Source organism: Strigops habroptila, chromosome 17 (assembly GCF_004027225.2).
Source record: "Strigops habroptila isolate Jane chromosome 17, bStrHab1.2.pri, whole genome shotgun sequence".
NCBI lineage: Eukaryota > Metazoa > Chordata > Aves > Psittaciformes > Psittacidae > Strigops > Strigops habroptila.
In genome coordinates this window covers 2,329,929-2,473,095 of record NC_044293.2, presented here as the reverse complement: position 1 = coordinate 2,473,095, position 143,167 = coordinate 2,329,929, and the positions used below count along the sequence as shown (strand labels likewise).

At 48.9% G+C, this 143,167-nt stretch overlaps 1 protein-coding gene across 1 annotated transcript; it reads left to right on the top strand.

The window, feature by feature from the left end:
- The first annotated feature begins 30,650 nt into the window (after nucleotides 1-30,650).
- Nucleotides 30,651-93,044, top strand: LOC115616340 (nectin-1-like). The gene is made up of 6 exons (XM_030505440.1): nucleotides 30,651-31,439; nucleotides 74,309-74,659; nucleotides 75,320-75,622; nucleotides 76,009-76,126; nucleotides 79,330-79,481; nucleotides 88,051-93,044. Exons 1-6 carry the CDS (start codon nucleotides 31,358-31,360, stop codon nucleotides 88,590-88,592), a joined length of 1,548 nt encoding a protein of 515 aa, XP_030361300.1. The 5' UTR covers nucleotides 30,651-31,357; the 3' UTR covers nucleotides 88,593-93,044.
- The last annotated feature ends 50,123 nt before the right edge of the window (nucleotides 93,045-143,167 follow it).

Sequence of the window (143,167 nt, the reverse complement as noted above, 5' to 3'; positions counted from 1 at the left end):
AGCATTAGGAATGCCACAGGGTTAGGTAGACTGGCTCAGCGATACACTTGGTGGTCTCAGCAAATACCGGAACTCTGCTTCCATATTTTGCATCCCACAAAAACCACTGACTCATTACCCACCTCATGCAGCCCTTCCCTGGGAACAGCCTGGCTGCTGCTTCCAGCACCTCTATTCCACCTCAAAGGATCCTGAGCCATGCTCAGTGCCCTCCAGCCAGGCTGATCTTACTGAGCAATAAAGAGGGAGGAATAGAGGACAGACTGGAACTGCAAGGCCAACAGATGGGCATTAGCTTGATGCTCTGCAAAGCACTGCAAGACCTCCCAGGGCACAGCCTTAGCAAACTCCCATTCATCCACCTCTGCACACTGAGGAGGAGAGTCCAGGGAGGGATTTGGGGCTGGGCTACACAGACAGCAGAGCTTTCTCTAGGTTTCTTTGTCCTCTCCTTGATATGGCCCCTAGATGCCCTCAAAGTAATAATAAATAAATAAATCAAGAAAAAAAGGGGAAAAAAAAGTGCTGTGTCGACATTTCTGGAGCAGATGAGGAGGCAGAGATGGAAATGAATTACTGTGCAGCTGCTGTCTCATTGACAGATATCACTGCTCTTTAAAACGCACTTATCTCACTGACAGATCTGCTGCATCTTTCCCCTACTTCCCCTAGCACTCCAGGCTGGAGAAAGGTGTACCTTCCTCCTGAAAATCAGAGGCCAAAACCAGAAGTAATAGAAAGTTTTCCTACCTTATCATCAATGCAGCTCCAGGGTTCAGGGAGGCCGAGTAGAGCAAACAGGAAAATCACCTTGCACCTACAGCACCACGAGTGGCAGCTACAAAAGAAACAGCTAAAAGCTCAAGCAGGACATAAAACGAGAAGCAGCACCGCATTTGCAATACAAAAACCGAAAAGAGGGCTGTGCTGCTCAATAAATACTTCACCTGCAACAGCGGTGCCCCCAGGTGATGGTGCTGATTGAGGCATCTTGGCCTGATGAGAAGCAGCTGGGTAAAGAGTGCCTGAAACGTGGTTTATTTGCAATCATGACAGCTCACTCTGATGCCAGGCGGAGGTTGCAGATGGAAGGTAGTGTCTATAGGTGATTTTTAATAGACTGAAGAAACTGATGCATGACTATGGGAGAAAATGTTTTCCCGAGGAGAAAACTTTGTTGTCCCAATTACTGAATCAGCTGCGTTCCCAAGTGAGGCTTAGGACTGCTCATATCACTTTCACCCGATGCTCCAGGAAATAATCGTGTTGTTTCTGCTGGTTTCATGTTTATCCTACAGAACTCCTGAATTCCGTGTCCAGTTTCACTCTGTTTACAGGAGACAAGACTGTGTGAGAGTGAGGTTCTGACAGATCTCTACATCTTAGAGCTGGAGGGAGAAACTGTTTCTTGCACTGCCTGTACTCAAGGAAAAGCTGAAGCATGAGACCATTAGACACTGAAGAAGCTATGCAAATGCTCATCCTTTGGAACTGTGAATCCATAGGTTCCCCAGAACAAGGACCTAATTAAGAATGCATTTAGGTTTGCAAAGTGGATAACGTTTCCTTGTTCCTGTTCCTTGCCTGGATGAGTGAAAAAGATACCCCTATGCCAAGCCAATTCTCAGTTGTCCCTAAGGAATAGCTGCAAGTATTATCAGAATTGCACCATGATGCAAATGATGACTGTGTGTTTGAAATTTTCCATCTATTAATATTTATTGAAAAGACTTGAAATTCCTTAATTCCAACAAAAATACCTGCGAAAATCTTGTCTTCAGCAAAAAGTGTCGCTCCCACACTGTGTCGTACTGGCTGAATTCTTGAAATACAGCTGCAAAACTGGCACCTAGACCCACGCCTCAAATAAGCTTCAGTCGAAACCCATCTTTGATGACGCTTTGGAGAGAAGGAAGGGAAGACGAGCCTCAAGGTCTAAATAACATTCAGAGTAATAGTGGTAGCAAGGGAAATGCTTTATGCTGATCGCATGGAAAACAACATCAAAGCCTGAACAATAAAGTGAATTTATTAAATTGGTCCAAAAAGTTTATTTTAAAATCAATTCGTATTGAACCTCCATGACAAAGAAATCATAAACTCCTTGCAGTGTAATGAACTTAAATTGACCTCAGCCACTCATCCTGAAAGATGGGAAGCCACTAGTCAACAGACAACCCCCTCGCCTGCTTAATCCATACCCTGCTCAATTCATAAAAGCACTAGCTCTATAATTTAGAATACAATCTCTCCAATCTAGATGTAAATGGTCCTCTAAGCAATCAAATTCAGAAACCACTAAACCAGTCCATTCCCCATTCACCGGTACATCACCGGTTTAGAACACAGTGACTGTTTTATCTATAAAAGTAGTCAATGGCATAAATCTAATACCCAGTAAAATACTCTCTCAGAGGAAGGGTGCTGTGCTATCAATTCCTACAGTCTACCAATTAGCATCTAGAGACTCTCCAGCATGGAGTTTATTATCTGTGGGCATTAGAATCAACACATCTGCACTGGATCCAAACTAAAATCACAACCCACTCTAAAGCTTGATGTCTGGCCTAGATAACAGATTTGGATCAGCCTTTGGTCTTTTTCTGAGGTTCAGTGCCACACAGATCTCCTGCAACAAATGTGTTGCAAGTTCTGACCGGAGTTTTTCTCAGGGCTAAGCAATCAGCATGTCCCTGGCCTATGTGGGTTCTCTCGTGCCTATTACTGCTGCTGTGCTCACACCACAGCTCTTCCTTTAGCTGGGGAAGCAATTTTGGACTCATTCTCCCAGCTAGCAAAAGCCATGAGAACTTCAGCAGGGATCTGCTGAAATCAGTCAATAGTTCAAACTGATTAAGAACAGGACTGGCACACAGATAGAGAAAGGTAGAGGGAGCTGGACTAAAAAAAGCTGCCAAGTTTGACTGTAGTAAAGAACAAATAGAACACATAACAAATACCTGTATGCATGTCTATGAAAAGCGTTATCCCCCCTTATACCCAAGGAAGTCTTTACTAAGCAGACTTCCCAGATGGAAACCCTGTAACCTACCTATGTTTGTCTGTGGAGCACCCCAGGGCTGGGGAGTACCATGTCAATACCAATTACAAGTGAACGGACAGAGGTTTGCCCTCGTCAGCACTTTCACGTATGCAATTAGTCTCCCAAACCGCCTTGTGAATAGGTGAGGCAGCCTGCACTCAGTGATAGGAGAGGGATGCTATGTGCATTACAAAAAGGCTAGACCTTGCTCTGGGCTCCAGCCATTCACCGAGCCAAGCAACTGCTCAAAATCACATTAGCTCCTCGCAAAAGTGCTATAGCCAGGGAAAAACAGAGAGAAGAAATTGGCATTGCTCTTCCCCTTGCCTCTGGGTTCCCGCAACAACTGCAATCACTCTTGGCTCTCTGAAGGTGCTCTGGCTTGCCTTGAGAGAGGGCTATTGGAAAGAGAATCACAAAAAGGAACTGTCTCGCATCACCACTGTGTGAGAGTGTAGGTGAGCACTTGAGCACTTGTGCACTGGGGCGGCTTGCAGGTGAGTTGAGCATAGTATGTCTACAGCCTAGGGGGTCCATACAAGCAAAGCCCTCAGCCAGATGTTCTAAATAAAAAGAAGAAGAAGAAAAATGGGGTGAGTGCAGAGAGAAAGGACATCTTCATCCACCTGAATTCTAAAATTGCATTCCAGGAGCTTTGGATCCAGCTGGCCACATCCCAGATGTGTGACCCTTGTGAATGGCAGCACACTGGTGTCTTGAGTGAGGGGTTTGCAGCGCTCTCTGGAGAAGCAGGGGCTTATGGACCACATCACCAGCGAAACTCTGTGTGCAGAAAAATACTGGAAACAAAAAATCCACCCACATGCCCAGAACAAGTGTTTAGGGCATGAAAGAGCTGTCTTTTCCCTAGGCGTCTGCCAGACTTGGCTGGCTCTGCTTCTCCGGAAGTTGCTAAGAGTGGCAGTGAAAGTGGAATTTGAGGAAACAGTTTGAAATTAAGCACTAGACATTTCTTCTCCACCTTCCACCTGGCTAGCTGAGATCCACCAGCACTGTTCCCTTCTCTGGTCAGATCCTGGCCAAAACCCTTGGGAAGTGCTGCTCTGAGGACTGTGGCCATATGGTCGATAGTTGCACATCACCAGGGCCAGTCTTATGAAGAACTAAGCTTGAGGTGTTGATTTATTTTGCTGAGTCCCAGATACCAGATCAAAACCAGTGTGCTTGGACAGACAGGATTATCAGAAGCTTATGGATCTTCACACCTCAGAGACATCTCTCTTTCTGTGAGAGTCAGAGAAAAGAGGCCAATGACAACAGAAGTTATTAGCGGAGCATACAAGACACACAGGCACACAGCCAGCAGGTTGCATACACCTTGCTTCCCTCGGGAGTCAGGCTTAACTTTCTAAAGAGAAGCAACCGGCAGCGCAGTATTTTCCCTACAAGGCCCATCTTTATTTTTAGAGCTGTAACCAGAAGAACATTTTGTCTCCCAGTCGGATCAGAATGTCTGGAAATGCACAGGGGGCAGATTTGCTCCTCTTTTCCTTTCTTTTTTTGTAAGTGGAAGAGTGGAAGCAGTGAGGAGAGTGGGAGGAAAGAGGCACACGTATACCTCAGTGCTGAAATGGCCCAGCGAAGCGACCGCACTGTTATCAGCGCTGTTACGCTTTCTGTGCGTGCACATGGAAGAATGCAGAGGCAGAAGAAAAGCTTCATTTAGAAACACATTTCATTTACATTTTTATAACAAAACTTCAAGGTTCTGATGTTTCATAAGGGCTTCACTTAGTACAAAGAGCGGAATGATTAAAGCTCACATAAGCAGTGATTGTGAGCCAGAAGTGAAGTCATTCTCCATTACTGATGGAGGCATGTTTATCCTGCAAAGGTTTATCTTCTCCTAAGATGAGTTTCACGCCACTCTGTATTTATACTGAAGCCACATGTGTGCAGACGGGGTCTCCAAGACTAAGAAGAGAAGATGCCGCCTCATTTCCAAGTGTGTGTTTGAGAAACGACCCTGCAACCAGAAGCATAGATGAATCTGTGAAGACAAAGTTCCCATACGTGTTAACAGATGAACACTAATCCATGCAAAGAAACAAAGGCCAAAGGACCACAGAGACAGTGGGTGAGAGCAAGCATTGCCCATTGATACTGTGCAGATTTATACCTGCTGAAGAATTAATCCCTTATCTGACTGGGACAAGGAAAACCTGCAGGAGCTCCCAGCACGGAAAAGGAGTAAAGCACTGGACAGCAGGCCTGTGGGTAAAGCACTTAATCCTGCTGTGCCTCAGAGCCCCCAGCTGTACAACAAGGGGAATAACACTCCTCTCTGCACACCCCTTGCCTCCCTCCTTCAGTGAGGTTCCCCAAGGCACTCCACACCATAAGGCCCAGGTTGCAGTTTAGACAAAAAAACCCAAAGCAGCCACATCCTGAGTCAGATCCACCACACTGGTAGAGCCATCAAAATATCAGTATAGAGTTCACCATAGACCAAGACACAGATGTAATTTGAACTGGTCATCACCCAAATGCACAGACTCTCTTGCTCATAAATCTGGCCTCTTCAGCATTAAGAGAAAGTATTATCACACTGAAACCCATCTCATAAGCCTTACCAGCAAAATGGATCAAAAATTGGATAACAGCTCTCTTCAGACTCAGGAGTCAGATATTTTAGAGAACTAGTTTGGAAATGATCCAAATGGTATAATTAAGGGATCAAGATCAAGTTAAACTAAACTTAAATAGCTCTGAAACAGTATCAGATACATTCAAGCACAAAATAGTTCTGCATTGCGGCACCATTTGGAGGTTCTGGCAAAGAGGTCCAGGTTGTCATGATGCTTATCTATATATTAAGATAGGGCTTAAATTCCCCCAGCCTGATAGGTCTCTGTTATTCTACATGCTGCCAAGACCTCTACTGAGAAGCAGTTGCTGCCACAGTGTCTATGTAGCTTTCACCTTCCATTTCCACATCGGAAAGTATTGACCAATCCATATACTAACCTGGAATAATAAGGGGTAAAAGGACTGATATCCCAGTCGTCGGGACCTTAGCATTAAATTCTTGGCTTACACCCATGCTTGAAATTTTTAGCCTGCATCAAGCAGAGCAAGAGTTAAATCATCCTATAAAGATAAGATTTTGTGTGTGGGAAACAGCTTAAAACTGTTTAAAAGCAGCGAGCAATATTGACCACCTTCACTGGTGTGATACTGGAGCAAGCTGGGGTTCAGTCTCAGAATATGAAGCTTTCCAAATTAGTTATCCCACTTCACAATCTTTGCTTGTTCCCAAAGCTTCTCCCTTAAACCTCAGTTGAAGAATGAGCATTTGGAGACCTGAATGATTTAGAAATTGCCCAGATTTTGTATCTTTTTTGATTCGTGAACATAAGTCACATCTCAATTTGGAGCATATTAGATCTTGAATTATATATATATTATTTCTTTTTCCTGATTAAGAATACATTTGTAGTGAAAGGAACACTGTATTTTATTTGCAATGCTGTGACTAGGTTTAAGATTGGCCAAATACAGTGATGTATGCCTGCTCTGTTCTCCTCATAGCATTTTTCTGGCTCTTTAGTAGGAGGTTTATGGCTTTTTGTGCAATATGAATTCGGCAGCCTGGTTTTTTTCTTCAATAATAAATACAATGTTTACAAGAATAAAACCTCAATTCCGGATAGAAATATGCACCCTCATATGTATGTCAGTGCCAGAGGCTCCGATCTCTTCCCATTGGTAAGTACCAGGAGTAAGCTCACAGATGCACATCATCCTCAGCGGGTTTAAACAGCTGGTCTTGGCTCGCAGGGAGCTTCACAGACCTGTCCCTGGTATGGTACGGCTCACCCCAGCAGAGGAATGCTGTGCAAGACCTGTGTGAGGAGGAGGGAGGCTCCTGCTTGCCAGAGGGATGTGTCAAGTCGAGGGCACTACATGGCACATGGGTCACACGCCTGGGAGGCAAACAGCTGCCATGTGCCACTTGTCACAGTGCTCCTTGAAAGAAGGGTCTTTTGAGGCGATGCTCAGGCCAGCGGCAGTGCCATACAGCTGCCTGTCCCTGCTCGGTGACCCTGGCACCAGCACACATGAAGGCAACAGTGCTGGAAACAGGCAAGCCAAAAGCCTCTGGAGGGATGCAAGTTGGAAGAGGACTGCTAGCATTAAACCTGCTCTTTGGAGCTCAGCTGGGAGTTAGGTATCTCTTACAACATGGCCCAGGAGGAGGAGGATGGCACAGAGGCAATGTTCCGAATAGGTCCCGATCCTATAGATGCGCTCTGGTGCCATGCACCAACAACAGCCATAGCTCTACAGGCACAAAGTGATTCAGAGCAGGATTCAAATCCCCGTGGTTTCACAGCCCAACTGAAACATGGCAACCAGCTGGAAATGTCCCATATGTCAGGTTGGATGCATCAGAGTTTCCATTGACATCTGAGGTAACACAATTCTTTCACAATTGTGGTGCCAGTTAAAATTACAGTTACCAAACTAGAAAGGGGGCTTAAGATATTGTATTGCCACCATGAAGGGGACAGCCTGCTTGTGTTTACCTCACCTGGTACTCAGCAAGTGCCCCAGAACCAGGAAAGCAGAGGTTTTAATGCACTTGCTACTGCTAAGCACAGTTATAACCCAGCCATAGTGAGTATAATTACCAAAACCACACTTCAACCAAAACTGCAGATGAACCCTGTTGCTGCCACATCTTCTTAATAAATATATTTGGAATAGCAAAGACAAATATATGATGCTGTAGAAAATGACACCAGAGAGGCTGCGGAGGGGCTGTAGACAATGATCAGAACTAATGGATCACTATTTAATGATAACACGTGGCACTTGAATAGGTTTGAAGCTTCAAAGAGCTGTGCAAACGGTAGCTAATTAATCCACACAAAATCCCAGCCAGGTATTACCGGATTCTTTCCTTCCTTACGCAATGTTCAGAAGATTACAGCTACTAATTGTCCCTACAGTCACAGTGGGGGAGTGTGGAGATTGCTAAGGTAGCAGAAAGCACGTTCATGCCGATGTGAACCCCACCACACACAAAATGAGAGGTTTAGGCCCTTGGGAACATTATTTGAGCTAATGATTCACCCCTTTCCAGTGATCCTAGGGCCTACTATTATTATTACCCTAATCTTCACAGGGAGGAGGTGAAGGAGCATCAGAAGATGAAGAGCCCATGTAGGAACATGGTAGATAAGAGGGTTAGAAAGCAGACCTCAGGATGAGCAGCAGCAGCGCGCAAAGACAGCAGTGTGAGTCTGGCTGAGGAAAGGGCACTCCATGTGCAGTATTCCCCAACCACTCTGCTTGACTGTAAATATTTAGCCACGCTGGGTCTGAACACCAGCTGTCCAGGTAATAATAGAGCTAAATCCCTCCTCAAACACCCAGGCACCTCCTCCCTCTGGAAGGGCCATTTGGCTAACGCAGTGTTTGCACATATTAATCTGGAGCAGGCTGACTCTGAGCCACCCCCTCCAGTACATGGGCTGCACAGATGGAGAACGGTGCACAGCAGATGCAATGCACCCACGAGCAGCACCGGTGGGCTCTGCCTCGAGGAATAAAGGAGAAAGCAGGAGCACAGGCCTCCATTCCCAGGGTCCTGGCAGCACGGGGAGACCCCAGAGGAGAGGTTCCAGCCCTTGGCACTGGCGGTACTGCTGCTCTGCTTGCAGGGCTCCAAGGCACACATCCTGCCCAGGCACAGGGCAGGCTCTGGGGTACGGGGCTCTCTGTGGGGTGAAGGACAGGAGGTTGTCCCAACCTGGCCGTCGCCACTAAACACCCAGGAAGGAACAAGGAGGAAGAAGCAAGAGATCTTCCCTTGCTCAGTGGGCAGTGTTTGGGTCTCTGGCTTGTCATATAGAGACCAAGCAGAGTTTGTTCTGCCAGTGTCACACTGAGGGACTGTTTCACCATGTTGCTACTGTTCTCACCTGTATTTATGGTATAAACTCTTGAAGGTAGGGGATGTCTCCTGTTAAGGCTATGTGCAGCACATTCATTGTGGTCTGTTACTGATGGGCTCACATCTCTCCCTCTCTACTGGTGTCATATGTGGCTGTAAAGTCATCATAAGGGACAGAGAGAGACATACCAGCCAGGAGATTACAGACCTGTGAGCTTAAGTGGCTTGTTCCTTGTGCTGCAATTCAGACTAGCCGCTGCAACTAGAAAACCCAGGGCAGACAAAACTGCAACTATTTCTGTTCCACAGGGAAACTTTCAGCTCTTTCCCTTCCCTGCGGGCTCTTCAGGACCAGCGCAGACCACTTCCATCTTCAGTCATGAAATACCGGGTTTGATAGATCTGAGCTCTCCTGAGTCATCACGGATTTCTGCAGATCCCTCACTGTGCAGTTCTACGGATCAAACAAAAAGAGCTTGCCTTTCCCTTTTTGCAAGTGGTTTGTGATCATTCAGCTGGGCATCACAGTACAACTAACTAATCTTCAGGCTTACAGGGCATTTTGCCATCAGCAATTCAGCACAGGGGAGGGAAATAAAACGATTTCTATTCTTTGTCGCTGGCCGTCACACTAATACCACAGCACTGAATGGGATCAATGAGAAAGTGCTGCTACACTTCCTTAATGCTTTATTACAGGCACCAGGGTCCTGCTAAACAGCATAATAAAATATCAATAAATAGACTGTTTGCTGTGAAGGCTCCTTCTGCTTCTGCAATTTCTCCACCTCGAGAACAATCTCTGCAGCTCGGTACGTTTCAGCATAGCCAAAGGGTATTCTGGCATGTGGGGAGAGATGAGAATGGATAGATGGATGAATGAATGGATGGACTGGCAGCAGGCACAGGGGTGCAGGGTTTCAGAAGCTGGGAAGAAACAAGCATATCATCAGAGAAGCACTGATGCCCATTAAAATTGTTCTGCTTTCAGCTTCCTACAAAACCCCAAATTGTTCATGAAAAAGCAGGACTGATTCCCCTCCCTTATTAAACATCCTAGAGAAAAAGAAACACAGCAATGTTTTTTAAACCAAGATTTTGGGGATTGTTGGTATGAAGGGATATTTCATTGGGAAGGTACTTAATATAGGTACAGAAGTAGGGAAAAGCAAAATATAAGAAGGCCTACATAAATCATTGTGATTAAATACAGACAAAACCGGGTCTTGATGATTGATGAAAACCACCAGGATTTTCATTTTGGAAAAGCAGGCTTTGACCTTCCCCCGGAGCAGGAAATCCTCTATCCAATCTGCTCTGCTAACTTGCTCCATTTTTGATATAATCTTTTCTTTAGTGCCTCTGCCTAGAATATCTCAGCAAAGCTCCTCTGCTGAGAGACAGCTGGCTCTGTGATGCAGCGTGGTACAACACAGACCTCCTTTTTTATTAATAGCTAGTGGTCTACCCAAGCCTTTGGGTTAGCGAGGGCTCCACGCAGCCTGACTGAATCTCAGCCAGTCTGTGCCCGAAAAATCTCTGCTGACCAAGGTCTGTCCTACAGCTTCCCCCTGGGGGCTTTGGCAAAGTACCTGATAAAGATGTCTTCAGAGTGTCTGACATCAAGCTATTATGCTGTTTACAAGAGATCTGTCACAGACAAGTGCCTTCTGTATGGAAGCTGTTTCCTCTCCAGGCAGAGAGCAGAGGACATCCTAAATTAGCTCCCGAGAATGGAGTTATTCCAACACACCCAGACACAAACTAAGCCATGCTCCAAGCTGCAAGGAGCTGCATCCTATTGAATTTGGCTTACAACCTGTAAATTTTCTCTCCCCTTCCTTCTTTGCTTGGCTTCCTGACCTTGCAATTTATCCAGAAGTTCAGTGAGAGAGAGGGAAAAATTTGGAGGGGAGGGACAGGAGGTGGCAAGGCTGAGAAATGCCTGCTGGGAAAGCTTTGGAAACCACCCAAAAGTAGGAACACATCACTGTGAAGAGGACTGTTAATATGAAACAAAGCAGTCAGGAGCCCTGCTTCATGGGCTGCAACCCACTCCTCCGCTCAGACACGCATGCAAAACCCAGGAGCCCAGCGTACAAGAGTGACTGCAGTTTATCCTACACAAACTAGGGTCTTCCACGGCCTCTCTTCCCCCTCTGCCACTGTAGTGCAGAGCAGAGCGAGGTGTTGCACGTTCCTGCATTTGTGCACAGAAGGGAGGGCAGCATGGAGTGGCGGAGGGTTCATTTCTCTAATCATAAATTCAGCCTCCCGTAAATTCAATTCCATGATGCCGCGCCTGTGACGTCAGTAAATCACAACCATAAAGACGGGAAGGCAACAAGAGCATGCAAAGCGAATGTAAATGCATCCGGGAAGCCGGGGCCATCGCTCACATCAGGTTGCTGCTGAGCTCAGACAGGAGAGGCAGGTCTGATAGCAGAGACGCCCGTGCCAGCTCCTACCCTCTGGCATTCCCACCAGCCAGCCAGCAAAGACAGCATCTTGCAGAAGGAAATGGGAAGCATCTCCCTGGAAGCTGACTGAGCTGAATGGATACTTGGGTTCAGTGGAAGATACCTGGCAACTCCAGGTTTTTAACAGCCGGGTCTCATCATCTCTGTCTCTCTCCATAAAAGCTGATATTCCTCTTGTTTTAATGACCAGATTTTCCCCAGAGGAGCAGCATTTACTGCACATTTGACACCTGCTGTACTGAGCCGGGTGCATAGCTGTACAAAAGATGGTGGATTGTTCCTCTTCATAACAGGTAAGCCTCTGCATCCTGACACTCCCTCTGAAGGTGCTCCTGCCCTGTATATTGCTACACACAAAATCTCTTCAGATCCCACTGAGTGGGAAGGGGCTGCAGATATTCTCAGGGGTGAAGAATGAGGCATTTGTGGCCTGACATCTACGCAAGATCCCCAAAGACTCTGGAAAATGCTGAGAGCTCTGCCCCGCCTTGTGCACTGAAAACATCCTGCTCTGTTATCATGGCTGAGTTCACCCCGCACGACTCTGCCCAAACCACTTGCTTCTTCAAAAGCAAATCCCAACCGGATTTCACATCCAGGTGACCTTCTTCAGGGACGCTTCCCCCTCATCACCCCACTGCTGGCCATCACATGTGTGGCTCTTGGCAGCACAACGTGACGCTGACCTGAGCTTCCCCCCCGCACAGACTGCGGCTCCGCAAAGCAGAGGCCAATCCAACAGCGGCTTGCTGGCAGCCCCGCGGGTAATCATGATGAGCAGGGAAAGCCTGCCATGCCCTCTGTGCATAGAGCAATGAGACTCCTTCACCCCCTTCCCGTACCCCCTCTTTGAGTCCTGCTACAACCTATCTGAGCTCTGGCCCCCTCTGCTTTGCTGTGTTGCTCCCTTGCCCCCCTTGTGAGCCCCTGAGCTGTCACAGCGCGACTGCCCACCGAAAGTGAAGCTAATGCTGTGTGACATCGTGCTCCCAGCACGTCATACACTGAAGACGAGACCAGCTGAGGCTGCTCCTTGCTTCCTGTCCTGGAAGCTTCCAGCACTAGACATACAAGTCTCCCTGCAAAGAGCTTTTCCTGGGTGATGGAGGGATTATTTCAGTGCGTCTGAAATCAGCCTGTCACAGACTTCGCCACCTCTTTTCTCCCCAGAGCAGGGTGCCTAACTCAGCAGCTGCAGATTGGGTTGCAGGCTGATTCCTGCTCTCATCCAACCAAACCAGGAGAGGCAACGTTAGAGGAGATTCAGAACTGCCAGGAGCAGTCTCAAAAGCTTCTCCATGCTAGAGGCTGGCTGTATCACCCTCGGCTGTGCGTGGCAAAAGCCATCAATGAGGTCTGCTAGCAAGGAAGCTGGGTGAAAGATTCTGTCCTCCCTTCTGTCCTGAAAACTTCATCTCAGCCCTGCAGGCTTCTTTTAACTGCTTCTTCCACCCCTTCTCTGTGAAGAGACTTTGCACAGGAGTCACAGATGGGCAAGGGCCATTTCTATTTGCAGCCATTCCAGTGACTGTGCTTCATCCACTTGCTGATAAAATGCCCCTCACCAGAGAAACAAAGAACAGCTTCTAAAATAATCTATCCGCCCTCTACCTCCAAACCACGCTTCGCTTCTGACTGACAGCTTGGGAAAGTTCCTAATTATGTCCCCTGGATACTTTGGAGGCCACCCACCCCAGAGCGTGATTTGATGGCTCAGCGAATGGATGGCCTTGTTTGTACTGATTTATATTACAGAGCCAGATCTAGCCTCATCAGCCTGGCTTGACCTAGTTTTTCGCTTGCATAGGTCAATAAAAACACAGCAAATAGAGCTAATCAGACACTGAGGATGCACAGTTAATTTGGGTTGGTCCAAACTTACTGGAACTCCGCAAACTCTGCTGTCAAGAGAAGAGAGAGAATAAATCTTCCCCTAAAAAGTCAAAGGGAATTGTACACAGAACAAAATACCATTTCCAGGGCAGATAATACAGGAGGGTTTTTCTTTTTTTTTTATGGTCTGTCTGCATCTGGTGGATGCTGCTCGATCCTCCTTCCCCTGAAAGCAGAGAGGATTTGTCCCTTCTCTGCACTGAGGTTATAAGGAATCACCAAAAGGGCATGAAGTCAGACAAAAACCAAACAACCAAAAAATGTGTGCAGCTGGCTCTAGGGCGTCCAAATAAATCCTGGGTAAATGCCAGGCTGCCTTAGTCACTGGCTGTAATGGGACAGGGAAGAACCTCCTTTAAACTGCCTGTGTAGTGAAAGGAACAGTCCTCACATCAGAGGGCTGGCTGCGTCGTGGCGTTGTGCCATCGCTGTGGGCACGCAGCCGGTGGGACCTCAGGCAGCAAACAGGCACACGGGACACGCAGGCTGCAGAACGTGCCTTACAGAACACACACAGCAGGGCAACCCACACACATAGTCAGGGACATCCCAACCAAATGCTTGGGTTTCGTGCGAACACTGACTCACACATGACATATTAGAGAGCTGCAGAAAAAGCCCACGTCTGCCAACCAGGATGCATGGAGATGTCATGTAATGTGGAGACACACACATGCCGTCCCTCCTTAGCCCAACACACCACGTGGATGTGACGTCTGCAGTCAGATATTGGCATAAATATGTCCAAGGCAGAATGCTTACACACATCACCCATGCATGGAGATGGGATGCAGGGACCCAGCCATTTTCTGTACTCCTACAGACATCGTGTCCCTCTCTGATCCCACTGCAAACAGAGCACAGTAAAGGTGTACTCTGTGCAGATGTATTTACCCATGTAGTCACACTGGAGCATCAGTCACAGTACGTGTGCTGGCCTGTCACAGCAGGTATGCAACACAGCTGCATGAAAGAAAACAGCAGGTCCGTGTTAGACAGACCACACAGATGCATACAGCACAAAATGCACCCAGCACACCCCATCACACAAAGACGCAGTCTACAACCTACTTATTGGCTCTCACTTAGCAACCTGCATGCTTCCAGCATCTCCACTAGCCCTTTTCCTCCCCAAAGCAGCCAAGATCTACCAGCAGCCCAGACAGCAGTGCTAACGAAGGACCATACCTGCTGAGGTGCTCCAGCCCTTTGCCTACTACCAGCCTGTGCTCTTGTCCCTCCTTTCTCCTGGCTCTTTCCTCATGTGGAGATTCTCATGGCTCAAGGGAACAAGCCCAGGCCTGTGATAACCTAATGGGGGTATCTCACACCCACCTGCTATTATTGCCACACACAGTGTATGGCAAGTGTATGGCAAGTGTATGGCAAGTAAGACCAGAGCTCAGGGCTGGCTTGGTCTAGAGCTGAGGTCAGGAGCGTTCATTTCCCTAGGGAAACTAATAGCTGCTTTCTCCCACAGCAGACACGTGCAAGCCTGCTCTGCAAAGGGGACAGGAGCCAATGTCTTTCCAGGGAACACTTGCCCCAAGGAGCTGTGGGAGAGCCTGCCTCCCTGTCTGCAGCCACTGCTGCCGTTTCCACTCAGGGGCTGCGGCTTCAGCACTGCAGGCACTTGGAAACAGCCTCATAAGGGCAGGAAAAGGGGCCAAGGTCACCCATACCCACGCCTGCGCTCCAGTGAGAGCAGTCGGGCAGCATGCCCATGAGAATAAAAGCTGGCACCGACATGCCAGCAGTGATGAGGTCTCTGCTTCTGGATGGAGCTGTGATGCTCAAACCGGACTCAAAACACCCTGGGAAAGAACATCAATCCCTGCAGGCACTGAGCAGCTGAATCCCCAGAAGGGAAATGGCAGGGCTGTCTACATAGGGGGAGAAGCAGGCAGAAAAGCAGGGTAATGTGGAGCGGATGGAGGCTGAACTGGCCCATGAAGGACTGCAGGGCAGCGTGGCTGATTCCTCTGTTGAACGAGTGCCTGTTGCAGGGTGTGCAAAGCCTGACGTGTGGAGACCAGGCTCTATTCACCACTGTGGGGAGAGGGTTTATCTGCCACTAGAATGGCACCAAATACCAAACACTGCACCAAGCAGCAGGCTCCGGTTCTGCCTGCCCGTGTGCTGGCTGCTGTCTCAAGAGATGCTCACATGTTTGCAGTGAGGGACAAACGGCAGCTGACAAAAGCTATTCGCAGGCAATTAGCCTCAAGAGGCCCATGAAGGCTGCAATTGCTGTGCTGCACTGCATCCATGTTTGACTGTACTGTTGCCAGGGCAGGGGGAAGGAGCAGGCGCTGGATGCACAGAGATATGCTTGTGTATGTGTAGGAGCTCCTGCTGCTCTGGTTATACAGTTCATGAGGGTATTTCTGCATGGGAATCCAGGCCTCCTCCTTGGCTACAGCTTTCTATGTCTTGGGCCCCTCATTGCAGCAATTCAAAAGAGCTGGGTGCTTTCAGGGACTCATTCTTTAGGGAGGGAGTTGTGCAATCCCAGATGCTTGCAGTGACGCAGCCTAGCTCTCTGTAAAGAAGTGTTTATTCAAAAGATAGCAGCATTTAGATAATAGCTTGGTAAAGGGAGATCTATCAGCAAGGTTATGCTCCTAGGCCAATGTCCTCCCACTGACACAAAAACAAGTGGGATATATCCATCCAGGAAAGATAAAAGAGGCCAGTGTTTAAGTACATCAGAAATACCTGGGTTTCGTTTCCCCCATTTTACCACCATACATCCTAATTCTACCATCCCTTAGAGCAGGTCCAGGCATAGGAATGTAAGAGCCAAGTGCCACCACCAGCTGATGCTCGCATCCGTGAGAGGTTTGCCCTCCCCTGGCCTCCAGGAAAACCCTGCTCTGGTGTGCCATGCTGCCAGGACTCCAGCAAAGACTCAGTATTTGCAGAGCAAACTCATCTTACCGCCTGCTGTCCCCCACCACATCCCACTCCGCAGCATTGTCCCTGTGTCTCTGGCGCCGGAGCATCAGTGTAACGTGATGTGACACCTTCCCCCACACTTTGTTATAAATATCATGGCTCACTGTAACTGTGTCTGACACCCCCTTCAAGGCATTTTCTCATGCTCCCAGCCAAGATGTGGGCACGTGCAGATCCCCCCAGCGTGCATTGCCTCTGATGGCAGGGGCTGCCCTCCATACCCTGCCCTTCTCACCAACAGCAGCAGAGATATGAGAGCCAGCATGAAGGGGTTGTGTAGGGTGAGCTGTCTGCAGGGATTCCTTTGCGTTCAGCCTGAGTCTCCAAGAAATAACACTAATAGATCGCAATCTCTCCCTTTCTTCTTCCATAAGATGGATGCCATTGCAAGGCACAGGGCCTTACATTTCCCCGTGGCCAAAGTCTGTTCTTTATTTGGAGAGCAGAACCATCTCCTTGCCACCATACATACCCCACCACTTCCCACGGCACCCCCTTCTTAGCTTGTAGTTATAGTAAAATGCCACTAGATGTCTGTCAGGGTCCTACACACTGCCTGCTAGGGGTAGCCCTGGTAAACAAGAGAGACAAGGCTGGGGTGCAAGCTGTGCAGAAAGATGTCTGTTTCTCACTTCATTATCCCAGTCAGTCTTTTGGATATTATTGGACCTGTGGAAAAATCTCAGTTTTCCATTTATTTCCTTCTAAGAAATGCGGGGAAGCTGAGTATTATCTCTGTGTACCATAAGCTCTTCTCCGGTTTCATTGCAGATGTTTTTTAAGGCAAGTTTTAAAGTTTCACCTTAGGACATGTAGCTACCTCCATTAGGGCTGCTTAGACAGGCCTTCACCTCTACCGTACTATGGGGACATGGATAACAGAAAGATGATGTTCCAGTACAAGCCAAGAGCAAACCCAGCTGTGCAACAATTGAGTAAGCCCATTCTAGTATGACTGCTCACCCAAAATCAATTCTACAAGGACAAAACATTCATGCAGTTCATGTTCTTTGAAGAGCTGAGGATGCCTTGCAAAAGCTACATCACTTTTTCATCATCCTACTCTCAAATGAGTGTGTCCTGAACTCATCAGGGCTGAGCTGACCTCCTAAAGACATCCCTGAGCTCATTCCTCTCTTGCCTCTCCAGCCTTTTAATTCTGCCCTTCTCGCCTTTTTGTCCTGGGGGACTTATTCTGGTCTATTGGAGGATGGGATGCCCAGTGAGCAGACCCTCTCGTGTCAGCCTGGGAGCATGAGCTGCAGGGTGCAGCACTGCTGGCCAGGATGGATGGGGCTGAACCTGCAGCTACTTCTGCTCCTGGAGCCACCCGCGGTGCTGGAGCACAGGTCAAGTCATGGAACCGCTGCCCAAGAGCCATCACTGAGGCTTCTTCCAGCAAAAGGGCAGCTGCAGCATTATGGTTTCACCTCTTGGGTAACTCTCTGCAGCAGATGCAATGCAATTACCGTCACTGATGTAAGCACAATTACTGCTCAAGCTGCTTGAGAGATGCCAGTTATTTTTCAGAGGAAATTTGGGAAGGAAATCATCTCTTTTTGTGTTTTAAGGAATTTTAAATTTCCACTCGCTCCTTTTTCTCTCAAAAGCAAAGTATGAGAAACAGCCTTTTCTTAACACTGTTGATGTAAAAACATATTAAGGAAACATGAGGAAGAAAAAGAGGAATTTGTAAGAAAGAAGCTATTTCTGAGTAGAAAAGAGAGCATTTTACATATTTTACTTTCTTTCTTGAAATCAGTAACCAAATTTCTTTTATATTTTTTTTTTTTTCCCAAAAATTTATGTTCCTATGTAATAAAGTTAGTTTGAAAAAATACGTTAACCAGCTTTACATGCAGGTCTATCCTGTAGAGGTCAGGATAGCATAGGAGCCTCTGCATCCAAAATCATCTCTCTCCATGGCTGTGCAGCCCAACTCCAGACCAAGGAGACTGTGACAGTCATGGAGAGGAAAAAGCAAATTTCCTTCCCTTTTGCTTCACAACTGACAGCCCAGTATGAGACCAAAGGGGACACCCTGTTAAAATCAACCAGAAAGGCATCTGGCTGATTGCTGGCTGGGAGAAAAAGGTAGTTTAAAAACATAATGGAGAGGACAGAAAAGAGAGACAGAGATAGGTACATGGCTTCAAGATCTGGGATCTAATGAGCACAAAGCATTTGGAAACGCTCAGAAGTTGTGTCTGAAAAGCTCCCCTGGCTGATGTGTCAAGGAGCTTCCAATCGCCTTTCAAAAGCTTCTCTCTGCTGCCTCTTGCTCCCTTTGTAAAGGGTGGCTGTTTCTAATTATCTGTAAATGTTAAATGTTCCCTAATTCAATCAGAACAACTTGTTCACAGATGGCAAACCCTTCATCTGCTCAGCTTTCACAGAGTCTCTGACTCAAGAGCCATTGATCTCTTAGCTCCCAGAGAGGGTGGCTGGAGACATGCAAGGGGTGAGGAAAGGAATGTGTAGTGTACAGGAACAATTTCAGGTCTTTCCCTCTTCCCTTGACAGCTCTCACACCATCCTCTGCTCCCATGCAACCCAGTACTCTGTCCTGGGCAAGACACCACAATCATTGATGCTGGGAGATGCGTGGCTTGGGTTTAGTCTCTCCTCCTCTCCCCACTGCCATATTAATGCTCCTTGTCTCGTCTGAGCAAGCATTCCTGTTCAGTGCCACCTCATCCCACCTTGCAATAGGTACACAGGGCGGTATCTTGGATCCTGATGCAGTTATGTCATGGACTTGTGGTTTATCTCACCCTGCGTCCCAGCTCCTGTCACCACTATGCTAGCTCATGTCACACGCATGCTCAGCCGATGGTGATACCATTGGACTCTGTATTTCTTGTATCATTTCCTGCTGGTGAATGGCATGTGCCAACACTCTGTGTCCTTTCTCATTCCCTGCTCCTAGCACTTGTGCTCAGTCATAATTATGCCCCTTGGCCATAGCACTTTCCCAAGCTGCCATCCAGACTTGATGGTTGGGGCAGAAAATTACTGCCCAAAGCCCAGGAATAGCTGTAACAAGAATCCTAAATCAGGTAATGCCATTGATGTCACTGAAATTTTCAATTTACACTGCACAAGCCAGGGGGCATGGCGGACAAAGGAGGGGAGTGGTGAGGCTTTCTTGTTAAACCCAAGGAAACTCTCTTTACTGCTGATTCCTAATGATTTATTGAAGCATCCAGTCTTCCTCTCAGACCTCGAAAAGGGTCTCGCCTTTGATCAACCAGTGACTCACCATCTGCAGCCGAGGTGATTTACGACAAACGCAAGCTATTTCTGCACATAGAAGGAGAGAAAAATAGGCCTCATCATCACTGAGAGGGTGGGAAGGATGAAAAACAAGCCGCCCACAGGATAATGCTGGCTGGGCTGCTCCTCACGGCTTCGCTGCTCCCCCAGCACCTCAGCACAGTGCGTGGCTCCCCACAGCAAACACGCTGCTGCGAAGGGTTGTGTGGGGGAGACTCTTACGTCTCAAACAAATGGCTCCACGCCAGGACAGGAATAGAACAGCTTAAATTATACTCTTCACTCTGCTTCGTGGGGCTGGGCGCGGGTCTCCGTCAGCCGTGCTGACAGAGCGGGGCTGCAAGAAGAGCCCACAGGGCAGAGAGCATTGGCAGCCACTGTTGAGCACATAGACTGTTCATGCTTCCAGGTCTGAACCTGCTCTTTTCAATACCCATCTTTCCCTCCCTCATGGCATAGACAAAATCTAATCACTTCCAGATCAGGAAACTGTATTTCTTGGGAACCTCTTCTTTTATTTTCCCAAAAATCTCCAGTCAAATACTGCCAGAAAAATCCATAAAGACCTCTAAACTCTTTCCATGACATGCCTAAAACCTGAAGTATCACCTCCACCATCCCCTTTCTGACTCTGCAAAAAAATGCCTTTGGCTAAAAGACTGTGATTCAAAGCAGGCTGTTTAGAGAAGGAAAATGTTTAATCGTTCAGGAGGTGAGCAGATTCACAGCTAACATCCAGCCACCCATGAGAGACTCCCAGCACAGTGAGCTTTGCACAGTCGCTGCTCCATATCCTCTAACAACTGGCTAAGGAGAAGCAAAGCCATTAAAGTGTGCATTATACTCGCTGTAACAATCCTTGGGCAGAAGCTTCACACAGAGCCCCACTGGGCAAAGTGCTCCACTGCTCAGGAGCAGTGATTAGGGAGAGTTTGTTAATGAAGCAGATTTTAGTGACTTAAGGCAAGTGGAGAGAGAAGAGAGAGAGAAGACTCTTCATCGAATGGTATAATATGGACTTGCTGCAGATGATCTTCAGTGGACATAAATCAGTTCAGTTCTCCAGCTTTTATCAGCCGAGGATCTGACCCACGGGATGTGCGAATCATTGAAGGGCATAGCACCAATCACATCCTAATTAAACTGCTCATCTTTGGCAACTGACTGCTGCAGATCCCAAAGCATTTTGCACATGTCCAAAGCTGCTTTAGAGCCATAAGGGTTTTCCTTGCATTTCCAGACTTGCCTTTTTCATACACTCCCTGAAGGTTCGGCTGCTCTAAACCAGGGTGATCCCCCCGAAGCAGAGGAGGGGGGTGTAAAGGGACCCTGCCTAAAAGCATAGTCAGCCCTGCTGTTGTGATCTCACTGGGCCATCCGCCTCTGTAATGAAAATCAGCATCACCCTGTGGATACCAGCAGAACATGACCAATTTACTCTGTCTGAGGCTCTATTCCCAGCTCCATGCTACGTGTTTTGCCCTGTGTGAGAGATGAAAGGGCGGATCAGTGCTCTTAAAAGACCCAACATGGTTTCACCAGTGCACAGACGGTGTGTACAGCACACACAACATCCCCAAATGCAGACAAATATGCTTCCTGTTCCCTTCTTACCTCTTCTGATTTGTCCTCCTCCTCCCCACCTTCGTACCTTTCCCCTTGAGCAGGAGCAATGGGTCTCCATAGCCACACAGGTAATTCCCATTTCCTGCAGCAGATTGCCAAATAGCCAGGTATGATCCTTTACATCTTCCCCTCAATGATGTAACTCTACTGCTGCAAATACCCTTGGAGTTGCAAGTCCCTGCTCATGTACAAGTTCAGGGGAACCTGTGTCCCTGCTGCAGTGCAGAAAGGCCATAGAGGAAAGGAATGAGCTGGAAGTGGAGAGGTTTAGTAAAGGACAAAATAACTCCTGTTAGATGCAAGGACAGATGTCCAAACTACTCCAGAGCACTTCCCATAGGACCCAGGTACCTGGTGCATGGCTTTCCAATGGCTTTCTGGTAGTGCCAGCCTTTATCCTCTGTTATCCATAGTGTGAGCTCTTCCAGGAGCTCTAGTCTCCCTCCCAATGCTGAATTACTTGTGACAGGAAGAGATTAGGTTTGATGGGAGCAGGGATGGATGGTTTTGGGGAGATAACTCTCCTTCCTAGAGGGAAACTGGCAATGAAGGGAAAGAAGACCTCCTATGGTGCTAGGTGGAATACAAGCACAGAAGAGAGAAGTAGAGAGATTGCAATCAGATCTTACACAGGCTTTCCACATGTCCTTCAGGCACAAGTACCTCAGTTTGGCAAGCTCTTCTAATTCTCTGCAGTTAGCAGTCAAAATGAGGCATTTTCCCAGCCACCATCTGATCCTCTTCATCAGTCACTGCTCTGCGTTGCCCACCCACCCATCCCTATTCATCCTCAAGATAAAACCCACTTAGCCAAGCCCCTTCCCATACAGCCCTTCATCACTAAGAATCAATTTCCTATATTGACTGAGCAGGCCCCAGCCATTAACAAGTTCATTTTCCACCACTTAGATGCAGATGGATTCCCTCAGGAGCCCAGGGTCACCAAAGTTTCATTAACAGACACTGTAAAAGTATTTAAATGCATTAAAGAAAAAAAAAAGAATCACTTGACAAATGGAGTGAGCCCATACTCCTACTCCTCTCAGGTTATCTTAAAAGATGAAACCTTTGCTGTCTGCAGAAGGACAGAAAGCCCTTAACAGCTTGTCCCTGCTATTATCCATCTTACGACGCGTCACCTCCAAAGAGGGCCAGATTCCCATAATGCTCCAGATGGAAACCATCTATTCATTTACCTAAGCTCTGGATGAGCTTGTTGAAGCCACTAAGGGCTTCTGGCCTCAAAACTCTCCTGTTAGCTGTGACATATTGTCTGGTGGTAAACTAAGGCATGAAATGATGAGGTCTCAGACCCATATCTGGATGCTCAGATACACTAGCAGAATAGGTATTACAGACAGGCACTGGTAGCTCTGCTGCAAAGTGAATTCTAGTCCCAATTGTTTGTATCAGGGCAAAATAAATATAACTGTGCCCTACCTGGCCTTGAACACCACACAGAATGCTCCACGGGAAGATATGTGTCAGAAATACAGACTAATAGAGACTCCTATATCGGGAGTCTATTTCTGCTGCTAGAAGATGTCTGTCTTCTTGCCACAGATAAGAGATGCTGAATTCTATTACCATGAAACTCCATGTAGATGCTCTTTTAGCTGTCACTCCATGAGAAGGCAGCTTGGAACCCAGAAACACCACCAAACCTCCACCAAAACCATGGAGAATTGAGCTCTGCAGTCAGCTTCCACTGTGAGCTCATCTGTGTCAAGAACTTAAGACACACATGTGAAAAATTTGCAAACAAGAATGTAATGTGACATTTTTCTCCCTGCTTGGAAAGAGATGACTCAGTAAGTCAGCCTACAACTCTTACTGTGTGCTCAGGATGGCAAGGTCTTACAGCATTTGGAAGTATAGCCGCATTATCCCCAAACACTAGGACTCCCCCAAGTCCCAGGCCTGCATGAATCCATTGGGGAGGAATCCATGAACACCCATGGATCCATGGGAAAGCTGTAAAGTGCCACAGATCTACCAGATTTTTGCTAATATCATTTTCCATCACACAGCCCCCCCCAACTAAACAGCTAGTAGGAATTATCAAGCAGAGCCTGACTATTTGGCTAGTTGAGTGAAAGCTTGGGTAGACTTGCCATGAGGAAAAATGCCCATCCTCAGTGCCAGGCCAGCAGCTCTCCCAGGGAGATGAGCAATGCCTCCCTATCCAGCATCTCCAGAAAAGTCTCATAATCTCCTAGGAACTTGGCAGAAGGAAGGTGACCTCCTTCCTCCAACATCTGCATAGCAAAGCTCATGGATGGAGAACAATTGCTCCCACAGTTGGACAGGAGGAGGGAATTGGCCCATGAGAAGAGGTTTGTCCTCTGAGAGAGAACAGTAACATCATTTCGCTGGCCTCTCTGCAGTTACTCCAGGCTGACAGAAACATTTCCCTTGGAGTCCCTCCAAATTCACATCTCTAACTCCTCAGACTGCAGCAAAATTCCCCTCAATAGACAAGAGCCAGGCCCAGTTGGCATTTACAAAAACAGGCTGCAAAGGGGATTACTCCAGGTTCACAGAAGGACTGTTTGGATTAATACCCCTTGCCTTCCCTGGGATGGCGGAGGAGCATGCACAGGAGACCTCCACTGCATGCGCAGCCTGGCAATAGCCTCCCCTCGCTCTCCAACAGGAGATTCATTCATGCCGACAAGGTAAACTCAGCCTGTATTATTCATATCTGTGTTTATGAAGTATTTATGCTGACAACCTAGAGGGCGATAAATCAGCATCACCGGGATGTGTTGATTCCTGTGGCCGATTCTGATGCTGACAAGGCTGATGCCTGCCTCGCCTGGTGGAGAGGGGCAGAGGGCTCTGCTCACAGAGGAACAGCTCGTTTGCGACAGCCAGAAATTAACAGCCTGGCTGAAAGCAGGGGGGGAGAGAGGACAGTCTTTGCTGGATGTGCATCAGAAGCAAATGGCACTGAATGAGGAAGGTGCTTGTGCAGCAGAAATGTGTCCCCACCTGGATGTGGATTTAAACAGAGCTCACATCTGCACGGGAACAGGGCTGGGGCTGCCTTCTGTGTCCAACCACACCAGCACAGATTGGGCTGCCACACTGCCCTGCAGGGGGGCCTGCTTCATGTTCACAGCACTAATTGTGCTCAACTCCAGATTTACACCAGAAATTCCCATGTCTGGTCTGGATTTGCTGCAGATTTGCATTGGAGTTGCTCCAGAGGTGCGCCTTGACACAGGGGAGTCGATCTGGGATTCCAATGGGGTGACAGTGGAGTTGCCCTGCTGATGGCAATGTCCCCCTCCAGATCATTGTGGTGCCTACAGGGGCATTGTTCCCCGTTCACAGCAGCAGCTCTACTGCCATAGCATCAAATTTACACTCTGGTGCTATTGACTTGACAGCCTGAAAATGAGACAGGCCTGTGAACCTCATGACTTCTCACCCTCTGATCCAGAGATCAGGTTCCAGAAGAGCTTATGCAAGAAAAGAAGAATATTTGTCCAGCTACTAGAAGCAAAGGGCTTATTTCCACTTGTAAATTTACAGCAAGTTCTGATCCTGATTCAAATCCGAAGCAGAGCATGTCAGTGAATTTCCAGTTCAGAAGAAATCCTCTCTGTGGCTTTTCCCTCATGGATGACTGCACAGCAGCTTCTAAAACCCTCAGACAGAAGGCTATTCTGGGTATTGGTTTGGGACTCTGTGTCCTGCCTTCCTTGCCATGCATGGGCACTGCCAAGGCACTCAGGAAGGCAGGGCTACAGCACTGTTCAATAATGCATACCATTTTCTAATACAATAACCCCTGAGGCTTGTGCATGCTCTGAATGAGCTGTGTCAGTGCCAGAGAGCGTACCAGTTCAGGTGTTGGAGCTGAGAGACAAGTGTGAAAAGGGAGAATTCCCCTGGCCGGACCTCATTAGCAATGCCAGGAACACATGCCCTTTGAATGTGTTTCATAGAATCATAGAATGGTTTGGGTTGGAAAGGACCTTAAGATCACCTAGTTCCAATCCCCTGCCATGGGCAGGCACACCTCACACTAAACCATGTCGTATTTCCACGCCTATTTTCTTTCTCTACACCTTAGTATCTCCGAATGCTCTGCCTAACCTTTACCACTGGCTCTCTACGGATGTGCACGCAGCCCTCCCGCCGCGGTACCGGTGATGCCCTGCCCGGCCGAGCCGGTCCCGCTGACACTAGGTGGTGCTCGGCCGTTGTGCTCGGTGCGGCGGCGCCCGGGGCCGGCGCTGGGGCTCCCAACCTTTTTCCTTGCAAGGTGTTCGGCCCGTTGCTCCTCCACACAGGCTCCTCCCGCCGTGGCCCCGGTCCCTGTGCCGGGCAGGATGGACACAGCCGCATCCCGCTGCTCCGGCGGGATGCTTGCACTGACCCTGCTCCTGCAGCTGGAAGGCGGGAGGTGCCCCAGCAGCACTCACAACGTTTGGAACCCTTTCCCCAGCCTATCAACAGATGGAGCCTCCACCCCTCCTCTGCCGAGCTCTGCTCCAAATTAAAACCATCTCCCAGCAGGAAGTTCAGCGTTAATGGCTGGAGCGGAAGGTGCCTGTTGGCACAGAAAGCCAAGAAGAGTGGACCGAGCTACACATGGATACTGCTTACAGCAGTCTTACCCATGCAGGCGCACTCCAGCCCAAATTCACACCCAGTTTGCTGCTGCTTGAACTGAGAGGCACCCAGATCAGCTGCTGTTGGGCATTTCCAAAACGTGGGTCCTTCCAAGCCCACTAATTTTGCACTTAGAGGCACTTTCCACTGAAAGCCCATACTGGAATTCATACTGCTTCCTGCAAGGCTGGTATTCCTAATCTCCCTGGGCTTCTTTTCTCCATGTATAATGAGGATTATGGATTAACTCCTGTCTCACAAGGGGGTGCTGTGGGGATTGAGAGGGTTAAGGCGCTCAGATAGTATTGCAGGGAGGCTATTACAAACCCTTCAAGAGAGGGGGACAGAAAAACCCCACTGCTGTTTGCAGACTGCTTAAACCTTACCTTACAATCAGCTTCCCTTAACTGGGAGGCAATTTTCTCACCAGTTCAGATTTAATATCTTCTCCAGCTGCTGGCCTATCCAGAGAACAGCAGGACAGGAGTGACTATCAGCACTGAATTGCCTTTTAAAAGGATAGTGCTTTCAGATGTGAAGGAGTGTCTGCTGCCTGTACAGTGTCTACGTGTGCATACGTATGTGTGTTCATGTAAGCATGTAGGAGGCTGTACCAGGAGAGCTCAGAAGTGAAGCCAAGCAAAGAATCAGCTCAGGAAGCCCTTTGCTCTTCTGATCCCTCATTGTTGTTTGCGCTGCGCACACATTATGTGTGTTTACAGATGAAAAGGCAAAAATAAAACGGATGCTGGCTTTAAAATTCCGTTCAGCACAGCCTTCTGCACTGATTCAAAATGTTTATAAACACAGAATTTAATGTAATCAGCACCGCAGCAAATACACACCAGGTACATAGCGGAGACAGAAGTGTCAAATGCACTCCCAGCTCAGAATGACAGGCTTCCGCTGGGGGCTCTTGATCAAACAAAAGCAGCTGAAAAAACCCACAGAGGAATGTTTTAAGGAGCAATTCCTCCCCCCGCTACTTTCCTTCTGGTAATAATAATTGTATAAAATTATATAAGATGCCCACTCAAGTCCAAGAGCCTTTCACATTGCAGAGCTTTGCCAGACAGTGTGTGTGCAGGGAGCCGCTGGACAATGGCCACGGCTGGGGAAGGGGAGTGGAGGCACAGCCCCAGACATCAGTGGGGGAACTGGAGTTCACCATCGTGGGGAAATTCCTGGGTGACATTCCCTCCTCCGTAGCAGGCAGCAGCCCCGAGGATGGAAACGAAGTGGTCCCCTGAGGGCAATCCATCAGCCCAGCCCCATTGTTCCTGAGCATGTGCTGTGCTCATCCCAGAGCAGATAGGAGCTGCATTTCCAAAGATTTGGATGAGCCATTCGCCCTGATTCCAGCCCAGCAACTGTTCAGCCCCGGGAAAGGATGTGAATCAGCTTGCCAGGAAAGACCCCATCCAAAGGAATTGTGTCACTGCGGAACCCTTACTGAACTCATCCCGTGTCCTCCTGCACATTGCCAAAAGACTGTGCTCAACCACGTTAGCCACTGGGGAGGTACACATGAAATGTCCTATTACAGCAGGTTGCTGCAGAGACGTTACCTCACATGTCAGCATCAGCAGAAAACTTGTGCTGGTTGAAGAGCCAAAATGCTGGGCGGACAAAACAGTGCTCAACTACAAGCAAGCCTTGTTTTTCTCCCAGCCAAATGTTGTTTCATGCTTTAACGGCAATTTTCAAGAACTGTATTAGCATGACAACTTATGTAAGTGTCGGCCAAGTTACTGCACCATTTCTAGTATCTGTGCCTTAGACAGATTTCACAGGGGTGTAGAGGATGGTATAACTTTTGCATCTCTGTTCTGATGGCTAGTTGCTATCTAAAATGAGACTTCTACCATCCCTAAACATCAGGAGTGGGTAAATATCACTTCTGTACGGTATTAGGAATGATTTTCCCCATTTGCCCATTGTGGAAGGGGGATTCCTCACAGGCCAGTCCTTCAGACTATCTGAAGCACCACATGGGTTGGTTTTTTTCTCCCTTTGTTTCTAGTGGAATATGTCTATAGATTAATGAAAGGGATTTCTGAGCTTCAGAATGGCTCATGTGTTCCTGCACTAGGAGTGGAAAGGGTGGGCAACCTCTGAAACCCCTGCCCTATTATTGCAGGCACTATGGTATATAAAGTAGTTAGGGCTCCTCCTCCACATCTCTGGCTGGGATGCGCTTTAGAAACCTACTGCTGCAAAACAAGGAACAAAACAATCGGCTAAACCAGCTGATATAGCGAAGCAGAAGGCAGCCTCACCAGCCCCTCAGAGGACATGCACACAGAGACCTCCCCAAATCAAAAAAATCAGTGTGATGCAATTAAATATGGTACATATTATGCTCTTCCTCCCCTGGAAATAACAGAAAACTGCCAAACTGAAGTATTCTAGTCCTGCCTTTCCTGCTCATGCAGAAGTCCCCTTGGGCTTCACGGAAATTTTGGACTCACAAAAAGCTGCAGAACAGGGGCCCCATGGCACTGTGTAATAAATCTTAGAAGTTAACAGCCAGAACTGTGCCGAATGTGATGGGTTTTGCTTTGCACAGGATCAGGAAAATAATACATTCTGGCTCAGTAAGTTAGGCCTGATGCACCAGGGCTAGTGTTCTACTGCTGCTGCTGTTAATGGATTTACATTTTTGTCTCAAATGCTTGAGGTCTGTGATTTGGGAGCCCAAAGCCCAAGGCTCTATGAAATCTCCCCATATTCTTGAAGGGAAATCTTAATCATACCCCAGACGCAGCACTGAAATGTCAGCTTGCTTAGATCAAGCTATGATCAATCCCGAGTTTTTCCTTCTGCGATTGGTTTCAGATTTGAGTTTGCAACAAACCAGGAGGGACTTCCCTGTGTTGGCCATGTCTGTTGTGTGTCACCCACAAGCCCCCAGGAACAGCGTTCCCCTTCCTAGCAATCACAGTGAATGACTCGGGCAATTTCAGTGTTTGCCAAACCATCACTGCTCCTCAAGGCCAAGCAGCATCAAAGGGTTGCCAAGGGTGAGAACAGACCTGCCTGGCGTACTGCATAATCACAACTTTGGCTATTCTCTTCCCTTTCACAGAGGAAAACCTCTAGCTGCTGGGCCTGTGAAGGAAACCCTGAATGTGTGAAGCGAGGGTAACCAACCCAAGATGCCTTTGCCTGGGTTTGCATAAAGCTTATAACAATAGTGCTGAGGTCTGGCCTGCCCCATGCATCTCAGATGCCAGTGGCAATACCCTAAAAGGGAGATGGGAGAGCGTAACACTGGGAAGAATGTAAGTTGGAGCATTGTGCAATGTTGGGGACTTGATTGCAACTTAGAGAGACCTGCCCAGGGGAGTAGTGTCTCATCGGAGGTATCACTTTAATGGAGTTGGGAAAAGAAATAATGAGATTTTATGGTTTAAAGGTGAAACTAGCTAGATAAACACTCCAAGGACAGGAAAATCAACCACTGAAAAACCTGTTGCAAGGCTGCCGGAAGCTCTCCATAGCTTGCCTGTCCACAAGGACAGGGAGTCGTGCTCCTAAGCTCTGGCCTCCAGCTTAACACAAGAGGCAGGAGGCAGAAATCACCAGGGCAAGCTCAGCATCCGCTCCACAAGCAGGATGTCCAGAGGAATCCCAGTGGCCTTAAAGTCTGTGAATCTATTAACTAAACCTCATTACTACGTAATAACTTTTGTTATTTTGGAACAAACCTTGTATCTGGCTAATCCGCTTTGTTACAGAGCTGCCCATCCTTCCCTCGAACAGGAATTAACTTCTAAAGGAATTAAAAGAAGGAGGAGACTGCTGAAGGGGTCCTTAGAGATATCTTTTTATAGCTGCTGCCTGCCCCCCCCCCTTCCCTTTTCCACTATGTGTGGTATCCTTCCCCACTGATTCTGTCCTTTTCTGCTTGCCAGGCATTGATTTGTTCCTGTGTTGTTCTAATGGAGCTTGAAATCAACATGACTTTGTTGTTGGTTGTTGTCATTGTTGTTCACATCTTTGTTTGGGGTTCAGCATCCTTGTGGAGGCCAGGGCAGCTCAGGAGCTGGCATTAGCAAGCTAAATACCTCCTTAGCAAAAGATCCACAAAGGCTGTGTCTGTGTCCACATAATAAGGGCTGTTACAAAGCACAGCAAACCAGTGCCTCCCTCCTTCAGTGCATCAGCCCTTGTGCTCATTCTGAATCCCCTCGCTTATCAGCGCACACACAGTGTGTCCAGAACAAGGTCCTTCTTTCAGCAGGCCCCACGAAAACACTGTATATTACTTAGGGTCTGCATCCGAAGCATTTACGAGCGCAAATCTCGATGCTATCTGATAGCTGTGTCTGTTTCACTCGCGGTTTATGTGAGGTATTTTTGCATGCCGGATCAATGCTGCAACCCCCGTCAGCAGCCACGGCCCAGGCGTTCCACCATCCGTATGGGAATTCGGAAACCAAGCCTCGAGTCCGCAGCGCCTGGGTGCTGAAGCACGGCCGCAGAGCACCTTAGTACACCGACAGAGCGGCGCCCTGGGCCCCCAGATTATCGCCTGCAAGTACGCCGGACACTCGCCTAACAAAGGACAGCTGCCAACAGCAGCCGGCTGGAGGGGAGAAGGCGAGGAGAGGAGGAGGAGGAGAGGCGGGAGGAGGAAGGAGAGGCGAGGCTGGGCACGCCGGTGCCCCCGGCCCCACCGCAAGCCGAGGCGGGCAGCGCCCGGTGCGGGTCGCTGCGATCCCCGCGGCGGGGCGGCTGCCGGAGCGCGGCGAAGGCGAAGGGTTAACGCTGCGCCCTCCTTCCGCTGTGCGCTGACATCACGCGGGAGAGGGCGAGCGCCGCCGCCGCCGCCCCGCCCGGGACTGTGTGTGCGTGTGGAGCCGAGCGGAGCCGCCGGCCGTGCCTCGCAACCCGGGCACCCCCGCGTCCCCCCGCCCCGCGGCCGGCCCGGCCCCGCGCCCCCCGCCCGGCCATGGAGCGCCGCACCCGGCTCGCCGCCGCCGCTGCCGCCGCCTGAGCGCCGCCGGGCTCCCGGCGCCCCGGGAAGCGGAGGGCAGGCAGCGGGCGGGGGCTGCCGAGCCCCGCCGCTGGAGCCACGGGACCGCCGCGCTGCGAGCGGCGGCAGCAGCCCGCGGAGGGCTCTCCCTCGCTCTTCTTGATTCGTTTTTCCTGCCCCCCTTCCTTTCCGTTTTCCTTTTTTCCTTCCCTTTTTCATTCCCACCGCATTTTTCTCCCCTCCCCGTCTCGCCCGCCCGGCTCTGCGGCCGTGCTCGCTTCCCGGAGGAAGGCACCGCGCTGCCCCGGCGCCCGAGGAGAGGGGCCCCGCGTCCCGCCGAGCCCCAGGGCCCCTGCGGATGTGCGAAGCTCTCCTCCGGCCGCCGTCCTCCCGCCGGGCGCAGCACCTCTTTGTCCTCCCGCACCTACATTTTTTCAATCCTGATATCCCTTAAGCAGACCTGAACTTAAACCACCGGGGTCGGGGAGGGGTTGGGGGGGCCCAGCGACGCTGCCAGACCGACCCCTGCCCATTTCTCCTAAGGAACTCTCATGGCTTCACGGCTGCAGACAAGTTGCCGTGCATCTCGGTGGACTATCGGAGTTTGCATCCTGGCGGCCGCGCTCCTACCAGGTGAGCCGCTGCCGGCCGGTCCCCCCGGGAGGCGGTGGGCTCTGCCGGGGCGCTGCGGGGTGCCGGTGGGGGAACGGGGTGCGGGTAGGGGGGGGATCGGCTTTTTGGGGTGCGCGCCCGGGTCTGGAGCAGGTGTGGAAGCATCTGCGTGAGGGCGGGAGGGAGTCGGGGCCGATTTCATCGCTGGCTTGGAAAGGAACAACACGATCGTTTGTTTTGGAAGCAGCTGCAGGCAGTGGGCTCCGGAGTCCTGGGAGCTGAGGCCGTTTGTTTGCTTTTTGGATCGAGCAACGTCTAGCGAGGCATAGCAGCCAGGGAGAGGGAGCCACACGGCTGGGTAATGAGCACAGATGTTTCGGAAGGAGAGAAAGGAAGGGTTTAGCTGTCCAGCATCCCCAAAACCCCCGTTCCCCTCAACACACACACACTTCCTACGGGCTCGTTTGTGGAAGGGATGGGCTTCTCCCAGGCTTTAGACCTTCCTTTCACTGCTTTCGCACTCGGGTGCCTGATGGTATCTGACCCATCCCTTTGGTTCTGATCCATGCCTGGAAAGGAGGAGGTGGGCAAAGGTTTGGATCGACTTTTCCCCGGCTCATTTGACCTACCGAGGTGGTTGCAGAACAGCCCCTGTGTCCCCACCCCAGGGCTGGGTCCTGCCCCGTTCGTTCGGTCCTGCACACCTCTTTGAAGTAGAAGAGTGACCCACTTTGCAAAGTGCCCTGCGGGGGACTCTTCTGCTCCAGCGCAGAAGGGGTTAATGCCATCCCGGAGGGCTTTCCGGAGTCGGCTGTGGGAGACATGGAAGGGGGACCAGCAGTCTGGGTTTACAGCGCTTGTGAATGAACTGGGAAATGCAAATAGGACCGATGTTTGCCTTTTTGAGGCTGAGCTCCTGGTGGCTGTGTCTGGAGTGCTGGTAGCTGACACATGTGCTACCCCCGGGTGGTACCCAGCCTTCTGCAGGGGTACGAGGCAGCCTCTGCCTGCAGAAGGAGTGGGATCTGCAGCTGGAGAGAAGCTGCAGTGCAAGCAGGGTGGAATTGCCTCCACTCGCCCTCTCATTGGGCTGGGGCAGCATTCTAGAAGAGCAGCCAGGCTGGCTGGGCTGTGACTGGGATGTGGCCACAGTTAACAAGGTCTGGGCCAAAGGACCCGCCATCAGAGCCGGTGCCAGGGCCCAGGGGTCTCTGGCGCTAGCAGAGACAGAGGTGACAGCATCCAGTGCATGGGAGATCAACAGAGCACAGTGACTGAATGGTCCAGCTAAAATGGATGAGGACAGAGGTGAAATGGCAGGGGGTGGCAATCGAGAAACCAGGGAGACTCTGAGATGAAAAAGGTTAAGAGAGTGATGAGAAAACAGGTCTGGGTATACCTCTGTATGCCTAGGACAAAGAGATCTGCTGTGCATTACAGAAAGAGGTGATGGAAGGGACAGCCTTGGGCTCTCTGCACTCCTCTGTGCTTCCAGGCAGGTGCCTGGCTGAGCTCTGGTTCCTCACAAGGAGTCTCAGAACTTTCCATGCCATTCTTCACCTGGTCTTCCCTCCTTCTCATCCCTCCACTAAGCAGCCTGCTGCAGGCAACCTTCCCCAACCTTCCCAGCGAAAGGCACTGGAGCTGCAGTAATGCTGAGGTGACTGTGCTGGGTAAACCAAAAGGGGTTTATGCTTCCACAGTCCCTCTAGGAATAGCTTTCACCAAGGAGACACACAGACAGTGACCCTGGCGCAGCCTGGCATCTCACCTTGTGCTGCCAAGAAAGGCTTTTCTTCCCCCCGCTTATCCTATTTTTGGCTGTTCTCAAGGCTTTGCTGCCAGCAGTCAGGCAAACTCATCTCCTGCCACTCTGCAGTAGCCTGGTAGTTTGTCTTGCACTGTCCCGCTGACAGCTCTGCCAGGATAAGCCAGTGGTGCATCTAGTGGTGCCTTGCCAAGCAAAGGGTACAGCCAGCTCTGCAATGTTCCGGGAAGATAATCCTTCCCAACCCCAGTTCGTGATCACCGAGTACCCCGCAGCCTGTGTGGGTGAGACTCTCGGCTGGACCAGTTTAGTGGTGGATGCACCACATTTGCAGGAATGACTGATCCCATGTTACATATTTATTCATTCATTCGTGCGCTTAGTTGTACTGTGGATGCATCCCAGAGCTGCAGGGGAGGACCAGCACAATGCTGTGCTAGCTGCTGCACAAAGCCACAGCAGCCTGACAGTCCTTACTAAACCACAGGTCTGCCATACTGAGGCAGGTAGTTCCTCAAGTTTGCAATGCATTGGGCCAAAATCAGCTGAGGATATATATACACACATATATATATATACACACACGTATATAAATAAAACAAGCCATATGTAAGCTTTGAATCAGTAGCTGTGGACTTTGTTGGAAAATGTGGTTTGGAACATAGCAGCCAAGAAGGATGAGAGGAAGGCAGGAGACACTACCTGCTTTCTGGAAAACCTTTCATGCTCATCTGATCAATGCCATTTCATTTTGTCTCCCATCCACGTATACTTACCTCCCCCTTCTGACAATGTTAGCTTTTTTTTCTGATAAGGAAATAAAAGTTCCTTGCTGTAAAAGCCGTAAGGAGTCCCTTATAAAATCTGCTTTACAAATTGTCTTTAATGTGATCGGCTCAATCGTCCAGAACGGATTCAATTCAGTGCTCCTGCAGCCTTCCACGCAGATCTGCCTGCCTATCCGTTTGGAACCATTAACCAGGTATCAACTCAGGCTACGGCATTAGGACTTCAAGATATTGATATGAATAGTGCTTACTGAAGAGCCGTGGGTTACTGAGGAGGGGAGATCCGAGGCAGATCTTTGGAGGTTAAGAACACTTGCAGTTAAATTTATGCTTTCCAAGTCTTAGCAATCTGTCTATTTATCCCCGCCATGAAACTCAGTACAGCTTGAGATGCAACCAGGCAGAGAAGAGGCATTCATCTTGTCCTTGGTCCTGCGTCTGCAGACCCGGCCCTCTATTTCCAAGTGTTCCGCTCTGTCTGCGGGCAAATTCCTGTCTGTTGTCACTGGGCTACCTCTTGGGCTCTGCGAGGGGCCTGCGAGTCTTACTTTGCAAAGTGCTTTGAGATCCTCAGCAGGGGAGAGCTGGAGAGGTGTCTGAAGCTTTGACACAAGGTTTTTCCATCACGGCGCTTCAAAGCGGCATTGACTGAGCCCAAGTGACCTGGAGGCCTTGGGTCAAACTTGGCTGCAGCTGGATGGGGGATGCTTTTTTGGGGAGGTACAACAGCAATCTGGAGTGCTGGGAATAGTCACAGTGTGTGACTGCAGGATCTGGTCCATCTTGTACTCTAGAGCTGCTTTAATATCCTAAAGCAGCCAAAAAGCTGCCAGAGTTTTGTTCAGCCTTTGGTTTGTGTTCTTAGTTGTTATTTTTCTTTCCCCCACCTATCTCCTCCCAAAACTCAGAAGCGACATCAGGCTATTTCAGGAAGCAGAAGTGTATCTTCTGCTGGCATTTTCTCATTAAACCTCGCTTGTTGCAGTGGAACCAACCCACCGAGTTTTAACCTGGTGTGAATTGATGAGCTCATGTATGTGTCAGTGTGGGTGAGGCGACAGGCTGTGTTGAGAGCCAGCTCAGCCCACAAGCAGGAGGGTGTCTGCCCCATGGCCAGAGCCAGGGGACGGCTGTGGTTAATGCTATTTGCTCTCTGAACCGGCAGCGTTAATCAAGCAAGAGCTCCCAGCCCAGTGCACACGGATCCATTTGCAAATAGATGTACAGAAGCAGGGGCATTACCACATCCAGCAGCACATCTAGCGTGAGGCAAATGCTCAACATTAGCCGGTGGCTGACAAGATGCCGGTGCTGGTGGAGCCTGGCACATCTCTCCTCGCATCACCCCTCCTCTGGGCTGCAGCTGCACCAGCCACAAAGCCAAGTTTAAAGGCAGGCACCAGAAGGATCCTTTGGGCACCGCTCACACCTCGGCTGAATCACGAAGGGAACCAGAAGAGCCGGTTGTCGTGACCTGCTTCCCAGGCCCGCGTTTCCACTGGCACCCCTTGCCCTCTGCTAGCGCTTCTAAGGGTAGGGACAGCCCATCACACAGTGGCAGCATCAGGGGAAAATGATTCTTTGGGAGAGCAGTTCAGGCTGCCTGTGAATGCTGCAGGGATGTGTTGGTAAGACCTCAGATGGACGGCCACAATCCTCTGAGATAAGGCTTGCGTCTTGCAACATCATTGCTCGAGGTCACGATGGCTCTTGCTCAGTCCTTTTTACAGGCCATCAGCAAGGCATATCAGTACAAAAAGCAGAAACAAACGAAGGAGGGACAAAGGTACTCCAATCTGAGCAACCCCTAGAGATCCTGCTTTTTCAAATACGTCAGATTAAATCAGGGCTGCTCTGATGCAGGGTGAGTTCGAGCCGCCAGCCACTGGAGCTGGGACCCAGTTTGCATTTGAGACACCTACTGTGTTAATTACCGGAGCTCAGCCATCCCAGCACAGAGAATTCAGAGCTCTGCAGTGAGGGCTCCCTAACCCAGATTATTGTTCCAGGTGAAAATTTGTTTAACTAAGGAATGACATCTCTCATGATACATCCCTTTTCCTTCTGGCTGCAGTTGAGCTGCAGTTATTCTCCTGGCCTTACAGTTTTCTTCACTTCTCCCAGTAAAGGTTTAATCCAGGCTAGGCTGATGCACTTTACCCTTCCCCACATAGGCACAGACCCTCCCAGCCTGGTTTTCAAGGGGGAACCCCTTGGCTCCATAGCAGAAGAGGAACTCCTGCCCAATCTGCTCAAATGCAGAAGTATCATCCATGGGAGGAAGGACAGTTTCCCATCAGTGTGTGAGTGAGAGCCTGTGGCAGCCAGACAGGCACCTATGTGTCCTTCCAGCGTGCCACCATGCAAGGTTTAAAGTCCTGCTTTTACAATCCCGTCTATATCACGCATAGAAACAGGAAGTGAAATTTGCCCTTCCCAGCACTGTGTTATTTTATATGCCCTATGCTGTCATTTCTGTGTGTCCCTCCTTCTCCAAGGAAGCGTGGGGAGTTCAACGCCTTGCTGTCCATTCACTGTTTCTCCCCATCTCTGGGGCTGATGCAGCAGGCTGTCATCACAAAAGCTGCGGCAACTCTCGGCTCTGCAGCAATCCCAAAGCAGACAAACAGCAGCTACTGGGCAGGAGAGGGGGAGAGCAAGCTTCAGTCCCTTGCTGTTTGCCCAGCCTAGGAGGACAGGGGGTCCCAGGCTAGGGAGGCTGCTCGTGCCTGCATGGTATGGGTCTGCAGCAGCCAGGGCTAGGGGGAATCCAGCCAGCGGTCTCTTGTCCCTTTGGCATCTCTGTGGGATGGATAGGAGGAACTGACCCAACTTAATGAACTGTCTCTTCATTCCCCCAAGATAAAGCTGTCCCTGCAGGAGGTTTATAATCCTCCTTTGACATTATTTGGTGTGATGCAGGAAGAAAGACTTTCTGAGCACCATCCGCCTAACTCTGCCCCTCTCTCTCTGTGCTGGTCCAGTTGGAGATTGGTGTGGAGCACTGCTTTCCATCTTCATTTGACCTACAGTAGGGAGCGCTTAGGGAGCGGCAAGATCCGTGTGACTCTCCTCCCTGAAAGAGAAGACACAGGGATGGGGGTTTCCATTCCCCATCCCAGCCTATTTGCCTTTCTAACTGCAGGAAGTAGCAAAGTGCCTCCATCTGCTCCCAACCATGCAGGGATGCTACAGAAGGACCTGCAAATCACATCACTGCCTTGAAGCAGCGGCAGGTACCAGATGGACCACCTGGCTATGTGACAGCAGGTGCTCCAAGCCTGGTTAGTCAAGAGGACTCTGCCTCCATCTCTCTTCTCAGCAGTTCTCTCTACCTGGGAATACCCCGTAATCAGACTGAATTGGAGTCTATTTTTCCTTTCCCATGGAAGATCCATTCCTCTCCCCCTGCTAGAGCAAGGCATCCGGTGGCATGGCCAGGAGTGACAGAGGGTCCATGCAGCTTGCAGCCAGTGGCTAACATCCAGCGCTTCTGCTCTGGTGACAGGCGAGAGCGGTTCCCAGCACAAAGGCTCATCTGTGTGGGAGACGAGGAGGCTGGAGCGAGGCGCTCTATGGCCACCTGAGAGCAAAACCAGCCTTGTTCTCTGTGTGAGGCTACAGACATAGAATCAGAACAGGCTGCTGCAGTGGAGAGGCTGTAGCCACATCGTGTGGATGCAGTGGGGGACACTGGATTTCACCTGCCCTTATAGGTATCTGCTTTTTGTAGTGAGCATCCCACAGATGGTAAAACCAGGTTTCATTTCTGATACCCTCTGGACTGAAGGGGATACCGCTTGAGAAGCTTTTCATTGACCATTCTCACTGTTCCTAGGAAAGACAGCCCATGGGGGCAGTCTGAGGGCAGAGTTCTGTCTATGGGCTCAGGGTCTAATGCTAATATGTAGAGTAGGCTGGTGGGACTCAAGGGCTCAAGCAGAGGTCTATAATTAAAAGCTGTTATGCTGAGTGTCCCAGCAAAGCTAGGGGTTACAAACAGTCCATGATGGGCAGAAGTCATAGACCTAGGGGAGAGTTTAATATGATTAACAGGGTTTGCTGGGAGGCACATACAGAGAGCTGGATAGTTGAGGAGAAAGGTCAGGGTTTCTGTCACTATCTTCTTCAGGTTTCTGTGTAGAGCAGCTTGATACGCAACGGTTATGCTGCCCTGTGTAAGACACTATGGCACAGGGCAGAGGAGAGCAGTGAGCGATGGTGAACCCTGCCCCGTCCTTGAACAGCCCAACCAAATGAACTAGCTGAGCTCACACTCTGCGGCCGGGTGAGTTAGCAGCACAATGTGCATTCATAACTTAACCCCTCACCCAAACACATGGCCCTGATGGAGGTTTCCACTGCCTTCAAACATCTCTTCACCTCCCACTGGGCTGGGACCAGAAAGAAAGAGACTGTCCCAGTGTCTTAGTGTGCTACAGCCTCGGGTTTCCCAGCTGCTGCAGCTACAGCCACTGCACCAGAGACTGATCAGTGCTATTGCCCATCAAAGTGAATGCTGGGGGGACAGGAGAAGCGTGTCCATTGCTGCCAGCAGATTAAAATCCATACAAAGCCTGCAGTCAGGAGTACATTGTTTTCACTGGAGAATAAAGCTGCATCAAGCTATGGCTACTTTTTCCTTAGGGAAAGGCATCTAATGGGCTTCACTCTTTGACTTTTCTTGGGCTAGATAATCAGCACTGAGACCCCTTACAGGCAAGCAGGGAGTCACATTCCCACCAGAGTCGTTGTGCTGATGGCCTTCCTAGCCTGGGGGTAACAAAACTAGAGGAAATGTTAAGGACGGATAATCAAAGTCGGTTTAAGGGCTGTAAGTACGCACAAGAGAAGGATCACCCCTGTTCCAGGGAGGTTGCAGCACACAGTATTTCCTTGCTACTCTTGCCTGTGTCACCTTACTCACTTAGCTGTTTGAGAAGCAGTGTTTTAAGGGCTGGAGCAGAGGCAGCAGGTAGTGATTTGGTGATGTACCGTGGAGACAACCGCACAAGCTGTTCATTACTGAGTCTGTTCATGCTCTTCCCTTGTCAGCTCCACCATCGCGGTGGCTGGGGACCAAGCAGCAGGAAGGGATATCTCCTGGCTGTAGGGGAGAACCAAGGCTGTGCCCATGTATGGTCATTAAGGATCAGGGATGTGTTGCATAGCAGCATCCTTGCCATGCTGTAATTTATATCAGCTGCCACAGTTTCCATTGGATACAGGACTCCTCTTGGCCCTACAGGCAGTGCTGCTGCCTGTGCATTGCACCCCACAGCTGGACTCACTGGAGCTCTGTGTATTTTACTCTGGAAGGATGAGTTCATTCATGTGTACCAAGGGGCTGAGACCTCGGTGGTCGGTGCTGAAGAAAGGGGCAGCCCAGGACCCAAAGCTACAGGACATCTATTGTTACCACATCAAAGCCAAGTGCTGGGCTCGTGTCATATTGGTAAAGCACATGGTGTCTTACGAAAGGCTTTAGGAAAGGCTCCTTACTTTTCTCTTTGAGGCCATGGTTATGAAAGACACTCATGTGCACCAACACGTGAATCAACATGTATGTCCCGGAGAGCCACTTCTCTCCTGGTGCTTGCCCTGTGCAGGCATTCCCACCCTGCTGCTAGTGCTCCCCTCTCCCATGGCTGGCATTGCTTTTCCACTGTCTCCCATGGGGAAGCAGGGAGAGGACGGCGAGGGTGAGGAGACCTCCTGCTACCACTTGTGGCATCTGCAGCAGCTCCTCTTGGCCAGGATGTGAGACCCAGACCTTCAGTGCAGCAGCAATGCAGGGCACGAGGGCTGGGGCAGCCTCTGAACATCATCTCTGTGCTGAAATGGAGGAGAGGGCTTGCAGGGAGCTTGGAGAGTCCAGGAGCCCTGTGTGCAAGTTTAATGAAGGGTCTTTTACTAGTGATGCAGCTGAGCTTACCAAACCTATCTCACGTGCTTGGGTTCAGCAAGGACCCAGAGAAAGTAAGGGAGGACTTATTGGGATCTCCTCGCAGAGGGAGTGATTACAGTATGCTCTGATCTTTAGAGGCGGCTTGTTTGGGGATTTGCTTGATGCTCTGATTCCTAATGGGTGTGCTCATGCATCCCTTTGATACAAGCTGAATAGGATCCTTTTGGGAAGATAACAGCAGTCCTGGTAAGGGGTGGGAGGGATGGGAGGGGGAGAGGCTTGCACAGAACACAGCTTGTAAAAGGAGGAATGTTCTCAGTGCCTGAGGATCCCGGAGGGAATTAGGAACAGGACTGAGTTTGGCAGGAGGAAAGCTGCAGTGGTTGTAGAGGAAGGCAGTGCTCTGGCAGTTTATCTTTGGGTCCTGTAGGACCCCTTAGAGAGCAAGGCTGAGAACTCTCACATCGTTACACCTCTCGTGGCAGGCTGTTGCCATGCAGCGTCAGTCAACCTGTGGTCAGCCGATGATCATCAGTAGGTGACTGCCAAAAACGGAGCCCACCCCACTCCCCGTCCTGCACAGGGAAGGAAGCATGAACCAGGAAGGAATCAGGAAGGAAAACTGGCCTGGTGACCCTGCGCAAGCCGGTGCCCCACAGCTCAGGTGCCCTTGCCGTGCAGAACGGCTGGGACACGCTGCTCCAGCGGGCAAAGCACCACGTGGGGCTCTGCTCTGGCTCTAACTCCAGGGCCACGTCCTTCACTGACATCCTTGAGCAGGTCCCTGTGCCCTGGTGTCCCATCCCTGCTGTGTCTGGTTCCCAGCTCAGGCTCCTGGCCCAGCAAACCAGCCTGCTGCTCCCATGAGGGTGCTGCTGTGTAGAGCCACGTCATCTCATCTCCTATGGGACACTATCCCAGGCACCAGGTAAGCAGGGACAGTGCAGAAGTCACCCTTCAGGATTCAGAGGAGCTGATCTGCATTTGCTACCGATTCAGTTGGGAACTGAACTAGCGATTTGCCAGGGAAAGAATCTTTATCCCCTGACTCCCCTCAGTCTTTGTGGGAGTTTGATTTCTCAGTTTACAACAGAACGATGGTGGAACGATGAATTCTCTGGGGCTGATATTTCCAGCTATCACGCTATAGAAAGAAAATTCTTCCTTTCTTTCTGGGCATGGGAGGAACAGCCTTCCAAAAATGTACCCTGGTTTTTAAATACCCTTTTCGCCTGTGGTGTAAATACTAAAATGTGTTTTTTCTCCCCCCTCTCTCCCAGAGTTTAAAAATATCGCTAGCCTGGGGAGGTGCATCTTTCAGTGAGATTTATAACGGCTGCTATCAAGTGATGTGGAAAATGAGCTTCCCTCTGCCCCATCCAGCCTGGCACCTTCCAAGAATTTATTCCCTTTATTTGCGTGAGCCTAAGAATACTTAGAGGCTGCATTTCCACCCAAGCACTCTAATTATCTGGGTTTTGTTTATGGCCAGTTTCTGGGGAGCTGAGTAGGTCCAAGCTGCCGATCCTTCCTTCGCCTGGGTAATTCAGCCCTGCATTACTGCCTTTTGATAATGATCAACAAATCACAGATGCTGTATCTATTGCCCGCTATGTATCACCCTGGCTCTGTAAATTGGCCAAGCCTTCAGAGCTGGTGTGAGCGAGACGTGCACGGCCTCTTGCTGGCAGAGCTGCTGCAAATAGGCGGGGAGCAGTGAGCAAGATGTGGGCAGGGGTTTGTGAGTCAATGGGCTGGAGAGCTTGCTGGGGCAGGGACTTGTGCACAGCATCTAGCGTAGCAGGGATCCTGACCAAGCTGAAGCCTTTAGATGCTATCTCAGCTTTGCTTGCACTAGGGCTAAGCAAGAAGTAGTCAGCTTCCTATGTGAGCACAAAGCTTTGGCTTATTCCTGTCCAGACACCCGGCCGGTGTCCAGGTCTAGAATCAATCTGTGCTTGCCTCTGGTCTTAGCCTGACTCTGCACCTCTTAACCACAGGACATGCTCCACCAGCACCCCTCAGTCCCCATCTCTGTCTCCCTGCTGTGCCCAGCCAGGTTCCTGCCCATTAACCTGCTTGGCCAAAGGCAGCCAGGAGAGTTTTGTCAGTGAGGGTCTCTTTTCCCACCCCATGGCAAAGCGTCCCAGCCCCAGTGTGATCCGCAGGAATCCGTAGTCTCTGCAGGCCACGTGGTTGCCGGCGTCTCTACTCCCGTCACGCTCCGTGATAAAGAGAGAGTGAGAGGGATTTTGATTACATTATGACAAGCAACAGAGAGATGGAGCGAAAGCTGCAGTCTGCCTATTGTAATTCCAATTAGCAGGGGTAATGTGGCCAAAGCCTGACGGCTGTATTGAACCAAACTTTGTATGGGGAGAACCTATAATGCAGCTTTCAAAGGTCCCTGGGACATGGGGCCAAGCACATGTACAGCGGTGGGGCAGAAGAGAAGAAAGGCCTGTTTACAATGGACCACATGAACAGGCAACTGCATGTCGCCATCTGAAATCCCAGAGCCAGCCTGGTAGCTAAGCCCTCTCTAAGGCTGGATTTGCCTCAAAATCTGTGCGGCAAAATCCCCTTGAACCCCTCAGGACTTCTACCTGCAATGATGAAGCAGGTCTTCTTGGTGTTCACGTGGAATGGAGCTTGTCAAGACTCAGTTTCTTCTCTAGACAGAATGTACCCAAGTAAAGTGAACCAGCGGTGATCTCCCTGCTGGGGAACAAAAGGCCAGGGCTGCATGGGAAGCGGGGAGGAAGGGGGAAGGGGGAGTTTCCCTCGTGCGCTTCAAGGCAGCTCCTCAAGGTCAGAGCTGAGGCAGGCTGGCAGAGGCTGTGGGCAGGCTGTTTGTGCAGATGCTGTCTCAGCTGTACCCTTTCTGTGGCTAAGGGGAGGACTCCAATTTGCAGGTTTGCTGGTATTGATCTGAGACCTTTCACCAGCTCTAAACTCACTTTGGAAATAAAAGGCTTAAGTAATTATTTTTAGGGGTATATATATATACACGTTTGTGTGTTCTTGACATCCCGATTGCTGCCATGCCTGTGGAGTACCATATAGTACCTCACTGGAAGTGGGAATATCTGCTGCCTCACACTGACTTCCACCAGGAATGAATCAGCTTTTACTTAAAGGGAAAGAATGGCCTGGAGGTGATGGCAAAGGCAGGCTGAGCTCAGAAGGGCTGGCATCATTTCTTGGCTTTGCCACAAGCTCCCTGGAATATCCTTGGCTAGCTCGCTTCACCTCTGTGTGCCTTTCCTTGTCAAAAGCTGCCGGTAGCAGTCCCTCTCCTTCTCCGCTCATATTGCCCTGTGTCCGCGGGGTGCCTTGCACAACCGATCTTGCTGACGTTACTCTATACAGGCAGGAGAGCATTTGCAAAGCACAGGGAAAGATGACTCCCCTTTATTTTGTCATTTTTCATAGCAGCCAGGAGCTGACGGCTCCTTACGCAGAGAGTTTAGAAGACAAGGAATTGTTCTGCATAGATCAATATACAAATCTTCTGTCAGTGCAAACACTGGGCCCAGTTTCTTACTGCTCTGGGTGTGTGACATCTGGGTTGAAATCATGGAAATAGCTGAATGTGGTGCACTGGCTTCCCTGCCTGGTTTAATTCAAAGGCAGGACAAGCGACAGGGGTTCACGTTGTGGCCTGTCCTTGGTGGGTTTGCTGTGAATGCTGAGGCTGGAAGGATGACAGCGTGCTGGGGACAGTGGTGTAAGCCTTCAGGTATCCGCAGTGTGTTTTGCTTTTGCCACTAATATCCCGTGAGCAACTTTCGTAACACCTGAGTTGCCCCACTGTAGGATGCAGATTACAGAAATACCCTGCCTGTTGCATGAACAAGCATTTCACAAACTCTGTGGTCTATCCATAAGAGGGGGCAGGTAGCAATACAAACCCAGGCCCTATGAACCATCCAACTTGTTCCTCGTGTGAGCCATCACATGGTATTGATTATAGTTGCCTCAGACAGCAGATGGATTTAAACAAGTGTCTTTATGCTATAAAAGCTTTCTAGTCTATCTCCTGGGTAGATTACAATTTTAGCCATATGCAAAAGTCTATGGTATTCCAAGGCTGGGGGAAACTTCCCTAGGAAGTTCCCACGACAAGCCATTTTTTTTGAGGCCAAAGGAGCCGCAAGATGCATTGAATGAGAGAAAGGAGGTTCCTATCCAAGCTTCCTGGAGGCTTGGAGCTGGGACATGGCAGCTCAGTGTAAAAGCAAGGAAGCACCAGGCTCAGCAAATGCCTGCATTCGAGCCTGTCTGCATCCCTCCTGCACCATTGTGCCCCAGCAAATCGGGCTGGGAGTGTTTCAGACTGGATGAGTTATTACAAAATCCTGTTCAGAACAGAGCGAGAGATGGAGGTTTTAACGTTCAATAATTGTTAATTATTACCCAAGCTTCCCATGAGACTGGCTGGGAAAAAGACATGCCTCTCTCTTGCAAAGGTGTTTCGTGGAACATTAGTCTCTGTCCTGGCCATGCTGAGTCCTTTCACTCTGCCTCCTTTCTGCCTCCACTGGGATTAATAAAGAGCTGCTGGAGAGCTTCTTATCTAGCAACTGAATAATGTTTGTAATACAGGGAGGGGAGGCAGCTTTGATCGGGGAAAGAGAGCAGAGGGAAAGCAAGAGATGGGCTATTGGGGCAGGGGGAGGGTGTGGGCCAGGCTGGCGCGTGGGAAGCGGGCACGGCTCCGGCACCCAACCTGTTCTGCAGAGAAAAGATGTGGGTTTCCAGGGCTGGGGAAGAAAGGGCCGAACCCAGATGTGAGCAGAAAACATCTGTGAGCCCCCTCGGAAGGAGAGGAAGCGCAGAACAGGGGTGTATGGACACCCCCCTCCACACTGGGATGCTCAGCAGCTTCCCACGAGCCGCTGCCCTGGCTCGGCAGCTCCTGCCTCCCTTCTCTCACCAGCACAAGTGGCCGCATCCAAGCTGGCACCAGCGGGAGCCCGCAGGCGAAGGGCCACACCTGAGAGGCAGGATGGGCTCTTGCTCTTCTCACGGGTGTGGGCTGGGAGCCGGTTGGGCCGGGCTGGGCCCCCGAGGCCAGTATCTCTGTGAGCGTGCCAGGGCTGCGGGAAAGGGAGCAGCTTGGCTCCCTTGGCTCCTGAGCGCAGGGAGAAGCGCTCGCTGTTAGGCAGGAGGGGGTTAGGTCCCCACATGCTCAGTTCTCACCCTGGGATGACTGCTTTGTGTCCCCAGCTGCTTCTGGCCCTTGAAAAACACATGGGACGAACGCTCCCTGGGCCTCCATGGGCAAGAAAAGTGGTTGTCTGGCACCCGTGGATCTGGGGGCAGAGCTGCAAAACTCTGGTCCACAGAGCCTTAACTTGTCTGGAGCAAAGCAAGTTGTGATAATGGTGGTAACACCTCCAAAACTGGCTCTGGAGGGCGAGTATTGCTTTGGGGTTTTCAGGAGAGAATGGGCCTGAGCAGTTGAGACAGCCTGTGCTAGGAGCCGAGGTTCCTAAAGGAAAAGCCACTTGTTTAGTTTTTAATTTCTTGCAACAATGTTCCTTGGCATCTTTAACCTGTGTTTCCCCATAGAGAGTCCTTTGCCTTTACAGGTCCAGGCGGCTGTGTAGCCTTTGAAGTGTGGTTTCCCACTTGGTGCTTTCCCCCAAAATGCAGCCATTTATGGGGCTGACCACACCAAGCTCACTCTGCAAATCCAATGAGAGAAGAGGCCCCTGAGAAATGCCTTCTTCTCTTTGGGTGCTTCTCTCAAGTACTCCAGAGGAGTCATGGGGATCTCCAGCAGAGCTTACATGTTTGTCTGCCCCAAAGCCCCACACCATAGCCCCACGTGGACAGGCTTGACAGTTAATCCACAAGGAGATTAGTGGCTGTTTTATCTTCACCCACCCCGGTCCTCATCCCTGGTCTGCTCGGATGAATCCATCTGGGACATCCGGTGAGGCTGTGCCAGCTGAGCCCTGTGCCTGCTCACTTCACAGATGGAAAGGTCTGGCCCCCACGCCTGCCTGCTGTGTGATCCCCCATCTTAGGGGTGAGGTTTGCTAAAGGCAGGGAGATGCTCCAGATATCTGAGTAAACGTGGCTTTTCCCTTAGCTAGGGAAGCCCCGGTTATGGGACGATGGGTCTTAGAGGGTTCATGCCCTTTGGGAGGGGAGCATCCATGTGAGGCCACCCCAACGTGGCACCAAGCCTATCAATGTCCCGCCATGGCTGGAGGATGAGGGATGGGAGCTCGATGGGGGTGACCCCGCCTTGTCCCCCAGAGCCCCTGTGCTGCTCCCCTGGAACTGGGATTTGGCTCGCCAGGACCATCTGTTCCTTTCGGCCCGTTGCCATGGCGACGGGGTGGCTTGAGATGGGGTTTCACTAAGGGCGGCCAGGGACGATGGGAAAAATATCCAGGCACGGAAAAGTCTTCCTTGTTTTTTCCCTTCCTGGGCGGAAACGAAGGGGAGAGGGAGGGATCCTCCTGGCGGAGGCTGTCCCCCTTCCTTCCTCCTTGCTGGCCTGTCCCCAGGCTCCTCCTGCTCGCCCCCCTTTCCCTTCCTGAGCCTCGATGCATGTGTGCAGCAGCAGCAGGATGGGCTGTGGCTGTGCAGGTGTGTGCTGGGAGGTGTCTCTCCTTCCTCTGCTTCTCCCCCAGCCCTGATGCTATTCCCATCCAGTGCCCATCACCAGAGCACGCTTACTGACCCTGGGGAGAAGCTGTTGTAGTCCCCTACACGCTGTGCCTATGTCCTACCACTTCACACTTTCTGCCTGGTGGCTTCTTAGGCTGAAGTCACCTGTGTTGTGCTGAAGCACTAGGACATTCAGGATGTCTGCTGTGGGTGGTTTGGTTTGTGCTCGTGCTCAGCCCAGACAGTGGGAGCAAGATTTTGGGTTCCTCCTTGCTGGGCTGTGGTCGGGCCCCTCCTCTCCCGATGCAAAACTTGTGGTTGCATGGGAACATGTTGGCTGGTGGGCAAGTGCGGACTGGAAACGGGCTGAGATCTGCTGCTGGCAGTGTAGACACAGCCTGGCCTCCTGCTCTGCTTCTGCACCATGCAGGGAAGCTGGGCAGATCCCCTCGCCCTGCCCGTGTATGCAGCCAAGAGGAGGCTGCGGCTGTTGGTTTTAATGCAAAGAGTCACTTGTCAGACCAAGTTACTCCCAGTCTTTCTCACTAACTAAGCCTGGAACAAAGAGTAAAGCCTGGTGAAAATGGTGCACTGCTATTTGTGTACGCCTGCAGTTGCCTCTGCGTGTGTCGGTATATTTCGAGTGGAAATGGATTTAAAAAGGAAAGCAAGAGAGGTAACAATAAATAACTCTCTGCTTGTAGACAGCAAGATCTGGGCTAACGCGTGACAGATGAAGATGAAATGAACGTGAAGTGACAGATTGACAGAAAGACAGACATGTTTTTGTGCTCGTTTAGCATCCTGATAGAAACAGCAGATAATTCAGGTTGCAGAGGACCTCGGGAGGTCATCTCACTACCTCCTGAAGCAGAGGGGTGTGCTAAACGCCCTCTGTCAGGAGCTCAGTCCCCCTTCACCTTATGGCACACGCACTGGAAGGCTGCTCTGGGTGGCAGGGCCATGGCAGACAGAAGCCTGGGGCGGTTCCTGCACGCTGACTGCAAACTAACAGTAATGGGCTCTGAGCAGCGTGTGCCCTGAGAGAGGCAGGGGGTCAACAGGCAGCGAGTAAAACAGTAGCAAGCTGGGGGAAGCCTAAGCACGGAGCGCCTTTTGGGTAGGGTACTTGCTGGAAAGGCAGTCTGGGGTTTTCGATGATGAGGCTTTTTGTTTGTTTCTACTAAATGTAGGGAAGCGGGATCGATGAAGAGCGTTATCGCCGCATACTTTTGTGTTGGAGTCCTGCTGTGCTGGCTGCGGTCCCAGCCGGGAGATGTTCCCATCTCCGGCTTTATCCCTGCGCCGGACACGTCTCTAGATGTGTCTGCTCCTAGGGCAAGAGGAGGCATTTGGGGCCAGGGCTGAGTCTGCTGCTTTGAAGATAAATCTTCCACAGTGAGGGCTGTAGGAAATGGAATATCAGACCTGAGGCTTCACTGACCTGTTCTGGGGGCAGAGAGGAGAAACCAGGGGCTCGTGCGGCCCTTGTGAGTGCAGAGCTGGCTTAAAGTCACCTTTCTCTTCCCCTTGTATCCCAGCTCTGAGTGCAGCAGGACTGAATGTCACCTGTTCCCTTGTGACTAGCGATTTACAAGTACTCATCCTGCTTCTTGTTTGCAGAGCAAATGCCCTTTTCCTGTTGGCTCTGCCCTCCCTGCAGTGGGGAATCAGCATATTCTGGTCTTGAAGCTTCTCCCAGATTTATGAGCTTGCTCTTCACCTTGAGAGTAAGGCTCCCTTGCCCTGAGAAAGCTTTGAAACCCAAAACACCAATTGCTGACTTAAGCAAACACCACTGATCCTCCAGCAAGTAAAATCTTTTTCCTTTACCTTTTTAGAATATGGATTGTTGTGATTGTGCTGTTGTCCTCCCTGTATTTCTCTTTTTCTCTGGAGACGTGAATCCCAAAGGGTTCTGAGCAAAATCAATGTTATTTGAAAAGAACTCATCGATAACACTTATGGGAGATACTGCCTCCTTGCCAGAGACCAACAAAAACCCCACAAAAAAAGCTCCTCTTGGTTTCCTCTCCCCTTGAAAAGCGAGGTTCTCTAATTGGCTTTTAATCTGGAGAAGATGAGAGCTGTTTGCATTGAATTGGTAATAGGGGATAATATCTTACCCTGAGTGATGGGTTATTTGATCTCTGTGCGTCAGAAACCTGAGCATATGTCTGTGAAATCAGGCGGGGGGGGATACCAAGGCTGGCTGAGGGCCCAAATAGGAGCACAGCTGCTTTTTTATTTCCAATCATAATTAGAAATAAGATGGGGAACAATCACCTTTTGTCCTGTTGCTCGGGGGTATCGAATGATACTGGGAACCCCAGGGAAAAGCCTTCAGTGACATGCATGGGGCATACAAGTGGTGGTAACACCAGCTAGCCACTTCATGGGGCAAAGCCCAGCCAGTGCTGCAGGCTGCCCACCTCAGCCTGGCTTTAGTGAGACCTAAAGTCACCGAACGCTGCAGATACCTGCCTGAGCAGACACACAGCAAGGAGGGCAGCTCCACTTCCTGCAGCCCTTCAGCACTTGCTTAACTCCAAGCCCGTGAGGAGCCCTAAGGAGAAGCATCCGGGAGGCAGAGGAGGAAGGTGAAGGCTGTACCATCCAGATCTGTGCTATTGTTTTGTGAAACAGACGAATCTCTGCCATGGTGTGATCAGGTGTTTAATGGGGCTGCAAGAAATGAGTGGGTTTGGTATGGGGACACTGTTTTGAACTTGGTTCCCACCAGTGTCCTACCCTTGATGCCCTAGGACCAAATAGTGCAGCAACAGCAGCCTCATTGACCTGTGTAGCTGCAGGCTCACAGGGCTGGCCTGCTCACCTCTTGCCCATGCTTACCTCCTTTTGTTCCTCTACATGGAATCATATAATAGCTAGGGTTGGAAAGGACCTTAAAATCATCTAGTTCCAACCCCTTACATGGCATTGTTGGGGCTCTGCTGGTCCCAAACTGGGCTTTGAAAAGGGGATGAAAGCGGGTAAATGAGTCAGTCCCCAGTTTACCCTCCCAAAGCGATAGCAGCTCTGCAGGCATCACAGAGGTTTTGCAGCGAGATCCAAAGCGAAGATCATTGACGTCATTAGCCGATGGATCGGGCTGTAGTCTGCTCACTCATGCGGTGCAGGGAGGAGCGGTGGGTGCTGGGAGGCATGTGGGACCTAGAGAGCCATGCACCGACAGCGCCGGGTCCCCAAGCGCTGAGCGCAGTGAAACGTGCTCTTAAATGCCTCCTGGCTTCAAGCTGACTCAAGCACACAAGGGAAACTTCTTGATGTGGATGACACCGTTCATTCCTGCCTGGTTTTGTGTGTTTTGTTTCTTGCTGCAGCTGCCTTTGGAGCAAGAAATAGCTGTGGATCTTGCTTGTGGTCTGTGCTAGGTAGTTAATATTTAATCAGAGGTCTGGAGCTCCATTTGTTTGGTTGGCAAAACGTAGAAATTGCTTTTCCTGCTTTTAGAGCTAGGCAGATAGGGGCAGACTTTAGGAAAAGCTCAGGGTCAACTTTGAATCAATCGATTACTTTAGGATTGTGGCTGACATTGGTCAGTGGCAGGTTTTCTAAACACTTCAGCTCCCAGCAAACCACCCTGATAAATGCCAGGCATCTGAAATGACTGGCACGCAGCATGCCCTTGGTGTGAATTATTAGCTATAGAAAAAGTCCTGCTGGCACATGCTAACAAAGTGTTATCTTTGCATCCACTCCTCCTTCTCCTGTTCTTTCTTGGGGTTTTCCTCCAGGTCTTTTCACATGGTTGGAGTCTGCTCCTGAGGATACAGGTAGGAGGTGAGAGGAATATCCTTCCTGAAGCAGGACCTAGCTTTCTTAGGATGTCTTTTCTCTGGCTTTGTTGGTTTTAGGGATATAGGCCCTTTACCACTCTTAGTGTAGAAACCTTGCTGCAAACTCCAAAGGGAGAAAGCTTGAGCTTTGTTTCTCTCATTAGCAATTCTTGCTGCCTCCAGAAATGTTTCCAGCAGGTATCTGCAGTTGGACTCCATGGCCAGGCTACCTGGAGCATTGCACCAGAGAAGAGAAGAGGTGCACAGGCTTTTAAGAGGGCTGTTGCCAACCTGGAAGATGGTGGCTGTAACATTTGTAGAGCAGTATCCAGGAATGCTCCTTGTCCCAAGCCCTGAACCTACTGCAGTACCAGAGGCAGGATACTGCTCACCCACTGGTCTGTGGCATCCTGCCTCTCCTGGTCCCTGTGGAGATTTTATGGCCCCTTTTGTCCTTTCTTTTGGGAAAGACACTGGCACACCAGCCTTAGGAATTTGCTGTTCCCCTCTTCATATCAAAGTACACAGTATCTTTCCAGGGAGATAGGAGTGAACCCTGCCTGTACTCAGAGCCAGCCAGACCACCAGAGCTGTGTTAGCAGAGAGTTCAATCCCTGCTTGATGGATCCTGTCCCTCTGCAGAGCACAGCTCCCAAGTTGGAGCCCAATTGCTCCAATTTGCAATACTTCCATGTTGGTTTGGGACTGCTGTAGGAACTTGGCAATCCTTGGGGTTCTCCATTATATTTTGCAGTGGCAGGTCTCTGGATTATCCCTTGAGACTAAGCACTGGGATGGCCAAGACTTAGCCAGCTGGTGTTTTCATTGTGTAGGAGGGCATGGTTTGTTTGTGAGGCGGACCAAGCACCAGCATGTCAGCTCTGTTGCCTGATGGTCAGAACACCATGCCTGCTAAAACCCAGCAATTGTATTAGGTCACGGAGTCCATCAGTGCACCTCCAGGGGCCAGTGCCTTGTTAGGTCTTGTTTCTGAGGGTTTTGTGTGCTGGCCTCTCAATGGACAGTTATGCAAAGGATGGAGACCTTGCTTCTGCCCCTGTTGATCAAAACACTCCCTGCTGGGGCTGACTGAAGCATAGCTAGCTTTGTGAGCTGCTTGTGGGACAGATCTTTTCCAGCCTCACCTTGCACCACCACATTCATCAGTGTAGAGGGGATGCTCAGCACAGGATCCAGCCCGCAGCCCTTTCTGCACAAGCCCAAGGGGATGCAAGGGTTGCAGGATGGGGTTAATGCTCTGCCAAGGCATCCTTTGTTCTGGGCAGGCTGTTGAGGTTTGGAAATGGAGTGCTAAGAAGTGAACACCACAAAATAGATACGTCTGCACTTTATGATGCTGATTTTCAGTTTCAACAGCTGTTCCATTTGGAACGGATGAACATGTACTCCGGCTTAGTAGGAGTCAATTAAAAATAAACCGAGGGAGAAGGACTGGTGCTGGAGCCCAGCGACGCTCATCGGACATAAAAGTTGCATCCTTTCAAGCCTGGATTTTCACTCCAATTTGCCACAGGCAGCAGGATCTAACTCGGAGCTCTCATTAGCATAGAAATGCTGTTGGTTGCTCTGAATTCCTGGCCCCATCGCTTTGTTCCTGCTCATGGCAGGAGCAGCGATCAAACCACCTCCCCGCAGATCTCCCCTCCCCCTGGAGTCCAGTGCACATTCCAGGCTGGGAATGGCTGGTCCAGCACTCCCTTTCCCTTCCTTTCCCTTCCTTCCTTTCCCTTCCTATGGACAGGTCCTTGCAGCATCAGACTGTCAGTGCCTCCTTCCCTGCAACGAATACATCTGGGTTACCACTGCCTCTGCCTCATAGACTGCCTGTTCAGGAGGGCAGTAGGGGGTGGGAGAGAGAGGAGGTCAAGCATCATTTTACAAAGGCTGGATTGAGCACTGGGCCAAAATGCATCATCTTTAAGTGATGAGTCAGAAATGTGATCCACAGGCAGTGTCAGTTTTCACAGAGGGGTATTTTGCAAACAGAGAAGAAAAAAGACAAGTGCTTTGCTTAGAAATTTTGGGCAAGAACTAAGCTAGTACTGCCAAGGAGGCTCTGGAGGAGGACATAGGTTCAGCTGATGTTCCCCTTGCGGCTTGTGATTTGGGCTGTCCGTGTTAAGACCTGTTAAGGAGGCCAGCACTTCTGATGTCATTTGTGAAAAGAACAGGCTCTCATCAAATCGGGTCTCCAGCTAGGCAGCCCGTATAGAAAACATAGGCCAGGGTCCCCTGGACAAGTGCTTTGAGCAGTTGTTGGGCGAGTTGCTGAATGAGAGGCAGCATGAGCTGCATTTTCCATCAGAGGGGCTGCTTGTGCAGGCAGAGTTTCTACTCCTCTCACCTTTCTGCCACTGCAACTGTAGGAGCCATTTCAGTAGCTTGGCATCATTTTCTGGAGATGCTGAACAGCTTTACAGAGTGGAGGATGGAGCCTCCTTCTCCCCTTCCCTGCTTCTCTCAATCACTCCTTTTGCTTTCCAACACTTTTTAGCAGTGTGTTTGTGTGGCAGGAAGAGAAAACACAAGTGCAGGAAATGAAATACATGGAATCAGTCCATGCAGACAGGGCATAGGGGCATCCCGACATGGTGGCATCCCGGCGCTCGGTCTGGGTGTGCACGGAAGGCTGAGGGTAAGAGCATTAATGACTGTGCAGAAGCTAAGCCATCACCTCCCTTTCAGCTGCTGGTGCTCTCTGGGGGTAATTTCCAGTACAGTGTTTCCTCTGGGACAGAAGCAGTCAGTGGTGTTGCAGAGGACAATCCAAGCCAAGTGACCTGGCTGGCGTCCGCACTGCAGGAGTTACTCTCTGTTCGTCTTTAGAATGATGATTATGGGGTTGATTATGAAAGCTGAAGTCTCTGAGTGCGTCTGGCAGCAGCTTATGTGGTACATTCAGTTGCTGGGAGGCCTTGCACCCTGCTCGCACTTCTGCTCCTGTTAATGTGTTATTTAACATTGCTATGGGCAGAATCCCGCAGTCCCAAGGGATGCCAAAACATGCTGATGAATCCTCTGGCTTCATCCCCTGGCATTATCAATGAAAAAGCCATTTGTCCTCAATGTGTACACTGAAAATTTGTTGGTTCATTTTTTTTCTTCATCACCTTCAGTGCATGAAGGCCTGGGACTCTATTTGAAATCTATTTGAACAATGGTTCAAAGGTTTCACAGTGTCTTGGTGAGGTTTCATATCCTGTGTATTCAGTCAGTGACTTCCCTGCATCCCTCAAGATCTTTTGCTCTATTTGTACCTCTTTGTGAAAAACAAAGGCAAAGGATCAAGCTCAGTTTTCAAACAAGCTCTTGCACACTGCAAACTCAGGCCCAATCCTTCCTTGGCAGTCAGGAGCAAACAAGAATAGCGTGGGCTCTTTGCTGAGTTGTGGCTAGAAACTCGTATCGTGGTGCTTCTAGTTGCTGGGTGTCTTTGCATTCATGTTTAAGTGCAGATGTTTCAAGGCAGGGAAAGTTTCTGCAGTGAGATGGGGTGAAGTGAACCTCCTCAGCTCTCCCCTTCCCACACACCTGGCTCCCTGTATGCCATCGCTGAGCTTCGCTGCTCTAGATTTGTCAGGTTGCTCTTTCTGGCAGAAGAGAACAATGCTGTTGTGCGCAGAGGTGCCGGGAGGGCAGAGCACGAGACGATGTGGTGGGTGGGAGAAAAGGAAAAGAGAGAGAAAGTGCAAGTCAGGTGCATTTGTGCATGTTCCTGAGCCTGCCGCTCTGCTTCCCTTCCTCCCGGGAAGGCAAAGCTGAGAGACAGAGCGGGAGCTTCGCAGCCAGCTCTGTGCTGCTGCCCTTGACATGCGAGAGGGAAATCACTGTGCTGGCAGGGACCCCAAGGCGAGCAGTTCCAGCACAGCTTGCCTCCCCTGCACGCCATCCCCCAGGAGAAGGCACGGATGCTGCCAGCAGGCCCTGGCACCACAGCTATGCTGAGCAGCTCCAAAGAGAGCCCCGGGCTTTCCTTGGTGCAATACAGCCCTGGCTGAGTGTGCGCTGGAGCTGGTTGTCAGTGGGGACTAGTCACCAGGTCACCCTGCACAGCAGTCAGCATCCCAACAGGATGGTGTGAGCTGCAGCAGCTTTCTGAACTATCCTTTGTCGGATACAAAACAACCCAGTTGCTAGCAGGCAGCGGGATTTGAGCCCTACTTCTGCAGATGCTGGCTTTAGACCTAGGTCCTGCCTTTCAACCAAGAGAAAGTGGTTGGTATTAGCAGTGAGAAGGAATGGATAGTCAGCAACGTGCCTTGAAGAGGCAGTTCCTCCCTGGCGTGGCACAAGGCAGCCTATCTGTGAGTGTAACATGCCTGTGATGGTAAGTGTTGGCCAGCTTCCTCCATATCTGCCAGATCACCCCCTTTCTTGGTTGAAGGGTGCCTCCTGTGCAGAGGATCCTCTCCGCATGTGGTCTGCACCCAGGCATGGGTCCTATGGGGCAACATACAGCCTCACAGTACCGCAGGGGCTTTGCCATCAGGGCAGTTAGTACTGATGAAGGTGCTGTGCCTCCCATTGCACTCCAGCCCAAGGCAGCTCCTGCGCAAATGAGGTCAGGGCAGGAAGCTCTCCTCCTGCTCTGCCCAGCTGCTCCGCGCTGAGCTGTGTCTCCAGGAGGATTTCTCATTTATGGGCTGGGTTTCTCTTTTGGCTGCTTTGTTTGCTGAGGAATAAATGACACAATCAGCCAGGCTGATCTTATGTGTTGGGAGGGAGGAGAGGATTGATCCAGATCTTCATTGCTGCTGCAATCAGCTTAACCGTTCCCAGGATCAGGGTCTGTAGAGATCAGCCTTGGTAGGGAGCCCCAGACCCTGCTCTGCTTACAGGGAGGGGAGTTATAGTGGGAGCATGACTGACCCTAGTGTCATGACACTGTAGCCACATTGCTTCCCCGGTCTTACAGCCCTCTCCTTTGCCCCCACTGCAGTGCCATTCAAGGCACATTGCTGTGGACAGGCACAAGCCAGCCCATAACTTCCTCCCCTTCTCTTCTCTTTGTGCTGGCTTGCTCCTTGTCCCATGTTTCTGGGTGACACTCCTTCCTTGCAGCTCCTGGCACTCCACGTCTCCCAGTATCTCACATCTAGTGCTCCTGTTTGCTCAGGTGTGCTACGGTTGGAGGATAAAGTACAGGGAACAAGCACACTACCTGCCCGCCTGTGCCTGCCATACACGACAAGCTGCAGTGGTAGCCATAGCCGAATGTGGCGCAGGGAAGGTGGGTAGGGAGCAAGCGTGGGAGAAAAGGGCCTGTGTATGAAATATTCCAAGTGGGGAAAATTGGCATGTTTGCGAATGCTATAAAGGAGGCAGCCTTTTCTCAAGCCCTAGGGCAGATAAGTAGGCAATAAAGGAGAAAAAAAACCACTAGAAATGAGATCTGCCAAGCTGACGGCCCAAGCAAGCCGAAACTTGCCAGGTGAGGAGGCTTGTTCCAGAGTGGGAAGGGGCAGATTCCCAGTCAGGACTGGCTCTGTGCAGTCCCTTTCTCACAGTAATGGAGCCCAAGGTTTCCAGGAAAAACTGGGCTCAATACCTAGAGGGGAATTCTGCCCCCAACCCTTAACCTTGGCTTGAGGCTGCTCCAAGCTTGAGGAAGCCAGTGAACCCAGTTTGAAACGCAAGCCCAACCTGACATTTTTCTCTGCAAGTCACAGTTCACAGAGCTTATCTGGGTCCTGTCTGAAGCCACGCTGGGGCTAATTTGCAATGACAGTATAAAAGCAGGCTCAGTCTAGCAGCACGCCGGGACCTTTCACTTGTGCTCAACTATGGGGAGCCCACCAGAATAGGAATGAGAAAAACCTTTTTGGTGGATCCTGCTGTGACAGCTGGATTTTTCCTCTACAGAAGGCTCATACCAAGTATCACCCCACTACCAGGCTCCACTGGTCCTTCCCCTGTATCATATGCAGTATTTGCAACTGTCCTCAATTCTCACCAGAGTGGCTGTATTTAGCCTGCCCACCCTTATTGAGGCTGGAAGAGGGGAGGGCTATGGCTTTTCTGCGCTAAACCACCCCTTGTCATTGAGGCTGGAAGCCAGAGTACATTCCTCAACAAGCCAGCACAGACCCCCTCTGTCGACACGCACACCTCTCCCTGCTTTGCACATCCCTGTCGGATAGGTCCCAAGTGACAGGGACTGATTCCACGGCCCTTCTGCTTTCCCGCTGACGTTTCTAACTAAAGCTGCATTTCTGGGGCAAGTCAGAGCAGGCAGCCCAGTTTCTTGTTGGACAGGCTTTGTGCTCTGGGAGAAATTGAGAGGTTGGCTGCAGGCTTCACCTGGGATGGGAGTTGCATGGTTGTGGCCTGGGAGAGAGAAGGGGATGTGTTGCAACTTGCTGCCCATTGCTCCCCTTCTCCCCGGTTCCCTCTCAGGGTTTTGAACTTTGGAAATGTCCCTGCAAAAAAAGGTGTGAAATGGTGCCAAACGGAAGCAAAGAAGGAAAAAGGGGAACAGCAGAAGCAGGTGATTCTGTCTTACGGGAGTAAACTTGCTGGAGTGTGAGCACTGAATGCCTGTTGAGGCTGTACGGTTTCGAGGCACAGGGAGGACCAGCCATCCCCCGTGAGCTAATGCTCTAGGCTCTGGAATTAAATAGCTTGTAGCCTCCTGTCCCCTTGGGTAGCTCAGGCAGGGCCATATGGATCCAGGAAGGCCCTCTGAGTTCCCAGGGCCCACACACAGCTGGATCTGCACCTTTGGGGTCTAGGCTCCAGGGGTGGAAGTCAGCCTCCCCTTGCCTTGTTGCTGTACCCACCGAGAGCTCTGTGCAGCTTCAAGCTACGCTGTGATAGATGGGTATTTGATGGGTAGGTTGCAGGAAAGGCAGGGGAGCATCATGGGCACCTTGGATATGTGGCTGAGGGACCTGCTTTCCTGCCATCACATGAATCAGCCATGGGGCATGGCAGTGCTCACATGTGATGAGAAGGAACGGTATTGTTTCCCTTTCCCCACTTCCCTCTCTTCTATTAAGATCCTTCTCCACTTTATTTCCCCTCTCAATCCTTTCTATGTCTCTCTGTCTTTCTCTGTCCTTTTGTCTTTCTCTGTTTCAACCCCCTTCCTACATGTCTGCAGAATGCCTCTGCCCAGACACAACAGATGCTGAAGGGCAAGACTGGAACTACTCTAGATGCAATCTCCATTTTGCTCAAGGATCATTAATTACCTTGATGATTAAATACAATTAAAGATCCGTAAGACCTTTCGGATATCGGAGCCTTTAGCAAGGGCAGCTTTTAGGAACCTTCCCCAACAGTAAAACAAAAGAAGGAGATAGACCAGTAAATCAGGGAATCCCAATTAAAATCCATGCTTAGCTCATTAACCTAATTACACATTGTGTCGCGCTAGCCTCAGCTCCACTGAGGGAGAAGAGAGGCAGCAGTGGGGGCAGACTAGTTACCCGTGTGCTAACCGTACTAGGTTGTTTATATTAGATCTCTATTGTCTCTCTGCCTGAGAAAATGGCCTTTGTTGAGGGATTTGTAGCTGGGCTGTGGAAGTTAGAAAAGCCTTTGTGCCAAGCCCTGAAAGGAGAAGTGCTTGCAATGTAATACAGCATGGATTCCTCTTCCCCGAAGTGTGCTTTCTGCACACGCATTGCTCTGTACCCCACTTGTCAGATGGCTCCCCCAGAGCTAGGCTGGAACCTTCCCACACCCAATTCACCTCATCCCTTATCCTTGGAGAGGCACCAGTGAAAGGAGGAGAGCGCCTGAATGGGGTGATAATGGAGTTGAGTAGGAGCGGGGATCTCTGAGAAAGGGGAAGGGGAAGAGGTTGATGCTGAGCATGGAGAATCCTTCAGCTGAGGCAGGCTCCTTTGCTGCAGTCGAGGCTGAAGCACGAGGCCTCTGTGGCTCAGAGCTTGCTCTGCAGGGAGCCGCCTGCTTAGTTATCTGCTGTGGCACCAGCCATCCCTGTCTCTTCCTTCCATCCCCTTTCTCACAGCAGGGACACCAGGTTGTATGAAAACCTCCCCTTTGCCCATCCTGAGGTCTGGGTTCGAGATCCTCCTCCCAAAGCCAAGCAGGCAGCAGTCTTTGTCCCCCCCAGGAGCTTTCACCAGTTACTGGGGAGGGAAGAGGGAAGCATGGTGTCTTGGGAGCACATCTATCCCACTGAGCAAGGGAAGAGAACAGGAACGTTTGCAGGCCCTGTCTCTGCTGAATCCAGGTGACTCATGGAGCTGTGGTTTTTCCACACCAAAGTCAGAGGGCTGGATCCTGCAGCTGCATTCAGCGTGCTTCCCTGCCTACGTGTCTGTGTTCAAAGGGATGGGGAGGAGGTGGCAGGCCCCGGCTTGTCCTACCCATAGCCAGTCGAATTTGGGGAAGCAAGTCAGAGCTCGAAGAGGTCGGGGTGCGGCTTCCCACATGGCAGGGCAAGGGAAGCGGGGCCATACTGGAGACCCCGAGTCCCGTGGGACCAAGCCGTGACTTTCCCAGTACCTGCAAGCACGGAGGGAGAAGGGAAGGAGGCAAGGAGCCAAGAAGACATCCTACCCTCAGCAGAGCAGCTCCATGTGGGGTCTGTGCAGCTGAGCCATTGCCAGCTGGAAGGGGACAGGTTTACGCTGGGGAACATCACTGGATTCCATGGATCTGCAGGGATTAAACAGCCTTCCTTGGGAAGGAGGCAGGGGAAGAGCATGGGGAAGGGGGGGAGTTAAGCATGTGCAGGAGTGTCAATAGAGGCACAGAACAGCTTGCCAAGCAATATGCCACATACGGGCTATTCGAGCCTCTGATAGGGAATGCTGCCATAGCCTTGGGTGACTTCACACAGGGACAGGGCAACCCAGCTGGCCGGCAAATGGCCATCCCTGCATTGGGAAGAGCTGCTGTTCAGCACTGGTTCCCATCTTAGTCTCTTGGGAAAGAGCTGTCCTTCCCTTCCCTCTGCCCACATATAAACACACCCAAGCACCATTGTCTTTCACATGGGTATGCTGTGGGCATTGAGGAAGATGGCAGGGATATGAGGGGACCAGAAGTCATGGGGAACTATTGGGAATTGGGTAGGGCTAGGAGGATTGGGACAGATGGACTCAGATAGGCAGATGGAGCCCAGAGGTGCAAGCAACCTGCTGGGTGGGTGAGATAGGATCATGACAGAGTGAGTCCCCTTGCACAGCTCAGTCCCATGTTCCTGTTTAGTCCAAAGCTGAGCCATGGTGAGGGTGCCTGGCCTGGCACCAGTTTACTTGGGGACAGTGTGTATGAGAACTGTTTCTGGGGATGACACATCCTGGGAGACACACTGATCTCCTGAAGCTCTGGGGCTCCGAGAGAGTGGGACCTGCCTCTCTGCAATGGTAGGAATGGAAAAGCAACAACTGCAAACCCTGCTGAAGTCATGGTTCCTGGGATTTTGCAGGGCGTGTTGTAATCCAGATGGGAGGTTTGCAGTTGCGCCGTTCTGGGATCACAGGCATTGCCCCAAACCAAACAACGGACAGGGTGCAGGAAAGAAGTTATCCCCATTGCTATAAAACTGTAGGCCAACTCTCACAGAAGAATTTAATCTAGCAAAAGATCAGCAGGCAGCCTTCCTGAGACATCCCAGCCCCACTGGGACAGCAGGGCTTGCTTTACACATTGACCATTCTTTGGCTGGTGCTCTGCTTACAGGTAATTAAAATGGCTTAACCCTGCAGCCCAAACAGCTGCCTGCAGATAACTTGTCTTTATGCCCAAGGGACCCTTACCTCATTGTCTGCTCCAGAGAACCCCTTAACTGCAAGGCATGTTTGGAGGATACAAGGATTTCATTACACACAGTGAGAGAGCGAAGGCAAAACTCAAATACCTTTTTCCGGGATCAGGGCAGTGGAAAGAAAGGGCACGAGAGAAGAGAAAAACCACATCCAAGAGATGTGAAAGAGCAGAGGATTTGTAGATCCTACAATGGGAGCATTTGCAGTCTTATTTCTCAGTTAGGCCAAGCATATCTGGAGTATTCCCAGAGCAAACAGTGCAATTACTTTAGATTCACACTATGCCAGTCGGTTGTCAGGCCTGAGGTTCAGACTCCCAAAGGGTCCTGTGCAGACTTGCATATAAGCTGTTATGCTTTCCCAAGGGATACGGAAGCTCTGAGAGAAAATGCCACATGCACTTTTCTGAGGACAACTGTAAACTTCCTCTTCCTCTTGGGCTTCCTGTTACTTCCCTGTCTGAGTCCTTTGCTTGAGGAGATCCACAGCAAAAACTCCCAGTCGTTTTCTTAGTGCTTGTTGAGCTTGTATAGCCCAGAGGGTTGAAAATAGCCTTGGGGATAAGATTGAGCTGTCCTTTCAGGTTGCCTTCAGCTCTGCAAAGAGGCAGTTGTTTTCCATGTAAGGGGTGTTATTTGTTTCTGATGGGATCTCTGCTGAGGAAGGTGTGTCACTCCCCTAAATGAAGTCTCTTCGTTTCCCTTTGGGGCACATCATTCTTACCCTCTTGTGCTGTTTCCTCCATCTCTGTCCCTTTTTTGCAGGGTCTGGGCACAGGGTGACTTCAGATGCAGAACCCATCACCCATTCTTGCTTGGACAATTCCAGTGTGGACTGATCTGCTCGCCACACTATTTATCTGTTGAGAGTTCAAGTCCAAAGACCTGTTCCTTCTGACTGTCAGATCTGGTGCTGTGACAGCATCGGAAACAGTCAATTCTCGAGCCTGGTACCTTTCCAGAGCTGGGCAGAAACTTAGCTTTTGGTTTAATTAATGATTCTTTCATCTCATCCAACCGGTGGGTGTACTGGCAAGGCACCAGTCTGTGTCTTGCAGCAGTATTCCCTTGTTTAGACCAACTGTGCTGCTTAGCACGAGTCTTTTACCAGAATGGCTATGCCGTTTTCCAGGACCTGAGCTTAGATTTAATGAGCAAGTTAATCTATTTCTGCATGGCACTGTGCTGTGCCACAAGGACATGCCCTGCTCTGCTCTGTGTTCACACAAGGCAACAACATGCTTTAAACTGGTGTTTCTGTCTGTCCTCCTTTGCCTCCTCTCAGAGTTTCTGCAGACAAGCAGACACAGCCCTTGAGACCTCTACCCTTAACTAAATATTGACCCTTGACCTCTCTAACCCCCACACTAATAGATGTTAATGACATTTATCTACATACTTATCTTTCTTTTCCACTGCCCACACTGAAGTATTTGGGTACCTTGGGTACCAGTAACGGTTTGTGGCATCCAGGTGCCATCAACTCTTTTTGCAGGATGGGAGAATTACTGTTCAGACAAGTTAAGAAGCTTCCTTTAATCTCTTTTCCCTGGTTTCTGTCTTTTTTTTTTTTTCATTGCATTCATTTAATACCCATGTGGATATTTCTGGAAGCCTTTCTCCATTTCTATTCTGGTCATTTTTTTACAGAATTGGAGATGGGACCTTTTGTCCTCTTTTCTCTTGCTCTTAGCTATTTATATCCTTACATCCATCTTCTTAGGTAGTCAAGCGTCCAGATGTGTTATATCTGTCACCTTGGTGCCTAAGCAACAAGTAAAGATGTTTCTTCACAGATGTTAGCTCAAGCAATGGCTGCTTTAAAGCAGGGTGGCAAACAAGTGGCAGCCTGTGAGCAATTCAAGCCCAGCTGCCATGCCCAGAGGCAGTGAAGCACCAAGGGGAGCCCTGGCCAGGCTTGTCCTATCCTTTTGTGGAGCATCAGGACACCAGGGGGGGTGTTCTTGTCTCATATGGATTCATTCTGCACAGCTTCTCCTTCCCTTATGTGATGGTCATCAGCTGTTGTGGGACCTGGCATGGTAGGTCAGGAAAGTCCATCGCATCTGACCTACAAGTCTCCCCACTTCTGCTTACAGTGCTTTGGCTCCAGAGCCATTCCCCCATCCTGATGGGGGACAGGGCTGCTCCTGCGCGGTGCTGTGGTATTGGGGAGCATCTGTCCTCCCTCCAGCCCTCAGGGGAGGCGGCAGATGAGGGCTGCTGCTGTTGTGAAGCAGTGGGGTGCTGTCAGGAGGAAGATGGGGAGCCCGGTTGTTTCCAGCTTTCCAAGGGGAAAATACACAAGTTCTGCTGGAAACCTGGAGGACCCTTTCTTCTTTTCTCTCACCAGGGGAGCTGACTGATGTCTTTTGGGTAAAGTTTGGCTTTAAAAAGGTACAATGTTCTGCAGGAGCTGTGTCCGTATTGTCACGTCTGCTAAAAAATGCGATAGCCTGGTTTGTGTTATCTCTCTCTCTCTCCTCCCTACCCCAATCTGAAAAGAACATGAGTTCTCTTAAATAGCCTCCCATGTAGTTGTTAGCAAGTGGGAAGACACAAACAGCAGACGGAGGAGGAGGTGGGCACAGCAGGCAGGTGGAGGGTGGGAGCAAATCCGTCTGTCAGGAAGGAAGAGGGTTGTTGGGAATGGAGTCCGGAGGGGCAGGCATTGGAATGGGGGCACCCTGTGGAGTGGGGCTGCGTGTGGTCCTGTCCTGGGCTACAGCACAGAAGTCCTAACCCAGGGACAGGGTGGGATGAGGCTCTTACAGAATGAATCCAGATGGACTGGAGCTGAGAATGGGCTGTGGAAATGAAGGTGGGGAGATTCGCAGGCAGGCGGGAAGTGGTTTCTCTTTGGGTGTGAGAGCTATTGGAAAGGTCAGTCGTGGAGATGACTAAAACGCAGAATGGGCTTGCAAGTGGGGTTGTTGGGCGTTTCAGAACGAGTTTTCCTTCTGCTTTTGAAACAAACTGGCATTTGAAAATCTCCACGGAAATGAAATTTCAAAGGAAAACTTTGGCCTGGCTTAATCCAAAATGTGCTGTTGCATTACAACCAAAGCATTTCATTCTGGTTGCAATTCTGGTCAGTGTTTTACCTTATGTCATTTAAAAGAGATGAGAGTCCAAAAGGATAAGTTGTTCTACAATAAATTTAATAAGACTTAAGATGAGAAAACCCTTTTTTGAAAATGAGAAAAACTAAAACCACAAAAAAAGGAAACATTCCGTTCCAAGGTTGGCCATTCCAACCTTATCAAAAGGCTTTTTATTTATTTAATTGAATTTTGCCAAAATCAGCACGTTCCAAGGGATAGTTTTGGCTTGGACTAAATGGCACTTTCCATCAGAAAAACATGCCATGTTGGAAGATTTTCCACTAGATCTAGTGTTTTTTTCCACATGCTTTCCATTTTTGTGGCAACTTTGACAGCCCTTGGTTTCAACTAGGACGAAGCACACAGGAGCCCCAAGAGAGCAGTTGACCTCCCAGTCTTTGAAGACCACGATGATTCACTGGAGCTCTCCCCAGTGGCACAGAGGAAAATACGTCTGCCCCACTGAGCAGCCTGCTGTTCCTGTCCACATAGCCAGCCTTTGGAACACGGCTTAGTGCTCTGTAAGGAGACAGGGAGCCCAGTGCTGATGCAGTTTCGACAGAAGTCAATGAAATAACTATGAAAGTCAATGAAATAACTATGAAAGTCAATGAAATATGGCAATTAAGGCCAAGCAAGCTGTTTAACCCTCGGTCTATGGGCCTGGTTTCCCCAGCATGAGGCTGAAAATGGAATGCTGACTTTCGGCTTGCTCCACCCTGTCTACTGTTAATAGATCTTTGTGGGGAACTGATTGCTTTTTGGTTCTGGCTTGTCTCTCATGAATCTAGACTTAGGGAACAGTTAGATTTAGAGCACATATGTGATTCAAGCCTACTATAAGGATTCAGACCTGCAGCTCTCATCACAGTTGTTGGTATCCCAGCCTTCCTACTCAGGCATCCCCAGACGAGGGAAAAAGTGAAACATGCTGAGAGAGACCCCAAAAAACAGACCAAACAGCAGAAACCCAATATAGATGCTGATGCATCCATCAGACTCTGGGTGATGCATAACAGAAATGTCTCACAAGATGTGTATGAAGGGACATCTCTATACCTGGGCATAGGAGGCCCAATGAGTCACTTAGCACAGCGTGTCATTCCTCCTCCTGAGTGACATTTGTCATCGAGTTTCCCTGAGTGTTATATCACAACCCACCTCCTCCCTGGGGCTATCTGGAAGCACAAAGCTGTCTTGTCGGAGGAGATAATAAGGCACCAAGAAGCCCTCATTAAGTCAAAGTCCCCAGTTACCGCTGCTTGCCCCACCAGAAAGAGCAAGCCTTGCTCCCACTGGGGTGTCCAAAGGGAGATGCAATGTGCTCCCTATTTTGTAAACTCTCTGCAGGATAAATCATCATCTTTCTGCAGAAGTCCCTTTGAACTCCTGCTCCTCCTGACTTGCCCTCTGCTCTGGTCTAAATGCTATCTGTCTTTACAATGCAGTGAGCCCTTGCTGACTGCCCTCACCTTTCTGGGCAGTAAGAGTGGATATAACCGTGTTAGCCTCCCTTACCACCCCCAGAAAAGCAAAGCCATTGCCCCATGCATCCCAGAGCTGTGTAGCAGGCAGGAGCGTGACCCCCGGTGGGAGGCCTCCTTACTGCCTTCCTCCCCCCCTTCAGATGCTCATCACTGGGGCCAGACCAGGCTGCCTTTAATGGGTGGTCTTGTCACTTGTTTACAGTTCTGAGCCTTACAAGCTCAGCAGGCTCCTCTAAGCCCCCACCTGCACAGCCGTTCTGAAGCTCAGCAATCATTCCCCAGACAGCCTGGATGGAGGCTGTGACCTTAATAGATAGAGTGATGCATCTCCATCCAGCATGGAGTCTGTTTCTCTGCCAGCCGCCCTCCACTCAACCCCACCATCTGCTGCGAGGTCTGGAGTCAACGGGACTCCCATGCACCCAAATCTGTCCTGTTCACGTGTCTCTTCTCGCTGATGTGGCATTGCTGCTGAGCTGTAGCGGGCTACGCCAGATCTAAACCTGGGCTAGGAGGATCACAGCAGCCACTCGCAGCAAGCGAGAGGGATGAGGCAAACCCGGAGTGCATGTCAGCTCCCTGGGGCAGTGGGGAATGGAACTGTGGGGCTGGCTTTGCTCAGAGGTTGAATGGGAAACTCACCATCAGCCTCAACATCTCTCATAATTTCTGGCCTGTTCTTACAGAAAATGACATAGATTTGGTTGCAGCCAGTTTGCTTACTGAGAAAAACATGAGCCACATTTTGGGAGCCTTTAGTCTAGCTGTTGATGTGGATAATGTTAAAGTTTTGCTCCCAGGCTCTGTCAACAGAGTAAGTTTTCCACTTCATCTCCTTGTGCCTTGGTTGGTTTCCTCAGCCATAAAAATGAGGGTGACCTTTTCTGTTTGCATGAGTGGTAGGTGGGGCTGTGAGGCCTCACCACAAATGCCTCCATACCTGCTTCCTTAGGTGAGAATTGTCACCATAATATGCAGATACCCACATCTAAACCGATCCATTCGAGTGAGATTGCCAGTGATTGCCTGGGTGGCCTTGGGCACATCTCTTTGTCATTCAGCACCTCTGATTTCCCCATCTCTGAAAGCAGGGGTAATAATACTTTCCTGCCTCTCAGGGTGTTGGAAGATTAATTAGTTACTGTTTGAAAAGCCTTTTGAAGATGCAAAGCTTTTCTTAAGTATGCAGACTTACGCTTATAGATGGGGCCCAGGTAGGACTGAAGCAGGGTGTCTGTCCCTCTGCACTGTGGAGATCTTAAATCCGGGAAGAGGTTAAATTAGTTCCCTGCACAGGGACTTGGTGATAAGAAAGCTGAGCAGCAGCAGGCTGGAAATAAGGCAGGGCACTGAGTTATGGTTTATATGTACACACTGCTCTTTACAGCCTGTTGTTCATGGGCAGGAGTCCTTAAACACGTCAAAGTTGGGAGGTCTGAATCTCTTTCACTTTTCCTAGGACAAGATCATCATAGAATGGTTTGGGTTGGAAGGGACCTTAAAGATTATCTTGTTCCAGCCCTCCTGCCATGGGCAAGGACACCTTCCACGTATTATGAGAGAGGCAGTCAGCTGGAGAAGGGTGTCTGTCCATTGCGTCTGTTTGGTGCCCTGTTTGCATTTATGTTGTTTGCAAAGCTTTTTCCTAGTTGTCAGCTCTGATGGGTCATGAGCCGCCAGAACATGTATCACATTCTTCTGGTCACAAAAAAATTGTGTTGTTTCAGTCTCCAAACAAATTATAGTAGAGCAGAGCATGGCATTCCCACTTGCAGCAGTAGAAAACATTTGTCTTTAACTTAAGTAGATAGTGAAATATCAGCGATACATTACATCCTAAAAGGATAGTGGGAGGAAAGACAAGAGGAAAACAAGACCACAGTCAGAAAGCTGTGACTTGTTAGCATGCATTTCAACTACAGGAAAGTAGGACTTTTGATCTTCTCCACAGAAATTGCAGGTCTGGTCTATACCAGCATGGTTTGGCAGGCAGGGGTGCATTTTCCACCATGTCTTGGACAGAAGACCAGAGAGTTTGTGTCCTTTGGTAATTTCCCATGACCTGGCATCTACCCTTTGGATAAAAGAGGCTTGATTCGAGTGAGGGCAGAGAGAACCAGGGGGTGGCGAGGCTGGTGGGGGCAGCCAGCTTAGGGCTGCCAGCTCTTAACCCTGGCGCTGAAGTCACGCCTGAGTCAGCAGAGTTTCGGCCTTGTCGCGTTCCCATTGTGGAGGCGAATGAGTCACGACCGGCCGAGCCCTGAGAGCTCCCCGGCTTCCTGCTCCGGCTCTTAGCTGTCAGGCCAGGGAGGGAAGGAAGGATCTGATATTCCCTCTTTCTGTGCCATCGAGTTTATTTTTGTTTGTGTTGAATCTCTTCAGTCTCAAGTTCCTCCATTTCGGAAATGAGATGCTGTATGGGTTACTATCTTGATCCCCTCTTCACAGCTCTTCATTAAATCCCTCCTCCTTAGCACCTGGAGAGCTCTAATAGCGAGAATATTTAGCTCTGGACCAGGACTCCTTGAACAACATCCAAGGCACCAAGGAAGCCCAAGAAGGAGGCAGGGCAGAGAAAATACTAATGTACATTTGGGGACTCAGCCCATCAAGATAAGGTCTCAGGACAGTCTCAGCTTAATTAGCTTACCCCAGCTTAATGCTTCAGCATTTCCCCTCCTCCACACTTGATTTTCCAGCTGTACTGTTTTTTTCTGCCTTTGCTTCCCCACCCAACCACCAAATAAGCATTGGCTCTGAATGTGGTCCTCTTTCCCAGTCTTCCCTCTTGTTTACAGCTCAGAGTTGGTAAAAGCAAGAAGACTCTGGCTTTTTCCTTGCTGGCAGGCAGTAAGATGGCTCTTGAGAGAAGGGTCTTTGGTTTTTTTGTTCTTTGCCCACCCTTGTCTTTTCCTGGCCTGCTGCCTGCTTTTCCTAGTGGAGAATTGTGATCCTGGACGTACTCACTGGTGCCCCTCCAGAGGGACTAGTGGCTAGGGATGAGAAGATGCAAGTGAGTGATGTTGGAGAGACACAAGAGGGGTAGGAATATTGTAAGGCTAAAATGGAAGGAGGGCAAGTCAAAGAAACAAGCATCGTTGACCAGTTTGAGAGGCAATCCTCTCCCGGCTTACTCAGACAGGTAGCAGGGGAAGAGGGAGATGTGAGTTAGCTATAATAAGTTGCACAGGGGAAAGGAGATGACAGTCTTGTGAACCCAGGCACTGGACAGGTATGAGTAAGAGCTCACAGTAGGAAAAGAGCTGAGGAACGCACTGGAGGGAAAGGCTGCATGGATGGGAAAGTGGTCCCAGTGCTGAGCACTGGTGCACGCCAGGTAGAGGCTGGGGGCAGGCGGGTTCACTGCTCAGGTGTGTGGGAACTGGCAGCTCTTCCCCAAGGATTAGCCGACATGCTTGTGGGGCGGGGCGGGCAACGGAGCCGGCTCCTCCGTGGTGACTGAGGAGCCTTTGTGCTTTGTTGCTGAGCATGGGGTTTCACAGCTTTATTGCAGGAAGGCCTTTCCCAGTGCTGTGTCAGCTCTTTCAGCAGAAGCCCTGCTCTGCCAGCCTTCCTGCTCTTGCCATGGGGCATGTTCCCCTCCTTGACTTGGGGGGGGGAAGCAAAGCAGCTGTGTGAAAGCCAGGAAAGGTACAGCAAAGAGTGAAAGCCAGGAGCAAAGGCAGGCATCGTTGTTCCATTCCCACTCCTCTGGTTTGCAGCCCTTTTCCTAGAGAACTAGAAGCTTGGTTGCAACTGAGGCCATTCGCAAGGCTCAAGCACAGACAGCAAGAACTAATGGTCTAGCCTGGTGTTCATCTCTGCTTTTCGCTGTCTGTTTGATCTGTGGCCAATCTCACCCTGGCGTCTGCTTTTCTTTCATCTATTTCTGTGAAGAACACCTGGGACAAACATGGCCTTGGTCTTATTTAGGGCCTTTGTGTGAATCCCAGTGGTGGCTCGATGAATAGACTTTCCAAACCTTAACAGAGAACAAGCGGAACATCAATGGATCAGGCCCTTTGGGTAAGATCTTTTATTGGAGGGGATCCTGAGGCTACTTTGTGCTCCATTTATCCTAAGAGGAAATACTGCACAGGCAGAAGGCAACCCTGCTTTATCCCAAAGGCATCTCCATTGTGCTGTCCCAGCAGACAGCCAATGAAGGACCAGCTAGAGACCTCACTCAATACAAGCCGTTGACTGGTCCTCAGATAATAACATCTCTGCTGTTGCTATTATCTGCTGGTTCTGAATATGAACCAGTGACCTAGAGTAAAAGGCCCTGTGTTTCCCATTTGCAAGCCAAAGCCAAGCCCGTTGGTTCTTTTTTGAGAGGGATTTGGGTGGAAGCCAGATGGGCCAGTGTACATGCTGCCATTTCCCCTTCAGCTCCCATAAAGCTCTCAGCTCTCAGCTTGGGGAAGGGATGCTTGGGCTTGCAGTTTCTCTTGGTGTGCCCCCACCTGATCACGACGTTATCATCTCAGGCCTTTCACTTTCATGTGCAGCCATGTCACCTGGAACTATAATCTTGCCACATCTCTTAACACTCATCTTCTTTCTAAGGCCCTTGTGTTGGAAACTCAGTCTTCCTCTTCTAATCCCTGTGGTGTTCAAGCTCCACAGTAAGTGGGGCAGAACTGAATCAGTGCATGACAGTGAGACCTCCAGAGAAAGTCTGCTGCTGCAGGAAGTGCATGTTGGTGAATCACTGGAGACCACTCCTTCATTGCAGTCGGCTGAAAGCATTGACTAAGCAGGGTGAGCCAAGCACTGTGCTCTTTTGGAAGAGCAGCAGAGTACTGATTTGAATGCCTGGCAATCAATACAAAGTCTCTCTGGCAAGAGGACAGATATTAACCCCAACATCTTGGCGCAGCACCAGCTCAAACCTTTGCTTCTTGCCACCTGAAATTCCCCTGCTGGGATTTAGGATCTTCTGTCCCATTTCCCACCCTGCCTAACACACCTGTGGCATTCCTCTGGGCTGCTGGAGTCTGGTTGTGTTCTGCCCCACAAGGGTTGTGTTTCAGACCTTGGTTTCCACTTAAGAATAGGGAAGACTTGAAAAATGAATTCAGAAATACCGAGAGAAAAATATACCGATGTTTTCGTAAGGTCCAGCTACTGTGACCTTCAGTTTAGTTATATAAGTGATGCAAAGACTGTCGTACTGATTCCTCTGACTTTTGCATCAGCCATGATATTGCCACACTGAAGGGTGGCTCGTCACACTTCTGCCAAGGGCTGTTTCAATGCCCTTGGGGTGAGATGAGTATCAGGGAACAGGAGGGAGAGAAACTGGTGAGAGGCTCAGCTGAGGCAAGGTTGTGCAAAGCAGTGTGGAGTTCACATGGTTCTTAACAAAGAGGCATTGATTGGAGGCTCGCTGTTGTGACAGAGCTCACTACTGCCTGGAGATCATTTCCAGAGCTTTCTATATGGGGGAGCAAGAACCAGATTTGCAAGCGTGGGAGCCTCGATGTAACAGCACCTTGCGGGCTTTTAGGAGAAAGGGTTTTCAGGTTCAAGAGCCACAAGCTGCCACTTCATCTGCTCCCTCGCCAGCGCCCCTCACACCCAAGGAGTCCAGACCTTCCTTCCCAGCCCGTTGCCTGTGCCGCAGGGCACCTTGAGTTCTGCATGGTGCCCCCAAGGCCTTGCATGACCTAGTAAATATCTGGGTTTGGGATCGTGGGGAAAGGCATCAGCACAAACCACTTCAGAGGCCAAGGTGGAGGAGTAGCATCTCAGAGGTCTCCACTAATGAGGTCTTGGCACCAACATGTCTTTGGCACTCAGCTGGGCCTTTTTTATTGCTTTTGGTCCTTAACAAAAACTTACACCAAAAACCTAATGAGTAAAATGCAGCTCGGCAAGCTTCAACCTATACATCTAATGCTTCCTCGTGTGCTGGCTGCCCCCTGGGAGGTATCCGAGTGGATTGGTGGGCACTGGGAGATCTGGCATAGGAACTGCAAATGGCAGGATGTATCCAAGCCTTTTCCCTGCCATACCGACCACACAGATCCTTCAGCAAAGAAGCAGCAAGGCGAACCCCAGCGCTGCACATGCACGCACACATCCTGCTTAGTATGTTCAAGGCTCTCCAGAGGTTGATTAGGGATTTTATTTTCTCCTCCTCTCCCGGCCTTGCACGCTCATTACCATCAATTATCTATGCATTTGCCCTGATGAATTATTGAGTGTGTAACGGGGCGAGGGAAGACCTGCCATCCCAGCTCAGTCACCCTGCAAACAAATGCTCCCCGGAGCATGACAGCCGCTAGTTTGCCCTCTGGCTTCTGATTTAGGATGGGAGCATGGAAGGCTAATCCAGGAACTTGCAAAATCCCTTTAGTCCATCTGTCCCCCTTCCTCATCATTGCTGTTGAGGTGTGAGTGGTGTTGCCCTGGTATGAAGCAGAACAATGGGTGAGTTATTTGCTGACGAGAGGCTTCGAGGAGCACAACAGAAAGAGTTTACCCTCTCTTGCAAAAGAGCCATGAGTTATTCAGTCACCTGGAAAGGAAACATGATTTCCGCACAGTGTTTGGGGTTTTTTGGGGGTATTTTTTGTTTGATTTGTTTTGTTATTCTTCTGCTGGTGGTTTTTTTTTTCTCCCCCATTTTCCCCTGAAGCCTTTAGAAAGTTTGGAATGTGTTTTTCTTAAAGCTGCTACATGTAGAAGCCTGAATCCCAGCTTTGGCAGCGTGTTGTTGCTGGCAAACAGTCCTGAACTGGCACCAGCTTTTTCCCTAGCCGAAAGTCTGCTACAACTGGGCAGAGGGTTCTGCAAGGACCATTCTGGGGTCTAGTTCAAGGTCAGGTTTGTCAGCACCAAGGTCTGCTTTATCTCCAGTTTGTATCCAAGTAGTCTGCACTGATGCATGGACCCCATGGCAGTGGTAGGGTAGAAGGGGGAGATGAGGACTGGGAATTGTTTCCACCACTCGAGGTCAAGAAAATTCACTTGATTTTTAAAACGATCATTCATTAATTTGCAGGGAAATCATAGCATGAAGAAAGAGCATAGTAATGATGGAGTGAGGGACTGGATTGATCTCTCTCTTGTGATGCATACTGCATTCTCTGCCAGGTTGGCTGACGATATCTGTATTTAAGAGGCACGTCTTAGGTGCCCATCCTTGGGCAGCGGTAGCCTTCATCCTGGCATAGCCTCCTGCATGCAGTGCTCATCCACACAGCCTGCTAGGGAGAGACCAGGCTGCTGCCATGCATGGGAGCCGGTGGCTTTCCATCCTCTCTGGGGCTCAGCTCATCCCTTGCTTTGCTGGCAATGGAGGAGGCGCCGGGCCACGACTTCCTGCTGTCGCGAACGGGGCCTCTTTTATTGGGATGTGGAAAGCCGGGTTCAAAGGGAAGCGCTGGGGCCTGTGGGGGGTCAGGCAGCTTGTGTGGGAGCGCAGCCAGCTGCGCCAGCGCCCCAGCCGCGGGCAGCTCCTGCCCCAGGGCATGGGCCCTGCATGAAAGAGGTGGGGACCGGTGCTGATGAATCCGCTCTGCTCCAGCCTTGGGAGAAAGAGGGAGTGCTGAGCACACCTACAGCCAGGCAGCGTGAGATGGGCGGCAGGTTGTTCCCAGGGCCTTTGCTACGTGATTGCTTTTGCTCTCCGGCAAGCTCCCACACGCTTTGCGAGGCTCTGAAGGCTTCCGAGCCAGACTGCTTGGCAAACGTGTTGCTCATCTCCACGGGTGTGGGCAATTCTGCAAGAGACTCTCTCACCTCCAGGGTAGAAGGAGCAGCATCTGCTGCAAAGCGTGTTGGAGACATCTCCCCTCTCCCCATCCATCTTCCTCAGATCCCAGCATAGCGTTATCTAAACCCGGTGCCCTCATTCCATCAGGAAGGCTGTTGTGTGTTGGGGTCCTGCAGGTCATAGGCTGGTCTGGTGTCAGAGAAGTCCTCATGCATGCAGGCACATGAGGGCACCAGCGCTTTGCTGTGGCTGTAAGCAGCACTGAAAGACATTCCCCAGCACCCAGCTGCGATGCTAGGGTGTGGGGCAAACCAGCACTTGACTCAGGGAAGGGGGCAAGTTCACACAAAGCTCTAGAGACCGAGTTTCGGTCTTAACTGCTGATGACTGTGGTCAGCTGATGGCGTCTCATGGCCGGGCTGGATTGTTGAGGCTTGTCCTCAGGGTCGCAGGCTTGGCGTGGTGGGAAGGAGAAGGGGAGAAAGAAGAGGCTTAGATGAGATGTGGGGACTGAGATGAGGCAGAGTACTACAGTGAGAGGACAACATGGGAGCGTGCCGAGAGAAGGGTAGAGGTGATGCTTGCGGATGAGACTTCTGTATGCCTGCACTTGTGTGCATGTGAAACTGCAGGAGGGAGACCTCGCTCAGGTTCACATGTACATCACAGGGTACATCCGCCAGGAGTCTGTGGGAGTTAAAACTGAGGAGTTCATTTTGGCCTTACATGAGGAACCTGTTTGTCCCCTGGAAGAATAGAGGTGACATTTCTGAAATGCTCTGTCCCCTGTTAGGAGATGCTGTCCTGTTTCTCTCGCTGTGCATTTTTTCTTTGCCCAGACTTTGTCTCTTTCATTACCCTTTCATGTTCCCTGCTCTTTGTACATCTTTCTTTTTTTATTACCCCTTTCTTTTCATTTACTCTCAGTCTCCCAGAATACATCCAATTGCAGATTCTGCCAGAAGCAATGAGCAAAACCCGCTTTTCTTGTTCTTACCACCTTGCTTCTGTATTGCATTTATCATATAAATACTGGCTGTATAATTACCAGAGCATTATCTCTAAACATACAGTTTAGGGAAAGACACAGTGGCAGTCAAAGATGAATTTCAGGGTCAGTCTGGTGGGAGACATTTTACTCCAGCTGTTAGGGGAGGAATCAGCTGAGACAGAATAGCAGTCATGAACACCAGCCACCACTTTGCCCAGGCACCCTCATCTTTACTCCACAGGATCAAAGTGGAAGGTTCCTAAATGCAGCCGCTTCGGGGGTTAATAAAAGGCCACGGAAACAATCTAGATCATGCAGGTAGATCGTGCGAAGTGTACAGGCACTGCTGTAAATCTGTTCTTAGATGGGGACTATTGTTGCTCTGAAATCAGGGCTGAGTCTTAGCAGCTCACTTAATTACTCATGCATTTGCAATAGGATTAAATGGACATCTGAGTGTGTGTTAGCATATGTTAGAATATGCTGTGCTGATAAATATCAGTGCTTTCATGTGCCTCCAGATACGCATGCTCTCTATATTTACAGTGACTGATTATGTGTCATCCAAATTTGAAGACAAAAGGAAGGAAAGGATTATTGATCCAAGCTCATGCCTTTTGGTGATCATGAACCCTAGGCTGCAGAGCATTAGGGCTGGTTGTAGTGAAGCGTAAACACCAGTTGTGGAAAGGAAGGTGTTTATGAACAGTAATGAAGCTGCAGGAGATGCAGGTGGATGCAGGTAGTTGCAGAAGATAATGGGTGCCTGTAGCCATAGACTGATCTCGTATCAGCCATGCCAAGAAGCAGAAAAATGAATAAATAAAGGAATTCATGGGCATGATGTCAAAGGACTGTTCTTTTTCTCACGTTCTTTGTCTGAGAAGTACACGTGTCTTCATGTCTTTCCATTTTATTGCAGGGCTGCAAGCTCAGACTGTCTTAGTCAATGACACAGTCTCGGGGTTTATCGGAACAGACGTGGTCCTGCACTGCAGCTTCACCAATCCACTCCCCAATGTGAAGATCACGCAAGTGACGTGGCAGAAAGCCACCAATGGCTCCAAGCAGAATGTGGCCATCTACAACCCTGCCATGGGGGTCTCCATCCTCTCGCCCTACAAAGAGCGGGTGACTTTCCGGAATCCTTCCTTCAAAGACGGCACCATTCAGCTCTCTCAGCTAGAGCTGGAGGATGAGGGAGTTTACATCTGTGAGTTCGCTACCTTCCCAACTGGCAACCGGGAAAGTCAACTCAACCTCACTGTGCTGGGTAAGATACCGCATGAGCTTTGTCGTGTGAACGATTGCCTCCACTTAAACGGATCTGGAGGAGCCTGAGACTCATTTCCTGAGAGCTTAGGGCAAAGGTGAATCTTAGGTGTGAATTTTCCCTATGATGATCTTTCAAGTTGACTGTAAAGAGGTAAAGAGCAGGGAACTCAGGGTAGGTGGTTCATTGAGCTCTCACAGGAATGCTTCTTCCTCTTTCCAGGCCTCAGTTCCCCTATCTCTTAATGCAGGTGCAATAACAGTGGCCTGTTCCCTAAGGGAGTGGTGAGTTATAATGAGCTGGTGGCTGTCAAGTGAACAGAAAAAAGACAACAGAAAGATCCTATGCACAAGCAGAGCTTGTCCATGGAGCTTAGGTTGTGAGTGAATAGACCCCACCCAAGGTCTGCATGATTCATTTGCTCTCCAATTTTAGTTTCTCATTCTAAAATGGTGCTGAAAACCTATGGCAGGAAAGGACTGACTTTCCATTTGTGTATCTGTGCCTCTAGGAGACCTCCACCACTCTTTTCCCAGAGCAGGTTGCTGGCAGTTTTCAGCAGCAGGCTCGGTGGTGCTAGATGTGTCTTGGGTTGTAGTAGAGAGGGTGGCATTGGTTTCCTAACCCTTTTCTTCTCCTCCTTTTTGCAATTCCTTGCAGCCAAGCCTACAAATTGGATGGAGGGCACCAAGCGACCACTTATTGCTAAGTCTGGCAGGACAGAAAAGGTCTTGGTAGCTACCTGCACCTCCTCTAATGGGAAGCCCCCCAGCACTGTCACCTGGGACACCAAGCTCAAAGGAGAAGCGGAGTTCCAGGAGATCCGGAATAGCAATGGCACCATCACCGTGATCAGCCGGTACCGGCTGGTGCCGAGCCGGGAGGCCCACCGCCAGCAGCTCATGTGTGTGGTCAATTACCAGCTGGACCGCTTCACCGACAGCATGACCCTCAACGTGCAGTGTAAGTGAGCATGGGCAGGGCTGGAGAGAAAGCTCCACCTGGCAAAAAAGGGATTGTTCTGAATGGAAGATGTTGGTCTGGTGCAGGGGTTGAAGTAGGGGCTGCTCTCTTCTTCTGGAGAGTGAAAGCTGAAGTGATTCCTTGGAATAATCATATGCTTTCTCCTTCTTTCTCTCTCTGCCATGTCCCTTTGTTCCTCCCCTTCTCTCTCTCCTTCATTCTCTCTCACATTCCTTGTCCCACCATCTTTCCAACCTTTCAATCTCTCTCCTTCTCTCACCCCTGCCCCCTCATCTCTTCCTGTTTAATTTTCTCCCTCTTCCTTTTCCATAATTCTTTCCTCTCCTTTTCCATCCTGCTTTTCTGTCTTTTTCATCCCCCTGCAGATGAGCCAGAAGTCACTATCGAGGGCTTTGATGGCAACTGGTTCCTCAACCGAAAGGATGTGAAGCTGATATGCAAATCTGATGCCAATCCCCCAGCTCACACCTATGAATGGAAGCTGTAAGTGTCTACAATGCTGCTGCTCTCAGCAGCACATATGATCTTCAAACAGGGCCAAGGAGTCTCTATAGAGACCTCAGTCACCCTCTGGTCAGTTAGGGTCCGGTTGCATTGCTATCAGTGGTAATGTCCAAGGTAAAACCTGTGCATGTGATGGGAGAGTTGATCAGTTGTAGTTGCTGGAGCTGTGCTCCTGCAGAATGCTTGGAGCTGATTCTGGTTTCACGTGGCCTATGGGCCCTGCTGACAGAGATGGGACTAGCATTTCGGTTGAGCCACACACCGCCACCTCACCTTGTGATGGATAGAGCTTATCCCCTGCCGTTCAGCTGGATCTTCCCCCAGCATCGTCCAGTTCAGATGCAGGAGGGAAGGGCAGTGGGTAAGGATCATACACACTCCCTCTCCACTGGGCTGGAATGGAGCTTGCTACCAATGTAGTGCAGCCTCAATACCCTGGGTAACTTCCTATTCTCACTTCACTGGAATAATATTCTGCTCTGGTGATGTGAAGCAGCTGAGATATGACAAGGTGAATAATTTTCCCAGCACCAATCAAGTGCTTCAGTAGCAGAGCTGGAAAAGAACCCAAGATTTCCCTTCCTTAAAGGGGCGCAAATAGCACAAAAATTGTCTCCATGTCAAAAAGCCTTTCCCTGGAATCAGCCCCATCAGTGAGCAGGAGCTCCCCTTTGGAACACTCATCCCCCTGTGACTGACATTAAACAGAAGCAGTTCACTATCCTTCAGGGTTTCAGCTTTTGGCTGAACACACTAAAGGGACTGAAAAGTGAGTGAGGGGTGTCTGGGGAGTCGGACGGGAATTGATGCAACCTGATGTGGTTCCCTCTCCCTCTTTCTTTTCTAGAGGCACTCATGTAGCTTTAAAAAAGAAAGATCAAATGGATCCTTTCTTCTTTGCAGCTGGCATTTGTCATCAGGAAAGAGGCTCTCAAAATGGCTTTGTAAGAAGCTCGGCATATTCACTCTTACTTTGCTTCCCAGATCAAACTGTTCACAGTGAAAGACTGAAGAGGATTGTTTTTCTTGCCTTCTTTCTAGTTCTTGTTCCCATCTCTCTTCCTCTGTTGGTTCTGCCAGTTTGACTTAAACTCCGAGGGGCTCTCTGGGTTCCTCACAACATTGCCAGGAAACCGTTAGAGGCAAAGTTGCGCCTTGTGGCACCCAAGGCAGAAGAGAATCCAGTTTAGGCTATCTCTGTGCAGCACCACTGATGAATTGAGTTGAAGCAAGCCTTGTGAGATGGAGCTGGGGACGGAAGACAGGGTTTTGCTTTGCTTTTGGGCAAGTCATTTCATCCCTTTGTTCTGCTATTGCCCACATGCAAGTCTGGAGGCTGAGTGCTTGCTGGGCTCCGGGGCATCAGGCTTTCTGTGGCAGCTCTGTCACTGACCCTGATCTCTGTTGGAGCAGTCTGCTCCTGCTATGATAGTGATGCTGAAGACAGGCTGAGAGCTGAAGCACGGGGTCACCAGGTACCGAATGTCTCAGCCAGGTGATGTTTCTGCAGCCCAGGGCAAGAAAGAGGTTTAGTTACCAACTAGGCTCAAACACAACAGGGGATGCAGGTGCCAGGGCTGAGCATGGAACCGCATGAGTACGACATGTCATTTGCACACCTGGTTTACACACTGTGCTGGTAGTAAACTCAGCTCTGGCCTAGCTGGGAATAGCATCTCTGTGAGCCAGGCACTGAGTTGGTCCCCATGTGCTTATCTGATTGATGGGGGTTTTTTAACACTGGAAAGAGTTGTTTTCCTATGGATTCTCTGTGAGCTGTGCATATGTCCATTTGTCTGTCTTTAGCCTGCAAGAGTTTCTTGACTTACAGCTGGGAGCATCAATACTTTGCTTTGAGAAGGAACTGTGGGAAGAATAATGGAGAGAGAAAGCAAGGAATTAGAGAGTACAGGTTTCTAAGCCTGACAGTGCTTCAGCCTGATTCCCCAGGACACTTGGTGGGTCAGTTAGGACAGTGTATAGGATTATTGACCTGAGAGGATGGAAAGGAAGGATGGAGTGCAGCTGAAGATAAGGAGGATGGAGGTGGAAGAAGAGGAAAATTGAGAGAGCAAGTGAGACTGAGGGAAATAGAGGCACAAAGGGAGGAGGAGGATGTTTGGCTCCTGCCTGGAATGTAAAAACCAGCCATCCCTGCGGAGCAACAGTCAGGGGAGCTGTTAGAGTAAGCAATAGCCTTCTTTAGCATCACACACCAGTTTTTAGATGCGCCCTTTTCTTTGCAGATTCAGGGCCCTATAGGCAGAGGACCAGCATTAGGCTGTTCTGTTCTTCTAGCAGCTTTGGGATCACTGGCTTGAAGTAGCTGGGAAAGACTTAATGTGTTTGCTATACATATGTGCCTATGTGTACATGTAGACATGCAAAATATGTGCATGTGCGTTTAGGCACTTCTTTACAAACCTAATTATACCCCCATTATTCCCTTTTGTTTCTTACAAATTGCTGACAATATGCGCACATTTTTGTTGGGAGGAGGGGAAAGAATGACTTGAGTAATTTTTAATTGCCTAAGAGAAGTAATTACTTTACTTTGCTTCAGTAATTAAGAATAACCAGGCCATGTGTGTCTTTTCCTAACACACAGGGGTTTTGGTTTTATTTTTTGTCGGCTTTTGTTCATTTATTCTGTGTATCTCTAGGCCTAGTTTTGCATTATACCAATTTCACACCTATCTGACTATTCTGACATGGGCAGGTCATAGATGGCAGGGCTCTAAATCGGTGCCACTTTACTCGAGTTGAGTTGCAATTAACACTGGCTGATCAGATGCCCAGGAGACTTCCATGGGCAGGAAACTGGAGTAAAACAGGGTCGGGCTGGTGTCCCATTCCTATGTATTCCATCAAATGGAAAGTCAGGGTTGGAGGAACACTCTGAAGATGAGTCTGCTAAAGGTGAGCCACCCAAAACAAGAGTGACCCTGGGGATTGTGCTGGAAAATGAACCGCTTTAAGGCTCTCAGTCTGTTTTCTGGATAGGGGAGAACAGAGACTGAAAGTGCTCCACATGGCGTTAGCCAAATCCAGGGGGCTGTAGGTGACCCAAATATGTCCAATCTCTCTTGTAATCACAGAGAAAGGGAAAAAAACCCCAAACAATCCATGTAAAGAACCTGATTCTCACCATGCAATGGATTTACCCTCTTTGTTTCCTCTAGGCCAAATGGGACTCTGCCAGGGAGCGTGGAAATCCAGAATAACACCATCTACTTTAAAGGGCCTGTCTCCTACAGCGTGGCTGGCACCTATGTCTGTGAGGCCTCCAACGCCATTGGTACCCGGTCGGGCTTGGTGGAAGTCAATGTCACAGGTAGGAAAACACTTGGTGTGCTTTGAAACACAGAAGAGGAGGAGGAGGTGGGGAGAGGAGACTATGAGTGGCTGACAGCTACCAGTCAGTTATGTCTCCTTAACGTCTGTCTTAATCACCGGTGTTCCCTCCTAGGGGCAGGAGTTTCATGGTGGGAAGGGAGCAGTGAAGTTCTTTGCTTTGTACTGGTTTTGGCTTGGATTTTTTCTCCTTCCCTCTTGTCGTCTTTTATCTTTTCCTTTCTTACACCAAGATACATTCGGTTTGTTTCCCCCTTGTCTTCTGCTTTGGATTCAGAGAGATCATTGGATATGTTAGAAGCAAAGGCACAACAGGGAGATACTTGTTAGGAAGTAGGAGTAGGATGAAGGTATGGACTACCATTGAGGCAGTAAAGCATAAGACGGATGAGTCATTTGTTCAGGATGATGTTTGGTGTTTCTGATGTTAGGCAATGCTCATGGTTTTTCATTTGTGCTCCTTCCAAGGCCATGTTCGTCTGTGCACTTGCTCCTCTGACTGCCACACATTACCAGCAAGCTGTGAGTAGCACTTGAGTAGCAGTGTCTGGGCTCCGGAAAGGAGTAACATCATGGGATGCAGACGAGGCGGGCAGGCAGCACAAACCAGGGCACATGGCCACTTTTCCAGCTGGGCTCACAGCAGGGACCATGCGGTGTTGTAGCTCCAGACCTGCTTTCTCTGGGGAGAGCAGCAGGACTGTGACTGGGGCAGCTGGAATGCAGCCTGCATCCTGCAGATACCACAGACAGCTTTGATGCCTGCAGACTGGATGGGGAATGAGGTGCACTGGGGGCTTCCCGAGGCATGGGAAACACAAGAAGGGTTCCTGGGGTTGTTAGCCCTACCTGCTGTCCAGCCTGAGGCAAATCAGACCTGGTAGCAGGCCACCGCCTTGAGCCACACCAGTCCTGGAAGAGCTGTCTAACCTTGGAGTGATGAAATGGGCTTATCAAGGGGGCCGAGCTGCAGCTCTCTTTACCTGCTCTCTATAGTGGTAAGTGCTGGGAAAGCATAAAGCGGAGGCCTAGGCAGCTGACCTCCTGAAATTAGCAATAATACTATGTTTGGCACCCTCACCACCTCCGTTCCCCTCTTCTGCAACATGGGTAAATAAGGCTAATCTTCTTCTATCCAAGTGCTTGGAGGTCAGTGGATGGGATGTGCTAATTAGATGCTAATTACCAACTATTTATTTATGATCATTATCAACTGTAGCAAGCCTTTAATTCACACCTCCTGTCCTGGATCCTTGCCTGCTGGTATATGCTTTTCTCTGGGGGATTTTTCATTAGCCAGTGAAAGGCATGAGAAGAACACAGCTCTTTGTTCAGGACAGATGTGGAGCAGCATCCTGCCCAGCCCCGTCCAACTGCCCGAAGCCGGAGGGAAGGTCAAAATCCATTCAGCCACTGGCCATTTAATGGGAGTTGCCACCAAATGTGCTGTGTTTCTGGGACAGTGCAGGCAACTGCCTGGTACAGACTATCAGACTTGCTTCCCATCAGCAATAGAAAACAATCCCATGCATTAACAAGCACCTTGGGTCGCACTGGAAACAATGATCAGAGGGAACAAGCCTCCAAGCTCAGTCCCCAGTGGCAGAGAAGGAGGTGGGATGGGTACTGCAGAAGATTTAGAGGAATAGGCTCTCTTCACCACGGCTCATTTTCCATTTCTGCATAGATTGTATGTCTATTTCTTGCTGTCGTTCTGTCTATCCCACCACCCCGTATCTCTTGCAGTGTCAGGGCACATGTTCCGAAACCCCAGATACAGCCTTGTCTTCATATTTCCTGCTGCCACCTGCCAGCAGCTTATCTGTCTCAGCACCACAACAGCATTGCAGCCCGACTCGCCTGCATGGGCACGGGCTCCTTTAGGGACAAGGGTCTGTGGATTCCCCCTCTGGGCTTCTCCCTTCCTGGTGTTTTTTCAGGGGACTACTAGAGCATCGTTCTCATGCTCCACCAGTGCAGTGCTGGCAAGGGAAGCACGGACTGGCAGGATTTGGGGGGAATGACGTTGGGTTGATGACTGCTTGCCTGTAATCTCAATTTATTCCCAAAGGATCGGGTTATAGGGTTTGAGGTTAAATGAGAGGGAAGGAAGGGCACTCCCGCAGCTGCCCGGCTAGGAGGGATTACCAGACAATCTGTTAAGCCAGGCCTCCACCACATAAAAAAACGCCTTTAATAATTCATGGGATCTGAATATGTTTATCCAGCTCTCCCTAAGGACCGATTAGGCCAGTGCTGCGGAGGGCTCAGCCGTCCTCGCTCAGCTATTACAGGTACATTTGTTTGGGTCTTGCAGGCAATTTAGGGATTGTCAGTGGACCACGAAACCTCTTTCAAGAGCTGCATGCAATAAATGGAGTTCAATCTAGGGAGCAGCCAGCCTTGGGAGGAGAAAAAACAGAAGGCTGATGCAGAGAAAACCCTGCAGCAGCTTTTCCCCCTCCTGTGTCCCTGGGTACAGACATCCCTCCTCCTGCCACACAGCATCCTTCCTCCCAGCCCTGGCTCCAGAGAGGAGTGCAGGGATAGTTCAGCCCCTTCCTGGGGAGGGTGATTTGTTCGCAGGGAGAAGGCTGAACACTTCTATTAGAGTTATAGCACATTAAAGAGATTGATAAGTGGAAATTTAATATTTTATTCCAGCAATCTGTTCCAATAATAGCTTGTCCTGCCTTGCAGGACCTTTGTCAGTTGCAGCTGAGCCATGTAGTGTGACATGTAACTATTTATTACAGGCAGTTGGGTGACATAATAAAAGGATGTGGTTTTATAACCTGCATGCATGTCCCTGCGTGCCTGCACACACATGCACAGAGAGCTGGCCATGTACATACACCCATATGTGTGACCCCAATCTGCATCCTAGCATGCAAACGAGCCTCCTAGACCTGCATCAGTGACCTGTGATGCTCATCAAGAGCATCAGTGCATTGGCGTGTGTGAATATGCATGTATTAATGAACATGTGCTTCCCTGTATGGGCTTGGCTGCAGCAGTGCATGTGTGTACATAAACATCTGTGTGTCTGCAGGAGGAACGTTCATGCACTTGTGTACTGGCTTTAGCCAGAGGAAACACAAGGAGAAAGAGGTTAAAACAGGCTCCCACCTGCTTCCCAAGGCCAGGAAGGAGTCCTTTCTTCCGGGATACAGCAGGCTCATGGAGACTCTGTGCTGTTCCCTGCCCAGGGCCAAGCTTTGCAGCCTTGGCCTTGGATGTGCTACAGGCTGTGGCGGGGAGGAAAGGCAGGCAGTGGCTGACGGCCACCCCCGTTTGCTTGGCTTGCATCAGGGAGTTATTTACACAGCACCAGTGATCTCACCCCAGCAAGGTCACTGCAAACTGCCCTTGGGGCTCACTGGAGCTCTCTGCCATGCGACAGCAGCCCTTTGCTGAGGCTCAGAGCTGAAGAGGAAGCTCATTTTGGGAAGTGTTCAATTCAAGTGCACCCGAAGCCCAGATGCTGCGCCAGCAAGTGTTTGCTCATGGCTGCTTTAGATGGGAGGACACAGGGCCAGGGACTAAAGAGGAGCAAGCCTGGGGGTCCGCCTGATGCTGACCTTCTGGATGCATGGATGGTGGGTAGGAGTGTCTGCTGCATCCTGTCTGATGGCATCTGTGCCAACGGGCCCCTCGGGGAGCAGCGCTTGATTGACAAGCAATAGGTGACCTGACAGAGAGATTAGAACCTAAGACACGTTTGGCATCTGGCCTGAAAGCTGTCACACTCTGAAATGCCAGCGGCAGCTGCTGAACTTCTGGATTAGCTGCCAGTGGTTTTTCCATCCCCACTGCCTCCTCTCCCCATGACCCTGCTCCACAGCAGAACAGAAATCCCTGGTAGGGAGAGGAAGAGCAGGATCCCTTGAAGCCAGAGATGGGCATGCATTGGTGCAAGGGCTGTTGTGAAGGAAGGAAGATAGTGCTACAGGTTTCTCACATTGCAGCCCTGGGATAATTTGGTGTGGACTGGACTGGCAAGGGAAGGTTTGCCGTCAGCAAGCTGTCTCTTAACAAACCCCACATGATCATTGCTGTATTTGCTGAGACCATCTGGGAAGCCCCATGAACCTGTTGTTGGAATTAAGGTTCCTGCTCCTCCCCAGAGCTGCTGTTTAACCCTGGCTATGCCCCTTCCCGCTTCCCGTTGCAGTGGGTGTTTGGTTTTGCAAGGCAGAAGGAAATCCAATCCAGAGTCTTCCTCTGGAAGAGCTTCACACAAGGAGCAGCTTGGGCTGACACGTGTCAAGAAAGTAATTTCTCCTGGAGTTTGACATTTTCCTCAATGCCCATGGCTACAGTGAGAATCTTGGCTGGTGCTGGGTTTTTCCTTGGTGCTTGTGACTGAAAGAAGAAGGATGGAGATAGAACTTCAAGAAAAAATGTGCCCATAGGAAGTAGTATCTTTTCAAATATCTAAGCAGTGTGATAAGCAGAAGGGCTTTTGAAAGGTGGTTTCCTGTGGATCTGCATATCATAGAAGAATTATGTGATGTCTAAAAATATGCTTTTTCTGATGTGGGCCCTTCCGCCTTTGGGAGCAGGCTCTTGTCCCCGTGGGTCCTCTGATGTCTAATGAGGTTTAGCTTGCACCTCTACCAAGGATCCACTCCAGCTCTCTCCAAGAGCTTTGTGATAGGATAATTTGGGCTCATTCTGCTGTCAGATAGCACTGAAATTGGCCAGCAGGTTCAAAAAGCAGTAGATAAGGGATTGATGGACAGGCAGGATGATTTGCATGTGTCTCATTTTCATTGGAAACCAGCCATTGGAAGAAAGATGCGGTTTTTAAACCGTCTATTTTGTGATGGGGAGGGCCTGGTTTGTCACTGCTGCTCCGCTGGGTACTGACAGCGGAAGGCAGGAGCTGGGGCAGGGAGATGCTCGGAGCCTTGCACGGAGGGATAAGGAGAACCTGTGGGCTTGGCCCCGGCTCCCCGCGCTCCCAGCTGCCGCCCCAGAGGTCCGGCTCCTGGCACAGGGACAGGAAGCAGGGCTGAATGCAACAGCTGGCAGAGCTGGGCAGCGGGCAGATAGTGTTGCTGCTCTAATTCCTATTCATACAGCACTCCCTCTTTTATGAGGGGGGGGAGCAGGAGAGGGGGAGGCTTTTTATGCTGGTATTAAAGCCGAGCTTGTTCCCCCTCCCTCTGCTCTGCTGTCTCCTGTTTCTCCAGTCCGCTTTTCACAGTGGCTTTAATTCTCTCCAGACTCTTCCTAATGGATTTCTCACATGGGGCCCCCAGCACGCTCAGGCATCGCACCGCTTTCCAGAAATTTCACGCGCCCCTTGGACACAAAAAGGGGGATCCTTTTCCCACACTTTGCCCTCTCTCCGCAGGCTGCAGCCCTGCTCTCTTGTGCACCCCAGACACGAAGCTCGGTGGGCAGGGGGGTAAATCCGCCTTTGTGGGGCTGACAGCAGTGGCTGCGTGTGGAGCAGCACCCGCTGAGGACCGGACCTGTCCCGCGTCATTCATTTCTAGTTACCTGGGTAACCTGAAATTGAGGAATGGGTAACCTGTAATTGATGAAGGGGCAACCATTCATCCAGGTTATCTGGGTGTTGAACCGTGGCACCGTGGCAGGAGGATGCAGGCGTGCCGGGCTGTACCTCGTTGCAAGGCAGAAACACTGCCCCAAGCCGGGGACCCTCCTCCCTTACCGGCTCAGCCCGCTGCAGCCCAGCGGCCACGGCGATGGGCTGCGGAGGCAGCGCGGTCTGTACCGCCATCCAGCGGCGGTGTCGGGCCTGTGCCCTGCCCTGCTCCCGAGCAGCCGGTCCCCCTTCTCTCTGGGTCCCTTGTACCCTTCTACCACGTTCCCCCGCCGCATCCGCATCCCCACTCGCTTTTCCAGGCTCCGGGGGAGTGCGGTGGGTGGACGAGCGGGGAGGAAACTATGTGGGTAGGGAGGGGATGATTTCGGCTGCTGGCTTGCGATCTTCCCGTCTTTCTTCTCCCTCTCTTCCCACAGTTTGATTTTGTTTTCTCTGGCATGGGAACTGGGCCACTGCGAGGAGGATGGGGATGGGATCCGAGCAGAAAATAGTTTGTTCCCTGAACAACGTGTGAAATCCAACACAGCAGTGTGTTAGTGTTCATGTCCGCGGCGTTGGCAGTGGCAGGGGGGTGGCATGTAGGAGAGTGCTATCTTAGGGGTGGGCAGCACAAAGGGCAGGGAAAAAATAGGTAGAAAAACATTAGTCCTTTTGCTTCATGCGTCCAGCCTGGGCTGTTAATGAGGCTTTTAATAGAAAAGTGGGCCAAGCTCCTTTTGAAATCGTGCACAGACACAGATTTCTGCTCTCAGATCTGTCTGTTCTCCACAGCCGGGAGACAGAAGGGATCAGTATGGCTTTAGGGACCCTGCACCCAGAATACACACCATGTCTGGGTCCCATCCACAAAATCAGCCTCACTCTGGGTAGGAAGAAGCTTCAGATTGGAGCTGTGGAGTGGGGAAAATTAAAAGAGGCTGTGATGGCAAGGAGCAGGCCTGGGAAGGTGGCATGGATAGGGGCAGAAAGAGCTGTACGGATGCTTGTGTGGTTGAAGCTGAGCCCTCAGCAGCCAGGGTTACCAGGGGATGGACGTGACATTTCTTACTGTGTCTGCAGGGAGGTTTTGTATTAACCAGCTGGCTATGACAAGCCATGTGTTGTTGATGCAACATGTGGCTTTGGCTTTCCAGAATCCAACCCCAGCTCCTCGTGCTGAAAGACATGCCCTCGCTCCTGCTCTGAAGGCTGTCTTTGGACAGGGATGCTGGCTCCTGCCTGCATAGTGTCTTGCTCCTCATTCTGGCTGCAGCAGGGAGCCCCTCCGTCTGCCTGTCCTCCGGCTCATTCTGCCCAGTGTGCTGCTCTGTGTGTGGTTTCAGGCTCGTGAGGCTTTGCTCAAGGCAAGTCAGCACTGCAGAAACCAAGATGCTGTTGTTGGGACGATGTCTCAGGAAAGGCACGAACGAAACAGCTCTCAGGCACAAGCAAAACATTTATGCCACAAGGATCAGGCCAGCAATTGCTCGAATTCAGTATCCTTGTCCAAAACCTGCAGCTGTTTCAGGAACTGCCTCTACCCTGGGGATGCTCTTTTCTCCCCTCTTCCTTTACAGCTGAACTAAGCTGTGCTGCAGGGAAACCCACTCCCTGCCCAGCTCCTGCTTGTTCTAATGCAGAGAAGTGGCTTCCAGCAGCAGGCAGTCCCACAGGCACATGAAGAGCAGGCAGAAAGACGGCTCTGCCTCATATCCCTTTTGAATGTGCTGCCTTTGAGCCCCTCTTTCCCCATCACCCCATCCCAGCTGCTGTTTTGGGAGAGTGTGCTGAGATTGCTGGTTGGTCTGCGCCTGTCCTTGGCTGCCAGGTTAAAATGTGAGGGCTAGAATGTTCCAGAGCAGCAAAAAAGGATTGCAGACAGGCTTGGGGGTGGAAAAAGCAGCGTGAGGGGTCTGAGCATGGCGAGCGAGGGCAAGGCTGCCAGGGGGCATTATCCAGGAGCCTGCTGTCTAAATTCAGAGGCAGGCAGAGTACCAAGAGAGCCATTTGGTTCTTAATGCCTCATGGACACGGATGCTCAACAAGCAGTGTGTGAAAGCTGAGTTTGGCCAGGGGCTGTAACTGTGCCCAGGGAGTGTTAAAAAGATTGATTTAAGTCCTGGATCAAACTTTATCTGTGCCAAAGTGTAGGTGTTGAACTGAAAGAGAAGAGTTTCTTTGTCCTGTCTTTTCTTTTTCTGAGTGATTTATGGTTTTTTTAAATAGGTCAGGGTAACTGTAGGAACAAGATTAGCATGAGCAGTGGCATTCTGCTGGCCACAGCCATAGCAGAAGGAAAAGAAACAGTGGGAAGGCTGTGCCCCTGTGCTGCAGAGTACAGCCAGGGCAGTGAATGGGTTCAGGAGCCAGCCGTGGCCTTGAGCAGATCACTTGTGGGGCGGATGGGAGGGGAGGTCACAAAGTGCTGCTGCCTTCTGGCCTGACCTACACTGGTTGGGGTCACCCCGAGCTGGGATGCCAAGGAGGAGGCTGCAAAGGTGGCATATCTAGCATGGCATCTATAGGAGCAGCTGTGGAAGGTCCCTGCCCACTGTTGGATGGGGTCTGGGTCTTGCTCCCCGGCAGGAGCACTCTGGGGCTGTCGGTGTGCTCTGGTAAACTGGACCTGAAGTGTCACCCAGTAAAATGGCAAGCGTCTGGACTCAAGGCACTGGGCTTGTGGGATCTGAGCTCGTCCGGAGAAACCAGGTGGGGTGGGAAGGGAAACACTGCTTCCAGGCTGTTCCTGCATGAGGCTTGGCGAGCTTGGCACGGCACGCTGCGTTCCCCTTGCTAAGCAGAGCTCCCGTGCGCTGATCCCTCTGAGGATGCACCCTCTTTCCCTTTCCCTACTTTTTCCCTTCCCTGTTCCTTACCCTCATCTTCCCATCCCCTCACCCCACAAAAATGGCAATGAAAGCATGGAGGGAGGGCGCGTTTCCGCATGGTTTGACACTGTTCCCCCTTCCATCTGTCTTTTCCTACCCAGAATTTCCCTACACCCCGTCTCCAATCGATGATCGCAAATCCATGGTGCAGCCGAACATCCCCACACCGGTGATTGGGGGCATAGTGGGAGGAGTCTCGCTGGTCCTGGTGGTGGCCGTGGTGCTCTTTGTGGTACTCCGGCGCCGGCGTCACACCTTCAAGGGTGACTACAGCACAAAGAAGCACGTGTACGGCAATGGCTACAGCAAGGCCGGCATCCCGCAGCATCACCCCCCCATGGCCCAAAACCTCCAGTACCCCGACGACTCGGACGACGAGAAGAAGCCGGGCCCGCTGGGCGGCAGCACGTACGAAGATGAGGATGAGGATGCAGGAGGCGAGCGCAAGCTGGGTGGCCCCAACAAATACGACGAGGATGCTAAGCGGCCTTACTTCACGGTAGACGAAGGGGAGGCGCACCCCGAACCTTACGACGAAAGGACACTCGGCTTCCAATACGACCCCGAGCAGCTCGACATCGCGGAGAACATGGTCTCACAGAACGACGGATCTTTTATTTCCAAAAAGGAGTGGTACGTGTAGCTCGGCCCCACTTTGCTACATACACACACACACACATACCTGCATACACACATATCACGAGTGATGCCCTCCCACTCCCCTGCATCCCTGCCGAGCGGAGCCGAGCGTGCGCGGCCGCTCGCACACACACACTGCACGCACAGTGCTCACCCCCCCGCACACGCACGCCTGCCCCGAGCGCTCAGCAGAGACTTTGGACGCTTCCAGCAGTGGCAGGAAGGGCGGGCTGGAGCGAGCGGGGAGGGCAGCTTTGCTTACAGATCATTTTTGGGGGGCGGACGGGAGGTGGGAGGTTGGGTAATTATTTTCTCAGTTTTTGGTTTTTGCTTTTTAATTTCTCTTGATGACTTTTCGTCCCCTTCTGTGGTGTTTGTATTGGTCGGTGGCTTAGGTGTTACTATTTGCTTTAACGACTGTTGCCCAGCCTGTATATTACACTCTTGTTTGTGTCTTCATGTCTCAGAGTGCCCTTCGGCCCCACTTCCCTCCCCGAGGTTCCTCCTCCCACTTCCGCACCCCTGAAACACTGGAATTTGTTTGTATGTTGTCTTCTTTGTTGTTTTTTAACCTTGGGAGGGGGTCAAGTGGGCTGTCCGTAGAAGGACAGAGGCCAGGAAAGATTATGGCAGTGGAAACGTAGGTGCCATTATAAGGTGAACTGATTTATTGTTTTTCCCTAATCACTTTGTTTTTAGTGGGGTCTGGGTACCATTCCCATTGCCCACTGCATGCCTGGGGAGATCCACTACCAGTTTTTAATGACTCAAAAAAAAGGTGAATTAGAAGAAAGGGGGGAGAAAAAGCCCTAGAACAAACCCCAGGTGCCTGGGCTGATAGGAGGGCAGGGAAACAGCTGCCATTTTTCTCCTACAATTTATTATTCCCTGGCTTTTCATTTTCTGTCTTTGTTTGAGTGTTCTTTTAAAAGAGAGGAAAGGAGTATTTATTGCTGACATTTTTCCTCCTGTGATGGCTCAGAGAAATACTGCCTCTTTTTGTTCTTGTTGCTGTTGTTGTTGCTACTACCAGCCACAGAGCAGTTAACTCTGGCACTATGGTTGTGCGCCGCGTGTCGTGCACACACCTCGCCTGGGGAAGGGGACCAACTGATACCACTTTGCTTCTTCCATAAACCCACTGCCTGAGCCTGGCAGGGCAGATCTCCCAGCGTACCATCCAGTGTCTTTGAGGGCTTCAGCACAGGATCAGGCCCCTAAGTTTTATTATACCACTAAGACTTAATTGTCATGTGTTTACACTTTGTTTTTGGGGAGGGTGTCAGAGCGTGGGGGTACTTCTCTCTAACTCTCCTAGCAACAACCCCAGCCCTTAGATCCATTGCTTAGTCTTCATTGATTGCCACTTTTTCAATATCACATCCCTCTTCTAAGCAAAGGCTTGGTAGACAGGGCAGGAGTGAGTGAGCCTGGGGTATTGATCTTGTCCTCCTTCCCTTGAGCCACTGTGTTGTGATGAGGAGGCTTCGATTGCTGCTATCATCTCTGCTCTGTGGATAAATGGGATTCCAGACTTCAGGGCCCCTCTGTCTGACACTGACCATATCCAAATCAGATTCACTGGGTTGGGGCTTATTTTTCTTCTTGTGGGTTGTTTTAATCCTTTTTTTTTTTTTTTTTTTAAGTTGATGTACAAATAAATCTTTTGTTTGAAAAGAAATCCCCAGTTTTCTGAGCTGTATTATCATGCACATCTAAAAATAGCAGCACTAATTCTCCTCCTGCCTTACCCACTGGGTTTTGTTCCATAGCATCCAGCAGCTATCCTGCTACAAAAGGGAGGGTGGAGAGTGAGACCCACGCAGATGAGTGAAGGTCAGATCTCTCATCCAGCCTCCAATGCTTTCCTTTAGCATGTGGTGCTTGGTCCAGACAACATGAAGCTCAGCCTGAGCCATCCACAGTTTGTAGCTTGCTTCTTATTGCGTTAGTGGTGTAGGGGAATGGGAAATCCAATTGTTACCCTGTAATCTTTCTGCTGTTCCTGCCAGCCCTTCAGGCTTCCTGGCTTCTGGCAGGACAGCCAAGTGCCACAGGAAGGCTGTTTTATATCCACTCAAAGCAGGGCAGACACAGATTCCTTCGGGATCTCTTGGGATTGAACCTATAATCTGGATCAGGACAGAGCAGCACTGCTGAGCACTGTACCTTAGCCACAGCTTACTTTAATGTAACACGGGGTGTGCTGCAGAGCCTGCACAGTTTGTGGTTCAGAGATAATTCTCAACAAAGTCCATTTCTCAAGTGAATAATCCTTTAGATCTGAATTTCACAACAAGGATCTAAAAAGGGTTATGACAACATCTCCAACATCAAACTCTGGGTGGTCCATGACCACGCACAGGGTGGAAATCAGTGGCACAGCCCCTCCTCTGCATATTTCCCCCAGGACAGATACACACCGTGAGGAGATGGATTTGGAAGAAAACAACCTTTTATAAAATCTGCAGGGTCCAGCAGTGATTCTTTCATGTTCTGCATCAGTCACAGGCAGGGACTACTGATCTTATTGGCAAATTCACATTGCATTGACTCCACAGCCCTCCAGGGTCCCAGCCCACAGTGAAGTTGTGTCCTAAAGACCAAAGGTACAAAGCCTTGCAAATGAAGCAGACGGAGCTGGAAGAGAACGGGACAGTATGAGTGTCCCTGCGTTAATGTGTGGCTTGCAGGAAGTATGAACAAGGAGCCCTAAGAAATATGCTTTGGTAGTTGTTAGCCTTGCATTTAGAGGTGTCATTTTTTGATATGTAGCCTTCTTGGCTTACTCAGTGCCCATTCATACACGGTCCACATAGTTAGCTGAATGGGGGCTCAAAAAACAGTGGGACTGAGAGAAAGGAAAGGAGATAGAGAAGCAATATGGTACTTCCAGGTGGCTGTGTGGTGCTTATTTGCTAGCTGGAGTTAAACCACGACAAGCCTGTATACAGTTCTCTTTCTGCTACATCACACTTTTTTCTTCCCACCAGCACAAACATAGAAAAGAGCTCATCAGAGTGGTTCAGAAAGGGGGTCAAATGGTTATTTTTCATCCAGAACCTGGGCAAGCCTGGAGTGGAAGATCCTTAGACGGTATTGCCTGGCACAACTGTGAGGTACCCTGCGAGGTTCAGGTACTTCAAGGTTCAGTAGTGCATTCCTCTCGTCCTTCAGCATTACTGCATTGGTGCAATTATCCACACAGCCATCGAGAAGTGCCACCTCTGTGCAGTGATTTGCTTCTTGCTGTCCCTTGCAAGGTCAGCTAATTGGCCTAGAGACTCTTGGGGTGGTAATTAGCCAAATAATTAGCCGTTAAACCAAAGCAAGGTGGAAGAAAAAAGAAGTGTGCAGGGGAAAAATCAGATTGATGTTTCATCCGAGAGCTGTTTTGATCCAGTAATAGCATCACTCCCTTCTCTGAGTTGAATTGCTCTGAGGGGGCCATTGAAGGTAATTAGATCAGGTTTTCCACCAGCGCCAGGAAGAAAGTGGTACCTGTTTCTACTCGAATGCAAGGGTGAGCTCAGTAGAGATGCCAAATCAGAGACCATGTGTATCCTGGGAGGTTCTGCAGGGGAGCAGAGGTGCTGGAGACCGTGCAGTACTCACCCTGCAGGGACAATCTGCCTGGTGGCCCCAAGGGCTGCGAGGGAAGGCAGAGGGGCAATCTGTGCTTTCCTTGGGGGGTGGTGTCACTTGTCCCTTCGTGCCTCAATTTCTTGCAGTGGTCCAGATTCTGGCATCCTGGACTCAAGCTGCTGGCTTTAAGTGGTGATGCACTTACCACAGGCTGGGCCAGCTAAGCCACCTCTCCCAGGGACCCTCAGGCTACCTCAAGTGAAAAATCCCCTTCTTCTCCACCCCCCTTTCATCAGAGGTGCTACGGAGGTGTAAAATGTCCCTGTGGGACCCTGCAAGGAGCAAGCAGAAGCTTCCATTTGGGAAATGGAAGCTGCCTTGGAGGCATGGCCAGTTGCCCTACCTCCATTTGAAGGTATCATTGTCCACATTCCTTTGCTGGGTTCTTGCCAGTGAAGAGACATATCAACATGGTGCTTTTCCCTTCCCAAGCCCTGGTCCTGGTTGGCAACTTGAGGCAAAAGTTGTGGAACCCCAAGGTTTAAGATGTGCATATGGGAAAGCTGAACAGGCAGATGAGGGGAGGTCGGTCTGAGCCCTGCGGTACATTGCTCTGGGTCTCACCCACATCTCGACAAAGAAAATGCAGCTGAATTTGGGCCAAGCCCCTGTGTGCATTCAGGGAGTGGTACTGGTGCAGATGCATCTGTGTCACAACCCAAAAAGAGCCTGTAGTTTATGTACAAAGACACCCTGGCTGTTTTCCTGCTGGGGCTTATCTCTAAGATTATTCATCGCGATTCACCCTGGTGATGTTATTTTCCCTTATTTAATTGCCAGATTCCTCCACCCCACCCCCGTTGTTAAAACATTTTTATTCAGCCAGGGAAAAAAAGAATTGAAAAAAGCCAAACCAACCCTGAAGATTTCTTACTAAAAAAAAAATCAAACAAAATGGTAGCACCAAATTGATTGCAAAGACATAAGGGAAAAAGGGAGCCATTTTCCTGATGTTGAGTCAAAAAAGAAACACAACAACTGTTCAGCAGAAATCACTGAGGGTTAGAGAGAGAGAGAAAAGAGATTCAAAAGATTGATCTTCAAGCAATTAGAGGAGGGAATGAAATTAGAACGGGAGCTGCTGCTCTCCTTTGCTGTTTTTCTTTCCCATGCATAAGCACACAAGCGCAAACGCACACAGAGAGCTTTTCGGAGTTTCAGCCACCAGTCATTATGCTCGAGAGTGGAGGGGAAACCCCATTGCCCAGCTCGCTGAGGAGGCAAATGTGTGGTGCCTGGAGGCTGCGCAAAGCTCAGAGGTTTCATACGATGGAAATGGGGGGGTATCCCAGGCCCATTTTGTTCCAAGAGGAGAAGCACTGGAGCATGTTGTCGCCTTTTGCCAGCAGGTTAAAATTCACTGTAAGGTTCCCATGTTCACAACTGCTCCTGCTGTAGCACTGAAGTTTTGGGGTCTGTTTCCTCTGCTGGGACCCAGTGAGGAGAAGAGATGCTGCCAGCATCGTGTGTACTGATGCCTGTTCTTTATTCAGCGGGGCTTACGACAGCAGGGCACAGCCAGGGCTGGGGTGCCGGAGCAGGGGTGAAGGGGAGGATTCAGTCCACCAGCAAGGGAAGGAAACCCAAGCCTTAGAGAGGGGGGTGAGTTTGTACTTGGGACCAGTGTGACTTTCATATGTAATTCACCTGGGGGTGAATGGAACAAGCATATGGAGTCCGATCCTTCACTAGCATAACCTGGTATTGGTGATATGGTGATACTCTCATACTGAGTATCTGATTTTTCTTTTCATTTGCCTTTCTGTTTTTTAAACATGGTTCCTTAACTCCAGTGATTTTATCTCTTTCTTCCTCCTCTTGCTGTAATTAAATTGTGGAATAAAGACTACAGACAGACAAACCACCCCAACCCCACTTCTTTTTTTGTTTTCCCCCTTTTTTTTTTTTTTGTAATCTGTGTTGTAAGTGCTTTTGTAAAAAATAAAAAATAAAAATAATAATAATAATGTAATGGACTTTTATGATTTTTGTTTGGTTTCCTTTTTGTTTTTCTTTTCCATCCTTTGTTTGTTTTGGGGTCCAGGGAGGCATTTTCATGGTTATAATTTGTGTGGGCAGGGTGTTGCATCACCCTTCCTTTTACTTGTATAAAAACCAATAGTGGCTCAGCTGTGGAAAAAAATGTACTTTTTTATAAATAAAGAATTTTAAAAGAAAAAGAGACATTCTCCTTTTCTTTGTGCATCTGTGACTGCGTCGATTTGCAACCTGTGGCTGAAGCTGTAAGGAGAGTCCCAGTAGCAGAAATGGCATCTGCTTTCCAACAGCTTAGGGCTGGTCCCATGATAGGCAGTATTTTGGAATGGGGGTTGCTTGCAGATGAAGGCTGAAGGGTGAGGGTTAAGAGATGTGAAAAACAGCCAGTGGCCTGGAGAAGGTGGACAGGGAATGACTGATTTTGCCACTGACATAGGTGGTGTTGCATGAAATTCTTCACAGCAGATTCAAGATAGGCTAAAGGGCGTGGGAGCATTTCCCCTTATCAATGTAAACAGTGAAACAGCCTTGTCAAAGGATGCTGCCGATGCCAAAAGTTAACCTGAGCTAAAAAAGTGGCTGAAGAACCTAGGGAAGAAAAATCCATCCAAAGCTATTAACAGTTATGACACTGTCTGTAGCTTGGGAAGTTCTTAAGTTGCTGTTAGCTGTAGCAGATGGGACAGGTTATTGGAAATATGTCAATACACACTTGCTCTCTTCTTACGTTTTCTCTAGGCACTTTAAATTAGGTGCGGTCAGGGCCAGGATACTGGGCTAGGCCAACCTTTGATTTGACACAGTAGGATACTCTCAGTAGGATATAGTGCATCGAAAACATCTAAATGCTATAGGGATGCCGAAAGTCCATTGAGAGGCAAGATCAGTCAAACTGCATCCCTCCATCTCCATTACTGGTCTCTGCATTGGGAAGAACACTTTGTCTTTCCTCTTTCTTTCAGCCTCCTGACTGTGAATATACGCTACAAAGAAAGCCTTGTTCCCAAAGATCAAGGCAGACAACTCTGTAAGGCCCAGACTTTTGCAAGGGAGGGAGAGACAAAGCAAGCAAGAGATGAGAGAAAATGTCCATGCTCTTCCTTGCACTGATATCAACAGGCACTTTGCCATGCCTTTGGCCTAGTGAGCGGAATACTCCCTGGGAAGGGAATTTTGCACCCAACTTCAGCACGTGAATGATTTGCTGGAGAACTGAGCCAAAACTCAGCACTCCCCATCACAGAGAGAGAGATCCTGACCCAGATCTGAACTGAACTGGTCTCCATAGTGAAGAGATGAGCTGGATGGAGAGGGAAGTGTTCAGGACTAGGCTGGAAAGGAGCGGTTTGGTGCAGACTCTTCATTCCCTCTCAGCAGCAAAGCAGGCATGGAGCATGAGCCAGAGCAGCAGGAGGCTCTTTGATACAAGGCTTGATGATCAGCGCATTGTGTGCTGCTTGGCAGACAGGCTTCCTCAGATCCCCATGACACTAAAGGGTCCAGTTCTCAGCCATTCTGCTGAAAAAGAACAGTGGGCACCTCACTTTGGAAGAGGTTAAAGATAAAGCCTTGGGGAGGCTCTCCTCGCATGCAAAGGGAGGGAAAGCCAGGAACGCTCTTGTTATCAGGCTTCAATGTGGCCAAGGGAGTTGTGACCACTATCTGGGCTGTATCCATATGCCCACATATTTTACTCCTCTCATTTTCCCCTGTCTGCAGCTCCTCTTAGTTGTGACAAGATGCTAGGAGTGTAGTTTTGCTTCAGCTGCAGCAGTTCGGGTCAGTAGCCCTAGGAACAACCATGACAGGGATGCAGAGGGGCAGGGATCTATAGAACTGGATCCCCAGCAGCTGGCTCAGCCACATCAGCCAAGTTTGGGGGTAGGGAAAAAAAGGAGAAAGAAAAGGAACACCGGGGAGCTGGGATGGGGCTCTAGGATGGAAAGGAGGATAGGAGGGGCTATCTTTGCCCATGGTCCTGCTGGGATGAGCCCCTGGGAAATGCTGCGCTGATTTCCCAGGCCATGTCTTACAGTTAAGCGATGATGGATAAAACCCATTGCATGGGGCCTCTTCTCAGCAGCTCAGGTTGCAGAGAGCTGAACACAGCAGGAACTGACTCTCATGCAGTGCCCCGAAGTATTGTGTTTCTCTGGAACAAAACAGAAACACGTTTGGGGCAGGAATGCCAGTAACGAATGTAGCCCATGGAAAAATGGCAGCGTGGCTTGGATCCCTTCTCTAAGCCACATCTCTGCAGGCGAGCGCTGCTGGCCCCAAAAGCAACTTCAGAGCCCTGATGATCAGCAGAGGTGCCAGCAGAGTCAGGAGGAGCTGGATCAGGGCAGGAGGAGATGAACAAGAGGCTCATGTTTGCTCATAAGCTGTTTGCCCAATGCTGAGCATGGGCCAGCAGCAGAGAGCCAGTCTGAACCAGAGCAAATGCCTTGAGATTTACCTTCCTGGAACTGGGAGATGTAGATGGAATTCAGGGCTGAAATGTCTGTGGTGAAGATACAGAGCCAGGTTCCTGGTTGGTGCAAGCATCTTCAGCTTTTCTGACTATAATGGAGTTATACTTATTTCCACCCATACAGATGAATGTGGCCTAAGTAGGATTTGCAGTAAGTGAGAGTGAGATACAGCCCAGTGTAATCAGGGAATTATCAGGCAATCTGCCCAATATCCTTGGGCACTGGCACCTGGGAAGATGTCCCTCCCATGCTGGGATTAATGCCTTGCACAACACTCAAAACCACTCAGAACTGGAAGCACAAGAGCCAGAGAGCTCCAACAGACAGAGTGAAAGGTGGTGTAACTGGGAGATGTTAAACCAGGCTGGCTTTGCAGGGGTGGGAGCTCGAGGGGCATTGGAGACGGGTCAGGTCACAGACCAGCAGTCCAGAAATATGTCACCATCAGTCCAAACTTCATTGTGAGGTAAGAGGCAATCTGTGCTTCAGTTCAAGGCAAAGCGCTCAGGGTCACGTATACCATTAAATCTCTTCGATCTAGTGCTGGAAAAATGGAACTTAGGGAAACTTGCCAGTTTAGAACAGTGCTGGGTGAATCACTTGTAGTAATAAATACATATGATGAGGTTGTTTTCATGGTTTCAGAGTGTTTGCAATCTTGAGTTTGATTTGTATGAACATATTTTTTAAAGGAAATTGCATTATGCAAACATATTCCAGCTGGGGGACCTGTGACACCGAGAAGGGCTGTTGATGCCCTCAGTGGTGCCTGGCAGAAGGCAAGAGGGGCTGCTTCATTCCTCCTCCAAACAATGCATTTCACAGCCTTCCCCGATGTGTTTAGATGCAGGCTCTCTCTCTTATATAGTATTTGCAGAATGAGGATTAGCCTGTTAAAAACTCAACCGGATATGTGTGTTGCATAGGCATGGCCGTGCAGGCAAAGCAAGGGCACAGCGAGATAAATGTGTCCATTATTAAAACGTAGGTTAAAAATGTTGTATCACCCCTCAGGGGCTGAGTTATTGAAAGGCAGTAATTTATGGATACCAGCCATTGGAGTTGCTGCCTTCACCTCATCTGACTAAGCCCAGCGCAAGGTGAGTTAGGGACAATCCCTCCTCCATAGGTTTCACAACTGCTGAACCAAACCCAGATCCTCATAGGAAACAGGCAGAGGTTTTTGTCTGAACCAGGTGGAATTTTGGGGAAAAAACGCATGCAAAGAGGCGCTAAATGCTCTTTGCAGAAAACATTGCCCTGCAGTTTGCTGGGAGATCAGGAGGAACAGTTCAGTGCTGGCTAAATCCCGGGAGATTAATATGGATCAAATCTTAAGAGATCAAAGGGAGCGCCCTTTGAGGAGTTGTGGGAGGAAAGGGTTTCTCTCCTTCATTAGTGCCAAGCCTTTTCCTAGCCTTGCACCCGAGCCCCTGGTGTATCTGGACCTTTGCAAAGTGAACACTTTCCTCCATCCATCTGCCTGTGAGCCCCTGCTAGCGCCATGGAGAGAGGGTACCTGAATGTTTCCATTCCTCCCTTATCTCTCTGCTCCCCACAAGCTCCCCGGCAGCCTGTTTATCTCACAGTTTTGAAAAGAAAATTGCCAACTTCACACCTGTCAGGTTTAACTGATTGCCTGTTGCTTGGAGGGAGGGAGTCCATCCATATGGCCTTGGCTGCACAGCCTCTGCTCGCCAGGGGAAATGTCTTCATCCCTCAAGGAACAAACCGCTTCATTTTCCATCTCCCGGCCTCGTCTTATTGTCCTGCTGTAGCTCCCAGCCCTTTCAATTACTGCCTTACTGTCATAATGAACAGTAGCTTTCTGCTGGCACACAGTTTTGTCCACCCAAGGAGCTGATCTGATCATGAAACACTCATCCCCTGAGGTCCGTAATTTTTCCCCTTTCCCTGGGGGGGTGATGCAGAGAAGTGAAATGAATTCAGCGAAGGTGCGCAGGGAACCTGAGGAGAAGGCTCAGGGCAGACTTAGGAGATCTAAATCCTTATCTTGCTCATCAGAGCACACTTCTGCTAACGGGATATATACAAACATATGCTCACTCTCACCGTCCCCAGCAGGTGCTTTTCCATGGGTCTGGTGCATACCTCATTCTCTACCCACCCTGAATCTGCAGAACCTGGAGGAGATTTAATTCTGGCTGTATCCTTCCTAATAGCTAAGACAAGGAGGAGGTAGGAGAAGGAGCAACAAGTAGGAGGGGCACCCAGTCCAGCTGCTGCCAGCTGTGCACGGTCCATGGCTGTTGATATGAATGCTGCAGCTGTCTGGTATTATGAATAGATGCCGGAGTGGGAATGCTAAGTCTGAATGGATCGAGTAAACACTGCGGAGCAGTTGGGAAATAATGGCATGGGGGCTTTATAATAGGAAGAAATCATAATTAAATAGAAATTAGTTACTTAAATGGTCACTTCCTGGGGTTTCGTTGATGTCCGATTAACTTAACTTTTAATTTGCATAAGCAATAAATGTCTAATTATGTTATTAATATATTTGAGTTGAGGAGCTTGTGGGGTTTTGTAATTGGCATTTAACTAGATAGTTCCAGCATATTAACTGATGTTTTATAGCTCCATGCAAGGTTTCCCAATTATAACTGACCTAAAAATTTGCTTGGAGGACCTGCCTTGAAAGTGTTACCTGAGCAACAGAATAGAGGGAGCTGAAGAGGAGGATGTGTGAAGCTGGTCCCTGCACGGAGGAGTGTGTGCAGGGAGCTCTGCACCATCCACGGAGGCTTTGAGACCCTTCTCCCCTCCTTAGGATGCTCTTTCCTCAAGGCCCATAACGTTCCCTGTGTCAGAGAGGGGGTCACCTCCCCTCTCTCAGCATTCAGCTGACTGCTGAGCCAAAAAGGCAGACACACAGCAGGGGATTAGGGTGGAGAGAAAGAGATGCAGAGATGGGGAAGGTTTGTCTGTGGGTTACAGCATCACCTTGTGACTGATCGGTTCTGGCAATCTCTGGGTTTCTGTGTTCAGCTCTTGCTTGTTCTCCTGTTCCTCTGCTGCAGGTTGGCACCAGTTTCTTTCTTGCCAGGGAGGTGTTAAGGAATATTGCTTAAGGTCCAGTTTCAATAGACTTACTGGAAAGCTGTACGCCGGCATCTTCTGCATTCCTCCCGTCTGAGTCCTCTTCCCAGAGTGTCGCAATGGCTGAATTACAATGTCCTGAGTATATTAACAGTCTTCTTTACAAACCCACCAACCTCTGCCTCACCCAGGGATTGCTAAGGCACTGAGGTGGTCATTATTTCCACAAGCCCTATGAAAGCATTGAGTAGCATCAGGCCCACCACCCCTCCTTGCAGACTCTGTAGAAATGTGCCCGCTGACAGTGATTCCCTCTTGACAACTCCTTCTGAGACCTGTCAGCTAGCCAGTCTTAGTCTATTTTCTATTCCACCTCTATGCTTACATTGATGAGATGACTGGTTTAGTAGGCAAAAGATGACATTGTGTTTGACTGACAAGACCTATTTCCCATGAACCAGGTAGACTGGCACTGATTCTATTCCTGCCTTTAATTAGTTCTTTATTAACTGGAACTTGTGTTAGCTTTTTTCTTTGGTGCCAGCAAATCACCCTATAGCATTCAAGACATTCTCCGTGTCCTCTTCCAGCCTGCTAGAATTTAACCCTCCAGAATTTAACTATTTTAATAGATAGCAAAAACTAACAGGAGTGAATTAGGGATCTCCTCAGCTGAGACTTTCAACCTATCTGTTTGCTTATAATAAGTGGAGTATCCAAGGAGATGGTGTCCAGCAAGCGCCTCAGTCTTGTCATCCTCAAACATGCAGCAATTGTTTTGTCATCTTAGAAGCAACAAACAAATGTCTGTTGGTCTCCAGAGAGACATCATGAATAGTTATTCAAATCTCCTGCCTTTTCTGAATCGTTACTGCCCTCTTGACCATATCCATCTGGTAAAGTGACTATAGAGCACTGCAGAGATTTTGTTTGTTTCTGTTGTATTCCCCAGGGTAACCCTTGCCTTTGTATCAATCGCCTGTCCTTCACAGCTTCTCTTTCACACTGACTGATCGCTCTCCTTCCAGCTTTTCCATTTGATCTATATTGGACATGGAGGAAGTTCCCTATGTGCCAGCTAAGAAGTACCCAGCTGAATAAGGCTTCATGGCTAAATAGTGATTTAAATTCCAAGCTAAGGCAGAGACTGTCCCACAGAGCTTGCAAGATGTTTGAGAAGCTAGGAGAGAAGGTGTGTTAGGAGTTTTTCATTGCCATTAACAGAAGGGAGAAATCAGGAAAAGGGTCAGGAACACCAAGTCTGAGTTGCTTTCTGCCTCATTGTCTCCCTTCTGGAGCAGGATTGAATAGGAGCAGCCAGGGATGTTATTACTAAGTCAGCGCAGGCACAGTGACCACTTTGGCTTGGGAGAAGCAGATCTCGCCCTCAGCGCTGCTGGTCTGGAAGATGCTTATTAGGAGCAGGAGAGGAGGCAGCAGTTACCAGGGGAGGTAAGAGAACCGTAGCCCTGTCCACCTTTCCATTTGCACAACTGTTCATGCACTTTTGGCCAGACGACACAGAAGCAGAGCAGTTCCTCCTTGCCCTGTCGCACATACCCCATGTCTGCAGCAATATCTCTGCACAGATGCAAACAGGGAACTGATCTCATCCTTTGGGGACATCCAAGATACAGCTGCCCTGTGCTGTAAGCATCCAGGAGGCAATGGAGACAAACACGACCCAGGGCACATGGCCAAGCAGAGTGAGACGTTCCCAGGAGGGCTGCTGAAGATTGCTGAGCAAATTAACTCTATTAACGCAAATGGTAAAAGTCTGAGCTGCAGCCCCTGTATCTTCTGACACAATTCATCTGGTGGCTGCTTGTAATAACATGACCTTAATGGACTCATCAGGGGAGCAAGGCTGTATCTCTGGCTAAACATGAATTTGGGATCACTCTGTGCTCTGGGCAGCTATAGCAGCCTGCTAAGATCAAAAGAGACACACTCTGGTGTAATGGGGTTCAGGATCTGGCCCCTTCATCCCTCCAGGAGAGGCAATTTCAAGTGTCATCACCTCCTTGAAACTGTACAGCAGAAGAAATAAACTGCTAAAGGGATTTGATTGTTCATTACTCTGCCGAGCTGCAAGGAAATGAAGCAGAACTAAAATTAAGGGCTGGGAGGCAGGGGAAATGTCAGGTGACATTTTCCATCTTCTCCAGGGCCCATCTTCTCCCCCAAAACAGGTTTGGGGACTCTTCATACTGCTGCACTGAGCTGTGAAGCCCCTGTTTCTGGGAAGGCGGGGGAATCTGTGGAGATGGCCAAGCAGGATGGAGAGAGGGCAGGGTGAGGTTTGTCCTGGATTTGGATAGATGGGTTAGAGACAAGGTCATGTCTGTCCCCTCTCTGCTGGAGCCACTGAGTGGCATGGAGAGACAGGGACATCCCAGAGTCTGGAGTAAATGCAGACATTTGGCTGAGTGGAAGGTGCAGGGATGTAGCATGTGTGTGCACATACAGAGGGGCTCAGTTTCTAAGAGTGGACACTGCTGCAAATGACTGCTTGCTGCTGCACCCTCTGAACATCTGGCCTTCCTGTTGCATAGTAATGGCTTTGCTAAGCTCTGTCCTTTCACACAGAGGAAAGGCCTTCTTTCCTAAGCTCTCAAACCATGTTTCCAGGTGCTGTTTAACAACTGCTATGCTTTGCTCCAGGAGTGGAAATAAAACCAGCCCAGTAAGAGGTGTCTGCAGGGGAGCTGTAAGGGTCAGTCCTCCTCTCTGCTGGATCCCATGGGGTTAACACACTGCTCCTATTGCTGCTACCCAAACCCCAGCCTCTTTAGTGGGAAGCATTGCAAGGGAAGGTCACCAGGGGTTAAAGCCACATTCCAGACATGCTTTTGCAGCCAGCATCTACTTAACCAGATGCTGCTTAACCAAGGGTGACTCTGCTGCTTCTCCTGCAGAAGAGGAAAGGGAGAAAGCTGGTCATTACTGAAGAGAGCCCAGATGCCTCCACCCTTGGTGAATGGCAAAGCAATTGCCTTGGCTGGAATGTGTGTGAAATCTCTACTAATATCAAGCAGACCCATATGTCCACTTGCAGTTGGGCACGCTCTTCAAAGCAGGCACCCCAGGGAGGGCTGGATCCGCACTGCCAAGCTCTCCCAAAACCTCATCAGAGACAGGCAAGTGGTTTGCAAAGTCTTTAAGTTGGGCTAGTAAAAATTACAGAGGAAAGCAAAGTGGGCAGGGATCTTAAAAGGATGTTGCGATTAGTAGCTTGGCAGTGGGATACCCATGCTCCGAATGCACTTGAGACCCAGAGAATACCCAGTCATCTAGTCTTTATGAGAGTGGAATTAGAGAGGGGATATATCAGGTGACTCACGGAGGGCTTGGTGGTTGTGACAGATTCCCACTTGTGGGAGGGAGAGGAAGGACAACACAGAGAGTGGTCCGGAGCATTTGTTTGTTTAACTACCCCTGGGGACACTGAAGAACCAGAAGCACCTTCTCTTGTTAGCAAGAGAGGTCCTGAGCTCTTTTTGTAGCTGGAGGAGTCTCGGGGAGGCAGGGATGGGGAGGGCTGCTCTTGCTATGCTTTTGTCACCAAGTGAAGCCCAGACACTCCTCCTGCTCAGAACACCCTGCCAGCCACCCTTGCTAACCAAATCACTCCTCTTCCCCACGCTGAGGTCTAACTCCCCTTCTTTCTCTCTCGCCGTATGTCAGCAGATGAACGGCATTTGGTAGCCGAGCTGATTCTGGATGCTGCAGGAGTTAAGTGGTGTTGCAAACCACAAACTGATCATTGAATATTGATTTGTGTTTGCACAGGGACAGATTCTCCTCTCTGTGAAGTGCTTTCACAAGTGTTTCTCGCTGCCTGATCACCATCTGCAGTTAGGCAAGAATCTGAGCTGGAGCAAGGTTTGGGGAGGGATTAGGTCAGGGGAGACCGAGATGATGTGTTCGCCTTCTCCTCTTTACTTGAGACCAGGGCAAAAGGAAAGGGCATGAACATTTGGGACCCAGCTCTGATGAGTGAAGGAAGTGCTGCTGCTGGGAGGGGGTAGGATGGAACTTCAACCTCTCATACTAACGGTCTACTGCCACTGGCTCAGCGTCTTTTCCTTCTTTATCCCTTTTATCCTCTGGATGCTTAGCTGTCCCTGCAAGGGACTCACTTAACATGCACAGCAAAGGGAACTGCCCCCAGAGAAACCTACCCCACCTCTCCTCCCTCATGCTTCAGATCCCTTTAAAATCTCCAGTGACTTGCAAGCCCTGCTGTTTATCTTACCCTTTGGCCCATCAACTCTACCAGCTCACATCTCCCTCCCCTGGGAACAGCATTTCATTAACCCTTTGCAAACACAAGGCGTCGTGAGGCTCTGAACCAGCTTGCGCCTGGGGGTGTGTATGCTATTGGAGCGTGCCTCAAATTAGCCAATCCTGCTCTTGTCTTTAAAACCAAACTGGAGATGTATTTGTTCTGCCAAGCTTTTCAACTCAGTTTAATTTAGCTCTGTGAACTTGCCATGTCTTAGGCTCCCTGGAATGTGTCAGGTGGGGTGTATTATAAATATGCATCATCTGATCTCAGCGTCTTGCTCAAAGGTTCAGCAGCAGAAAGAGTCCAGCAAGTGCTAACTCCTTCCACTGCATCAGGGTGACAATCCAGGTCACAGACAGGCTTACTTTGAGCTGGCATTGGACCAGGACAGTCTGCTTTATACATTGCCTGTGAACAGCGATGCAGTTGAGCACCAGGTAACATTAACTCTAGCAAGGCTGGCAGCTAGAAGAGCTTCAAAGCTGCCAGCGTAAAGAAAAGAATCACAATTCCTTCCCATTGGCTTGCAATGTATCTGTGAGTGAGGCAGCACATTGCTGAGTGCCTTGGCTAGGCAGCCTTGAAATAGATGGAGGTTTGTTTTGTGTGGGGAGGTGATAAATGGAAAGGGAACCCTACTTTGCAATTGGTTACAGATGCAGGCAGATCTTTGAGCAAACGGCTTATCAGAGGAGGTGTGTGTTGTCAAGCTGGTTTTCTACGAAGCATTGAGGGATCAGGTTGAAGTTAGGAGGAGGCAAAGACAGGAGAAGAGTGTGCAGCTCTATTTGAGCAAACTAGCTTCACTCAGAGCTGCAGTAAACTGGGCCCAGAGACTGACTCAGCTTCCAGATTTACCTGGGAGATGCAGGTTAGTGCATCAGCAACTAGATGAGGCTTAGGCTCTCCCAGGGGCAGCTGAGTACATGGCAGACAGGATAGAAAGACGACTCTACAGGTGTGAGACCCATCCCTCTCATCCAAACGAAGCCTTTTTGCCTGCCAACACCTCTGTCCCACCCCACTGCTGTCTGTGCAGTTCATGCAGGACTCCATTCCACAGACCTGCTCCTTTCCACCAGCTCAGGCTGGGTGTCACTGGGCATACACTGCAGCAAGGGCAGAATTATCTGGCTGATCCCAGCTTTACATAAAGTCAATCCCATACAGGCGGAGAGCCTGTATATAATATATACAAGGCTTGATCCCAGGCACAGCCAGGCTGCTTCATAATGCAGATGTCCCAGCCACACAAGTAGCTTTAAGGAAAGACACCTTACTTCCAAAAGTGTGACAGACACTCTTCTGTTTCTTCTTTCCTTTCCTTTTGCAAAGTCCTTTGCCTCACCCCCTACCAAAAGCAAGTGAGTCATTTCCTCTGCTCTGGAATACCCTTCTCTGGAAGCTTTCCAGTTTATCCATCTTTGCCTCACTTTAAGTTCCCTTCGGGAACATCTCTCTTGCTCTCCTGCAAGCTGGTTCTCCAAAGCCTTCATTGTTCCTCTATTATTATTTACTGTTGCTCTCTGCAGCTGCACTATTTCACCCTGTGGGCATAGCACGTGTGGACAGCTCTGTCCGTTTGTCTTTGTGCTTTGAAATGCTACCATGGCTATACACCATAAATCTGAGCCAGGGCTCTGTCCATACAGACAGAGCCCTGCGGCTGTTTGCACAAGGGTGTTTTCACAGCCAGTGCTATGAAGCTGTGCGTCAGTTGAGTGCTGTGATTGTGGCCAATGCATCTCTCTGGGATGGACATTCTTGTTTAGTGGACATTCTTCGCTTTTTGGGAAATGTGAACAACTGACAGCATTGAACTTCTGGGTGTGATGTAACTGAGCATTGGGACTGGTGAGTTACAGCATCAGCACCTCACAAAATGTTTTAACTGATCTAGTTGGTAGAACTGTTACCAGCTACTTTTGGAAACCCAGACACATATACACACACCATTGGGTGACAGGGAAGGATGCTGTATGGACAGATAACCACTTTTCTTCCTTTCGTGTGTCTTCTATCTCCAGAAGAGCCATGGGAGAACAAAGTAATGAAGGAAACTGCTCTGAAAGAGATTGGGGGTGGGGTGTCCTTCTTTTCTCCTTAATTGTAATACTGTGAATTAATTCAGTTTCCAGCAGGAGCGAGGAGTTCCCAGCAGCCCTTAGGCATCCAGATAAGGCTGAGCTCTTCATTCAACCCCTTTGGGTTCTCTGGTACCAACCTCACTGCCAACTGCTTCGCACTAACTTTTTGGAGAGTTTTAAATCATCCGAGCGTGACACAGAGCAAGGGGTTTTGCATTCTTAATTGCCAAAGCCTTTTCTCACTCCAGTCTGGAGGCCCCTGAGCTGTCCTGCCAATTTATTCTGATCCTGATTCACAAGCCTTGCAAACATCTTCCCAGGGCTGCGCAAAAGCCCTGTCAATGTAACTGAATCCTCATCTGTCAGTTCTCACCTTCTCCTGAGGCTTTCCTCATGTCCTCCTGTTCGACTTACAACACCCTTTCCTGCAGCCACCCCGCCCTCCAGACAAGGCCTGTTGGTGCCTCTGACTTTACCTGTTAAGGCGGCAATGTCCACAAAGGAAGGGCGTAGGTTGGGTTGCAGGGGAGTCCTCCAAACTATGCTAGCCACGGCTCTTCCCCAGAAAGGGGAGACTGAGAACATAAGCAGCCAGGGATGCTGATGAAAGAAGCTTTAAAAAAGGAAAAAACCAAAGCCAAAAGGGGTGAGAGAGGGAAGAGCCAGCAGAAAGGAAGGTCTCTGCCTCTCCCATTTTCTTCTCCCCTTCTCTGCACTGTCATGCTCTCTCATTTATCTCCCTTGTCTCCTGGTGTTTCCTCTTATTGACAGCTATTATCCCATCGCCTTTCACAGCTGCCTAGCTGGCCTCCTGCAAAGATGTGACCACCACTTCTGCAGGCTCACTCAGCCTGTCCTCAGGAAAGAGACCTGCACATGTAGGGCAGGGCTTGTTACAGTAGGACTGTGTCTGGTACTTGCCGTTCTGTGGAAGCACTGCATTGCCACACAGCCCCATCTTAGGCAGTTGTGATGGGTACCTACTCCAGAATGTTCATACCATAGCTTGACAAGAAGTAAGTACTCTGATAGACACCCCAAAGCATTCACAGTGCTTCATTCTTTTCCTCTCCTCATCCCCATACTGTCTTTACCCAGTGCCCTGTATTTCTCTTCTGCAAACTGATGGCTGCATTTTCCCCTTTCTAGATTTCCCTAGCCCCTTTCCACTAGGGCACAGGCCTGTTCAAGTTCCTGGAGATTCATTTTAGCTTTATTTATTTCCCTTTCCCTCTTTCTCCTTCCATCCCTTTCCCCCACACGCATTTACACACTACTGATTTACAGCTGTAGCAGCAGCCTGATGTTCTCTGCTCACTACCTGCCATCCAGAGAGCCATTAGGGGCCAATTCATCATGGAAATGCCCCAGCCAAAGTGACTGGAAGATTCTTTACAGTCGCTGCCCCTGCCACTATCTTGAATGCTGTCCTGGGGTTTGGATTGCAACACGTCAGCCTGAGCATGGCTGTAAGTGAGCTGTCTCAGGGCAGAAATATTATTTACAAGATAATGTGGCTTATGGAGAAGGAAGGAGAAAGCAAAGTGACTGCCACTGCTGAGGACGGTGGGGAGTGGAGCCTCACATTCTGATGACTACAGCATCCTGCCACTTGAAGACACACAGCTCTAAGCTCTTAATTAAGCAACAGGGAAAGGTGGGGTGTGGGATGCTGGCTGATGGAGGCAAGAGAAAACCAGGTTTGCATGGAAAGGGATGCGGGATCAGTGTCAAGACAATTCCCAGGGAAAATTCTTCACTGGTAGCAATGTCTCAGCATGGTGCTGGGAGTTCAAGTGTTTTGAACCAATACAGGAAACATGCCAGTTCTCTGCTGTGTAATTTGTCAGAATTGACCAGAGAGAGGTTTTCCCTGGGAAAGGTTTATACACCTCAGTTCACTTCTGGATGACAGGAGCAAACGTGAAAGCTGAAGAGGTGAGATCTGGCAACAGGGTCTTAGCAGCACAGCTCTGCAATTGCACCTGCTATGTGGGATTCCAGGGAGCCCAGCCTTCAAGCTAAGCAAGCAATGAATCCATGGATAGGAGGTGGGAGTACATAGCAGATTTTCACCTTGAAATGTCCTCTATAAGCTGACCTGTGTGGTTTGGGAATGTGTGCAGATGTTTTATAACCATGCACACATTAAGGTGGGTGTAATTTTGAGGCCTTGGGATGGGTAGTTTAGTGGAGATACAGGCTACCACTATGATACCCAAAGCCAACTGTTGCAGAATGAGGTCTATATAGTCCAGTATCTAGTCTCTAAGAGTAGCCAGTGCATTAAGTATGAAAATTAGATGTGACAGACAAGTTCTACCAAACACCTTGTTCCCTCATCCTTGTCTCGCTCCCCTCCCCTGAATTTCTTTTCCTTCTCCTCCTCCTCCTTCTTCCTCCATTCCAATTATCTCCTTCTTTCATCACTGCCAGAGCTGTAAGTACAAAGTACCAATTAGCTAGTTTTCAAGTTTAATTAGGTTGGAAGGTAGAGCAAATTAAATCCTTTTATCATATGTTTCAAAGCGCTTTCCCGTCAGGCCCATGGGATAGATTTCCTTTGAATGAGGTCCATGTCAGCCACCGAGGAGCTGGCCCAAGTCACCGAGCTCTCTGGCCATGAGGCAAACAGGAGATGAAATGCAGGATCTTCCCCCACCCCTCAATCCTACATTCGGGACATATTTTTTGTATGGTTTAGGGGTTACACATAAACCCCTCTGCTCCACCTCAATAAACTGAGCATTGCTCCTCAGGTCTTCTAAGGTCTACATTAATATCAAAGCTCTCCTTCATGTCAACAGTGCCAGGACTTCACTGAAGACACTGTGCCAAAGCCCTGCAGAAGGCTTTCAAGATAGTTATTGATATTATTATATCAAGAAGCAAGTCCATATGAGTCCCACTGCACCACATGGGGTGTCATCTGGGGGGGGCCTTTAGTCCCTAAACCCTTCTTTCTTTGAGGACAGAACTAAAGCAGAAAAACAGATCCAGGAATAACCACCTATTTCAAGGGGAAACTGCAGAGTGGAATAAGGAAGTGGTTAGCACTTGGAAACACATGGGCTGCAATTGCAGGCACAGTTTTCTGTTCCTTTTGAGCTCTGATTGCTCCATTTCAGTATGACCTGTTTCCCTCCATGAAGTCCACACTACCTGAGGCAGTTTCAGGGTGCGTTGGCATCTTTGCTCCTGGACACCCTGGTTCCACTGGTCTTAGCGCCTTACCACTTGTGTTGTCTGATGCTCTAACCCTCTTTCCTGTGCTTCCCTGTGTGTTGCAGATAAGCCACTACCTCAGGGTGCCCCAGGAGGCATTATTGGGATCGTGGGAGGTGTCATCGCAGCAGTTCTCATCATTGGCGTGGCTGTCACCGTAATTATTGTCTACAGGAGGCAACAAAAGAACCGCACTGAAACAGACAACGACCTGTAAGTAGCCCCATGCTTGAAGTACAGCACACTGACGGTACAGGCTGGATGGGGCTACAGATAGAGCACCACGGGCCCTTCTGCTACCTGCACATAGAAAAGCGTGCCAACAAACTGGTTTTCATGCCATTTCTGCCTGTCTTTGCCTGGTTCACTCCTTTAACTCAGAGAGGGGTCTCTGACAGAGCCTGAGCACCTCTGCAAGTATCCCAAGGAGTCCAGTCACATACACTCAGCATTCCAATTTTGAACATGCAGTGCCAGTCTGAAGACATGAACTCTGGCAATATAAGAGCAGGGCAAGGGGGTGCCCCAGGGGCTCCTCTTTGACAGGTACTTGCTTTGCTCTGCTCTACACTGTGCAGCACAGATCCCAGGCAGGGAATTCGGCGGTGTGGAGTTCAGCCTATGCAGCATGAACAGAGCCCTCTTCAGAATTGTTTATCCTGACCTCTTCCTGAAAAGCTCTATCTTGTAACTGCCTTTTCACAAGAGCATCCCCTCCCTTCCTCCCCACCTCACAGGGGAGGCACAGAAAGCCCAAAGGCCAGAAGTTGCTTTTATCTTCCACAACACCCATCCTCATTGTTGATACATCTTGGCCACATTTTGTGCTCCATTTAATCCCATTTGAGAGAGGGCATTGGAGGATAACAGGAGAGGGAGGGAAGAGAACAGGGAAAGCAGGAGGAGAAACAGAAAGGCACACAAACAAAAATGCAGCACCACAAGGTGAAATTGCATCAACAGCATCAGCCCTACGCTAGAGATGCATTCAGACAATCCACTTCCCACAATGGCCCTCCACACAGGCACAGTGAAGAGCCACTTTAGCTGAGAATAGAAACACAATGGTGCCCTAGTCTGCAGAGGTGCTGCATCTATTGTGGAGTCTGCTCCAAAGCCTCCTAAAGGTAATAGCATTTCTTTCCTTTAAAGCCATCATGTCAATGTTTTGCAGAGCCTTGGCGACCCATTTTACCCTCCCACTCAGCCATACACTCTGGTCCCACGCTGGAATCCATTGGGTTGCCAAGGAAAGTCACCCATTATCAGAAGATCTGGTGAAGTTTGCACAGAGAGAAGGGAGGGGGAGCCAGCCAATTAGCGGATCAGTTTTAATAAGTTTTGTAAAAGGATTAGACACATCTATGCATGTGAACAGAATGTGCAGAGACAGTCTCTAGGCTGGGATTATAATGGCTGCCAATCCTTATGCTCTGGGGCAAAAGCTGATCCCCTCACTGAGGTCAGGGATAAATGCGCCTGCGTGGCATAGCATGTCTACAAGGAAGACTCACAGTCCTACTAGAAAGCCTGTGGCAGGAGCTACTGTTTGAGATAAAGCTCCTGAACCGGGGGTGACATTACCTCGTTGTTTTTCAGTGACCGCTGCCAGATACTTCCTGGTACCCTACAGCTATAAATTAAATAAACCACCTCCCATGGGATGATTTGGAGCCATCCCAAAACAGCGCCGGGAGACAGGTATCCCAGCTGCACCCTCAGGACCTGCAATCCGACATGGGGATTTGCTTGGAATTAGGAACAGAATGCTAGGAGGGCGTTTATTTCTATTAACACTTCTAATTGGGGTGAGAAAGAGGGCACAGAGGATAATAATCTATATGGTTATATTGGCAGTTTGGTGACAAACGCAATCAAATCTTTGGTGCATGCAGGATGCGGCTTGTCATGCACACCAAAGCAAGCAGACCCCTTTCGCTTGCTCTCTAACCTGCAGCCACTTCTTTATCTGCAGAATCGACTTGCCTCCATCCCACAAACCTGTCCCTCCACCAAAGAGGAAACAGGAGATGAAAAGCCACCTGACTGCAGAAGACATCCAGGTATGCCTCCCTAGCCCAGCTGCAAGTTCTTTCCTTTGGCAAGGAAAACTGGCTCCAAGCAGCGTCCGCAGTTGGAAAACTGGGTTTGCAAGAGCAAAGTTGCCCATGGCCTAAGTTTGAGGGTCAGAAATAAGGACTTGTCTGCCCACAATTCCCAAAGATTGGCACTATTTGAAAGCTATAATTTGGATCCTGCTTACTCCCTGTTGTGGGGATTGAACTCTCAACGAGATGATGTTCGAATGGGCTCTTGGGTGTGAGGACTTTTGTGCATGCCCAGCATTCTGAATGTCATGAGTGGTAGTGGGGGGTACGAGAATGAAAGAAAGAGAATGGGAGGCAAATCATACGGTTGGAGCAAGGGAGAAGGTAAGACGCACTGCCTTTCATGTTGGTATCTTCTGGTGGTGCAGATGTGATCCCAAGCTGTGACAGAAGAATAGTGCTTGCACTTCTCATCCCTCTTCTCTCTCCTCTGCTATAGGTTGTTCACTTAGACAACATGAAACACGAGGAGGAAATCCAGAAACTCCCTTTGCAGACTCCATACTATGACTTGGCAGCCACCGAGCCCTCTCCCTACACCGACAAACTGGTAAGGAGATCGGAGTGCTAATAGTGCTGCCTGGCCCCATCCTGACAGCCTTTCACACGGGATCTCTCACCCTATAAAAGACCCCCACCATCCACGGGGGTGAACAAACAGCCCTCACGGTGCAGGAGTATCCTTTCCTGGAGCAAGGCAACCTCCACACTATGATCTGAGCCCATCTCTCAAATACCACTGGCCCTAATTCAGCACTTGTCCTCTTTGCCGTTGCTTTCCAGAGGTCCTAGAGCTGTTCCTTATGGGTCGTTCCTCTATAAAACACCCTGTAATTATCCACGGGGCAGAGCGTGCCAGTCTTTGACTCTCAATTGACAACCAGCTCTTTAAACCCCCTTTATTTGTGTGGATTTGTTCAGCCCCAAATAGAGAAATGCTAATGTGAGGCAGCAGCAGCAGATACTAGCAGCCATGCAGGAAAGGCTGGTTTTCAATAACTGATGCTGAAGGAGGAAATATTGCATTCAAAGGGCAAAGGCATGGGAAACAGAAATCAGGTAGAGCAAGAGTTCTCCCCTGACAAGGAAACAGAAAACCTTCCTCCTCCCAGACCTTGGACAATGTCCTTTCCCTCCCTCACCCCTTGGCCTGGGGCTGCTCCCCCCATCTTCCATCTGCAGGATCCCCATATAGATGCTGCAGCTCTCTCAAACTCTTCCACTGTGAAGGCTGGTTCATAGTGTTACACACCAAGCCTGGTGCTTCTAGATCTTAGCAATGTGAATCCATTTGCTTGAGAATATCAAGTATAAATATCAGCCCATAGTAAAGTAATATTTTATGAACCTAACTAATTATAACCCTCCCTCCAGTTCATCCTGATATGACCCTTTAATGCATATTCCTGTGCAGACAGTAGAAGGACAGGGCCCAGTGACCTTTAGCTAGAAGTAGTCTGCAGCAAGGCAGATCCTGAGGGTGTTGGAAATAAAAAGACACAGCTCTGTACTGAGCTGTGTCGATGTGATCCTATTTACTTCTTCTAGCTGAACCTGACTGATGTCCCTAAAGAAAATCTTCCCTTTGGAGTCCTCCCTCAGTCCCGGGGCTTGTCTCTAGCTCTTTCTAATCTTTGCTGAGTGGTAGCTGAGTTTTAAATGAAGAACAGGATGCTAGACTGAGATGGACTGCTTTGTGGGGAGCATCTGAGCGCCAAATTTCAGGCAAACAGGAGGATGGAGGAGCTCATTTTGGGAAATAATGTGCAGTCAGTTAATTAAGTGGCAGAGTTAGTGGTGTGAGATGGGGCCTGATGGGTAGCTGCTCCGTAACCATGGGAACCGAGTTCGCTGCTCTCAATTCTGGTCTGAGAAGATGCATTTCTATGTCCCATGCTTGGCACTCGCTGCTCCTTACCCGTGGCTTTAGCCAAGAGGTGATGGACTATGGAGTCCTCATTTCATTTGGCCCATGAAGAAACTCCCTGTGCAGTAGAGATGTGGTGTCTGGGTGACCCAGCCACAGCTCTGACTGCTTTTGGCACAAGACTAGCACAGCTGTGCGTTGGACCTGTCCTCTGGTCAGCTTGGCTGGCATTCCCTCTAAGTGGCATCAGGCTCCCCCATCACGTACACGCACCACGCTTTGGCTTCTTGCCCCAGGAACAAGATGAGGCTCGCTCCCATTTCTTGCTAAATCGCTGCATCCTTTGGGCAGACAGCAGGCTATTCAAGTTCGTGAGTGGCAAGGGGAAGGAGGGTATCACTTTGCTGCCAAGGAGTGCTGGTTTTGCTGGATTCTGCCCAGATAACACAGGCAGCATGCACTGCCATAGCCAGCGCCAGGTGTGCATCACGTTGCCCATGTGCAAGGAGCCAACTTTTACCCTCCTCCCTGCAGGACCACTCACAGGCATCACCCCTAAAGCATCGCAGAGGCCTCTTGTTCATGTCACACACATTCCCTTCCACGCAGAGGGGATGCTGAGGAGTGTCTGGCTGGGATAGCACTTGCATGGAAACCTCCAGGGATAGTGGTGGTTACCAAAACCAGCCCACTTGGCTCAATCCCAGTAATCACACTCCAAGAGCATGCTAAGGGACTGACCAAGGCTAGACCTGCACAGTCCTTTTTGCCTGAGAGCTGGGTCAGTTGAAGGATGAGGAGGGAAGCACATTTCCTTCAGCTTCACTGGGTCTCTGCCAACCTCACTTTGATACAGCCCCTCTCCCACTGTGTTCAGATGCAGATGTAGGCAGCTGCTCTGTTTTATATGCGGTTCTGGGATCCTTTAGAGAGGAAGGCACAAAAGAAAGGCAGGATATTCTTGTTCTGCATGTACTTCATCTGGAGATTTGGCTTGGGAGGGTAGTGAAGAAGATGAGAGTTGAAGGGAATGAATTCTGCAGGAAAATGGGGCAGGAGCATTCAGCTTTCAAAGAATTGTGCAAAACCTCATAATTTGGGATAAACTAAATTCATCACAAGGCGGCATGAAAGCCACTGCCTGGGGTTGACAATTTCACAGCACTAGAATGGGAGTCAGAAAGCGATTAGAGATGGCAAAGAGCGAGGGAAGGGGAAATGGGAGACCTGCCAGGAGAAACTAAGGCAAGTGGAGGAGGAATCCACAAAGAGGGTGTGCAGGTATGTGTGGATGTGTGCAGATGCATGCTGGCAGGGGACCAGGTGAAGGGGAGAGGCTGGGGCATGTCTGCAGGGGCAAGATACCTGCAGAAAGGAGCAGGGGTGGGCTCTGTATCAGAGGCTACAAGTGAATATGTATGTTTATGTGTTGCAAATTGTGGGAAAGATTACATGAAGCTAACAGCACAGAAGTACACCAGGACAGTGTAGTGGACAATTAAGGGTATAGAAGTAGGCATAAGGGTGATGGAGTTGCTCTCAACATTTGTCTCTGAGCTCTTGTGGGGTAAAAGCTTTGGTTTATGTGAGGATATTTAAGCAGGAGTGAATGGGATGGAAAGGCGAGTGTGTGTTTCAGATAACACCTACAAAGACTATGCATGCCAGAGTGCTGGTGCCCCTGTGTGTCACTGCGCAGAGTAACACATGTGTGGGTAAAAGCAGAGGTGTGCTGTGTGTACATGGCAGTGTCTGTGTATCATGTAGATCCTGTGGGTTTGTGTGTGAGAGAGAGCATGAGCAAGGGAGGTGGAAGGAGCATGTAGGAGCAGAAGTATGATTAATGTCCACGTCAGCAATACCCATTTGCACAGGTAGAAAGGGGAGTTCCGTTGTTACAGACAACAAAATAATTCCTTTCAGTTTACAGGGCAATTACCAGGGTACCGATGGTGATGATTTACACAGAGCACTTGCATGTGACAGTGCTAGATCTTGTATACAAGTCACATTATTGATATTGTAATAATTATTGCTCCAAACAAGCAGCACAGAGCAGGAGCAAGCCTAAGAATGGCAGAAAGCAGGGGAACTCCATGGAGAAAACACCTCCAGTGGGAAAGGAGCACTATTTGGGAGAGGAGTGAGGCAAAGTAGACAGGATACAAATGTAGGAGGTAAAGACTTGGTCTGCCTTTCTCTGGGACTAGAGGAGGTGCTGACATACAAAGTTTAGGGGGAAAGTTCTGCAGGGCATAGGTTTAGGTTTAAGTCTTGAGTTGGCATCACTTATTTCCTCAAATGTCCATAGGCACGAAGCAGAAAGGCCATAGGATACACAGCTTTCACACCAGCAGCTTGTCACTGCCATCTGGTCACCTCCCCAGGGGCAGGACAGAGGGGTGACCCCAAGTGCCCTGGTCCTCCAGCAGGCAGCTTTGCAGAGCACCACAGGAGAACTGGATACTGGAGATGCCACTGCAGCAGTGTTCCCCTTTCCCCTCATCCCTGTGGCTGAGGGGCACCATCAGGGAACCAAACCCTGGCACAGAAGAGCACAGCAGAGATGATCATTCACTAAATAACCCCTTCCAGCAACAGGCACTGAAAGAGCTCATTATAGGGCTATAAACTTCTGAAAATGGCTCTGCCACAGCTGGTATGTGGCTGAGGATGCTTCCAAACAAAGAGAAGAGAAACATTTTCAAATTAAACACCTTTTGCATAATTGCCGTGCGATACAGCCATTTTGGAAAGTGGATAGAGACACTGGAAAATGATTTCATTTGGAAGAGACAACTCTCTCTTCTCAGAGAGGCTTAGCAGGTACTTGGCTAACGCTGGAACAAGAAACCAGGCCCAAAAGCGAGTATTAAAGAAACTCCACAGGGCAAGTAGCCAGCACATCCCCTCACACCTTGGCTACTGACACCAGGGCTCCTCCTGGTGACTAATTTTCCCCGCCGACCTGTGAAGTTTCCAGGCTATTCTGCCTTCCAGGGTTCTCTGACCATTGTTATTTGCAAAGTATGAAAGATATCTGAGTAGGAATGATCAGACAAATTGGATAATATTCCATTCATGCGGTTCTTGCTGATAAGCCCGCTTAGTAAGGGAATATTTTCATGGCAAAGAAGGATGCTTTTAGCATCTATTAGACATTATTACAATGACAAAGTCATGCTGCACAGTTAGTCAGCAATAGCACCCTGTGCAGTCAAGCCTTGTGTTAAAAGGCAGCACTTAAGAACTCTACAGCCCCCATGCCAGGGCAGAACAAAGTTATTGACCAAGCAGTGTCATTTCCCTATGGTAATGCATCTGCTGCAAACCCACCCATGTCTTTGATGCCACTGCTTCTAGGAATCTCCTTCGTGATACCCTAAGTTCATGATTTTCCCTCATGTTCCCAATATTGCATTTGCACCCAGTGTGAACCCCAAATTCCTGGGTCAAAACTGATAGTTCAGCTGTCTGATAAGGTTTGAATTCACTGAACCACTGTGGCTAAGGAAAATGCTGATCCCAGAAGGGTTCATGGGAAGACCAGAGCAGTGAGATGCTGCTTGGGGCAGATGGGACAGCTGCTGGGAGTGCTACCAAGCTGGGCTGTGTCACTCAGCTCAGTGGTGGATGGAGCAGTGCCATTGGGACCTTTTGATTTGGGATTTTACCTGACTGACTGTTCATCACCTCCCCACCTCCCTCTTTTTAACTGTTTCTTTTCTTCCTCCCTCCTTTCACCCTTTTCTTCCTTCTCCCTCCACCCTTCACACACCCTCTCCTGTCTCCTTCATTCACTCCCCACCTTCGGCATGGTTCCTGTGTTCTCACTCTCGTGCCTCCCCACTTCAACCCCAACTCCTCCCTCTTGTGTCCCCACCGCCTTGCTGCTCTCTTCTCTCCAGAACTCTGGCAACAAGGACTGTGATGTCCACTATGCAGAGCTGGACACTTCCGCTCTGGCCTCGTCACCCAGTCCTCGGACCTCCATCCATGCTGGCGGAGACCTAGTCGAGTATGCAACTATCCAGCCCAACTTACGCTAGCGCATGTCACTCTAGGCCCTTTCCCCTCAGATTCTGGCCTCAAGGTACATGATCACACTCTGCCTTCCTCACTGCACCCCTTTGAAGTCAGTGCTCCCCTCCCTGCATCTCCTCCCCTTCTATGGAGTGGCTCATATGCATCTAGTCTGTCCCCATCCTCCTCTCTCCACCTCCTGCTCGCTGCCCACAATGGCTGGTCCCTTTGCTACCCTTATTTCTTGGGATGCTGACAGGAATGCCTTTGCCTTGCCTTGCTTCCCGTGCATGCTCTGCAGTGTTTTCCTTTGCTTTTTATAGTGAGGCAAGGCACGTGGGAGGGGGAAAGTGTTAATGGCTTTGTTTCAGAGCAAGGGTCTGCTCCCTCCGCAGTCAGTGTGGCTGGAGACACAGGGAGGAATGAGGTGGGTTTGAAGGGTACAGCTCTTGGTGTGGGATTTGGTTTCCATAAGCAGCATGAAGCAGAGCAGCAATAGCAGGATGTGCAGAAGCTGAAGCCTAAAGCCTTGTGGGGATGTAAGAGGGCCTTTCCAAGCTAATCAATACGAGAAGGGGAGGGAAAGGAAAGGGGACTTACTGAAAGAAAAAAAAAACAACGAAAAACAAGGAGCTTTGTGTGAATGGAAGCAACTATAGATAAGATGGAGCATATGTGCATGTGTGAAAGAACAAGGTGGGAGAGGATGTGAGAGGATATGGGAATACATAAAGGTTCCTGCATCTAAAAGAGTCAGTGAATAAGAGACAGACAGAGAGGAACCACGGATGTTAAAATAAAAGAGCTTGTATTGTGCGGGGTTGATGCAGACAGCACATTTCTGTGTTTGAAAGAGAGGGAGAAAGATTATTTTCTTTGGAGCTCTCCCTCTCAAAATTGGATCCCAGACCCCACTGTTCCCTCTTCTTATGGTTTTCTGACCACTTGAAGTGTCATCAAGCTCGTCCAAGCTCAGGTTCTGTGGCAGGGGCTGATTAGGACTCAGCTTGCATTTAAACCTTCAAGTGGTTGTTCTGGACTATTCCTAACTACCACTGACCCTTTGAAATGGAATAGTATTTGCAATGTCTTCAGATCTTCTTACATTGCCTTACCCTATAGTCATACCCTTTTCTCAGTTATTAAAGCCAGCAGGTCATCCCTCTCTGAAAGAGAGACAACTCTCCTCTCCCACCCCATGGGAGATTTGCTGGGTGATACCAAGAGCTGTTGGCCAAGGAAATTCCATTGCCAGCCCCCTCCTCGGCTCCTGTGTATTCCCAGAGTTGTGGCAATTGCAGCTTCTGCCTTGCTCCTTCCCCTTTATTTTACCACCTTTTAAATGGGAGGAAGAGGCTGTAGGTTTAACAGGGCTACAGCTACACAAGGGTACTCAGTGAAGAAGTGGGGAGGCAAGGAAGAAAGCAAAGGGAGAGATAAGGTGCTTTGTAGCTTATAGAATCCCTCCCATGTCACCCAGGGCAGATCATAGGAGGCACAGAGTAGCACGGGGATGGAGAAAGGGGGTTTAAGAAAGGTAAAGGGCAAAGGAACTGGATCCTTGAGAAGGAGGGGAATAGCTCTGTGCTGGGGAGTAAGCAGGAGAAAAACGTTGTCCCACTGGATACATGTTCTTTAGTGCCTCCCTGTAGACTAGGAACATCCACGCTAAGAGGTAGGTGAAGGTAGAGCACAAACACCTGGGTAGATGATGTGTATTGGGTTAGTTCAGTCTGCCTTTATCCCTGAGGTCCCTGGTGTTCCTGTGTTGGAAGCAGCCCTGTAGTTCCCTTGCTGTAGCAAAAGCATTCCTTAGGTAAGTGTCTGCAGCAGGCTTGGCCCGGACCAGAACGGTAACCTCTCTCTCTTGCGGTGTCTCACCCACCCCTGCTCCCAGAATGAGGATCAAGGTCTTCGTAGACGTAACGAGCGAGAGTGGACAGTAAGTTCTGGATCAGTTTGGTTTTTCTTTTCTCCATTTGGTTGTGAGGTCTGTTTGTCACTAGAGAGAGGTGCTCATCAGCTCCCAAGCAGCAGCAGCAACACCAACATCTTGCACACAGAGGATGGAAATGCCAGCCCAGAGCAAGATGTGGTTGGAAGCAGCACCTCCAATTCCCAGCAGTTTCTTGGGCTGCACTGGAGGACCACTCCTACTGTAACAAGGCAAGCACTCCCTAATCCATCTTGGGAGGTCTTGCCTTGTCCTCCCTGGGGTGGGGGATTTGATTGTCAGCAAAAGGACAGTAATCCTCCAAATTTGGAAATCCTCCCAGTTGCTCTGAAGTAAAAATAAAGCCAGTCATATGGTGCTTTGAAGGTGTAATCTCACCGCCACAAAATCTCCCTCCTCAGACACACCATAGAACAGGGAGATTTTTTTAAGCTTTTTAAATTATTTCCTCTCCCTTCACCTCCCCACACTCCTGCTTGCAAGTTTGTTCATTTCTTGTCCCTGGTATGGCAGGAATAGCTCAAACCCATAAGACTTGCACCAAGATCCCAGCAAATGAGTGACCAGGGTTCAGATTCCCAGCTCCACTTTAAGAATGTTCCTATACCAGTACAACAGTTACAGATTTAGTGCAGGCTGAGCTGGGGATATTGGAGAACCATCAAATGTAGCAGACCTGACTCAATTCCCAGTTAACACATTTCCTTCCTATCAACACCCAGGTCAGTAGCCCCATTTCCAATTTTCTTGAGAAATAAAGCTAAGAACTAAGGTGGCTCCTTGCTAGTTTCCCATTTGTACATGAGGATGACAGCCCTGCTCTGGCTCCAAAAGAGTAGACAGAAGGGCTCAGGAGAGAAACAGCAAGGAGGGAAATGTTTAAGATTATTGTTGGTCTAAGATCCTATAGGAATGCACAACAGGTACGTACTCTAGACAGCAAGAGAAAGTTAAAAGCATGCTGTAAGAAGGAATGCAACCTTATGAGCAAGTTTTCTGCATAAGCAATACTTGCATGTGTCTGTGGGTGCATTGCTCATCATAGGTCCTTGCTATTCCCTTACTTTGGGAATTTCAGCCTTCCTCACACTCTACCTTTTATTTTCAGAACCCAAGAGTGAGCCCCTCTGTCCCGCTTGCTCTCAGTTTTGTCCTCACAAAAAGGACAAAAGGACTCCTAAAAACAAGCTCAGGGCCACTGGTTCCTGCTCATCCCTGATACGTTAATGTTTGTTCTTTACTCAGGACAGTGATTATTCAAGGAGGATGTGAGACTCCCAACACCACACTTAACTGCTGCTTATTTTTGGTTCCCATTATATTTTCTATCTTCCAACACCTACATCCTCTCCGCTGACTGATCCGCACTATGACAACTGCCTTCTCTTGCTGTCACTCAACAGAACTGCTTCTTTCTGTCCATCAGCCTGTGCTGCATCCCAAAATTCAAAACCAGCTCATGGAGAGGGTCAGGATAGCGGCAGCCCAAAGACTGAATAGCTTTGAACTGCAAGGATATTTCCCGGTTAGGGAACAAGCTAACACATCAGATAAGTGCATGAATGTGCACTGTGTTCGCCTTGAATTTGGCCAAGCAGAGAAAAACCAGCCTACTTCTGCTTGTGAGCCATGCTGCAAGACTAAAGACAAGCTTAAACTGCATGACAGGTTATTAATTGGCTCTTGGGCTTTTGAGAAATAGCAGAAACCCAGTTCTCTGTAGCAGTATCTGTCCAACTCTCATGTTACCAGAGTCTTCAGATTTCCCAGAAACTATAGGAGAGAAATCCTCAGGACCCAGAGAAGGAGTTTTTCACTTTTAGACCAACAAGAACTCATTATTTTGGGATGATTAAAGGTGCAGGGTATGGTCAGATCAGAGGGAAAGCTGTCTGCAGCACACCTAGTTTTACCAAAGAGATAGATTTTACCAAATAGAAGAAAAAGTGTATAGGGGATGAGGAAGGTTTGAGAGCAAGTCATGGCAGAAATGAAAGCTAATTCAATCAAATAAAGACTGTTTAAAGGTAATCTTTCAGGCTGTCTGAAATGGATAGATTACTGACAACCCCTTTAATCAAGCTCTCGAAAATAAAACTGGGGGGGGGGGATGTAACCCAGATAATGAAGAGTTGTATGGAGTCATGCTGGAAACAAAGACAAGTGGGAGAAGTCAGGTGGGGGAAGGTGGCAGAATTGTGTGCCAGTTCAATTTAATTAGTTCATTATCCCTAATTTAATTTCAAACTTTGTCAAAGATAAATTAGATTTGGGAAAAGTCACAGTGGGAATGGGGAGGGAAGTCAAAGGGCATCAGCTGCTAAATATGTTAAAAAACATCAGGCTGATCTTGTTCTCTTCACTTTTGCTAGTTAGAAATGAGATCAGGGAGCAAATGAAGCAATGTGGCTCCTGGCTTCACATGCTGCAGAAAGGTGAAAAGAGACAGGGAAATCTCTTTCTTTAACCCCACGCTGGTGTTCTCCAGCTGCCCTGCTCTGGCCCCACTCCAACCCATGCAGAGTGAGCACAAAACACCAGCCAGAAAGAAAAGAACTTGTTCATACTCACCTGGCCAAATTGAAGTGCTGACAAAATGTCGCTTATTTGCTCTAGTCCTACTTCATAGGTGCTTGTTTTGTGCCCATGTTAACTGATAAACAGAAAGAAAAATGCTTTACTGACCCAGTATATTGTCAATGGGCAGCCCATAAAATAGCCTCATGACCCCTTCTGTTTCTTTCAATGTTAGATGCTAATACGCAACTCAATTTACACAAGTTATCTACTTATGTTAACTGAGAATCTTTCCTGTTAGACCTTTCTGTCTATTAGACGTCTGAAGTGCACAAGTATGAAGTCCTATGCTTTTCTGCTGCATGCTCAAAAATCACATAAACCCACCCTACCATTTAATTGATACGAGATTGCTAGCCTTCCTAAGAGACCCTCTTGCCTGCTACATCTTAGTACATTTCAATCATTAAGATGACTTCCCTTTCAGGTGAGCTTTATCCAGGTAGTTGAGCAACCAGTTAATGACCTACCTCTATAATACAGAAGGAGAGCACTGCTAATAATTTTTCCCTTTTGCAGGCATGGAAGGAAGCTCTGTTGTGTTTGAGATTCCTTGAGAGTAGATTAAGCACAGAGAGGCCATTTGCCCACTCTCTACTATCACTCTCCCTACCTGTTAGCCTTTCTTTATCTCTTTTTGCCAGCTGGCTCAATCAGAAGAATAACAAACAGCTGTTCTTTGTTCTCTGTTTCCCTTATGGTATGAATGCCTGTTTATGCTATAGAATTTGTATGAAGATAACTGTCTCCAGGCTTGAAGTATGTGTTGCCACAGCCTACCTAGTTTTCTAGCCACAGGGTTGTCTATGTACAACGTAAATCTGATTCTTGACTCTGTAGAGGCCTATTTCTGTATAAATATATCTGCCACTTAGAAATGGGGGAGCTGTGAGTCGGGGCACCCTGAAGCAGCAGGAGGAGATTGTAGTAGGTTAACCTCATGTCCCCTGGCTTGGGTTCCTCCAGTTTAACAGCTATAATGCTGCACAGCATGTCTCCACATGTTCACCTTGCATTTAAAAGCCAGAAGTGGACAAAAACCTCATGAGGTAGCTGTGGGAATGGCCCACCCAAATTTCAGATACCAATGCGGCAATCCTAAATAGAAGGGGCCAAGAGCCTATTGGTCTTCATTATCTGGCCATGTCAAGATCACTGACTTGTAAAAACTTAAGTGGTGCAATATGTAGTTTTGCCAAGGAAAGGGAAATGAAAATCAGTTTGGCCTTAGCATTGCTGCTGTTTTCCTGGTGCTTAGACAAACTTTCCATCCTTCAGCAGCCTTCATTGCTCTTAGTGAGGCTGTTCCTGACATTGCGTTAACTGTGCAGCCCTCCAACTTGCTTGTTGCCTCTTCTAGCAGTCCGGACCATCAATAAATTATTGTCGACACTTCATTTTCTATGTGATTTTTTAAGCACCCTGGTGAAATATTTATCCAGGAACTGGCAGCAGATGAGCAGAGTAGATTGTTCTGTTCCTTCAGGCATTTTCTCCTGAGGGTCAAATCCTTGTCCTTTCCACTAAACTGACTGTTTCTGCTATTTTGAAAGAGAACAAGGAAGGACTCAAGGGCCAGTTTCGTGCTTTAACCAGCCCCTGTTCAAACTACAGGCATAAAAGGTGGTTGCTAGTGCATTTGCTCTCTCCTAGAGAACAGATTAGCCCTTGGTGAGAGCAACTGAATGTGGGTTGATTTTAAAGACCAAAAGCGCTGTCCTCGCTAGATGTCCCTCCTGCTTGGGTCATCCTGTAGGGCTTCAAACCGGAGGAAAGGGGCTGGGAGCAGGGAGGAATCCTTCCCATCTGCTGCCACCCTCTGGGGAGCCGGAGTCCGGGGCTGTGGGAAAGCTCTGCGCTCTGCTGAGCTTACACAGGCGTCCCCGCGGGCACACCAAGGGAGCGGGGGGGTCTCTGTCTCCTGTTGCTGCTGTTTGCATGGAGCTTTGTGGGAGAAAAAGGGTCTCTGCGATATCTGCACTCGAACAAGCAGTCTTTCTTCGGTATTGCTTGCCACACCTCTTCAAAATTATCTCAATGGAAATCAAAGCATTTTGGACTCCAAGGGGGGTTCATTTCATTTGGCACTTAAAGAGGAAGAATCAGATTTTGCAAAGCATCCGTAAGAACGCACTCCATCAGAGGGAAGATCGTGGGACCACAGAGCAGTCTCAATCTTGAGAGCACTTTACATTCTCTGTAGTTGATTTGACTTACAAAACTGGCCCCAAGGCTTTTAGTGGAACTGCTCACACAGGTAAAACACAGCACACGCACTCCTATCTACTAGGTAAACATTGCAGCCTACAACCTATTTTGCCTCCAAAGTTCCTGGTCCGATACATGTGCCCTTTAAATAAAAGAACATGAGTCTGAATCAGATTAATGATGCATACAAGCACTGCTTTTTCAAAGCTCAGGTGTGAAAGAGTTAGGAAGATTGAAATAAACTGTCCTATCTTGGCCGACTGCTTATTTTGTATGGAGGCAGAGCATTACAGACAAGGGACAAACCATGCAAAATCTATACATATTCATCAGCAAGATGGCTATTTCAGGGAGTGAGACAATGATTTTGGAATGTGAGGATTTATCACCTGGGTTTCTATTTTTCTGAAGCAGTAAGCAGAACTATTTAACTTTCCATCCTGCTTGTTCTATGTGTGTCTCAGCAAGGAACTGAAGAGTTGTGTGTTTTATGGCCACTGATGCCAAAGTTTTTACCCATTGACTTTTGTCTCTACTTACAGAACTTTGGAAAGTGTCACTCAGAGATATCGAATGCGAGTGATTACCTGACCCGCTGTTACTCACATGAAGATCGATATCTGGAGAAGATCCCTCACGTTTATACCCCTATGTCAGATCTTCCACAAGATCTTTATCCTCATCATTCTGACGTCTCCTTCTGCTGCCCACCTCCCGGTTCCCGGGCTCCTTACATCTGTCCTAAGGAACAGTATGTTTAAAGCGTCAACACTGCAAAATGAAGAAGCTCATGTTTCCCACATCTCCTGGCCCAGTCGCTCAACAACCAAGGCCTTTTAGATCCCTCCTTTGCCATTGCTTATTTTAGTTATGGATTTTCAAATTTGGGTGCGATTGTAATTGACATGGTTAGGTGAAGTATCTGCCTGGCTTGCTTATGCTCAAGGGAGCACTCTGCCATCGCCCACATCTCATTCAGTACTTGCATCTTTCTTTTCTCATCCTGGCCCTCCTGTATCAAGCTAGCTCTGTGTGTGCATGTGTATGTGGGTGACAGCTGCCCTGTGTTGGATGGGATGTGCCCAACCTGATTAAATGTCCATAGGTTTCCTTGTGTCAATCTCTACACTGTTTGCACCAGAGTAGCTGGGTGTGGATTCTTCACAGCCCTTGTTCCAGCTCACGTGAAGTTTTACAGCACAGCCAATGCTTAAATCTCAGGCTGTAGCAGGGCTTTTTTCCCTCCTTTGCAGAAACTTGTTTCTCCCTTGGCAGTGGGGATAGGAAATCCCTCTTGTGAAGAGCTAAACAGCCAAGATTGCTGAACCAAATAGTAAGATGCTTATAACGAAAGATGCTCGAAACCAACCCAAGAATAGAGAAAAGGTCTTGGTTTAGGGGTTTTGTTTCTCTCCCTTTTCCCTCCTGCTCCCACTCCCAATATCTTGGATTGGCTCTTTTAAATCCAGATGGCATGGGGATATATTTTGAATCCAACACATTTGGAGAAAGCATCCTTTAAATAACCGTCATATAACCCTAAACCCAAATGGAAAAAACATATAGGAAGGAAAACATTCTCTCTAATTTTCCTTTTCAAAGCCTAATGTGACCCCCCACTAGCATTTCCCCCTCTCTTCCTTGCATCTGTTGATTGGAATTTTAAAATGAACTCAGGCAGAATATAAAGAATAAATCACAATTTCAGGTAATCCTCTTGCTCTTAATGAAGGATAAAAGCCAAGAGCAGAATCTGGCCTTTTAACTTTTTCTAGAGCATCTTGGTCTTGGGACTACAAATCTTTTGATACTGGAATGTGTGTGGGTGTGTAAATCCAAATGTGTATATTCCTGTGACCACAAAGTGTTTTAAAAAGAATAGAACTCATCTCCGCATCACATTTGTGTTCACTTGCATTAGAGTAAAAATAAATATAGATATACACTTAAATGTATATAAAAGCAAAGAAGAGGAGAAAAAGAAATTAACATCCTGTCTAAGAGCTTGGTTTCAAGGATAACTTTCATCTGTTTCACCCAGGTATGGCATAGAAGAGATGACGGCTGGGACAGTTCTGAACAAGGGATATGCCTTCTTGGCGAATGGGCATTTACTTTCCTTTGTCTCAGGTTGGGTATTTGCCATTCTGCAGACATTGCACACTTAATATCACTCTGGAAACCATGAGAGTGTTTGAGCAAAGTGCATGTGAGAGGGAGAGATGGGGACCACACCATTATCCTGCTGCCCATACACCAGCAACGTTTCAGTGCTACTTGCACAAATAAGAAGTGAAACTACCAAGAAGATGAAACCCTCCCCATAAGAGGAGGTACGGATACTGCATCGGATGCTTCCAGCCCAGCTCCTGCTGTGCCACATGGACTGGGGCACCATTTTATTTTTGTATATCTGAATCTAAAGAGCTGTAGTTGTTCTATGCACTTTCTGTGTTCCCATCATCTAGAGCAGCCTCAAGACTCACCCTGCTTGTCCCTCTTCCTCCACAGAGAAGCACATCTGTGTTCACACTACCTCGGGGATTCCCTGTAGGCTAATAAATGGATCTGTATATAAGAGAGACACTCATACTTCAGTTAGTTAGGCAATATAGCACTGTGTGAGGATGACGCCATGTGCATGGATCCCTGCATGGCATACAACACACCCTTGGAGAACCGGCCCTCCCTCTTCCCCTGCTTCCCTGGTGCACGTTGCCACTTTGTGCTTTGTGGAGACAGCATGGTAGCTGGTCACAAGGACAAGGCTCTTGTCTCTGAGGTGGGAAATGGCTGCACCACATGGGAAAGCAGTTTCCTGCTGGGAGATGTTCTCCCACCGGATTGAGAGGCTGATGTATCAGCTAGGTGACCTGGCTCTGCTTGGCTGGGTGAGGTATGGATGAAAGGGAACTGATGCATTTCTTGGCCAAGCTGAAATGGCCGGTACCTCTGACAGGCATAGCATCTTTCATATGTGGTAGTGCGTGGAGCACTCTCATTCCCGGCGGATCAGGGCACTATACAGACAGAGCCTTAGAGCATTAAACACAACTTTTCCAATACCATCCTTTTGGTCTTGACTGATGAAACCCTTCTCAGAGTAATTTGGATTCACATTTCCTCTGCCAGTCTCTAGAGAATTCAGCCAGTCATTTCCTTACAGCAATGGACTCAAGTGCTACGTGTCTTGATTCAGATAATGTATTTCTCTCTCTTGTTTTCCTCTCAACATACCTAAAGGTGCTTTCTGGTTACCACAGAGCTGGAAATTGGGTGTGCTCTGAACTGAAGACACAACCAACACATTCACCCTGGCAGGGGAACCATGGAGTCTGACAAAACTGTCTTTGGTCACTCTGTTTGGAAAGGTGATGAGGTGCTGGGAAATTCAAGAGCCTCTGACATCCTAGAATCAACCCAGCACCACTGACTATGGAGAAAAAGCAAGCAAAAGTCCATTAGAAACTTCCCTATTTGCTTGCATATAATAGCAGGATGCTGCCTGCACAGTGGCAATTAAAGTAGATTTGATTGGGAGCCTTCACCTGATGCAGTTTCAGACTGATCTAAGAATTTAAATGAGAAGTGCAATATGGCCAGATCTTCAAATACATAAGGGAACAAGCTAGACAAAATGGTTGTTTGCCAGAGGAAGCAGAGAACATGATGCAAGTGGTTTTCTGTGCTGCCTGTGGCCAGAGAGACGATGCTTTGATAAGGAAGGGGAAGGCAGAGATACAGACTGCAGCATTACAGAGAAACTAGTTGCCTTGTGCAGCTTTGAATCGCTGCCACAAAGGGTTTTACTGTGCTTTTCAGCAGAGGAAAAGGATTTCAACCCTCCTTAGAAAGGGAAAAAGCAAGAAAAGCATAAATTTAAGCAGTAGTTTGACTTATGTCAGCACCTATATTAAGCTTAGGAATGTCTTGGTTCTCTTTGCCTCTCTTCTCCTTAAGACTGCATTGGCCTCCAAAAAATGGCAAAAGAGATTCTTCCAACACCACCAAATTCCTTTGTACACTGCAGGAAACCCCTGCTGAAGGAGCCAGTGTGGTTCAAGTCCATTGTTTCAGTTTTAGAAAGCTGAATTTAGAAATGGTTAAGATTCAGGACTCAGTCCTCCCTCCCTTTCCATACAGGTGCACAGTGTTTGCCTGATGGCTGTTTCCAGACTTCGCTGCACTTGTTGCCATGGGCTTAACACTAGATACCCATGTCTGTGGTGACCTTGCAGGCACAGAAATCCTGCCACAGCAATGATAATGAGAGATGTTCTCCTGCTGCCATGGTGCAAATAAGATCCCTTCTCCGGGAACAGAGCCATCCAGTAGCATTGTTGGGCGTAGATTGCTAAACAAGTTGGACAGGAACCTGGTGGAGTGTGATCATGCATCCAGTGGGCTTGCAGTATATGGGAGAAACTGGTGTTCTATTCCCATGTCTGACTGGTGTGAGACATGAAGCCATTCCTCCTGTTACTCGGGTGAAATGTCATCATTTCTGTTCCATATGTTGGTGGCACTGACACAAGAGCTCTTGCAGATGGAAAAGACTGATCACAGAACTCAAATAAAGATGAACTGAAGAGTTACAACTACTTCTTTCATGGCTGTGAAACTTGTGTGAGGTGCTTGTTCTCTTCCTTTCTCCCAGTGCTGACTTTGTCCTGAGTTGTTCACTACATCCATCATCCCTTGCACATTCACACCCCAAAATGTACACATGTGCACACACACTCCTGCCTGGGGAGTTACTAGCTGAGTTCTGCAAAGGCAGTCCTCAGGACTAGATTAAGCTACCTTTCATATTGCATCCTTCACTGTCTGAAGCACTGGCGGGGACATGGGACTTAAAGGTAAGCAGAGGAGCAGTGTTGAGGTGACCTGCAAGGCAATCCCTGGTGCACATTACTACTAGAGCTCTGCTCTCAGAGCAATACAAACATAATTATGCTGCCCAAGTGCCCCAGGAGAGATGCCTCTTTCACTTCATTTTACTTCCTACTCTCTTGGGAAACCTCCTCCCAGCCATGCAAGTGGGTGGAATAGATTCAGAGTCACAAACAACCAGCCCTCTGGGCTTGCAGCTATTTAGGGAAGGTACAGGTAAAGTCATGCCTGGGGCCCCCTCCTCTCTAGCCCACTTCTCTTGTAAGTGCGCTGATTTCCTTCTGCAGGCAAGCATTCCATATGCACTCCATATGGTTCCGTATGCAGGTAGATATTGAACACTGCTTTATGACAACAAATGCATTACAACTGCCTTTGCTGCAAGGGACTGCTCAAGAGCTTCTGCTGAACTCTGGTGTGCTGCATGGGAGCTGTCAGAGAGGGATGGGGAGCCCTCCTCTACCCCATCCACAGCACATGGGGAACAAGAGTACTCCAACTCTGCTCCTGCTTAATTACACGCTCCACTAGCACCCGTGAATCACAGTGCAGTGAGCAGCAAGTGCTGGTGTCCGGGATGTTTCCTTACCAGCAGCACGTGGTGATCGTCTGGTGGGAGGTGCTCCCTGGTTAATCTGGGATTAGCAATAGCTGGATTCACAAGAGAAACAGGCAACAGAATAAAACCCCATCTTTAAAGGGGGTCCCCTGGTTAAAAACAAGCTGTCTGGCAAGAGGACAGGGGGCAAGAAGAGGAAAGCATTCCTGTGGGGGGGATTTCCACCACAGCCCCATGAATACACAGCCCCAGCAGCCACAGGGTAAAAGCTCCTCTGCACAAGGATAGAGCCTCTGCATCTGGATAAAGGCCTTTTGGAACAATTTAACCACTTTGCACAAAGACAAGTTTATCCTGCATTTCTGGATCCTGGCATCTCCCCCCAGGACTGTATTTACTTTCTAAACAGGGGAAAAGAATATGGATTTACCTCCTGTGTAGTAGTTGTAATGCATTTGCATGGAGGCTCCCACCAATGCCCAGCTTTTCAACTCAGCTTTGCTCATCTGAGTTGAAAAGGCACACAAACACCCAGGCCAGTATCAGAGGCACTGCACAGATAAGGTGGAAAAGATGCTCACTCAGACAGAGGTGCTGTGAATAACATCCATTCATGCTTTTTATTTCCCCACTGATGTCAGATATGCAAGCAGGGTCAGCACTTAAGATGACTTTTGAGGTCTCTTTCTCCATTGCTGAATGTGCTATGATCAGTGCCTCACCCAGAACACAGTGCCTCCCGCTCATCACTTTGTGTGGATATAGAAGTCTATGTATGAATCTGTGTGTATAAAACTAAAATAATGGTATTACTACCTCTTAGAGTGCACTACATATATAAAACATATCAAAATACTTATATAGGTGAAGAGCTGTTGTTTTATCCTTGAAGCTGGTCACCTTTCTAAAGAGCTTTTCATATAGAAGCAAAAAATAGGCACTGTGGAGGGCAGATGATACGCTGCCAGTGTGGAGTGGAGTGGGGGAGCTGCAAATTAGAGGACAGCACAGGAAAGAGCTGCATTAAAGATTCCACATCTCTGCCGCAAACAGGGATGGCTGATCTCTTTTTCTGCTATACTGTCATGCTCTATTTTCTTTCTCTTCATGGTGGATGGGAGGTGAGGTTTTAAAGCCTGCCAAGAATGCATCCAGCCTGTTCCTCTGGGTGAACAGCACTGTAGAATGGAATGAACTTTCTCCGAGCTTCCTCCCACCCCCAGATCCACCCCTCCCCCTTGTAATCCAGGCTCAAGTACCATCATTTTCATATCAGGACTAATTACATTAATTATTCTCCTCAGTATAAAACTCATTAAGCTGGAATTTATGGTTCATTAACTCAGAGCCAGAGATCTTCCTCGGTGCAGCAGTGTGGGGCCAGGATTATTTCTGCCCTGGCTGGGGTCAGGTTCTAATCCGTGTCCCTTGGCCACAGTCAGCATCCCCTACTGAAGTGTGAACAAAGTTGTGTGAGCTCGTACAGGAGCAGCACACCAGCCAGGAAGGTGTTTCTGAACCACATGAGGATGGAAAGGTCAACACCCCTGGTGCAGACCCAGCGTGAAATGTGTTCTGTTACAGCTCAGGGAAGATCAGGTGTGACGAGCAGAGTGAGAGCAGCCAAAGGAATACTTGCAGGTGGGCTACGTGCCAGGACTGAAACGAACATGTTCAGTGATGTGGGAAAAGGTTCGTGCTAGTGCTTGGGACATCCAGCTCCAAGTCTGGTACAGAGTTACTGTGAGCCTGCGGTAGCTGCTCATGGCACAGGACTGAGGATTTATACTGCCTGACCTAAGGCAACCTGTTCAGGTGGCTGGACAATAGTCAGGGGTGAGATGCTTCCCCAGAAAGACATCACACCTACTTTAAGGGCAAGCTCTAATCACTTCCTCAACGTGCCACGGACTGGAAAGGCCATCCTGGCTTATGCACAGACTCCTTGTGACTCAGTGGTAAAGCTATGATAAGCGTTTCCACTCTCACGGGGGGTGATGGTAAAAGAGGACCCCTCTCTGTCACCGTGTCTCCCAGGGACACCTGCCTAACTAACAAACACTGTCTTTGTCTGCTAAAGAGTAGCCAGGAGTGGTCTTTCAATGGGCCTGATATTGGAGTGTAAAAGGAGACCTGGGAATGGGAGGGAAGGAAGAAAGATGAGAAGTTTCATGTCCCCTGCCTAGGTCATGGCACCGATTCCAGCATGTTTCAGACAGGCCTCCCAAGCTCCCAGACTTGAGCATCAGCTGCTGCTGGAGATGGAAGGACAGGCGGGCTCAGCTCCTAATGGACCCGACTGACAGAGAATCCATTTCCTGAGTGCAGTGCCTCCTTCACACTGCGCAGGTTTCTACCATGCTCCTTAATTACTGTAATTAAGCAGTCATGCTGAGTGATGTTAGACAGAGGGTTCAGAGTCATTACAGGCCTGCAGAAAATTAAACCAGCTTTGGCTTCAGTGTCTGAGATCTTCTTCGTGATGGTGATAATGAATGCTGGAGCAGGAGATAGAGCTTTATGACTTGGGGTCAGGTCATCTGTCATGGCTCTCAGGTCTGCCCTTGTCAAATGTGGCCAGCACATGATGGGACACAGCACTGGTATGCATCCCTCCATCTCCCAGAGCTGGACAACTGTCCTGAACAGTAGTTTTGAAGCTCCAAAAAGGAAAGGTCGTTGTGACTGGCACAGAGATGTTAGCGATGCTCGATGATGACATGTCTATTTTGTCATCTGTCAAGCATGAGAATAAATATGCAGTTAGCTAGGAGGTGCAAGGATAGTCTATAACCATGTACATCAACACCACAGTGATCATGGAGTTTAAATGTGTTTCCCCACGGTTTTATAGAGCAGGCTGATTAGCTGAGAAATGGCTTTCCCTAAGGCGCTTGCTGACAATAGCAAAGGACTAAACCGGAGACAACCTTTTCAATCCCACAGCTCTACTCCCTCCCTCCTCAACACTTTTTTCACTGGAGGGCACCCTGTGTTTTGCAGACCTATTTCTATACATACAGGTAGGGAGACACACTGTGTACAGAAGGCAATGGCTCAGTTCATATGCAATTGGCATCTAATTCATTTCTTTGTGAATGTGAAAATCAATACTGTTTATAGAATCCACAAAGGCTCTTCAATCGGTCAGTATCCTTGTTAAGTTCATTTCTGGCTGCCAAAAGAGCCTTTCAGGAGGTGATTCTGTGAGCTGAAGAAGGAAAATAATGATCCCATTTCTCTAATGAACCCAGAGAAGTCTCTAGGCTTCTCCTCCTGCCCCCACTAAAGTGTTTCTTGGTAATCAGCTTTGTGGGATGGACTGGCTTTTCTTGGAATTCTGTCTGGCTAGTCAAATTGTGGTGCTTGCTTCTGCTCCAATTAAGGTCGACGTGTCACACATGCAACAACATGTAATTCTTCAGCAGATGTTAAACAATTTCAGCTCTACTTGTGCTTGCAAATTTTGTGGCGTAACAATAAAAGCCAAGTTTGGTCTGTCCCAGCACATCAGAGCTCTACTGGTTTTTGCAGTCTCCTGTGCCTCTAATTTCATCTGTAGCAAGTGTCTTCAAATGAGTGTTAGATCTGTGTGTTCCTGCCTGCGCTAGGAACAATTCCAGCCCTGTGGTCAGTGCATCCAGCGATAGCTTCTTTCCATCTGGGGATGTTCCAGAAGCCTGTACAGCTGTTGACTGCTTTCCCATTTCCATCTGTTTATCTACTCAATGAGTCACTGGTTCAGCACGCTATTTCCAGTATGGCACTCAGGATGCAGGGACGTGGCAGCACCACCTGGAGCTGTTGGACAAGTGAGTTTAGTAGAGCAGGAAATCCAGGCTGAGGTCTCCAGTTTGCAACAGCTCTTTTTCAGTGTTCGCCTTCTAAAACCTACAGAATTGTTACTAATATTTTATCCCTGCTTATTGATGATGAACCAGCTGGAGTGTGATTGCTTGTTATTTCTCAGGGTCTACTGACAAATGTCACTGTTAAGCTGGCTGCTTTACAGTTGTCGGGGCCACAATACCAGAAAACCTTTAATTTCTTTTCCTTAAAAGTAAAAAAAAGAGCCTAAGACTTTAAAATTAAGATTAGTTTTACCTTTTCCTCTCTTTCCTTCACAGTCTAAATAGATGGGTGTTGGGGTAGGGCAAATACAAGACACTTTTTACAACTGCTCTGTGGTTCTGTTTTCTACCCCATGGCTTAAACTGATGTTTAGTGCATTCGTCTGGATGTACATCCATTCCAAATTGTCTCATTGTGTTCCGGGAGGGCATTCAGTTACACGGTGAGCTCAGCAGCACCTTGCTGGGTGTTTCAGGGATTTTATGAATACTTTCTGCTCTTCCATAGCTGTGTGGAATAGAAATGCTTCCTGGGTGTAAAACCACCCCGTTCCTCTCTCAGAGGGTAACTGCATCCGGATCAGGCACAGCCCTGAGGCAAGGAGCCCTATTCCCTCTTCAGGATCAGGAGGTGAAAAGAGGCAGCGGATCCTCCTCTGTAAAGATGTGACTTGCCTTTTCATCACTGACAATGACAGAGCCCCAGGACCACTCACTTTTCACCTGCTGATCCCCAGGGAAAAGCAGGGCAGTCATCATAAAGTGTCAGCGTTGCTCCAAGTCAAGCCCAAGGGTAGGACAAATCAAAAGGAGCAGGACTCTGTCTGTGGCATTTGCGTTTGAGTATCTTATGGGGAGGAATTTATTTCTCTGCAGGGTATAAAAGGCAGCAAAGAAACTTCATGGTAAATCCAGAGTTCAAATTGATTCTTTTTTTTTTTTTTCCCCTCCCTTTTTGGAAAGCAATTTTCCTTTTCATTTTTTCACAAAATGCTACAAATAGAGTCACAGAACTCCACAGAATTTTCCGATTTTTTTGAGCACTGGATTCTTCTGTTCCCACTCGCTCTGCTAATTACCCTTTTAGCTTGCTTTTGCTCCCTTTTCACAGATCTCTTGGTTTATTTATATCTACCTATCTATAATGATTTCAGAACCATTACTCACAGCAGCACCAGGAAACATTACATTTCCCAATTTACAATTGCAATTATGATATCCGTCAGAAACAAATGCAGCTGCCTTTAATTTTAAGCAATATTTTGATCATCATAATTAAAAAAAGAACTTATGGCATCGCACACATTAGAGGAATTAATGTAATTTCCTGGCTGCCTTAAAAGGCATGCAAAGTAGTGGTCGCTGGATAAGAGACTTAGGGGGGGAATTAACCCCCTACCACTCCTCGAGGCACATTGGAAGCCTTAATCATATGTGATTTAAGAGTTAACTTCACTGTAGAGGTTAATGTGTGAGTTCTTTGTCCTTCAACTTTTTTTCCTCCTACTTTTCTCTTTCTGAAATTGCTAGCTATTAAAGTATTTGTGTGCAAACAAGAACATATTCCTGTCACTGTTCATTTCAGCTTGCATGTTTGAATGTGCAGGGACAGATGAAATCCAGTTGGTAATATTATAATCATTTCCACAATTGCATATTCCAAACTCAATAACAAACTCTGGCAGATCCTGGGTCTTGTGTGTCTCATTGTGCTTTACAAAAAAGAGTATAAGCAGAGCAAGTTTGAATTAATGACACAACAGCATCTTTGAAGGGAGGAAGGATTCAGATGAACAGCCATAGAACATCCTTTTCGTGAAAGCTGGGGCTCATTCAATTAATTTTAATGTGCTGTCTCAGCCATGAAAGGTGAAAGTTTGACTTCTTGTTGTCTTGGCGGCAGGAGATTCATCTGTGCATGAATATTCTTATTGTGTTATTTGCTTCCTACTTTGAACTCCCCTCTCAGGACTCATCTTGGGTAACTGCTCAGCCAGTGCAGTGACATGCCATAGACTCCTGAGCCTTTGAAAATGCTGGTCAACTTGACTTCTTCCCTTGGAGTACTGACCACCAGGCTAACCCTAGAAGCTCTGTCTGTATCAGGATGGGCAGAGGAAAGGGCAGATTCAGGCAGATTCCTTGCTTCCGCAGCTTCCATTCCCTCCTTCTGCTCAGCCACAGCTCTGTTGTTAGTGGACAGAATTCAGTTGTTGCGTTTGATCATTTGCACTGTGACTGTCACTGCAGGTCCTATCCAATTGGGTTCTGTACCAGGCAGAAAGTGTCCCTGTTCTGAAACTCATATGGCCTAAGCAGATGCAATACTGGGAGAAGGGAAGAGTTTTGAGCCTGGCCAAATGGGCTGATTGATGATCCCATGTGACTACATCACACTGGCACCAGTATCTCCTTTTGCATCTCCCCTGTTCCAGCTTAAACCTCCAGTGCCAGAGTATTTGATCCCACTGTCCTTTGTGAGTTTGAAAAGCATGGATGTGTTTGTAAGCACCAGCAGTACAGTCAAAGCCAAACAAAGCAAAGAGCATGAAGTGGTGCCGAGGGAAAAGAGCTAACAACCAGAGGGGTGTAACAGAGCAGATGGCACTGAGCAGATGTCCATTGGTGTCTGCTGAGGTTTATATCTTCTCCAAAGGACCTGCATGGCTGAGCAAGGCTGGCCAGAAGGACGAGCACTCGTTACATGTTCCTGGCCACTGGACACAGCACTCAGAGGCTCTGTGCCTTGCCTGCAAATTCATTCCCTGGCATACCCCTCTGCTCCCAAATCACTCCTAGCAGCCTGCCTTTTGTTCTGTATGAACAACTCTTCTGCTTTGGCAAAACAAACACACACCAACTCCAACTGCATGGGAGATGATGGGTGCTTGAGTATCACATCAGATAAGCTGGAGGAGAGCGCATTGGCACTAAACTAAATTATCTCATCATAACTCCCTCCTCTCTGCTTCCTATTTCCGCCAGGGTCTGAAATCTGATAACTCATCTGACTACAGATTTCCATCAGGTGCAAGGTGATTTTCAGATAATGTAATTTCTGTCAGTATCAGGTCAGGAAGATGAGCCTTTTTATGTTTTCCTTTAAGCACAAGCACCTATAGCTACAATGTGGAAAGAGACGAGCCTATTCCGTACAGAAAACATAGCATGAGATGGGAAGGACTAACTTTCTTTATGAATTTCCCTTCAGGATGGCACCTCATCTTACTGGCCGGTGTGATTACATTCTTAATTTCAACCTCCAAAAATCAGTTCAGTTAAAGAAAAACCAAGCTGTAGTCAGTGCTTGGAGCACGGAGCAGTAATCACTGCCTGATCAGAACTTGTTTGCCATTATCTGCCTGGTGTTGGTCTGGTGATACATGAAGCAATTTTGGCTGCGACAGTTCTGTGTGCACGCAGCTCCTTCCTGGTAAAAACTATCCAGGAGTGGGTGGGTTTTTTTCCTTTGTGCTTTCTTTTTCTTTATGAAGGAACAATATTTTAAACTAAAAGGAGTTTTCAAACTGTAGTCACCATCATTCATCTTTACAGTCTTGGGGTATGAACAATCTCTTCATTAGACACTGAATTTTTCTCCATTACAGCACTATCTGAATGCATTTATTCGGTCATTTATTAGAAGTTACTTGATGTGGTGCAGGGAACGAGAGAACTAAATTAAAGCAAAAGGGTCGTGTGTGTATGTACCCTTGTATATTGTAAGTGGAGAAGTCTATAGAAATATCCAAAATTAATAACAACCATAACTCTATAGCTCAGACAAATACGCAGTGGAAACATTCCACTTCACAGTGATAGGGAGGGAGGTAAAGGGAAAACAGGGGGGCTGTCATCGAACCTCCTTCGCCAGTGGTGACAGCCAGTGGACAGGAGCTAGGGCTGGGGAAGAGTGCTTTCTCTTTAAATGTTGGGATCAGCATCAAATGCTTTGTTCACAGACAGCACCAGCGGCTGCTTTGTCTGTCTTGTTGGCTGTACTTTGTCTTGAAAGATCTGCAGGAAGACAGGATTGAAGTGTAACAGGGGCAGACGGGTTTGATCATGCTGAGCCTGTGCTTTTAGGATTCCCTAGGCCTGTCCTGTGCTTTATGTTTTAGTAATGCCTCAGGGCCATCCGATCAGAGGCTGATTGCATAAATTCAGCATCCATCCACAGCACACACCATGATTATATGCATATGTAATGGGCAAACTAGACACATCAGCTGGCCTTTCACCAAGTAATCATGCATGTTCAGGTCAAATCCCCTCCTGAATCTAAGGCAGCAGAAGTGGCTCACTAATGCATGAAAATAAACCACAGGAGATCCTGCATGGAAATGTGACTATCAAGTTAATGCTGGGTATTTCAGACAGGTCCTTTGTGGACAGGTCTCCTGTTTTTCTTCAGAAACCAGCAGTAGAGCAATCCTCTTGGCTGGGTGAACTCTCTTTACAAATCAGTATGTGGTAGAGATGGAAAACAAACTCTTGTTGTCTCACAGCACAGGCACAGACAACATGCCACATACACATTCTCCCTTCTGTACCATATTAATCTCCTCTAAGCCTATTTTTCACCCACACTTCCTTCCCACCCGTTTTGCTTCTACCCCATTTCTGTGCATGTTACACCATCATTCCCAAGTTAGTTCTACTAGGATGCCTGTAATTTCAGGGGATATATAGCTGTTTCTGGGTTTATTTCTTTTCTCCCTTCTCACTTCTATTAAAAAAGACAAGTCTTTCCTGCGTATTCCAGGAGAATGCTGTGGTTCCTCAGAGGAGATTTGTAAAAACTGAGCCAAAAAAGGGACTATTTCCATCCAAATACTCTTAAAAATTTAACAAAGCAACACAACAGCTCATAGCTCAATAGGAGCATTTAGTCTTTTGTGCTTAATTTCCACTGTGAATCTTTCCCTCAGAAGTGTGCTCATGTAGCAGTGAAAACGCCAGACTGAAAACCAAATGCATGTAGGCATTTGGCCTACCCAAAAGATACCAGGACATAAAGCAGGATTATGACCACAGAATGCAATAAAAAGAGATCAAAAATTCAGAAAAGATCAAAGTAATTTCAAAAGCAAGTGAAACATTTGCATGTGAATCATACCGCATAAATGGAAACACAGCAAATGATATTAGCCTGTGTTATTGACAAGTGGTTGGAGGCCAGATATGTCTCTGAAACTTGTTTAGGTGTTAGGTGCCTCCTGATTGATAAAGAAGGGGCAGGTAGAATAGTAAAACTGAGCTGTGTAGGTGACCTCCGGTCCCCAGTGAGTTGTGAATGGGACAATAGTTGGGATATGGCAGGTTGTAACTGAATGAGTCTGTGTAGTTACTTGTTTAGTTGTTGTTTGGGTACATAGTCATGAGGAGGCCCTTCGTGGCCTTGCACTTGACAGATATCAAGGTCAGGGAGATTTTTAGCTCTTCCTGGCTTGAAGTCCTTTGTGTGACAACCATCCCCAATTGGAAATTGCTTAAGAGCTAAAGCAATAACACCTCTCTGCTCTTCAGCCCTTCCTTCAGGATCTCAAGCAAACGAAAGCATAGGTATTCTCCATTTAGAGCTGACAAACTAGTGCAGTGGGAAAGAAATCGCTTGACCCTGCATCAATAGGCAAGGTAAAGGAGGAACCTGAAGTCTCGCGTCTGTGTGGAAAGAGGAAAGGAAACCAAAATGAGCACAGAGGAAGGAAACGAGGCACCTGAGTCAGAAGAAACAAAAGTCCTTGGAGGAACTTGCCTGAGGGCAGCTCTGTGCTGTGCCAGTCTAACAAGAGCAGAAGGGCTGAGGGGCAGTGACTGGGGATTTAAGAGGTCCTCAGCACATTGCTCATTTTGGGCTGCAGTATCTATGCATAGAAAGGGCCTGCTTAAAATTGATGGATGGGGGATTTATTGGCTGTTGGAGCTGAGCCTCTGAAACAAAGCCCTTTGACAAAGTCTTTAATTACATTCAGTGCCTTATCACCAGCATGGACTCTCCATATATTCTCCCCCCTGAGTCAGAATCAGCCCCAGATGCAAGACAAAGGGGAAAAAAGAAATCCCAACCCCAAACCAAGTGTAATCAATTCTCATTTGCCTGGGACATGATACATTTTTTGTCTCACCTGACACAGGCTCAGAGATGCAATGTTAATGTCACAGCTCATGACCTCCATCTCTCCTGTCTGCTTTCAGGATTCTTCCCTGCTCAGGCCAGGAAATGAGGCTGCCGATGAAGAAGGTGTAGCAGCCCTTGGGAGACAGTTTCAGTTTAATGCCCAGCATGTTCAGCTTTGGATATTCTATTGAAATAGAGGGAATTTGTTAAGCTGATGAGGGAAGGCTGCAGCAGAGAAACACAATAGCGGAGTGGGATTAGGCCTGGAGTAAGTATCTGTACTTTGGAGGATTAATGAGAAAACTGCAATGGATTTTACATGGTGAATAGGATTCACTGAATGCTTTAGGTGAAATGAAATTAGTCCCACTCACGCTTTCTGAGCCCTCAAGCAGGAGAAGAGACTGGCACCTACCCATCACATGTAATAACCAGATCCCTTCCAGCTGCTCTCCTTTATGGAAAATTCCAGTGCAACACTGCTGGCCATTTATTTCCATTTACTATGGCAACACACACTCTTGCTCTGGGCAGCGTTTCTCCCAGTGGGACACTGCCAGGAGGTATCTCTAGTCCAGCCAGCTATTGATATCTCTACTGACTGTGTCAGCTGGACTCCTCTTCTTTGCTCAAACCAGCAGGACTGCTGTAGTCCTGGACCCTGTACCTCTTCATGGTCCCGGAGCCATGAAAAGAATAAGGGCCTTCAGCACTGGCCTGATCCACACAAGAAGAAGAATCACAGAGGTGAAAGGTTCTCCCCATCCCTACTGCCTGCCCATGGTCTATGAGTTCCCTGGAGCAGCTTGGCTTTCCTATCAGCATGGGGCATGTCTAATGAAGCCAACTCTGTTTCCTCATGGGAGGCCAGGGACTCCAGGGGTCTCCTGAGGTGGAGAGTGAAGAGAAATATTTGCCTCAGAAATTTCATATGCTCAAAATACTTGTGGAAGAAAAGGTTGGGGAGGACAGACACTGGGATGAAGAGGGAAAGGGAAGAAGGAGCATGAGTTCTTTAACACATCGATTTTTCAGGGGAAAAATAGATAGAACAAATAAACATGTGGATGGATGAAATCTTCCCAGGGTCATGCTGACACACAAGGGGTACTAGAGAAAGGCTTCCAAGCTCCCTGAGTGAAGGCGGCTGATGCTAAAGCATTTACCTTGCATATATCTGATGCTCCTGGATACACAGAAGCAGAAGAGGCTGTTTAGAGCAGCTTGGGCTGGCTCGTGCCTCCTGTGTGTTGCCTTCCAGTCCATCAGTCTTTCTAATTAGGCACCTCTGACACACAATTAATCCTATTTGCCTTCAGGCTTTTTTATCTTTCCTTCTGCTTTTATCAGACAGGGAATTACACTCTGTTAGTATGTAAAGTGCATTGCGTGGACCTGGCTTTTCATGGGGATTTCGAGACTTTTAAGAAGGCAGTGTCTAACCCATGATCTTAAAAGTTTCTTATGAGTAATTAATTTCTTTCTTTTCTCCTCTTTTTCTAATCACAGTGCTTATTTCACCTATGCTCATACGAGCAAAAAGGCAAAGATGGAAGAGTGGGACAGAACTCAATTCAATGCTGCAATGTCCAGTTAATCCCAGTTTCAGTCTGCTCTTCTCAGCCACGATCAGCACCTATCTCATTCCGACTGTCCCCGTGCTGAGTCTGCCCTCTATTCCAGGCTTTACTGGCAAAGTCCATCGACCTGCCAGTGCAGCCCCAGCCTCTGGGACAATCTCACAACAGGTCCGGCTTTGGCTCTGCTTCTCCTCCCAGCTAATACTCTCTTGCTATAATCATCCCCACTCATTCCCCCAGCACTGATGCCCCCTCCAAACAGACACTTCTGCTGTCCTTAGTGTGTGCCAGCAAAGGCAGCTCAGAGGAGCTGCTTTGTGGACCTTCAGCTGTGTCTCGGGCTTGTCTTGTGCTCCCTCTAGTCCAAATGCAACATGATGGCTGATGTCACTTGTCACTGGAAAGTTAATAAAATAATGTTAATGAAATACCCACTCACTCAATGAGTTGTGAGTGCAAGCAGCAGTGGCCACCATGCCAACTATTTATCACTGTCAAGGTCCCCCGCAGCCTGAAACCAATTCTAGACCCAAATGAAGAAGGTTTGGCTCTACCCAGAGTGTAATCTGTCTGTCATTTCTAATACATATTCCTTTGCGTTAAGTGATGAATTGCAGGGGCTGCCAAGGCTGAAGGGTTATGAACCACTGAAAAATGAAGTGCTTCATATCCTGCACAGCTCACTTCAGTCAGTGGTGGTCAACATAACATCTACCCCTCGTTTGACTCTTGCTCTGCTTAGAGACCACACAGAGCTGCACTTTCAGGCCACAACTTCTCTACTGGGAAGGGAGGTGTGGGCTGAGACTGTCGTTTGCCTCAGGCTTTTCTGCCCTTTTTCATGCTCTGTTTCAGGATTAGTCTCACCAACCTCCAAGAAAGAGAAGGAAAAAAGGAAAAAACGGTACTGTTCTTGAACTCCTGGCATGAGCTTTTTGGCAATGAGACATGGTTAAATCTCATTTCTTCCTGGGATTTCCCCATGAGGTGCCTTTGTTATAAATGAGAAAGAAGGAAAGTCTTCCTGCACTAAGGCAAGGTAAAGATGAACTAGCGATAAGCTCTAGTGACTACTGAACTCAGTACTTCCCTTTTCCATGGACTAGGGCAGGGGCAGAATAAAGCCTCAACCCAGCCCAGTGCCCTTATTCTAGGAACAGGGATACTTTCCCTTCTCTTAGACAGTAAATTCCCTCCCGAGCAAACGCATCCTTCCTGGTTCTCCTCTCCAACAACCTAATACATCTTCAAATACATTTGCAGCCACACTTTGAGCCATGGTTTTTGTTGTTGTTGGGATCAGGGGGTTAATGAGTGTTATACACTTAGGAAATGGAGATGCAGGTAAAGGCCGTAGTTCTCACCCTCTTGTTGCCGTTCAGCAAGACCTATCTTCCCCAGTCAGCCCTATTCCCAGCCCTCCTTACAGCCACCCTGGAGATCAGCCCTGTTAGTCCCTCTTTGTACCAACGTTTGTTTGATTCCTGTAAAACAATGATTAACAAGACACTTGTGACTTAGCAGGTACTGCACCTTCTTCACAAGCTTCTTATGCTGCCTTTTATATATCGCACTGAAATGTAATTATCTCCATGGTGCAGGGTGTAAATCAGAGTGTGTGTCAAGACAATTGCCTTCAGGGTTTTATTTTATTGCGTAATAATATTTGACACAGGGCTTAGAGGTACTGTTACCTGCCTAATCGCGTGAAACAATTTCATGTGCAAACAGCTGGCAAGTGTGAAAACTACCATAAACCAGCTCCAGGAAATGCTCTGCTTCCCTCCTCTAGCAACCCTTCCTGGAAAACACCCACTGCCACTGAAGTTTGTCCATCAGGCTGGGAGAAATAGCTTTGCCCTCCCAGTGCCATGCTCACATACACAGAGAAACCAGCCTGTCCTCACATGGTGGGTGCCTGTGTGTTCCATGCATCCCCCCCTTTTCCCCTGATATGGAGGGGGAAGCAGGAAATCAGGCTCTCCACCTGTGTTAAATCCCTCAGGCCAGCTCCTGAGGGGTGCATGCAGGCAGTCCTTGGGGCACATGGAAAACCTC

What these genes read in the sequence shown, in the direction of transcription:
- LOC115616340 (XM_030505440.1), top strand. Translation starts at nt 31,358, where the DNA reads ATGGCTTCACGGCTGCAGACAAGTTGCCGTGCATCTCGGTGGACTATC. An exon ending in ACTCAACCTCACTGTGCTGG is followed by an intron (nt 74,660 to 75,319) that starts GTAAGATACCGC and finishes AATTCCTTGCAG; the next exon opens with CCAAGCCTACAAATTGGATG. An exon ending in CATGACCCTCAACGTGCAGT is followed by an intron (nt 75,623 to 76,008) that starts GTAAGTGAGCAT and finishes ATCCCCCTGCAG; the next exon opens with ATGAGCCAGAAGTCACTATC.